Below are 105,219 nucleotides of genomic sequence, written 5' to 3'. Positions count from 1 at the left end.
ACTTGCAAGAGTTTATAGGTACAGCTAAAGAGGCTATCATGAAAGATAAAGGTTCATTATCACTGATTTGTTTGGTTAAGGTCTCAAGAGTCAAATGAGACAAATAAGAACATTCCTGAATGAAATCTGCTTCCCCCCCCCTTTTTTTAAAGAATTTTAAAAATGCACTTATAAAACCACAGTAAATATTGTTCAGCTATTGCAACAAACCAAACATAACAGAGTACCTGACTTTTCCTTTGTTATTTTTAAAATGCGCTGGCTTCTTCCTCACTAATAATAACTATTTCAGCATTTACCAATTCGATTGGAAAATGTGCATAAAAAAGAAAGATGAGATAGATTAAAGTAAAGTGAATGACTGTAGGAAGTTTCAGGTCTATTTACTGGTCATATCCTAAAATTAACTGATTAAAAAAAAAAAGACAGACTTGGCCAAATCTAATTTATAGCGAACAGAGCCTCTAGTATTCCATATTCCAGGGCAAAAAGTATTGACCCTTGCTGGAGACATGATATTAGATAGTGGATTGTTAGACAGACCTACTATGGTAATTTCTACATTGCCATAATTTAAAAACAGACCCAGTAACAACTAAGTGCACCAACATAGATCTTAAAAAAAGCTTAGCTAAATACCTCTGTGTAATAGAATGTAGGAGGAACTAGTAACAAGGATGTTCTATTATTAGTATAACCATACTTTGTAATATGCTTTCCTTCTAATTCGCCAGCAGAAGAAATGTTATCTTCCTAGCAGTTTTTAAGCTTTCCAGCAGTAATTATGTATTTTGTGTGGAGTGTCAAAACCCCCAACTTTAAAAAAAAAATTGCAAAGTTTTTGATAAATTAAAAGTAACAAGATTAGGATATTAAAACCTTAATCTCTTCTCATTATCATCAACGTTTCTAGCACGTTATAGGAATAGGTCAAAATCCTTGTGGATATAACATCACCCACTCAGAATATCATGTGCCATAATAGCCATTATTGCACAAGACACGTATGCTTTTTCATCTGTGTTCTTAATGTATAACTCTTCAAGTTTAGGTTTTCATACCATTTTAACTTTGTTTATTTTTACTCCATTTAAAATTATACATCCAAAACTATAATGAATGAACATGTATGAGCAATATAAAGTTATAGTAATACCCAGTAATAAAGTGATAATAAGCCTCTGAATGCAAAACTGGCTCTTGCATCATCTGTTAAGTTTTTGAATACATATATAATGACATCTAAACATACTATCAACTGGTTCTATAATACATAATTTATGTCAGAATTCATCTGATTATGAGTAGTCTAGCCGACTATAAAAAGAAAAAAATATGGTTCAATAATCTGGATATTGGTCAATTTGTAGAGTTACATACTTGTTTTAAGGAACATGGTAACAATAGTCTTCTGGGCTTTCTGTGTTTTGGGAGTGATCATCAAACGTATTGACAGGTCATCTTTTCCCAGATTGTAGCAAAAACAGTTTAGGAACTTCTCTATCCTACTGCTCCATGTACTACAATTCAGTTTGAGAGCAATCCTCATAATACATAGGTCAGTATAAATATTAATTTATTGAGTCGCATGGGAAAGTGTTCTGGTTTTAATTTTTATCCTCAAGAAGTGGCATTTCTCAATCACAATTAGGTAGCTTATAATAAAAATTTTGTCAAAAAATAATTTATTTTTTGTATTTAGAATAAAAATGCTCAAGTATTCTTCATTTGAAGTATCTTGTAGAGATTTCTCCTAACCTGTGATTTGTTTTTTGAAGGAAGTGAGTGCTAAGTAATTAATTCATTTTGTTTCTTATTTCAAACAGAAGTAAAAACAGAAGAAAGTGTTTTCTGGAGAATTATCCTGGTTTATATTTAGTCTGGATTGAACTATTTCCATATGCAGTCATATGTACACCCTTCTACCTGGCCTCATCTTCATTGTGAGCTGCTGAGTGTTACTGCAGTTACAGAAACGAGCATGAAAGAACCTCTGATGAAAGACACTGGACAAAGATTTTATGTCTGACTGATTCAATGTGAAACCAAAAAAATCAAGTAAGGAAAAACATATGCCATAAAAATATACCAATAAGTCACTATTCTAGCCAACAAAGAAGCTGAGAGAATATACTTGATAACTTACCTGGGCACATGACAACAGTGGATGCCAGTTTTACGGTTGACTTCAGAATTTACAATGAGTCATCTGGAAATCATGTTGGCCACAGAGTCCTCCTCAACCCACTCCTCATACTGCACAGGGGATTTACTTTCTAGCTTTACTAGTACCAGAAGCATATTTTCTGAAAATACGTTTTTGCTTTGTAGTTGCACTGAAGTCAATGAGCTTCTCAGGCATATTTAAGTCAAAACTACCCTCCCCCTTGATTTGCTTGGGGTTTTTTGGGGGGTCTTATACCTGTTCTTCATTGATAGCCAGGGCTGCCCTTCCCAAGAACCACGAACAGGAAATGCAGGATCTTTAACTATACATCTGTGGTAAACAAAAAAATGAGCAATAACCTTAAAGTGTATGGAAAAAACATTTAAGCTAGAGGTATGTACATCAGAACTATTATACAGATCAATTGATCCTGTCTCAAAGCAAACATTAAAATATTTAGTAAGAATCTAGAAAGATGGGTGTTTCTTTTTCCTGAAATAACATTTTTAGATCACCTGAAGACTACAACCTATGAAGTACAGATAATCTGTTTTCATTAGTTCATTTTAAAAGACAAAAAAACAAAGAACAATTTTGGCTTAAACTAAGCCAGATTTACAAATTCAGGATTTTCAGTATGATACAGAATTCTGCATGTATGCGCTTTATATATTTCACCATCATGACAACTAATAGAGAGTTATTGTCAAGCAAACATTTCAGGATACAAAGATACTTTGCTATGCCATTATTAATGAAACATATTTAATCTTTGTTTTTACTTTTCCTACTATTTTTCTTCGCTTTCTTCTAGCGAGCCTGTCTTGGCTATTTCTGTGCTTCCAGACAGCTGTCATCCCATTCTGGCAACCTCCCTGGTTCTGAACATTTAATGTAATTTAGATGTTTGGTATTCATACAAGCAGTAAATTGTTCATCTTTCTAGATGAGAAAGATTTCATCTTATCCCCCATAAAGGCTGTGAGAAACCATATAAAGAGGACAGTACAAATAATCTTTATCCAGTATGATTTATTCTCTACAATACTTCATTAGAGGATAGAGTTCAATTATTTACACTCAGAAGTTATTATATAGGTAGGAGGCAACCAAGTGTAATACAAAGAATTGGTCTGACATCTCTGCACTGAAGGTCAAAAGAGGTCTCCTGCTTTAAGGAAATAAATTAACCAAAAAAACCCAACAAAACAACATGTAGTTTCCAGAATACAAACAGAAAACAGCATTAATAGTCAGTGAAGATTGCTGATGTTTGTTAATGTACTATGAAAACAAATTATTCTGTGCAAAGGTTAAAATGAACTCTTAGATTTTCTTACAGATTTTTTTTTGTTCTGATAAATCGTAGATATGTGATATTTTGACTGCAAAACGTTCCCAAACTGAAATGGCCTCAGTTGAGATTGACTGTTGAACATTATGAAAAAAAAAATTAAGAACTTCACAGTGGAAACATTCCAACACTGACAGACTCCAGTGATCAAAGACATTCTCCTGTAGTTACTGTAAAACAAAGACAATTCATAATTGCAGTGAGATTATTTCTCAGTTGTGGTTGTCATGAGAATAAGCCCTTCTAGACCAAAAGGCACTTGCTTCTAAGGATGAGTTAAATCCAGATCAAACCAGGTTAACAGTTGCTTTGAGAAGTAGTTCTAACCTGCTGTCCCAGCCAAGTAACCACAGAGGAATTCTTACATCAGTTGGTCATTGATTTCGGTTGCCTCCATCGTGAGGCAACTCAAAGTACATTTTGTTTCTAGTTCACCTCTTTCATCCTTATGCATAGCTGCCATGTAATGATCTAGAAATGGGGTTATTTCCTGAGACCACCTGTCCTTGTCATACATTTTTCTGAGCTAACTTAACTATTGACACTTTTCAACTGATTTTATAGCTGGACCCTTATGGGACTAAAGCTGAGAGGGCCTGTTTCTTAGGCAGCAGACCAGTGTTTCTGATTTGCTAGCTTCTCTTCTCACTGCAACAAGACAAGAACACAGTACATATTTAGAGGCATTTTTGTTTGTTTTTCTTTTTAAACAGACGGAGTGGGGAAATGGAAGTGGGAGAGGATAAGGCTTCCCCAGTCCCAAACCATCTAGCCCACTTCAGCCTTAAACCAACCAAGTCACTCAATCCTAAAATTCTGTTCTTTAAAAATGACAGCTAACCCTCCCCACCCCACCCCTTAGTCATCCCCTATTCAAATAAAATGAAATCAGGAAAACACTATACACTGTTGAAGACACAGAACAGGGCAAACATTTGAAAAAGAAACAATATTGTTGAAAAGCCTGGCACTATATGCCTGCATGACCAGTCTCACTGAGCGTGCTCAGGGGTGAAGTTTTAGCACCATTTTTTTGCTTTTTTTAAACCTTTTAGAAATTAAATTCTAACATAGAACACTTGAACAGTAATGAGTGTAGCCCTATGTATCATACTGTTTGACAGCTGAAAGGTGAATGGTATGTCCAGAGCTGACCCCACCCTCCCCCATCACTACACGGCACCTGGGAGAGTAATTACAAACCACTCGAGTTTGTAACAAGACCGATTTATTCTCAGCAGCAGGAAATCATGAAACAATCCCTTAATCTTCAATTGCTTTTCAACAACATCACAAGGGAAAAGTGGCAATTTATAAGAATGACCCAGTACAGGAGGAAAGCTGGGTCGATATTGCACCGTTATCCAGAATAGGACCCCCTCCTTTCCCTCACGTCTCTCTCCTCCAGCAGGAGGACGTTACACCAACATGAAGCAAAACTGCACAATTCTGTTTGCTTCTCTAGGACCAGAAGGAGCAGCAGCATGCAGTTCTGAGCTTTCTACCAGCCCTATTTCCCTGCCATGCCAGGAGAGAATTTCAGGCTTGAAACACCAGCCAATTTTAAAAGCCATCATTACCACACACAAACGAACTTTCAAGATATATGCAACCAAATAGCCATGTCTCTGCTATGCACTTGTATTTTCTTCCTGATCATTGTTGACCCTCCAGAAACTTGGAAAACAAAACAGAAACAAAAAAACAAAACAAATTTTGAAGTCTAGTGACCTCAATGGGAGTCATAATTTAGAGTTTATGACATCCCTCAACGACACTGCAGAATAAACAACTGGGTAAGTTACCTTCCTCTTAGATGAGAATATTTCTTGTAATCATCAATGATGGGAGAAGAAATACAGAATGCACGAGTTTCACACAGTTTGGGTAACACAGGTTTCCCCACTCATTGCCTTGATGTGGTAATGACTAAACTGTGTAAGATAATAACTTACCAGTGAAACTACATAGCTGTATTCCATAGGCCTGCTATAAACTGGAATACTCACAGTTCTCAAGATCGATAGTCACACCAGAGAAAGTGGCTGTCCTATCAAAAGGAAGGTCCCCGAGACTGTTAGCTTAAGTTAAACAAATTTCAGTCACTAGTCTCACTTGTATGACTACAGTCAATGCCCTGCAAATCCCTCCCCATCCCTAATCCAACCAGGCTCCGTTACAAATGTTTGGACACAAAACTTGGTCGTAACAGAGAAGACTGTACAGGGACACTCAAGTACCTTGTCCTTCGCATACACAGCATGTGCCGTGTTGCTCTCTTACAGGCATAACAGCATTCTATTTCATAGCAGGCTACATTACAAAGCACTGTCTAAAAACCCAGAAAACTGTAAACCAAGAGGATTTCTAGAGAATCCAACCTACAGTAGAATCTGATAATTAAAGCCTTCTAGGGTTTATTTAAATAATGGATTCATCTGCAATACCATCCAAAGGTTTTTCACATCTTTAAGTGTTTTCTGTCCATGAGGATGGGGTGCTATCCAGATGTTCAACCCTCCCCAATATCATAATGTCCGCCTGTGATGCGTGGGGACTGCAATCAGCTCTCGGTACACAACAGATACCAGAGGTTAAAAAAAATTAAAAAGAACCTAAAAAATGTTTTGTTGGACTCCGTTGCCCAGGCTGCCAGGGGAATGCTCCTACTTGATCTGGGGGGCTTCCATAACGAACAACTCAAGTTTCCGGAGTGTCAGTAACACACAAGAACAGATCAGTCCGAAGTGGCACTTTCACTCCTAGAGGTCTTCTGCACCTCACGACAGTTCATAGGCATGGAGCCCCAATCCAACTGAACCCCCGTTCGGAGGGAAGGCTGAGATAAGGCTTGGGCCCCTGAAGTTCTGTCATGCTCTCATCCTCCCCCCAGGTCAGCTGGAAGGCAGACTTGGCAACGGAAGCTAGCATCATAAAATGGTGCAGTAATAGAAGTAACTGGACCAGGAAGAGGAGGCATCTGCCCCAATGATGTCGTAGCCGTTGGCAGCAACTGGGGAGTGGGACTGGTCATGCAGCCGTGTGTCAGGAGTAATGATTGTAGAGGGGGGGGGCATGAAGAGTGCCATTCTGGAAACAATGCTGACGGGAAGCCATGTATTCTGCATAACTGATTGTCACCTTCTCACTTCGGTACCTATGGGAACAGCATAAGAAAAAAAATAACGTAAACAGACTATGCAATATGAAGGGACTAGACATAAAATCATTCATCCCAGATCTTTTAGCTAACAGCCAATAACGACCAAGAGGAACCCACTAACTTCAAAAACTACTTTGTCTGATACTGCCTCATGCAGTACTCTGAATAACCCATCTAAGCTTGAATTAGCTTCAATGTCCCAAAAGTTGACAAGGCAATCATAATTAAGGGGACTCCTGCAGTAGCACACAGGAAACAAATGATCAATTTGTATTCTTTTTATCCACTTGCTGTGGAAAAAAAAAGGGCATGAGAAGTTTGCTGGAAGAAGACTCTGTTTCAGAGACTAAATAACCAGTATTTCAGTATTATTTACTTCTGTGGTTATCTTCACATTTGAAAGGCTAGTGAAAGAAAATGATGGAGAGTTGTGTGAAGGGAGGTTTATTATAGCATGTATGTGACTTAGTCCATGTTGTACAATCAGAATTCACAAAACGTGAAGTGCCTTCTGAGAGACCAGAGATTTCCAGGTGCTTCTAAAGCATGCTACACAACAGATAACTTCAAAGTGGTTGTGAATTGCACTAAGTCCATGTTACACCAGATTTTAATGAAAACCTTCATCCTGACCTCTCCTGTTAAAAAAAACCTCTGCATACCCACCTCATTTCTCCAGAGGTAAGGAATGACCTGATAAATTAGTGTTTCTATACAAAACCAGAATGTCCCGTTTTTTACTAACATAAAGGGAGCTGAAACCAATAGGACAGCTGGGGGTATAGAAAAGCAAGCAAATTCTGAAAACCAGCCAAATTTGAGCGTGGTTTGGTTTTAAGACAGCTGTCACCTCTGAATAGCTACACCATCCACAGATGAGCACACTGAGAAAAGGAAGTCCATTGTAAAGATACAGAAAAATCAACCTTTTTAACTTTCAAAGGTTCTGCTTCTTTTGATCTGTCATGTGGATGATAATATTAAAACCAGTGGCAATTCTCTTAGAAAATGCTAACTTTGATCCTGCATGGACTGGACACATTGCACTTCATTCCATATACATAATACGCCTAGCATGTGGCATTTGTGATTTTGTCTCTCAGACTACATCTCTCATCTGAAAGAGGCATGAAGACTCACATCAAGTACAAATACTTTAAATTACCCACAAAACACTATGAAGTAAAATTTAAAGACGACAAATATATTGACCTACCTGGTAAGTTTAATCGTTTTCCTAAAATCATTGGTAATTGGAGCCTTAAAGCCACCTTTCCTGAGTAAGGAGTCTATGGTCTGGATCTGATCCCAGTCTATTGAAAAATAGAAGCAAAGGAAATTTTTCAATATAAAAATATGTTTCAAAAAGGTAAGAGATGCATTAAAAGGCCTCTAGAAAAGCAAACAACTAAACAGGAAACTAAGCTTTAGTGTTGAACTGGACATACATGGTCTTATGCACGCACACTATCTGCACATGCCAACCCCTTTTAACTCATATTGGAACTGCAACGGTTTATAAAACAGTAATTCCATTTTCCGTATGACCTCTCTTCTTACAAAGGTCTGTGCCTTGCTTCTGTTGCAGGGACCCCAAACTGTTTTATCACGTGCCACTCAAGTTTAGCTCTCTAAGCCTTAAAATAAGATAATACTTAGCTCTTTACATAGACAAATTGGGATCAACCTGATGCTCTAGTGATAGCACAGTGCACTGCTATGTGAGAGATCAGAGTTAAAATTCCTACCTTCGTCTTTTGCCCCAGAGCCAGGAGGATGCGACCACTCCACTCTGCTAGGTGGAGGAAAGGAGGCAATATTTTGAGCAGTTACCATGGTGACCGCTACTATATTTGAGTGGGAAGTGTGCTCCAGAGGGGCCCTGTTTCCTGCCCTCATCTGGAGGATGCTACTTTAGCAAGAATGAGGAAAGGGACTCTCCTGTTGGTGCTGTGCAGCCTGCAGTTATCCTAGTTGGTGGGAGAAACATAGAAGAGGAAAGATGCAATGCTGAATGAAGCTGGAAGATCCATACTTTGAGATCCTCTATCTCTTAAGCCCTAAAACATTTTTACACTAAGATACAGCTGTGCACAGATGTGGGATGAGAGAAAGGCCAGATGAAAACCCAGCAGCAGCTGTATCAGGTGTCAGTTATCCAGATTAAGCCTGGTAGCTCCATGGCACTACTATGAGGATAGCATTGCAATCCAAACCCAAAATCCATAGATTTATGTTACCCAATTCTGTGACACAATGTGTTGACATGTTTGGCTGCCATCTCAAACCCACCTTGTTCCTTAGCAACCTCAGGTAAATACGTGGCTGTGCGTTTGACACCTTTCTCATTGATGAACTCTATTCTGATCCCATGGATCCCAACCTATAGATGGAAATGAATAGCCAAATAAGAGGTGTTTGCTAGCGTTGAGTCCATGATCGAGTTGTCATTCCCACAACACTGTATCTCTCTCTCTCTGGCCAGTTTGGCTTTTGCCTGGATAAGGACAGTCTCTTCCCCACTCTCTGTCCTTGCCAGGCAGGTCTCTTAGCAGCGTAAAGGACCTCTGCCCCCTTTCCCAGACAAGCCTAACCAGTCTCCCTGCTACTTCTCCTGAAGTAAGTCTTGTCAGCAGTCTGACAGCTTTTCATCTCTTATGTTGGGCAAGAAAGACAAGATCTCTACACAAGAGTCATGCCTAAAATAGCCCAACCACAAAGTCTATTTAATCTTTCTTGAACTAAATGCATTTCCACGTACAAGATCCTAAAAATGATTAATACCTTTGGTCTTAACTACTTTTTGTTCTCAGTTTCTATTCACAGTGTCAAAATACTTCCCAGGTTTTTACACATGTATTTACACCCATCTCCTATTGGGCCAAATCCATAAAACACTCTCAGGTCTCTTTTATTCCCATTCAGATCCCCTCCCAGGCAAAAGCATACTGCTAGCCCACCCTCTTCCTCCCTTCTGGTTTTCCAGCCCCATTTCTTCTATTCCCAGTTTCAATGCCCGTACACCCCTGTAACGAAGGAGACACATCACCATGTACTAACCCGAACCCAAATGGAACGAGAGAATGATGCAGAGTTCCAAATGCACCTGTTCTCACCTCCCAGTCCAGGTAGTCACTGGCATCCTCAAAGTTAGTGAGGAGGGAGACAGAGCAGAAGAGTTTGGGCAGCTCCTCGCGGGTCAGGGGGGGAAATCGGCTGTCCTTAAGTGCACTAAAGGAAAGAGAACATATATTGCCTAATACAAGCACCAAATTAAAGTGTCAGATGCTCAATTATTCCCTTTTTGATTATGCCTCCGTGAAACATGTTCCTCTCTTCTACTGCAGAGAAAGTGATTTGCATCTCTTCCTATCTAATGAACTGTAATATGTAAACACTAGTGCAAGCTTCCTGATGCTGTCCTCCACTTACTGCAGTTGAAGAGAAATTATGTGCTACGTAAGATGTCAAAACTGTTAGTATGCAAGACAGATTTGACATTAGCCTTAAAACATCAACCAAAATTCACCTGTTGCAAAGATGTTGCACTTAATCCTGACATATTACTTCACCCTATCATACAATTCTCAGGTTTATTTTCTTGTGAAGCATACTAAATTGAACTATGTTGACCCAACGTCTTAACCTTGAATCCTTATAGATCTTCAGCAAATTAAACTAATTTCAGATTTATTTCATTTTCAACATAATTACCTGGTTAATGTGTATTCCCTGAGTCCTGAGTGAAGATTCATGGCTGAAAAGGTCCCGATGCAGCCACGAAGCCGCTTGTCTCGCCCCGTCTTCCACGTCACAAAGAGTGGACTGAAAAGCCAAAAAAGAGAAATACTCCAGCCTCTAGAGATATTTGGTTGCTAAGGGGAGACCAACAAGGTGTAAAAGAGCATGTATGCGTGCACTTGCTTTCTCTCCCTCCAATAAACTCCAATAGGCATGTTTTCTCACCTGCTATCTAGCAATAATAAAACCCCACACCCACACACACCCGAACGCAAAAAACAGCATCTCCCCCCACCTTTTCAGCATCCTCCTTTCTCTCCACCAACACCTTCCTGGCCAGCCTCTGCACTGTCTTCTAATGAGTGATATGGTTATTTGACCCCACTGATCACCTCTGTGAGTAACGGCCTCACTTAGTAGCATCCACTAGTTTACGTGACAACCCATATCAAAATTAATATAGGTATTAATATTTTTTTATTTATATTAAAATATTTTTTTAAAAAGGGATAAAAAGCAAGCCTAGGTTTTTTTTCACTGTTCTTTCCATGAGGATCTGACTTCTGGGTCCATCCCTAGTGCTCAAACAGTTTATGTTCACATCTTTTGCTTACCTTACATTTGATTTATATTTACACAGATTCTCTCCGTTGAACACATATCTAAATCACTATATTGTTCCTACTCAAACATCACACAGATTTCCACTTTCCTGTCTACTATAATGAATTTACAGGCATAACAGTAGATTCTCAAATTCAGCAGGCTCATTTCAACCTGTTAAACTAGAAGCCATGATTAAGCCCCCAAAAGCAAGAAGTCTAGAACAACAGTATTCAGAAGAGCTCTATGAAGAGGTAAACAGGTAAAGACAATGGTGAATATTAAATGCAAAAAGTTCACTTCTACAGAAGTGAGTGAAGTTGCAAACAGCTGTAGAGAGAAACAGTAAAGAAAGGACAATGGTGGCTGCAGCCATACAAGAATGTCCAAACATCTGGAAAATTTTGCAAGGCAACTGATGATGCTGATCTAATTATAAAAACAGGATGACTGATATTACTTTTTCAGATTACATAGTACTGAATACAAGATATGGTCACTTTGAACCCAAGCATAAATGAGAAAGTTAGTCATTAGTGATTCCACACATCAGTCTATAGATTTCTATTGAACTTTAAAAGATAAGTAATATGATAGAAAACATGCAGTGTTAAGAAAATAATTTTCTGAAATTAAACAAACATTGGCAGGAGTTCTAAAACATGAAAACAGAATAACTGATTCTACATCAGAGCACAGACACTTTCCTCAAACTCTTGAAACTCTTGTAAGCAATATATTTTTGCAGCAAACATTACAAAAAATATGAAGGGATTCTGTGCGGACAACAAAACCAGCATGGCGTGTGGATGATTTCTCAAATACAGGCAACAGAGCTTCTTATGTCTAAGTAGTTAGAACATAATTTAAACTGTAGTGGTAAAGCAATGCCCAGTGATGTTCCTCAGAGCAACAATGGAATTAAAAAACTCTGTCACAGCATAAATCCATTGTTCAGGATCTAGTTACCAGCTGTGACTGACGGCAGAAGTACTACCCAAAATAGCAAATAGCCTTTAAGTGATAATTGTGAAGTACTTTGCCCACAGAGGAAGTGGAAACATTCTTCCACAACCATCAGCCACCTTCTGGTTGCTTGACCAAGACAGAGGATTTACTGTTCTAGTTTTCCAACACCACTTCAAGGCACTTGCAGAATATCATTCCTCTACACTTTCATCTAGCTACCATATGTTGAAGCAGAAAACAGAAACAGTGTAAGAAAATACATTAGAAAGCTTACCAAAAAAAGATACTAAACTTACAAAGGAGATTTCTGAGAAACATTACTGTCAAAAGCTCAGTGGAACTTTAGCTTAATCTAATTAAAGTTTTGAAACCATTAATTAGCCCATGTGACACTCACCCCAAACAGAAAAGGGAAGGGAGAAAATGAAAAAACATCACTGACAATACAAATTTAAGTAAGTTCCTTCTCTTCTTGGATTCAAATTACAGGTTCACATTTCCAATGCACCTCTTTCCCCTTCCAAAACACACTCCCCCTCAAAAAAAAAAAAAAGAAAAAAAAAGATGATGTTTCCACTGAGCTGTGACACAGCCTTCTGCGTCTATAATAGAAGAGATATTACCAGAAAGGGCAGGATAATTACATTCAGGAGGCTGTCATATTTTAAAAGATCTTAAAGCACATTTTTAACAATTTTTCACTGTGGTCATAACAACTGAGGCATAAAAAAAAGATTATGATTTTGTACAAGTATATAAAATTTCACTATTATAAAGTTTTTCACTGTAGAAAAAAATGTTGTTTCTATACCTGAAGAATAAATGTGCTTCGCAAAATGCAGGTGCAGCTGACAATAAGCCAATTGTTCCATAGCCCCTCCCTGAAAAGTGTATTTCCCGGATGTACCGAGAAAAGTCATGACAATCTTTCGCCCATGTTCACCCAAGAGCTCTTACCAGTACTTTGCAGTCATATCCTGCGCAGATTATGGCAACCATTTCTCCCCCAGCCACAACATCCTATTTAGGTGTGTTTGATGAGAGTTGGCTGGGCTGAGGGGAGGGGAATTTCAGCAACTAAAAAATAGATTCTCCAACTGCAACTGCAAAGGGAATTTTAAAGTAGCAAAATACAGTTTGTTCAAATCAGAATTTAGCTTGTACTAGGAAAAAACCTGTTACAGTACAGATTTTATGATGCAAGTATCTTATTATTTGTCTTGCATACTAGAAACTTGCATGGTGTGGTTTTAGTACCGGTGTGTAATACCTACTATTAAAAAAAATGAAAGACTTAAGTACAAAAGTGGAAGAAGTAACCACAGTTAACTATTGGCATGCTATACAGGTTGAAAATTGTCATTTTTCAGTAACCTGAACAGCAAAGGGGATATTTTCTTCATTTACCAAGTTAATTCAGACATAACTACAAGTCTTGCAATGCCACCTTCTCTACATTGATTTGTGAACTTCGCTGCTAACATATATGTAAGGTTCGCTTACTCCGTAGGTATCTACCACCTCCATAATTCCCACCAAGATTGTTGTCCATGTGCATATCCTCTCAAGCTGGTAATTGGAATTCACGGTAGTTTTCAAGTCATAACCCTGTAACTTTTCTGTTATTACCCTGTCTGTGCAGAATCCTGACCTTCACGACCACTTCTATCTTTACTTTGGGGTTCAGCACCAATTTAAAAGATCTGTTTTCTGAGAAATAGGTCTGGACAAACCTGTGCATCTTTCTGTTTCTTCCACCAACAGTCTCTTTTCTGTCTGTCCAGAGAGACTTCTGGTATATACCTTTGTTTTGTTTGATGATCTCTTACATCGACATTAATTATGTTACAAAGGACAACAATGCAAATTATTTATGTATTTTCACTTTGCTTACTCTTACATTTGATAACATTTGGCTTGAAGCTCACTACATTACTGTCTCAAGTGTGACAGATCATCCCTGTGTGCTGCTCTACAAGAGAGCAAACCCCATGCTTTTCCCTGGGGTACATACAACTATTTGCTAAAAGCAACAGCATAAATGCTGAAACACAAGAAAATTCAGGTAGGCATTTGTCTGGAGGGGAAGAAAAGAGAAGAACTGGTTTTGCTTTGGAGTGCTGATCTAAAAGACTTTTAAATTATCAGCAACAGAAATGCCCAGTGAATGATTTTTTACTTTTCAAATTTGGGCATAAAATTCAAACAGCTGAGATTCCTGAAAGAACACCCTTTTTGAAACTAGTCAACAGAAACAGCAACAAAATCCAGCTAGAAACCTCCTTTAACGCCAAAATAATGAATCTGTATAAAATTATCTCTCTTATTGACTTAAGAACAGAACAACAACAAAAAAACCCCTTTGCATTTGTCAAGTGCCAAAATAATAAGCAGACTAATGTATCATTTTCTAAAAGGTGTCTACTTAGCTTAGGTATGAAAAACAGCAACAGAAATACTTCAGTTTGGGGAGTCCCTGGAACTATTCTATGTTCTAGTCCAGAGTATTTCTCCATTCAGTTGTATTTATAGTATTAAACAGCTTAGTCTGCGGTAACATTCAGAACATGTATCCATAATCCTGCTCAGATAATAACTGCATGGATGCACAACCTACATCTACGCTGACAGCCAATAAGGCGGGGAGACATTCAATACACGGAAAAAGTCCTTGACCTGTTTAAATCATTGTTCCTTTACATCAATTTAAAATTCATTAACTTAAATTAAGGATGTCAACAACTTTTTATTTTATCTACTGTTCTGGAGGTGGCCCCTGGAGGAGTGTCAGAAGGCGTATCTGTCATTGATCTTTCCCATATAATTCTTCCACCAAACATTTTAACAACATTAACATTTCCACACCTACGCATTCAACCTTCAGATAAACATTAGCTAAACCTCACTAAAGCGAAATACCTTCATAAATCCTTCTCCTCACTTCTTCTCATACACACCTCCTTTCTTCTTAACCTTGGTCTCGTCCTTGAAAGTTAACTCTCTTTCTCCCCATACTGCCCAGTTAGCACTATCTCCATAACACTGTTTTTTAGTTCCACAACTGGCAAATTTTTGGTTCCCCTCCCTGCTAAACCCATTAACTCGGACAACTGAACACCCTTGTGAGTGTCCCTGTCCAATTCTCACCAGCTCAGCACTTGTTTCAGGATGAGCTGGGAACTTGTGTGAACGTCTTGCTTTATTCCCTTCCACTTGCTTCACAGAAGGAAGTCTCTCCCCTTCTCTCTTCACCAAGTTAGTGCCTGACATTAGAAGCAGGATCCTCTTCAAATTAATGACGTTATTTTATTGTTTTCTGAAAACTCTAATTTCCATTTCACTCATTCTTTTAGTACAATTTTATGGGAGGCACAGGGCAGTTAGTTTTTTGCAGAGGCATCTATTTACAAAGAAGGGAGCAAACGTTAACAGAACATTATCATGAAGTGGGTTTGCATTCCTCAATAAAGTATGCAACCCCTCATGCAACACATCAGACTGTGAGCTGAAGAAGCACCACACTTCCTTGTATTTTGCCTAGCTCTCTTTCTGTAGAGCTAAGCATGTTCTCCCTTGAAGGCCACTCTTCAAAGCTCCACTCATCTCCACCAACAAACATAACAATATTTTTACGCTTTGGTGCGCTTACAGCACATGATTTTTTTGTTTCTGGTAGACAAAGCAAACAGCAGAACGCCCCCCTTCCTCCCTGCATACCAGTTTTCCCATTTTCCAGAGGAAACCCTTCATCCCTCCCCAAACAAACCACAGCTCTGGATGCTGGTTTCTCAGCTTTCCTCCCACATGTGGGTTTACTCACTAGGGGTCATTGGTAAATCGAGGAAGTCGTGGCTGAGGGAAACCATAGAGATGACAGTAGAGTACATCAAAGCAGTAGCAGCACATCTCCGCTGTCACCACCAGGTTCTTGGTGCTGTTGGCAGTTCCATTGGGCCGAGTAAGTGGGCTCAGAGCTCCTGAAGTGGGATTCATTCGAGTAATTGGGGAATTTCCTGGGCCCAAAGTCAAGTCAGATACGTTCTCCCTTCCATTATTCCCGTCTGTATGCTGGTGGTTCTGAAGAGGACCTGAACTGGAGCCTGGTACAGTTGTGGCCTGATTCCCATGACTGTGCGTTCCACTCCCAGACAATTTGGGTTTCTTTACCCCACAACAGCCAGCTGCCAGCTTGGGCTCAAGTGGAGGAACACAGCGTCTTTTTCCCATCCTGCTTCAAAACTCGCTGCCTGGAACACTGCAGAACCCTGGCAAGGAGGGGGCGGGGGGGGAAAAAAAAAGCAATACACAAAACAGTTACAGGTGAAAAACCAACAGCTGCTTCCTTGCTTCTGCTAAGACATCAGAGAGGTTTGCTTTTGCAACAAAAAGAGGAAGAAAACCCGCGCAACTAAGTACAGAACTAAAACAAGTTCAGGAAGCAGAATGGGTGTTTTTACACATAAATTGAAAGAGTGTGTACACAACATGCATGAAATCACACTTTTAAAGTTATTGGTGAGGTGTACTGAACAGTGTAATAGGCAGCTCATCACAAAAAAACTGACAACCAGCCTTCCCATAAAGGGAATGAAACCGTGGAAGAACAGAAGAAAAAAGACAAGACGACTCTGGAGTACAGATACACCCCATCCACTGCTTTTCCGGATCACCCGTTCCCCCTCAGTGAATGCCTGCACCAATGGCAAACAAGCTATTGAAAAGCCACAAGTGCACTTCCCTTCCCCATTCTCAACAGAAGAGTGACAACAACTCCAAATGACACCTTCAGAGGTGGACTCCCAGGGGTGCTGGCCTTGATTTAGCACTAGCCTAAGCAAGACACAAAGAGAAGTTACAAGCATTGAACCACCATTTTCTAAACAACAGACTGTTTTCCAGACCCCAAGAACTAGAATCTGCATTTACTTTCTAGGATTAAGTAAATCAATAGTGCTCACAAGTAAACATGTAGGGTACAGTCAGGATATGCAGGAGAAGAAGAGCTGAAGACTGAGCACAGTCTGAAGAGAGGGAAGCAGTAATGGCAGGAAACAGACACGGTATAAAAAACCCCAGAACTGTGTTTTGCTTGCAAAGAAGAGAACGCTAGCTCTTGCAGCAGAAGAAGGGGTGGAACAAACACAGGGAGGAAAGCCTGTGCAGACAAAAATGAACGAAGATGATAAGGACCACACGTCAACAGTAGGAACTTAAATAAGCATAATACCATCATCACCATGAGATGTAAACACACAAAAGGAGGGAAAAACAGTTCCCATCTGTCAAATGGGGCTGAAAGCACAGACACGCAAGTCTCGGAGAACACCACGGAGAACTGGAAGTCACGCTCAGCTCTTGTGAGTACCAGCTACTTCTTTAACTACCAGAGCATCCCTCCAACTCTTCCAAGTATTTAACTGATGGCTGAGCTGACAGCACATACACAGAACAGGGGGGTGTGATATGCACAGAAATTCATGGTGTGACAACTCCCTCCCTTCTCTGCACATGCAAACAATGTAAACTTTGTCTGTGAAGCTTCATCAGCCATCGTAACTGAACCAGAACTGGTATGAGACATGTTGAGAGACGTGCCTCTCAACACAAAACATGTAGACGTGCAGTGCTTACTCTGCTTAAAAATCCTCACCTCAAGGTTTTAGAAAGATAATCTGCATAAGGAACAATTTACAAGACCTAATGAAAATTATCCTTGTTCCTTTGATCTCTACCTTCTTAACAAGTAAAAAAAAGGAAAACGGAAAGTGTAACTTTGGCAAAGTAAATGTAATTTTCTTCAGTGCCTATTGAAAGTTATGCTACTACGGCTCACTGAAGCTGCTGGGACAGATGAGCCTTTTCAAGTTATTGCTGAAGGCTAACCGCCTTCAGCGGGGAGGGAATTATTTATTTGTTTAAAACCGTAACTCTTCATTTCAAATCAAAGACGTGGCAGGGGACAGAAAAGAGGTCTTCTCCATTTATCATCCTACCAGCCTCCGCAGCGGGCGGAAGGGGCCTAAGGAAGGCGGCCACACTGATCACCGGTCGGCTCCAGCCAAGGGCCCCGTTTCCCCGCCGCGGAAGGCCTTCGCCGGCCACTCGTCTCTGAGCTCCTCCTGCCCAGGGAAGCAACTTCTGCACGGAACGACGCGGTTCAGCAGCAAATACAAACCCGAAGAGATGCTGACTCTGCAAAGGGCCTCAGCCCGCTACTTTGTGCCTCGACCCGGCGGAGACCCGGCACAACGCCGCGGAGCCGGCGCTCGCCAGGAGCGCCCCGCTGCTCTGCCCCGCGGGCGGGAGGTGCCACCCGCGCTCACAAACCGCCGGCCGGCTCCCCGCGCTCTCGCGCCGGAACGCCCGACCCGCGGCACAACCGTGAGGCCGCCCCCCGGCGCCGGGGCAGCCCCCGCCCGCGGAGCACAGGGGCCGGCCGGGCCCCGCCGCGCCCCCCTCCGGCCCCGCCGCAGCGCGGGACGAGCCCCGCGCGCTCGGACACAAACTTTCCGACGGCGTTTCCAGAGGTTCCACCAGCCCCGCCGGCAGCGCGCCGGGGGACGCGGCCCGGGAAGCCCCCGCAGCCCCCCCCGCACCGCGGCCCGCCTCCCCCGGGGGGCGCAGCCCGGCCCCCCCGGCGGGGCAGAACCGCCACCGCCAGGGGGCGCCAGGGAGCGGGAGCCTCCCCCTCCCCCCTCCGTTGACCCCTTCCCTGCCGCCGGGGCGGGCGGGACGCCGGCGCCTTCCCCCCCACCCCGGGCTCGCCCACCTCCTGCACCCGTCCCGGGCCGGACGCGGCTTCTCCTCCGCCTCAGCCCAGCCGCCGCCGCCGCTGCTGCCCCGCCGCCTCCTTCTCCCGCCTCATGGAGCCATGAGCCTGGGCGAGGCTCCCCAGAGAAGCGGGCCCGGCGGGCGGGGGGAGGGGAGCAGGGCCCGCCGCGGCCGGGCCGGGAGCCGGGCTTCCCGGGGCCGCCGGGCAGCGAGGGGAGCTGGAGGACTGGAGCGAGGCCGAGGGAAGGTCCTCCGCTATCCCGGCAGCCTCCTCCCTGCTCGTGAGGTAATGAGGGAAAAATGTACATAGTCCGCCAGCCTCCCGTCGGCCCCGCGGTGCCAGCGCGACCATAGAGAAGGGACGACGCTCTTCCCCCATCGGAACCATAGATACCGGGGACTTCCGCTCCCAGTCGGAGGACGCGCGGGGCCGGGTTCCCTCCCCGTCACGTGACGGGCCGCACGTGCGAGGACAAACAGTCTCGGGGGCGGGAAGGGCCACTCGCGCGCGGGGCTCCCCCGCCCCCGGCTGCGCGCTGAGCCGGGGGGGGGGGGGAGACACCCTCACGTGGAGGGGGTGCCGCTCTCCCATTGGCCAGCAGGCGCTGTGACGGCACTCCAGGGGAGGGGCGCGCGGTTGGAAATATCCATTCTGTGGCTCGGGGCGGGGAGACCCTCCCCACTGGCCTACCCCCCCCCTCCTCCCCCCCAGTCTTCCCCCGGTTCCTGGGGGCCTCGGTCCGTCCCGCCTACGGCGCGGGCGGCGCCTCGCAGGCGCTCCCCGCTCTGGGGCCAGTCAGCGTGGGGGCGTCCGTCCCGCCGCCGCATCACGGCTGAGGGGAGCCGCGGGCTCCCCGGCCGGCTCCGGCCCTTTCTGACAGCCTCGGCCTGTCCCAGCCCCGCCCAGCGCGGGTGGGAGCTTCCCGGTGAGGGGACGGGCGCGAGGGAGGCCCGGAGTCCCGTTCCGCCGAGGGTTTCACGGGGGCGTTCGTACCGACACGGCTCCTCCCGCGGGCTACTTCATCCGGCCTGGCAGGACGGATCGGGAACAAGGGCAAACCCAAACTAATTTTCAGTCGCTGTTGTCACTGGGGTTTTTGCTTGCAAGACGGTGATAAAATTAGCCCTGGCCGCCGAGCAGATTTTATTTACAGCGAGACGTGAAACACTGTTCCGGCGGTAGCACGAAGATGCCAAGTGTCACAACTGCACCAGGACAAAACCTACTTTTTTAATATTTCTAACTGCTTCCCCTCCCCAGTGGGGCACCTAAACCCTTCCCTCCACCCATTCTACTCAACCCTATCAAAAATACCACGGAGAAGTAGTTACTCCATCGATGGCTTTAGGACATATTGTAAAAACAGAGGCTCAATGTACACTCTCAGAGGAGAGGCTTCTCTCACAGCTGGTTGTTTCAAGTAGTTAAGTCTCCGGGATGAGGATTACTGTAAAAGCCAAGGTGTTCTGGCTGTATGAGGTGTTCTCCACGTACAGCAAGTTGTGTGATAGAGGAACCCTGCAGCAAACCCCAACGCTACTTTCTCATTTCCTTCTGAGAATACAGGCAAAACACTTAAAGCTGAAGAACAGATTTTGCAGATCCCAGTATAAGCACATGCACATTCAACCTCAAGAGACAAGTAATCTTAAAGAGCTAATGCCAGTTTGTAAAACGGAATTTCTGTACACCGTTCCTGATCTAAGCATAAAGAATAAATAAGAGGCAAAAACACATTGGTTGGAGAAATCCAGCTGAACGTCTGTGGATCTTACTTCCTCCTACAGAATCTAAATGGTTTCTGCAGCACTAGGACAACACTGAAATTATTACCGTCCTAAGGTTATGGAATAGCACGATCCTTTTAGTCTAGATGATAGCTTTGAATACCAGCTTGTGAAAACTAAGGTTACTACAGGAGTCTTTTCAAAGAATCAGATGAGAATAGCCTAGAAGAAAGCATTAAGAGCAAGTTTTCAACTTCTGCAGTCCTTAAAAGAATCCTTCCCCCCCGCCCAAATACCTCAGCCTTTGCTGGTAATGCCTTGGATTTAATCCAAAAGCCCTTTGCCAATGATGCAAAACAGTTCTCAAGCCTACAAGAGGCAACTTTAGAATCGTGATTGCAGAGTCTTTACGAACCCGGGAGCGTTGGTGGTGTCAGTGTGTTATTACCATGACAATGTCAAACAAATACTTGACCACGCATGTTCTGTTCCTGAAGCACAAGAAATACAAGGTGATAAGCAGCAGTTTATTTGATTCCCACCCTTTTCACGTCTTACCTCCCACATTTTAATTTGTGCTGTGCCAGTCTCTTGCCTTTCAACATACACATGTATACGCACACACTCCTTGTGGGCTTGTAAAACTGTAGGGATATTTTGATGGTTTCTTTCTTCTAGCCAAGGAAATTAGCAAACAATTATTGTAATTTTCCTATTACCAAAGTTACAATATCATACCAGAATTGTATCTTACAATGCAAGTGTTATTTTAAAAAGTAAAATGAAGCTAATACGAAAATGAGACTGTGTTAAAAACACAGGAACAGTGTGAATATGGACATTCTACTTACTCCACTCATTAAAAAAAAATCAGAAATAAGGAATTAAATACCATTTTTTCTAATCTAAATTCTTAAAAGAACTCAGTTCTGAATAAAGTCAAGACAACAGCTCTATAACTGAACGAGGAAAAAAAAGTGTTCTTAAAACAGAATTAGTTCATGAAACTGAAGCCTCCTGCTGAGGAGACTAAAAACGAACTGATTTGGCAACCTTTCTGAAAAATTAAGGTTAAATGCAAAGTGCATGGGGGCAATCCATATTGCACCTTTAGGAGCTGAAAGGTGAATTAAATTATCCTTCCCTCTGCAGCACAAGAGGCTGAGTGCTTTCCAACATTCTGTTTCTTCTCCCCAAAAGGCTTCTTTCAAGGTTTTAACTTGGTTTTGAGTTTACAGGTTGAACAGTTTCACTAGTATAAAGGTATACAAACTACTCACGTACAAAAACCTCCAAGTCCTTTATTAATGTTTTCAGGATGTATGTGGTACATACAATTAACATTACACCAGCTACAGGAAGTCCTCTGTTGCAAGAGGTACTTCAAAACAAGTATCCCAGAGCACCAACAGACACACACGCACACACAGAGACACTACACAATCACTTTGAAATGATTTCCCCCCACACTTTTCCTTTTTTTTAACTTGACAGCTAGGACTTCTGAGCCATTGGAGATTCTGAATGCGGCAGATCTCCTAGTGCAGTGGCACTGGTTTAAGAAGGCTACTTCAGACACTGGAAGGTCAGAAGAACAAGAACTGAATGGGGTAACTGAAAGCGGTGTCACTTTCAATGCTTTGAAGCAAGGCTGCTGTCTGGGTCGATACCTGTATGTCAGCTTCCTGGTGTCCCCTGCAGAATCTTCTCCTGCATTACAGGTGTATATGCACCTTGTGTACATTTACCCCTAAGCTGCAGAACAGAGGGAGAGCACTGTCCACCACACATTGCACCACTAGTTCCAATTAGTAGGCACTGACACATCAGGAGGGTTAAACAAATGGGACTGGAAAGACTTTAAAAAGGGATGAGCCTGAGAGAAATCTTTGTTCATTATGACAGATCAGTGACAATCCCTTCAGGTCACCAGGCTTCACATGTCCATCTGTTGCCATCTGTTCCCTAAACTCATCCTTTTTATTCAGATGCTCTGCTTAAAAATAAACCCAAACTACAAAAAGGTTCAACTCATTCTGTACACGCTCTCCATTTCCAGAGTCATTATTCTGGCTTTACACCTTCTCCTTTCGCTTTAATTTGGATACTTTCTTGACAGTTCCATTCTTGTTTAGAAGCTTCAAAACACGATCCTTGTGATCCAAGACCTTTAGCATAGAGTCTCGAGCCTCATTGATTTGATCCATCACAAGTTTACACCTCTGCATATTCCCCTGAAATGAAACACTGTCATCATTAACAGCAGACCGTCTAGTCTAAGCAACCACTGTACCTTTTCGTAATACCACTTGTAACTGATGACACTGGAAACACAGGAAGTGTACCTATGTGATTTTTTTTTAAGCCAGCTTTAGCTCTTACTAACTGCAGCAGGATATTTTGTAATTAAGGGTAAAGCAGCTTTGCTGGGTTGAGAGGCCACAGGAACCTACCTGTATCAGTTCATTGATTCGATGCAAGTCATCATCGGTCGCTGCCTTTTTCTTAGGAATGAGTCCCTCCTGCAGGGCAGTCAGTCTCTCATACACATCGTGCTCCAGGTTTGTCTAAAAGACATTAGCACTTCATGAGAAGGTTCACCACTAGGCCAGAAAAACATTTGCCCGCATTAAGAAAGCTACACAGAGAAGATGATAATCTGTTCCCCTCTCAGCTGCTCATGTTAGTAATTCAGAAGATGGAGCCTCTGACGTAGAGTGTGGCACTATCATTCTTACTAACATCCTATTTACAGGATTGCTCCACTTCTGAACAAACATGGATCCTAACCAGAACTGTTTCCCCTATTTCTCACAATACTATTCCAGGAATGCAGAGGTTTTGGGGAGTTTGGTGCTAGAATGCAGAGCACCTACCTCACCCCCAACCTGAAACAGAAGCATCCAGGAATGTGGATCAGTGCTGCCTCCTCAGATCAGCCGCACCATCCCAAACAGACGCTTCTTCAGACCTGTGCATCAGCAGGAGGGAGTTGCCAATTTTGATCATCTGTACAAAATACATCAGCTCTTATGTCTGGATCAAAATCAACACTCTACGTTTCCAAGCCACTTATGCCACATTCCTGAGAAAGGGGAAAGCACGTCCCACTCCCTTTGGGCACTACACACCAGCTCCTTTATGGTATCCCAATGTCAGATGACCGTGTACTGAGTTTGTAAAAACATCCTCCTGTCTTACGCAACTCTGTGTTCCCCCATGTTGTAGGAAGCTGGCGAGCCCCCATTCACCTACCAGCTGTAGTAGCTGTGCCGCACAGAGATGGACCTTCCACCCTTGTGCACGACAGGATACACCCTTCTGATTGGCAATCTCCTGTAGCATAGCCTTCTTCTCTTCTGTCACCAGGAAATACAAAGATATGTTATTCAAATTTCAAGAGTTTGCCAGGCCTCTCTTCTCAAACAAAAACATTAACCCAACTCTGGCCCTCCATACATCTTAATAAATGAGAGTGAGCAACGTTTTGATTCGGATAGGAAAATAGTTACCCATCTGCCATGTATCTGACTGCTGCTCTCACTTATTAACAGGTTATCTGTATTTCCAGAAAAATTATATCCTGTTTTTTTTCCCCCCATTTAAAAAAAAAAAAAAAAAAAAAAAGAAAAAAAGAAAAAAAGAAAAAAGGTAGTGCTCAGCGTTTCAACACCCTGCATGAAGAAGGGTCCATCCGTTACCACCGAAATATGTATCAGCTCCCTCCTTGATGTATTTACACAGCTGTGAAAACCCAATCTGCTTAAAAACTTTAAGATACTAGCTAAGAAGCCTAGAAAACAATATCTGATCTCTATTTTCCTCATATTAGGAAAAAAAAAAGTCTTCTTTAAAAGCTCATTTGTTAGTTGACCAGACCAGTTATGCTAGATCTAGAATGCTTTTGATTAAACTGGCAAGTTTGTAAGGTAGTAAGAAAATCAGAAAACTAAACTGTAGCATATCACCATAGCATGTCACTTCTTTAAGGATTACTTTCTTTAGTAAGTTTCTATCACTGAATGTAAATACATTTCTCAATAACCGTACAATTTTTTCTTTTACAAAATCATAGCGAATTCCATATAGTGTCCTTCCCTTCTTTCCTCCTTTATCTTGAGAGCGGAAGAAGATTTAGGCAACATCCGGCTAATGAAAGTCATTAGCTCACTTGATCAACCCTCGTTTTCCAAATTGTATTCAAAACCTTTTTGTGGGATTGCTTATTAACACCAGCTAGCTAAGAATGCTCCTAAGACACCGTTACCAGGTACGCTGAAGCGGTTCCATCCTGGATGAATGAAACTGTCAAACTACAAGAAGCAGACTGACCTTTTACCCGCACATCACTGTATCGCTGAAAGTGGTGGTAAGCGGCTTTCCAAGGATTGCGATAATGCCGGAGCAATGTGATAGGCGGCCTTGGACGCACAGGGACGTATCTTACACCTTCTTCATCTAGAAGAGGATCCAGGGAGAACTGTATTATTATCATCATCAAGCTGGTGAAAGTAGGAGATCAGCATGACACAGTAACTCCAGCAGAAGATTGGTAAGCACTACCTCATACAAAGTGATGCTCTATATATCAAGAAAAGTTATTTCCCCTGAACGTAACTATGCAGAGAGTGCTGAGAAACTGATATTTGGATTCTGTATTATTTGTATTTTCAAAGTGGGAGAATGACAGAGCACCTCCTCTGAGAAACAAAAGGAAGCAAAAATACAGATGTTCAAATAGGAAAAAAAGACATTGGAGATGACAGTACCTATATACTCCTTTGGAGGAGACTTGCGCTTCTCTGCCTTCACCAACAAGCTTTTGGCAGTGGATTTCTCATCATCAGTGCTGTTTGTTTCCATCATGTCCCCTTCCTCTGTGGAGATGACATGCTGCTGCTTACGGGGCTTCTTCCTCGGGGAGGCACCAGGTGGCAAATCACTTGGAGGCATTGAAAGGTTGTTGGCCAGCAACGCCAAAGACGGAGACACAGTACTTGTAGGCAAAGGAGGGACTGCTGAGAGGAAGGAAAGAGGAAGAAAACCCAAACCGTCAGTAGTGTAAAGGTAACACGTTAACATTGTTTGAACACTACCTCCCAACAGTAGTTGCTGTTTCAGTGCACTGTGAGGAGCGTGGACTCCGTTGTACGTGCACTTCAGCTCCACGTGTGTAGAAGGCCAGATATTAAGCCAGCAGCAATTGCTAGGACAAGCCTATACCCTAAGATCTTTAGGGTCTCACGTACAAAAGCATACAGAATGAGAGCAGAGACAATTGTCCCTCAGTTCCTTCATATTCGAAGCTTATGTTAGTTGAATGCTACAAAAAGGAATCCACGCTAACATCTGTCTTGTGTTACTGTAAAAAAAGAAAAAAAAAAGCTATCTTTGTACGTCTGCCAGCACAGATCATATTCAAGAGCAAGCAAGTCCCTCTCCTCTTTGTAATGTTAGTAGAGAGTCACATACAATCAAATCGGGGCTGCAGTACTCCTTGCAAGAGTCTGCTTGTACTGCCAAGTCAACAGCACCACGTCAGTAGGTTACTGCACCAATCGACACACTCTGAAGTTGGGCAGCACAGCAGCAGGTAGCTTGAGGGAACACTCCTTGACAGTCGGAGGGAAAAGCTCAGTTGGCCATGACTAAGGCTGCAACAAAAAGTTTCTGGGATGGGATCTCTTGACAATTGGGCATACCCACAATTGCCAGTAAGAGACAATAGAACCCTGAAGAGCCTAACGCTATCTGCCTGTGCTCCAGAGACATCTGTAGCAAGCAGCTTCTTCCATCAGAGAACAACATACAGTTTTAAGGAGAGGGATGAAACCAACAACTAAAACAGAACTCTGATACCACATAACCCATGAACATGGAATGCATTTGTATCATTTTGCCACTGTATAGCGCCTGACCTGAGATCCGTAAGGATCTGAATTTTACTGATCATACCATCTGATAGCAATTATGGCCAAGTTGCTATCATAAGTAAGGCAATATAATGAATATTTTTAAAAGTTCTAGAGAAAAAATATCCATGAATCACAGGAGGGCCCTATGAAGTCCTACTCTGGTCACTAATCCTTTACATAAAAGAAAGGCCCTTGGACCTGAACAGTAGGATTTGTGAGAAAACTGAAATTAACTGTACTGATTCATAATATATTGGTACTGCTGCTGAGCGTGTGCATTTTAAGCAAGGAATTCACACAGACTCTTCGGAGTTGGATCATTTGAACATGAACAAAGCAGTCGCAGTAACAAGTGATTTCATGGGAGATTAGGGAGAAGGCAAAGAACTTTGAGTAATAAGGCGTATGGGAACCCTTTGACTGGTATTCTGTGCTCCCATGAAAGAGATGCAATTTCATTTTCAGGATGGAGGTGTTGAAATCCTCCTAATTTCTACACTGTCTCAACAACAGAAGAACCTGATGATTAACAACCACCTACCAGATACTGGTCGCATTATGTCCATAGGCTCCACTTCCTCTTTGATTTTTATCTCTGGTACCACAGGACCCAGCACTGCTGACAGGGCACCGCTCATGGTTGATGGAGGAGCGGGTGCTGCCACAATTGTGGTAGAAGTTGGTGGAGCGGCCGGGACAGCTCCTGGAATGGTGGACAGAGCTGCTGCAGGCTGCGAAGTGGGACTGGCTGCTGCAATGATGGTTGGAATGGCAGAGGGGGGTTGCTGAGAGGTGGGGGGGACCGCAATGGTGGGCTGCTCGCCGCCTTGATTAGACACCGCCTCCATAGACACAGTGACTGGAGTGGCCATGGACACATGAATTTCAGGTTTTGGCTTAGCACTGTAACATAAAAAAAGCAAAAACAAACTGAAGTTAACTGCATCTCAGTCATGACCACCTAGCACAAACTGAATGAGCTGACCTGGATTCAGACTACCCAGTTTTTCCTGCACCCGCAAGTAACACCTGGCTCAGTAACACGTTTAACAACAGGACAAGGTGTCATCTCAATTACATTTCCTCCTCCACTCCCTTTCTAATCCTTTGTATTTATTACAGACGGTATTTTCTTCCACTCACTGTAACAAGCAAATCTCATGACTAATTCCAGGTAACTTCAAAATACTTGTAAAAGGACCAATACAGTTTCACGATGCAGACAAGAGGAACTTTTACCTAAAGCTGTACTGCCTCCCATGCTCTGTTTGCAAGAGCTCCCACTGTGGCTAATAGTTATAAAACAATAAGTTGTAAAGCCACTGAACTCAAGTGAAGCAGGGTAGAAGCTCCATTTACCTTTCTTCAGCATTAATTTTCAAGTACTATAGAAAAAAAAAGTTGAGGCCTAGCCTTTACAACAGCAGAGGGTTTTTGTTTGTTTCTATGAAAGCTCATAACCACATCTTTTAAGAGGCTACTGCCTCAGCTTCACAGCAGCAGAACTAGTCCAGACTGTTCAAAAGTCATCACACTGACAAATTCAATATAGATTACATTTCCCAAAAGAAAGGAAAACGCTCCAATAGCCAGAGAATACAAATCAAACAAATATAATGAAACTATTATGATGCAGTCAGTTGTTTCCTAAAGTCTTACCCAGCAGGCCTTGGTGATCCAGATGTGCTTCGCATAGTACTCTCGACACGCGTGCTAGCTACTTCAGGTGGCTGAGGTGGAATTAAGCTTTTCCGGACTGCCAGCCTGTAAAAGACAGACAGATCTAAGATTCCCGCCTCCCCAATGCAAAGACAAATACCTCTGAGAGGAAAGGAATCAACCCTCTCTTGCCCAAATCAGGATAGGAGTTACAGCTGTATCATTGCACTCTGTCTTCAGTATAACCGATTTGCTACAGAGGCTCATTTGACCTTTGAAATTAGATGTTATGTTTTATTTTCTTTAAAGATAAAAGATTAGTTGCTCTGGCCTAGTCTCACCCCCATTTAGGGCTTCTGCAAGAATGCCAGCTTTACTTTCATCCTGCCAGTCAGAGCATCTTACTGAGACTGCCAGGCTCCAACAGTGGACAAAGGGAGGTCTGGCCATGCCACTGTCCTCCACTGCTATTTGAAGACTGAGCAAATCATCTGGAACTAAACTGTGCTCAGACAGGCATCTGCTTCGTTTAGTTGGACTAGACTGTATCAAAGCCTGACTCCAAGACCTCAAGCCCTGAATGTGGATGTTAGGCAGCACAGGGCTAAATACAGAAAAGTATTTTAGAGACTATTCAGTCTCCTGTGGGGCTGGAAGTCAAATTGTTGTCCAAAATAATCAACCTCTCAAATGGAAACATTCTTTAGTGATCTACCTCTGCTTCTTTAATTTCTGTTTCAGTTTTACAGCCTGCAGCTTCTCTGCCTCAAAAAACGTTTCCACCCACCCAAATAAAAAAGTATGCGATTTTAGTCTCGTAGGACACATCAGTTCCAAACGTTTTCAGTCATTAGTCAGGAGGAAATGCATTGTTAATTCTAAAGCTGTCTCTTGCCTCTTTATTCAGGCATTTAAAATTAGACAGACAACATAAAATATTTTAAGAGTTTAAGTTACTCCCTCCCTTTTTCCTAATCAGATTTCACAGCAGGGTACTAATCCTATCCTTTCTACTCATCCACATATTCTTCCAAGAAAAGCACTGAAGACAAAGCACGGAATTCTAATTTTAGTAGATTATGAACTCTTTGTTTTTATTACACTAAGCAAGAAAGCCTCAAATCCACTTTCCCTCAAAAGGTCACTTTCAAGAGCTAGGAGACACACTGTCCTTCTTCTCATTTTATTACTGACAGTAAGAGAAAACCATATCCTATCCTAGGGGAAGAAAAGAAGTGTGTTTCACAGATCAGCAAGTTACTCACAACCACTGCTGACTGAGTAATCTGCTAGAACTTTTCTTATCTCCACTGAAATTATTCCATTTAGCCAGGCTAAATCGCACAGAAGTGTCATTCACATGTCATCTTCAATTCTACTCACCCATCTGTGGCTGGTTTCTTCCGGAGAATGCTTGGGCGCGGGGAAGAGCCCTGGGCTGGTGCACTGGCACTGGCACTCTGGCTATGGGTTTGCACAACCGTAGTTGCTGCAGAAGCTGTGTTGAATGTGTTGCTAATAGGATTGGCTACAATGGTGGCTCCATCTGCCAAGACTACTGCTGGGAAGGATGGACATTGACACAGCAGAGAAGAACAAATACAGAGAGGAAAAAGCAGCAGTGACTTAAGGAAATTCGATGACAAAGCAGCTGTTTGCAGAGCACATGTTGTCCATGCTCCCTTGACTCCCTCAATCTTTAACTGCAGTGCTTTCAGGCTTTTCTGTAAGCAATACCTTTGCTACAAGCAATCTGATCACTGAACCTTCTGCAGGGAAGATGGAAACTACCTCCTGCCTAACTACTGCTGCTAGGGAAATAATCTTTTCCAGAAGAAATGGAAACCGCAGAAATCGCCAGGGAGATCACCAACACAACTGGGTCAACAGAATAACACTCCTGGTGGAGTCTACGTGGCAATACATGCCACTTGTAAGTAAGCACCATCAGCTGTGTTTATGTTCTGACCTTCTGCCAAAGCCTGTTTGGCCAACTAACTGATGCAGAGCATTGAGACAGTCAGGAGGTCACCAAGCAATATGTCTGCCAGCTTTGCAACAGCACGTTCTCTTGGTTGCCATATCCCTTTTCTTCAGTAAGTTCTTGGGGTTGCATCAGACCAATCGTTTTTAATGAAAGACTGTTTCTATCACAGTCCAAGATCAGGTTACCAACTGCTGAGGGTACCTGGCCGTATTTTAATTGCTACTGTGATCTAGTGAGTAGCCGGAACAGTTCAGAGAACATCATTGACTTGTAAATGACTTTTCCCACAAGGCCTTACTGAAGAGAACTGTTTAAGCTCAGGCACTACCAGTCTTATCCACTGAAGTAACCCCCATTCAAGGCTACCCACACATTCCACCCGGTACGCTTAAAAAAATAAATTAAGAAATAGGTAAAAAATATTTGCTGAGAGAATATGCATATGAATGTATTCTAGTGTCCACTACTGCACCACAGAGACTATAACAAGACCATTAGTCAGAGTAAAAGAAAAAAAATAAGCCAAATTTGTAGGACAGAAGTTCAGTTGCTCTGACTAGATCCAAAGCATGGACTTTGCTGGTTGCTCTTACCTGAAGTCTTGGTGTCAGCTTGTGGCTGCTGAGCACTGATTGGTGCTGGCTGCAGTCCCTGCGTGCCAATTGGTGCAGCGGGGTGGAGTCCTTGTGTCCCAATTGGTGCTGGCTGAATGCCCTGGGCACTGATGGGTGCCGGCTGGATCCCCTGCGCACTGATGGGTGCCGGCTGGATCCCCTGGATGTGACGGGCGTGAGATGCATCTACAGTCATCAGCTGCATGGGGTTGAGGTGGACGGTGGAGGCCACTCCTACGCCAGTCTGAGCCGTGATGGCCGAGTTGGGTGCCTGGGCTGAAACTGTGAGCAGCAACACAGACACCTTGTCACGCCTACCCAGTGGGTCGCCTCAGTTCCGCCTAGCACCTCTCACTCAAATATTTACTTTCAAAGACTATTTTGCTTTGAAAAATTAATTTGCCAGCCTGCTTGTTGCAGTAGTAAATTTGAGAGTGGACAGACCAGATTGTCTGCCAGAAGAATGAAACGTTACTATTTATTTCCATTCCATTTTCTATTTCAAATTGCAACAAGAGAGAAAAGATCCAAGTTTAAGTCCACTTTTGGTTAGACTCAAATTATATTTCTGTACCCAGCTTCCAGCCTCAGAAAGCTGTGCGCTATTCTTGCTCAGTATCTTACTTTACAATGCTTGTAAGTACCAACACTTCGCATTTGTCCTGCTTAAAAAAAAAAAAAAAAATCAGAAGCCTAAGCCATTTCTTTTCAAAAGACAGTCTTTCCACAGAGCTTATCATTGCATCAATTAAAAACACCAAACCTTTGACTGAACAAAAGCAAGCAGAGACTCAAGTGCAAGTACCTTAAAACAGGTCTTACTTCCTTATCCCCTTTCCCCAGCCACATAGTCATAAAAACAAATTTTCCTTAGCACAAGTGGACAAACTGTTCTGAAGTTGAGTACAATCTTATCTGACTTAGAACAGGGCTTGCAATTATAGTCTGGATCCCACAGCTAAAATGAACACGCAATCTTTTTGTGGCAGAACAATGTTCCCAATGAAGCACCTGTTCTAAGAAGTTCAATTCATTTATTTGAATTACAGCTCTGTAACTACGATTCCATCTTTCCAGATCTACTGTATGGCACATTACACTTCTCCCAGGCAGCATTTAACAATGCTGTTAGACTACCTGCAGTTCCTGGATCTCCAGATTTCCACAGTCTTTACAGAACAGTACCACCATTTCTGCAGCCATACACAGAATGCAAGTGCGAACTTGCCAACAATGGACTTGCTTGCTAACAATGGAGAGCCCTCTCATCGCAGAACAAGCTGTTTTTCTCATTGTCACAGGATTTCGATCAAGTTCTTGTGCTGACAAGACACTCTAAAAACAACTGTCAAAACCCTGAAATCCAGCACCAGGTCCCTGAAAATGGTTTCTGTATAAAGTATGGCACAACATTTCTCTTAGTTGAACACCTTATGCGAAACACTCTTGTTGCAGAACTTTCCATCTAACAAAATCCTTTTTGGAGACTATATAAACACAACCAGGATTTGGAAAGCCAAAGCCAACATTCTTCCTCAAAATTCCGTATTAACACTCCTTATCTCAGTGATCTTTTAAAAAGTCTCCTCCGCACTTTTAACTAAGCCCTCAACTGGCTGTGCTCAGCACAGGTGCATGTCCCTCCTGACACCTTGTATTGTCTGCTTTGAGTTATCACCAGTTACTGCCATAATTAGTACCTTCAACTGATGCTTCAAGTCAATTTAACAAGCAAAATGTCTCTGTCAATGAGCTCCTGCTGAAGAACCTACATCTGCTTTTTTTAAAAATTAGCATTGGCCTACCATCACCCCAATATGCTACCGAAACTGAAACTCCTGATAGTCTGCAATCACGTTCTATCAGGGGCTCTGTAACCACTCCTCAACCAGAGCTGCCAACACCAAGTACCACCACTCACCTGCACGTTCCCCTTTAAAACCTTCAGCCAAAGTGCAGGAAGGTATAAAAGCAGCTCACCTGTCCCCTTCTCAAGTCGTTTAATTATCATGAAGCCCACCTCAAATCCTGACATGACATAGTCAGGACTTGCAACTTCTCACTGGAATTTCAATGACACAAAGAACAGGCCCCAGTAACTCAATTCTCTGTGTGTACTTTCCCATTCAGCAAATGGGCTTTGCCGCCTCCAAGTCCTTGCAAATTCCCTCTAGACTGCTCAAGGGTAACATGCTGCCAGCAGACACAGGCGTTCCATGAAAATCCAAATCATGCATATTCCTGGGGTTTGGATTGTGGATATTATCACATTATAGAGAACAGTTCTAAACCACTCAGTTTTACCTAAAAGCACTCCAAATTTTGTCACAGAATGACGTAAGTTTGGGTTGACTATATGGGCTCACATTACACATGATTTTTTGACTGTCTGCAAATTACTGCAACAGTTCAAACACATTAATTGCTCCATTCTTTTAAATAGAACACTAATGCAAAAGTGTGCAATGCAGCTTATTTTTTCCATTTTTGGTTCAGGGTTTTCTCTCAAACTGTACACTCATGTGGAAAGAGACTAAAATGGGCTCGTCAGAACACCAGGGAATGAAGATACATCAAAGAGCTGGTTTGGTTTGGAAGAGTTGAAGTGTTTTGATTTGTAGAATTAAAAACTTTTACTTATAGAGATGCAAACCCTTGGATATCAAATGTGAAACTCCTGAGAAAACTGTTATTAGCTGTGTTTAGTACCTCTGAAGTAGTTCAATACCCCTTGCCCATGAGTTTTTCCCCTCAGCGAACAAGTCGCCAAAGACTTTCTGTGACAAATTGTCAGAATCAAGTATAAAAGCCTCTTAGCTTCTCCCATCACTAAAGCTCATGCATAAGCTAACAACTGAACAAAGCATCAAAGTCAGCTTGCCCCAAAGCTTGTCTTACCTGGATATTGGCGAATGGTGGACACTGAGCTGGTGATGGGGGTATAGGTGTGCGCAGTCAAAGGATAGGCAGAGGGCGGGTATGTTGGTAAGAAATACTGGAACTGGACAGGCACCGACTGCCTACAGGTATCAAAGAGAGCAAGTATTACACACACCATTTCAACAGTTCATCTGCAACCCCTGCCTTTGGGCCACTCCCTGAGTTTTGTAGTCTCAACTGTCATAAGCTATTGAGTATCTCAACTATCATGATTAATTCAAAACTACCAAATTGCCCCCACCCCAGGTTTTTAAAACACATTATTTCCAACATATCAGAACCTAGAAAAGCAGCAAGGCACTCAAAGCCTGCTCACACACACTCTAATTCATAGAGCTGTTATTTCCCCACCTGTTGTCATTTCTGGTTTCCATTGCTACCGGGTTTGGAGATGCCCGGTGACTAGAGAGGGGTATGAGATTACTCCTCTCTGCTGTGTAATCAGACTGGATACGGGGAGAAGTATGCGTGATTTGCTGAGGAACAACTTTAGCTGCATAAAGACAAACATGTAATCAGTTAACAGTCAAAGTAAAAGTTGGAAGACACTGCAAAGACAAGACTAATTCTCCTGGCAAAAACCCCAATACTACTCCTCCCCCCCGCCAAATAAAAAACCACCCCATCCCCACATGAGTTCCTATCCGCAGAGATGATAGGTTTCCTCAATAGGAAGAAAGAACAAGGGAAATGAAGCATTTTTCATCAATTTGTACCGGAATAGAAGGACATTATAAATGCATATATGAGTTTTACTTGCTAACAGATTAAGTTACTCCAGTGCTCAAATGAATTTTTTTTTTCCCCTTAGGATCAGCCCAATCCTTTTTGCTGTCAAGAACTTATTTATCCAAGTTTTCAAAGCAGAACTTGACAGAGACCAAGGGAAATGAGATCAAGGCAGACAAGTATACATAGAGGCCAAGAAAAGAAAGAACACACCTACAAAAGCTTTACAGGAAACACTGATATATCGAGATACAACTTCACTCCTTGGAAATTTATGGCAGGGAAAGATATTACAAGATTTCAAAAGAACAAGAAGGAGGTCAGCAGGAAAACAGAGATGAACAAGAGGAAACTTATGCAGTTCTGTAGGGAACACCTCAGGCAGATTCCACATCTAGGCAAATAAGTTTCCCACCTTTAGACCTTAGTGTTTTACCTCCAAATGAACACACTAACCAAACTCGACTAGGCTACACCTAACACCTCAAGAAGCACAGGAAGAAACTGATAAAATCAACTATGAAAGCCATATTCTATCACCAAGCTGTTACAACTTCCAGTATATACAATGCAGGTTCTGAAATGCCAAAAGGCCCAAGTTCGTCTAAAAATTCAATTGAGTAAGTTAATGAGCCACTTTATTACTTACTCCTAGAACATCTATTTCTTCCTGGTATTAAAAAAGCTGCGCCACAGTAGACCTGTTAATTGGTTCCTCCCAGCTTGAACCTATTTTCTTCCCCTCCTTAATTTGCTAATATGCACAAACACTACTAGTATAAACAGAAAACTGAAGCATCAGCTACACACTCTTCTTAAAACTGAAGTCACTCACCAACTGGGATGTTTGAGGTCGTGACAGCTGTAGCATGGGAAGAATGGGAGGGCATTGTCATGGTGACAATGGTGCTTGTAGGCGCTTGGGTGTGAGACACAGAACCTAAAGAAAAAGAAAAAAAGCATACAAGATCTTTCTACGGAGCCCTATCACACCAGTGTATCTATATCCAAATAAGAAGGGCAAAAACCCCGACCCAGACAACCTCCCTGAAGAACCCAGCCATTTCTCTCCTGAAGTCTGCTCATGTACTTCCAAATGCAGTCTTTACCATAAATAAAGAATCCTCAAAAGTAATCAGGTCCCACCTTCACGGAGGAAAACCAACAAAAAACCCAACAAAAAACACACAACTCTCCCACAATAGCATTATGAATACTCACCAGCTGTGGTTGCTGAAGCAATCGTATTTGTTGCCAAAATAGGTGCCACTGTTGCTGCTGCCACTGGAGTACCAGTACTGAAAATGGTTTTCTATGAAAAGAAAAGAAAACCTTCGAGTTAAAAGACTAGTGCATTTAAAATATTTACTTAGTATAGAATCATGCTGCATTGACTGTAAAGAACATGAATTTCTAACCCAATACTAACTCTTTTCCCAAATTTAATCTTAGCGCTCAAGATAGAAACAAAAGAGAAGTCTAGAAGAAGCAAGAGGGTTTTTTTCCTTCTTGCAGTTTACCTGAGCCATGGTGTGGAGCTGTGGCTTCTGTGTTCCTATAGCTGGGTGAGACGGTAGCGTAATCCGAGTAGCTGTATCCCTCGGCTGTGCAGGCCGCTGAATACTAATAGCTGCAGAAGGCGGGTGCTGCTGGATAGACAGGGTGGGTCGACTGGAGAGAAAGAAAAATAGTTATGAAGATAACCACGTGGATACTAAATATGAAAGATAAGATGCAGGGACACACGTCAGGCCTTGGTCTCTTTCTCTTTGAAAGCAGCACTGCTGTCGAAGACATGGTCAAGTTTCTTATGCTGCTTTAACCACACTGTTCTGTCCTCATCTTCTACAAGTACCCAACTAGGAGGGCAGACTTATCAATATCACTTCTTAAAAAAAGACTTCCTGTCAGGGATACTTTTTGACATTCATGTGTCATTTTTTCACTGTGTCTTCATAAAACAGATGGGCTGAATTAGCCACAGGTTCCTACAACAGAAACTCTGCTGTCCAGGAAGCAGGAGATCACAACTGATCCATTAAGCTCTTTCCTTCTCAGAACACAGAGCAACAGTTCACGTTTACAGTAATTTTTATTCACGGAACTGAAAGCATTTGCACTGTCCAAGCATTACTATTTTTGTATTATATCATCCCACATCTAGAGGATTACCAGCTCTGGATGATTAGCACATATGTTTCCCCTTCCTGCAGTCTCTGTAAAGTCAGAGCACTGTAGATTTCAAAGCGTCTTTACCTGAGGGTTGATTCTGTAGCATGCGCTGCTGTTGTAGTTATAACAGGGGACTGAGCTCTTGTGGCCGAGACAGTTGCCACCACAGCCGGAGGAATAGTGCTTGAAGTTGTCACGGGAGGACGAGACTATAAAAATGAGTCAAAAAGACACATTCAGAAAAGAAATTCTGCTATTTAGATAATAACTAGGAATTACTTGGCTAAAACTGTTTTTTCTAGATCTTATCACTATGTTTTGGCATTCTAAGACATTTCCAGTCTTTCTGACTTGATCTGCAAGTTCCTAAGCAGATCTGTCCTGGTTTTCAAAGCAGGTATGTCATAGGAATCAGTAACCAACAAAGTTAACAAGACTGGATCCTTGAAGGTCTCTAGGAAAAAACCCAAAGGTCAGTTCCCTTCAGAATGAAAAGAAACTCTGATCCAAACATATACAGGAAATCAAAGGTGATTACATCGGGATCCTAGCTGAAAGCACAAAGTAAAGATGTTTAACTCTTTATCCTGACACTGAACACTAGTACTACTGTAGGGAGAGGCTATCTACAATCTTCTACTTATATGTGTATATAAGCTGAGATACACAGAAGCATATTAAAATGAGATTTTTTTTTTAATTCTACAGCAATATATATATTTAAGAATAAACCAACATAAGCATATCATACCAGACCCTTCAGACTTTAAAACTTCGAGTATATCTAAACTAAATCCTCTTCCCAGTTTCTAAGCACTTTGGAGACAGTTAAAACGAGTCTACGAAGGAAATAAAACCACAGAACTAATGCAACTATTTCACTTCTTGCTATTAGAAACTGGTACCCGAGAAACAGAATTGGAAGAGAGTTGACAGTAGCCTCAGCCCAGTAAATACACAATTACAAGTAAGTGCCAGGAAGAATTTGGAGCCAGTGGTCAGTGTTCTGCAGAGCTGCCTGGCTGCTACCTGCCTGGATTGGCTGATGAATGATGTGCTGAACTGCTGGCTGAGCTGTAGCTGCATTTGGCAACTGCGAAGCTGGTCTCAGGACTGTAGTTACTTTAGAACTGGACATCACTGCAGCAGCTGCTGCACCTGGGAAATAAACAAAGTGCGTTACAATATTGTGCACCCAAATTACTCCATTATGACCGCAGAGACAGACTCGGTTAGCTGGGATGTATTTCAGTTTGAATGAATTTCATGTGTGTCAGTTCGGGTGACATTGGTTTAAAAGTAAGGCTTGCAACAAATACATGTAAGCTTCACAAAAGTATGTGGGGAAGGATAGGTATTATTTTAAATGAATTGGCTTTATTGATACTTCTTACTACCCTGTAATAACCTTATATTGCAAATCCAATCTTTTCCTATTCCAAGCTATGGAAGTCAGTAGAAATAATGCAAACAGTTTGATCACTGGGCTAATGTATAAATAAGTCACCTGATACCAACAATAATCTCCCTGCACCTGATCAAGTTCCGAAGAAAAATACATGTGCAATAGAAGAAAAACAAAACAAAAACCCAACCAACTTTTAAAGCTACAACAGCACAGGGCTTTGGTTAATTTGTCTGCTGTTGGCTGTCTCCTAATCAAAAGAAATTGCTGTCAAAGGCAAATAGCCTTGAAATCATTTGATGGACTAGACTGCATAGCTTCTATAGATGTTCCCAATTGAAATTATTACCTCAAAAGGTAATATTCAAGTTGAGAGAATAAAAGCAGGACAGAAAAAAAAAAAACATGCACTAAGTGACAATACAAAGTTTGCGGCAGCTGTCCTGCAAGAATCAAGTGAACGAAACTACATTTTACTTCAGCTACAAATAAAGCTGCACAGTCCTTCCACCTACTCTAGTAAAAGATTAGGTCTTTGCTCGTGTCAATTTATTTTTCCTGAGTGACCAAATAACATCAAATATGAAAAGAAATAAAAATATAAATAGTACTCTGAATTCAGATCAGTCTAAAGTTGAACTAGAAACCCATCCCATAAGCTTTTTTGAAAGTAAAACTGCAGTCAGAAATCAGACAGACTGTATCGAGCACAGGGCTTCTTTTAAGGGGCTGATGTCCTGTTTTGTAAGCCGTAGCAGCCAAAACCCTGGGAGACAAGAGCCTGTAGTTAGCACCAGCATTTAACTCAAGGGTAAATGCAAATGCACACAACACGGTATGTTATCATGCACAAAAATGCACAAGTGATCCTGTGACAAGTGGGTACAAGAATATGCCTCACAACTGCTCAGGTGCCACTGTCACAGGTGAACAACGCTTGCTACCAAGAACGTACATGACATTTTGCAGGACAGGTCACTCTATACCAGTGTGTATTTTGTCTTGAAAGTGTTCGCTGTTTTAACAGCACAGAACTAGAACAACAGACGTGCTGGTAACTGCCAGCATTTTAAACACTGTCACACAGTCCTGCCCTAAATGGCTGAAGGCAACATAATGCTTAAAAGGCCAGCAGTCACCTAATTATGCTAGCAGTTTTAACAGCTGACGTATTAGCTGCATTAGCCATGAGGAGAATTTTTAGAGGTGAAGGCTAGATGTACCTCCCCCGAGAGGCTGTGAACAGAAAACAGGCATAGCACAGCTTGATCTTTACCTCGGGGTAGGTGAGAAGCTCCAATGTGTAGCGGAGGCCCAGGAGCACTACTTCTGATGATAGACATCTGCACATTGGTAGCCATGATATGATGCAAGTTACTAGGATGCCCCTGCAGAGTCAAAGAAATAACAAAACCCAAAATAAACAATAAGCTGTGTTGACAAGAATTAATGCCTGCACTAACAGTATTACCATATCCAAGTCCCAAAGACAGAAAAGAGATTTTGTAGACATACTTGGTGTACAAAGGTTGCATGCTTTACAAGTTGAGTGGGGAAAGAGGCAGATGTTTCTACAGGATAAAGTTACAGAACCTGCTGACATTGTGTGTGGAAGATGTAAACATTTTATCTATTTCACTGATCTATTTTTCTGGTTGACACATGGGTGACAGTCAGTCAGCAGTCACCCACATATCAACCAGAGAGATGGCCTGTCCCGGTTTTGGCTGGGATTGAGTTAATTTCCTTCCTAGTAGCTGCTGCAGTGCTGTGTTTTGGATTTAGTATGAGAATAATGTTGATAACACACCAATGTTTTAGTTGTTGCTACGTAGTGCTTACACTAGTCAAGGACTTTTCAGCCTCTTACGCCCTGCCAGCGAGAAGCTGGGAGGGGGCACAGCCAGGGCAGCTGACCCAAACTGGCCAAAGGGGTATTCCATACCATGTGACATCATGCTCAGTATATACACTGGGGGGAGTTAGCCGGGAGAGGGGTGACCGCTGCTCGGGAACTGTCTGGGCATTGGTCAACAGGTGGTGAGCAATTGCATCGTGCATCACTTGCTTTGTATATTCTTTTAACCATTATTATTACTATTTGCCCTTCCTTTTCTGTCCTATTAAACTGTCTTTATCTCAACCCCCAAATTTTACTTTTTTTTTTTCCTGATTCTCTCCCCCATCCCACTGGGGCGGGGGAGAGTGAGCGAACAGCAGTGTGGTGTTCAGCTGCCTGACAGGTTAAACCACAACACGGCCCTTCTGCCATTAGTGACTTTTAAGGCATAGATTCATACCACCTCTCCGGTAAAGTCAAGAGAATAGTGGGAACCTGGCAAATGCTGCAACAAGTTAATTCTACTTTCTAATAATTCTGGACTTCCCAGGGATATTAATAAAGATAAAAATCCACTGAAACTGCTGCACATCCTTAGCCAGCCTAACTCAAATCCACCTAAAGGCACTTTACATCAAAACCCTGAGACTTCAGAGCAACTGAAGTGATGGGCAACTGGCAAACTAGTTTCAAATCACAAGGACTGGCTCTGCAGTCCGAGTTAGAGGAGGGGGAAAAAAAATTTCTAAAGCATTATCTACACCTTCCCCCCCTCCAATTTTGTCACTAGTGGTTGAATAAGAATACACTGCAAAACCGTGAACTGTTCACCAGTCTCTTCTCATCTGCTCCCAGGAGAGCTAAAGAACACTGCAGTGATGAACCCCAGCAGTTTGTTTGGAGGATTACAACAAATCAGCAGCTTTCTAAAGAGCTAGTGATAACTGAATCTGAGGTTTAATGCTCCAAGCAGAACTGATCCAACAACCAGTGGCCACTGAATGGGGAAGCCTGCTGCCTCTACCTCCCAATGGGGAAGCCTGCTGCCTCCACCTCCCCTCCTGCTGCAAGAGCCCACCTCAGTTGTACCAATATTAGTATTGATCTGACCATACAGTGAGCTGGAACAGAAAAAAAGAAAAACCACAAACAAAAAACCAGACCTGTTGCCCACTGATTGTTGCCACAGGAATTGTTGGAGCCTGTGGTATGTTGCTTTCCATGGTCACAGTAACTTGCCCAGGAACCTTTGTGGGAGCTGAGAGAGTAGAGGGTGGAGCAGGAGCAATGGGCCGGCTGGGCATGGTGGGCTTCAAGGGAGGCTACAAGAAATACAAAGACAGAAACATTGGCAACTCCAAATGAGAGCTCAATGTTGAAGCAGAAACCATTTTGGGAGGTCAAAGCCTGAAGAGAAAGTCAGCTCTGCATAAGGATAAGTATGGTTAAGTATTTGGAGGGTAAGGATATTGGTCATTTAGAGCTATTCCATTTTCATTTGGGACAAAGAAAGGGCATCTTTTGTACTGGAAATATGCAGCTTCTAACATACAGCAAGAGTCACAAGTGGAATCTGTTAGAGCTATGGTATTCCCCTACAGACACTGGGTGTTAACAGTTAATTTGATATTCTCATCCACTCCTGCAGAGAAAAGGGAAGATTTCAGAAACTGACTGAAGTCACTCTTAAGAGATAAACAAAAGCCACCCCCCTCAAAAATAATGCTGTGATACTGTGAAGTCCTCTGTGTATCATATAGAACAGCTAAACCCACGAGGCAGTGTACAGTCAGTAGAAGCACGCACGGAAAGCTTAAGAAACAGAAGCAGGGAAGTTTTTGGCGTAATTTATTTTTGTTCAACACTCTAACTTGTAATATAGATTGTATTTTTTCCCATCTGAATTGTGAGCCTCCTCATTACCTTCATAAGTCCGTCTGAAAAGGAAAGTGGGACAGCTGGAGTCAAATGTGCTGGTGGTGCTGTCACTGTCACCGGGGCACCAGACTGGACAGGGTGGTGCTGTGTCAACATCTGAACCTGTGGATATGGCCGAACCACCACTGGTTCCTGCTTTTCTTCTCGAGGTTGTATAGAGCCACCAGGGCCGATGTGCTCTCTAGGAGCAACTTCTGAGTCACGACTAGATTCATCACTCACTAGCAAAAAAAAGAAAAAGGGAACTCTGAAGAAGAAGGTAAAAAAGGTTAACAAGTTTGCATTGGTCACCCACCAGGTCAGAGATGGGATGTCAGAAACAGTCTAAGTAAAAGAAATTCACCCTTACAATTAAACATATTCCAATTATGAAAACCCTAGGAACTCTGGCACTGCTTCTGCTGGTTCCCCTCAGAACTGATGGGCCTTGTAATGCTGGGCAACCTGGGGTCATCTCTGAGAAGTCCATCTGAACACCTTCTTCAAACAAAGACTGACTAATTTTTCTTTCAAATGAAAAATACATAATTATCTAAGTAACTGCCATAAAGTCCCACATCACACAGACAGTACTAAAGAAATCTTCATTTAATGTGTTATGTATCTGAATATGAAGCCGAAAAACAAGTATAAACCCTCCTGAAAATGAACCCGCTCCCCCCCAGTCACCTCTGGTAGCTTGCTGAAAACCCGTAATCTTGGCAGGGACAGCAGTAACTAGAATCAGGGCTCCCACCCCATTTTCAGCTACATGAAACGTTCCCAAATTCGCTCATCACTTCTGCTAAAAATACATAGAAGACGAGCTGGGGGGGTGCAGGCAGCCGAGCAGACACGCTTAAAAGGAGCACAGGAGACACTCTGCCCTGACGTCACTTTTCAGAGTCAGCAACTAAACTGATTTTCACGTTGCTCTTCCCATTCGTGACCGAGGCAGCTTTCGGGCTGGCTGCCACACGCCCGCGGGGCCGTCCCGCTCCTCCCACCCGGCGCGACCCCCCCCCCCCCCCCGCACACCGCCTGGGACCGCCGGAGCAGCCGGGGACGGCGCGGGGCAGGGACACCGGGATCACTCCCTGCCCCTGGAGCCGGCAGCTGCCCGCGGGCTGCGGCCGCCGGCGGAGGGCGCGTCCCCTGCGGGGCCCGGAGCCCGCTTACCTGTGGCGGCGGGGGCGATGAGCCCGGCGGAGCCGCTGGTGGGGATGGGCGGCGGCGCTGGTCCCAGGCCGGCGGGCGGCGCGCCCGAGCGGGGGAACTGCTGCGAGCTCATGTCCGCCTGCGGGCACCGCCGACCGTTACGTTACGTTGCGTCACAGCGCGTCACGCTACCGGCGACCCCCCACCGCCTCACGGGGGGCGACAACACCCCGGCAGGCACCGCCCCCCGCTCCCGCCCCACTCATTGGGCGCGGCGCTAGCGGCACTGCCAACCCTGCGCCAATGCGGCGCGCCCCCGCCACGCCAGCCAATGCAGCGCAGGCCTCACAAGCCAGTGAGGAGCGACCGTACTAATGACCTCACGAGGCCGCGAGCCAATGGCGGGGAGGACTGCGCTGGCCAATGAAGGCCGGCCGTGCCGCCCGGGTCCGCCCTGCCGTGCCGCCGTGAGGGGCCGCAGGGCCCGGATGTTCCCGGGAGCGCGGCGGCGCCCGGGGCCGCCCCTGTCCGCGCCGAGCGTGGCCCGCAGCGCCCGGCACTGCACTGCCCTGCCCTCCCCGGGCCTGCTCTCCCCAGTCCGGTCCGGTCCGGTCCTGCCCTGCCCCCTTCCCTTCCCGCCCTCCCACCCTGGTCCCGGTCCCGCCGCCGCGCAGGGCCCGGCACCGCCCCTCTTTCCTCTCCGCCGCCGCCTCAGCCGCTCGCATCGCTCCGCAGCGCTGCCGCCGGGCGCGGGGCCCTTCCCGCTGCCGCGTACTGAAGCAGCAGCCGCCACCCCCCGTTCACAGCCCTTCCCCGGAGCCGCCGCCGGAGCGAGGCGGTGCCGGGGGCGCTGCCCGCGGCGTTACCTGTGCCCGGGACGCTCCGCGGCAGCCGTCGCAGAGCCGCCACCGCCGGGAACCGAGCTCCGCTTCCGCCGCCGTAGCTGCCCACGGCGGATTGGCCCCGGTCGGCCCCACCCACCTCAGCGCTCCCCCGCCCCATTGGCTGCGGCAGCCCTCGCCGGAGGGCTGCTGGGAGATGTAGTTCGCGCGAGTGCATGGCCGGAAAAAGATCTCGCGAGACGCGGGAGGGGCGGCGCCTCGCCTGCGCGCGCTATTGGCCGTAAGCCGTGGGGTTTCCTGGGAAACGCGGCGGGGGCGGGGCCAGCTGGCGGCCGCGCCCCCCTGGCGGCGGCTGCATGCGCAGCGGCGGGCACCGCGTACCGCCCCGGGGCCGATACCCCCGAACAGCTACGGGCGCGCGCCCCGCCCCCCTGCTCCTCCTGCCAGACAAGCCCCGTCCCGCGTCCCTTCTGTTGGCCCCCGCCGCCTGCACCCCCAGCCGGTGCCGCAGGCAGGGCTGCCCGGCCGCCCCCGCCCTGCCAGCGCCCCCTTCACCCTCGTGTTTCCCATTTCTGCCACTTCTCACGTCAGGGCGGCACAGGCCTGAGCCGGCCCTTTGCACGGGGTATTGTGCGCTACCAGCACCACGGTACAACGGATGTGTACATGGAAGTAATTCTGCCAACACGTCTCAGTGAGAGGTTTGCTTCTCGCTGCTCCTTCCTAAATTTAAGTACGCGAAGAAGCACCCTGAGGTCAGGAAGAGCTTCACGGAGCGCAAGGCGCTGACAAAAAGCTGAGCAGATCCTAACGGCCGGCCTGACGTGGGGCTGGCCCTGTGGGAGATGAAGTTTTGCTGGTGCGCACCTGCCGTCTTCAGGGAAAGGGGACTTTGTCGACTCGGACTTAACAGACCGCACTGATGAATGCCTGACTCCCAACACCCCTCTTTTCTCTGGCATAAATACTTGCTACTAACTGGGACAGCGGCAAAAAAAAAAAAAATTACAAAAAACCCTAACCCCTTGGTGACAACGCACATTGCAACCCTGAGATGCCACCAGTCCAGGGCTGCCTCACGTTTGACTGCACACACCTCAGAATACCACTGTTTTCCATGACATTGTTCTCGTTTAGGTCCTTCTGTCTTGAGGCTCAGAGATGAAGTCAGATAAGCAACTGTCATTTTCAAAGTTTTAGTAATACTTTAAAATGAAACCAGAAAGAAAAATTGTAGTTATAGAACCACATTTGAGTAATCGCTAATTGCCTTGCACACCCTTCAGGTTTGTGTTGCCAACGACCCTGCAGACAGCTGTTGAGGAAGCTTTGGGGACAGACAGCGGTCAGGTTCACTCCGGAGGGACACTGCTCTTCAGGGTGAGCATCGATCAGGACTCGAGACTTGTCCTGTGGCTTGACTCTTGGGACAGTGCCCTCACCCTTGACAAGGGCACACAAGGCCTGGCTAGACTCCCAGCTTTACTCTGGCTCAACACCTCTTGCATGAGATGCACAGTTCTGTTCCCTGTGGCTCAAAAACATGACAGTAATGCTACAAAACATCCAGAGGATGTGGCAAGGATAATCGGACATGGGGCACGTGAAGAATGGGTACCTGGAATTAGTTAGCTCCTTTGGGCCGGAAAAGGGACAGTTCAGAGGGAATTCTGAGGGAGAGCTGTAAAATCATAAATGGCATAGAGGAGATGAATAAAGAACAATTGTTTTGTATCTTTCTGCTTTCATCTCCCCTCATATTTACACTGTAAATGAAAAGAGCGAGTGAAAGCAGCTCTTCTTTGCACAGTGTGACTGAGTTGTGGGACTCTTTTTGACAGGATAGGTTGCTGGCTAGACAAGTGAATGAAAGAAAACAACACTGGTTCCACCTTCCCCCTGGAGTTACCTACTTCTCCAACTGAGACCGCACAAGTGTTCTGGAAAAATCATCGTGCTCTCTTTGCCCTGAGCTTACAAGCTTACCTAAATGCCCCACGGCTCTGGTGGGGATGTAGCCGTGGGCTAAACAGGTCCGTACTGGCCCAACACGGCTGTTCTCACCTTTTAAGATGTGCCCCCCCTGCTGGGATGCGGGTGACAGCGTGCCAGTGCATGCAGGGGTGCGCCATACAGAAGAGCCCGGCCAAAAGGCTGCTGAAGGGAGTGGGGTTTCAGCGAAGCGGCGCCCAAGCCCCCACCACTCCCCACCCCCGGCACGGTGCAGCCGCCGGCCAGGCCACGGACGCTACCGCGGGGACGGGGCTCTCCGGAGGGGCCGCACCGCGGCTGGCCCCGTTGCGCGGGCAGGCCAGCACTGGTTTCCCCGGGGCCCCGCTCGCTCGCAGGTCTGACTAAACGCGGCTCCTCGGAGCCACTGGCTCCGGCGGGCGCAGGTGGAGAACCGCGGCGGCTCCGGCCGGGCCCCGCTCGCCGCCGGGCTCGGGCGGCGACAGGCAGCTTGCCCGAAGCGTGCCCGCGCCCCGCCTGCCGCCTTACCGGGGCTGCCGCTCCGCGGACGCGCAGGCCGCCGGTAATGCCACTCTGGCCCTCGCCGCGGCGCGGCGGGACGCGGCCACCCGGCCCACGCTCCGGGCTGAGGCGGGCTCCGGGCTTCGCAGCGCTAGGTGCCGGCGGCCACGGGCGGTGCCGGGAGCGGGACCCTGAAGGCGAGGCGAGGCGAGGCGAGGCGAAATGTCCCACCCGCCCGCTGAGCCCCGCGCCGAGAGAGCGGAACCACCGCCCGCCGAGAGAGCGGGAAGAGAGAGCGGAACCAACACCCACCAACACCCCCAAGATGGCGGCCAGGTGACACTCTGGCGCTCCCCCGCTATAACTCTATGGCGGCGCGACCTCTCTCGCCCGGCAGCGGAAGCGCCGTGCGCGGAAGCGGCGGGGGCAGCACGAGCCGGAAGGGAGCGTGGCGGCCGCTCGCAGGTGCGGTTACCACGGCGACCCGCGCGCGGGGCAGGGCAGGGGACGGGAGGGGAGGGGGCGCGCGCGGCGGCGGCGGCGGCGGCGGCGGTGGCGGCGGCGGCGGCGGCAGCAGCAGCAGCAGCAGCAGCAGCAGCGCCTGAGGCGGCTGGGCGCATGGCGGGGCGCGCGGCGGGGCGGCCCCGGCCCGTGATGGGCGCGAGGGAGCCGCCGGCAGGGGCCCGGGGCCGCCTCCCTCAGGGCGCCGCCTCCGCCGCGCGGGGGGGGCCGGCAGCGGCCGCGGGGCTGGGCGGGCCCCGGAGGCGGTTACGGCGGGGCGCGTTGGGTGGAAGTGGGCGGCCGGTGCCGGGCACCGCTACGCTGCCGCCCCTCCGGCCCTGCGGAGAGGAGCGTCGCTGCGGGGTCGGCACCGCTGCGTAGCGTCGCAGCCCGGCGGAGGGCGGTGCGGCGGTGGCGGGGCCCCTCGAACGGCCGGCGGCCCCTGCGCTCCGCTGGTGTCGGTCAGTCGGCGGCCGTGTGAGCGGAGAGCAGCTGGAGAGCTTCAGAGTCCGCCCTCGGGGGTTAAGCGCCCTTCGCCGGTAACGAACAGACATCCCAATTTTTTAAATCTTTTTTTTTTTTGAGTCATCAGCGTTGTCTGCATTACTGCTGTGCAGGTGGTGTGCCTTGCGTCGGACGCGTGGTGCGACGGGTAAGGTTTTTATGAAAGCACGCTGGACGTTGACTAATAGCTAGAACAAATTATCTCTAGTCGAAGCTCTTCAAGCATGTGATTTTGGACTAATCAGTTAAACGCCATGTTTTAGTTTCAGTATCTATGGCACGGCAACATGATACCCGCGCTTTAAAAGACGTGCTTACAGAAGCTCTCTGGCCGTTACCAGCGATCTTTACTGTTCACAATACTCGGTTCAGACAGGTACCTTACGTTAGCGTCGTGGCCTGGACGCTGGGAGTTGGCGTCTCCATCCAAGCAGTAGGTCTTTTTTCTTTTGCCCTCCCCTGAAGTGGAGCGTTTTACCCGCTTGCCAGCAGGCAGACTTCGCAGTACATGGCAGAGGTCGGTGCTCTCACAGTCTGTCAGGACCTGTGGCTATGGGATGATGTACTCCTTTCTCTAAGGCAGGATGTGCAAGTTTCCAGAAGTCAAATGTATTTTAAACCGAGTAATTGGAGGAAAAATAAGGAGGAAAAATATTTACAGAACAAATCAGGCTTGAAAAATCCACTTTACAATGTCGTAATTCAGATTGTTTTTTGCTTAACCTTGCTCAGAATACAGCTGGATCTCCTCAAGTCATTTATGTTCATTCCTGTGCCTCTTACCTCTTCTGTTCTCCGTGGTGTATTTTTATTTTTCTTTGAGATATTGGTCTTTCCTTTGTTTTATGGCTGTTAATATTCAGGGAGTGTAGATATTTCTAATCTGCAGATTTTCAGTTGGCTGAACTGGTGTCGGGTGACAGATGTGTCCTTCCCCCCCCCATTTCCTATAGAAGGCGGCTTTTATTACAGTCTTTCACAGAATGGCAGAACAGGCATGAGAGAGTAGCATGGGAGTTTTAATCGTAAGAAGGCAGTACAGTATATTCATTTACACGTTCCAAATGACTCTGTATGATTTGCAGTGAATAAGAAGGACCCGATTCTGGGAGGAACTGCAAACCTTGTTTTTTTGTTGCGCTTGGCGGAAGCCAAGGTTTCACTCCACAAATACTGACTGAGCTTCCTCCTCTGCACGCAGCAAGTGGTAGTTGTAACCGTTCCCTGTCACGCGATGCCATCTGTCTGCTTCCCAGGTGCAGTGTAAAACAAATGTCGTGTGTACTTAAGCTCTTTGTATATTATAGCAGGGCATTTCTGGTTTTATTCTGAAAGAAAGGACATTGAGATACAGAAAGAGCAATGGGTGAGTGATTGCTGGTGAACTTTTAGCTGGAGTAGTGTAAATTTTTAAAGGGAGTAGGATGAGGTTGTTTTGTCTATCTACATATATACACACAGGTAGCGCTATAGCTACAGATACGTAACACATATGCAAAGACTATTTTTTACATTGAGATCATCATGAAAAAGAGACACAAGTTAGATCCTAACAGGTTGTCAGGTATGATATACCTGGGATTTGAGTGGGCTATTTTTCTAATTGGGGGGCAAATGGAAAATGAGTTATCCAGAAAAATACTAAGAAGTGAGAGAGTGCCTGGGTGTATATTATACTGTAGTCAGAGGTGGGGTGGGAAAACTTGACTTTTTGGAGACTGCAATGGAAAGCGAACAGGACAATTCAAATCTTCCATAAGCTTAAGAGTTGTGGGCAAGGAAGTTCCACTCAGCTGTGTTATGGTGAATAGGTCAGAGAATATATAGGCATGAAAGTACACACGAAGGACAATAAAGAAATGGCTTTCCCCCTCCCTGCCCTGCCCCCGGCTCGTTTCTTGCAGTAAGTTGTATCATTTGAGTCTATCTTCATTATTTCATTCATTTTTCAGCTTCTAAAGTTGGCGGTACTTAGTGCATCCAGGAAATGCTTGTTTCTTCATTCCCCAGAGAAGTCGTCCGCTGTACCCAGCAGAACCTAAAGGGCTGACTAGGGAACCTTAACCTTGCCTGGCTCTTCTGACATTGGTTAGTGCACCAGCTGATGTATCTGTGCAAATACAAAATGTACCTCCCATAAAATGAACAGTGGGTTGGTTTTCCACCTAATTTGAAATACGCGGTTTGTAATACCTCTTCTTAAAGCAAGTAGTATACGATGTGGGTGTCCCAGAACAGAAGCAAGTTTATTTGAAAGCATAAACATAGAGGAAGCTGGAATTGATTTAGGTTTAATTGCAGCTCAGGAGTCGGATCTTAAAATCCTTGTCTCTTCATGTTTTCATTGTATTTTTGATTTTGTAAGTCCAGGTGAGACTATGATTATCTCACTGATGCATTGCATTAAATGGGCCACTGAATCTTAAAATATGCCTTAATATATTTAGATATGTGAGATTCTGTACTTATAAAAAGAGACAACGTAAAACTAACTTTTTTTTCCTTCATCTTTTTTAGGCTTCTTCTATAAAATGGGAATACTTATGGCAGTTCTTGGAATCTGGTTCAGCTCTTCACTTGTAAAAGGAGATTCTAAGGCTGTGACAACATCTCTAACTACAAAGTGGTCTTCAACTCCTTTATTACTTGAAACAAGGTAAGTGCATTGTGATTTTTCGTTGACAAATCAGAATATGCTTAGAAGATAAAGTAATGTGTTCTCTTTTTCATTAGTTTTGTGGTGCTTTGGATTCTTCTTGTTACTAATTCATTGCCAGTAATAACACTTAGTTGAACATGATCATTGCTGTGCTTAGGGAGGTGGGATGAATTTTTTAAAGGAGATAGTAGTTCTTTGCGTGATAAATTCTTTCATTCTGCATTAGAACAAACATTAATAACAATGAATAATTCCATAGTAAGTATTTTTTGCCTTATGAAGTTTTACTCAAAGCACTAGATAGAGAGGTTTAGTATGGTCTTGTAAGATTCCACAGTAAAAGATTTTTGATTTCACTGACGACTGTAGGTTTTGATGCCCATCTGTTGCTCGTGTATGTTTACCTCAGTTAAGCTTGAGTTTAACTTTGTTCCTGTGAGTTGTGCATTGATTATCTCAAGTCAACTGCTTTGCTAAGCAGTTGTGCAAGTCAGCCTGGGGGGATTTCTTCTATGGTATTAAAGACTTTTTTTTTTTTAAAAGACGTTATTTAGAAAGAAAAAAGAAAGCAAAATGCTGTCTTTTCACTGCCAGTCTACTTAGCACTTTAGAATTCCCCATCACTTCATTTTGCGGTATTCTAATTTGGAGATGTCTATGCGAAATAGGACTTTTAGATTTTTGGTGTAAGTGTGTGTGTGTTTAATTTTGTATCACTTAAGGGTGTTGCCACATATGGAATTCTGCCTGTGTTACCGCAGACTGGTTCACATGAAAACAGTTGAGCATTGATGAGTTTCATTCAGATGGGCATGGTTTTGGGTGGTAGGACAGGTGTGTCCTAGGTGAAATTACTTTTCTGTAACCTTCTCTATAGAAGGTGAGGTTTGAAGACTGAAAGATCCTTCAGCAGTAAAATGCAAAGCTCAGGTGTTAATGCCAGGATTTAAATACCCTGACAACGCAAGACATTTGCTGGGGAAAAGCTCACCCTCAGAGACTGTGAAAGAGTAAGCAAATAATTAAAATAATGTGCCAAAGGCTTGATATATAACCTAACCATTATATTCGAAGACTTTGGGTAAGTGGGATTGTTCATCTGGGGTGAACCGCATAATGATACAGCACTGCAGCGTAAAATCATTCCAGCTGTTCAATTTGCTTAGCCCAGCACTGCAGTTCATTACCCGGTTGTTCAAGAAGTACTTAACCACCTTAGGTCAGAACAGTTTGAAATGAGCACACAAGCTATCGTGGCAGGTAGCAGGCTCCAAATCTTGTGTTGTAGCATCCTTTAGCATATGAAGCATGTTACAAGTTTAGACATGATAAAGTATTTGCTGTTAGCAAGTTGTTGTTTAGAGAATTATTTTACTATCTAACGTTGTATACCTACCTAATCATATGCTTAATATATGGTGAATTACAACATCATGATTTGAAGCTGTGACTTCTCCTTTTGCTCATTTAAAAACAAACAAACGAAAAACCCCACCAAAACTAGTAGTTCCAGCAAACTACAGTTTGTAACAGCAAAGTAAACAAAAATGTACGTTTCTCATAAAAGATAGCTAGCAAAGAAGTACATTAGGGAGGAGAGCTGCCAACGTGTACACTGCTGTCTGTCAGTGGTCTTTGAGAGATTAATAGGTGCTTCACAAGCTTCTTTCATGTACTATGTGTTTGTCCTGGCCTGCAACTATTATTTGTTTGGGTTGGTTTGTTTTTTAGCTTTCCTGGTCTGCTTTTTCTAGTAACAGATGGTTTTCTGATACAGGTAAACATATGGTAGGAGCTAACTTTCTGTAAAGCTTTACAAAGTATTAGAATTGTAACTTAAGAGAAAATTCATAGATCTAGCTAACTCTTCTCTTCTTACTCAGTGAATTTTTATCAGAGGAAGGTCAAGAAAAATTCTGGAATTTTGTTGAAGCCAGTCAAAATGTTAAGACATCTGAACATGATGGTAAGTTTTCATAATCTTTTTCTTGATGATGACTGATAGTTGACATGGTTGAAAAATAAACTAAAATGTTTTGTCTTCCATTGTGTTAGTATTGTACAAGTCAAATGAGGACTGGTTTCAGTGATGTTTTTACTGTGAAGTGCTCAAGGCTTTTGGATATCCATTTGACAAAAGCTGTAGTGGACAAGTCTGAAACAGGTTTTACTTGCCAGTTTCTGTTTCAACGTGAAGTATAAAATGTTACAAATGCTTTTTCTCTGTGTTTCTATTTCTCAACTGAAATTAAATGGGAGCTTTTAACTGTTTCCCTCCTCCCCAAGCCTATGTTTGCATCCTCAGGAATGTATATAAGTGTACTCTCATGGATCTCTATCGAAGTTCACTCTCATCCATCTGTAGAACTGGCTGTAATGAAAATTGAGGAGGAACGATCATGTGCATATTTACAATTAAATTAATGGACTTCTGTTAGTATAAATCACAATTAAGATGAAAAGCCCCTCTTCAATGAGAATATGGTATAGAAAGATAACTGCCTGTACTTTGACTTTGTAGGTAGTGATTATTCTTCTTACCATGAAATGCTGAAAGTAGCCTGCCAGAGTCTGTCACCTTTGCAGCAGAATTTGTTGAAATTTTCCTTGTCTCTGCGCTCTTACTCTGCAACAGTTCAAGCTTTTCAACAGGTTAGTACAGCACAGGGGAACTCCTCAAATGATATGTAGAGCATTACGAAAGGCCCAGGAAGGAGTGAGCTGTGTAAGGAGACATTTGAGAATATCAAAAATCTTGAACTGATTAAGTGCTTCATACATCTGAGCTGAAGAGCATATGTATATTCTAATTTCGTTGGGTGCCAAATTTGAGTCCATGTGTCTAGAGTAGGCTAAAGAATTGGGATTTCAAAATGTCTGCATATCTTGGATGCCAGCCGCACTGATAAATCTGTAAAGATTTTTATGAGGAAAATCTCTATGGCTCCGTTGGTACTTGTGATGCTGCTGCTGTTCCCAATTATTCAGTTGTACTTACTTGAAGATAGTAATCCATGAATATATAGCTCTAATGATTAGAACCCATGGATGGAAGTTCATTGTACTCCGTTCTCTTTCAAACTTGGGGTATCATATAGTTCATTGCAAATTGTCTCGCATTATAATGTCCTTTATCTAAGTAATACTAGGAGACATCTTCCTTTTTCATCTGGAATAATTTTATCATTTGATGTTTAACAAATATAGAGGTTTCTGATGTGTAATGCAAAAAAAACCCAACCAAAAATTGCAACCCCACAATTGCAAGCCTTGCTTTTTGTACCTGGAACTAATATTACAGTTAATAGTAATATACTGGAAAACTATTTGTAGTAAGTTAAGACTTAATTCTCAATTTTGCAATTTTTACCTTGCATTTAAATTATGAAATAAACAGGGAAGAAGTACTAGTTTAGAATTTAGGAAACTGAAGAAGAGCAATTGCTACAGAGCTATGCTGTTATCATTTTCACTTGTTCTAAGGGCAAACATTCAATCTACTTTCTTACCAATATTTTAATACAGATAGCAGCAGATGAACCTCCACCAAAGGGCTGTACCCTATTTTTCGCTGTGCATGGGGAGAAGACGTGTGAATTTGACTCTCTTGGAAACCTTTTACAGGCAGCTTCAGAAAGGTATTTGCTTAATTTCCTATCATTGGATTAGCTCTTAAAATTTAACCTAGTTAGACTTACTGCTGTAAAGAGATTGTAATAAACCGGTAGTTTCCACATTCTTCAGTATTGATTTACACTGTCTATTGCTTGCATAGAGTGCCAGTCTCTTATTTCTTATTAATCCAGATTGGAATGATTGTTTTCTTATCACTTGCTCTTTGATATTCTGCTACGAGGAGGAATGCTTTGACAGCGCATGGGGAAAGTTGGAAACAATTTGTTGAAGGACAGTAGGAATTCTCAGGAATATGTAAAGCCTTTAGTGTGTAGGGAGAATAGAAAGAGCTGGGCTGCGTATTAAAATGATAGTTAGTATAACAGAGAGAGTTTCATGAATGGCTTGAAGCATGCATAGTATTTTTTCCCTGTATCGTTTTCTCAGCAATAACAAAGAAAACTATTACCACACAATATATTTCAAATTCAGATTTCTTTACAAGAACAGAACTTGATTGTAACTTTTAGTAACAAAAACAAACTATAAAATAGAATACCTCTTTAGGAAAAAAAACCCCTTAAATTTCAGTTTTTCTTCATAGTAATCTTGGTAGTTTTGGTTTTTGTAAGCATAAAGGGTTTCTTTGTCCATGTGCAGACATATGGCATCTATAGCTCACATGCTATTCTTCTGACTCACTGGGAATATTGTAAATATTTCATTGTATTTTAGACAAAATTTAAAAACAGAAGTTGAAACTAGTCTTCTCATTCACTTTCTTGTTTGTATACTAAGCCAAGGACAGGGTCCTCTTGAATTTGAGTTCCTGGAACATTTGCTCTGTTAGCTTTTTTTTTTTGTTTGTTTTTTAATACAGAATTTATGAATCACCATCGGAGGGGGGGAAAGTTAATTGCAAATTTCAGAGAAGTGGTTAATTTTTAAAATAAGGGTCATATTAGATTCAAAATAGTACATAGCTACTTGTTTCATTTTCATATGTCCATTTTTAACAAAGCTTTATCAACATGCATCAAGTGCTGCTGACCTTGATAATATGTGGGAATAGCTTGACATGTATTCAGTGAAGACAGAAATAGTGATTAAACATGAGAAAAAAATTTTGCATCTTGCATTGAGTGCAGCAATGCTATGAATCACAGTGTGATAATCTTCAATGTTTACTCTTAGGCCAAAGCCATTTCTGTTCAAAGGGGACCACAAATATCCAGTGTCAAACCCCGAAAGTCCTGTCGTCATACTTTACGCTGAGATTGGCTCAGAGGAATTCTACAGATACCATAAGAGGCTTGTTTTAAAGGCTGAGGCAGGAGAAATCACTTATGTCCTCAGACACTATATTGCTGTAAGTATATTTGTGCATTGTAACAAAGGTGTTTGACATGCGAAGAGCAACTGGCCTGGGTTTTAAAAAAGACAAATGGCCTAAGTTTGTTCTCTTTAAATTGACATTTGCATAATGTGTTGCTGCTTGATATTTATTTGGAATACTCAAAGTTTATTTTTTATTGCATGTAGCTGAGGAATTCAGAATAGTTAAGGTCTTAGGATTGTTTAAATAAGAGGATCATTTGATTTTGCAAATGCAGAGTTAAAGTCCAGATAAATTACAGAGTTTAGTCTAAAAAAAAAAAACAGTTGCTCTACCTATATTAGATTACAGGAAATAGATAGTCAGATCTGTCTGCAGTCAGGCCACTTAGTTACTTGATATGAAAAGCAGGGATTAAGCTTAAGGTACCATTTTCAAATGAAAGGCATTGTTTCTGTAGCAATTTTACTACAGAACCACTTACCGGTCCTAATGCAATTTATCCTGGTTTCTATCTCCCTCCCCTAAATTGCCCATAACCACTGGATTAGTGCTTAACTCTACATTTCAAAAGCTCTGAGAAATTTGAGTTGACTTTTTTCCTGAATATTGCTTAATGTTGCTAAAACCTGCAGTGTAGCAGGTCGTAGCCGGACTCAAATGCAAAAAAAGCATCAGCTGGTTCACTTCTAGCGATGTTTGCACTTTTGATAAAATGAAGCCATACATTGCATACACCACTTTCCTTTTAAAAAGTAATTTGTTTATCAGTGTTGGGAGGAGTATTTGCATTCAAAATTAAGTGTATTACACAATAGATCTTGATATAGTTGTGTGACTCCTGTATACGTCAAAATACTTTTAACAAGTGATCATGTTTGTTTCCCATTAAAGTCAGAACTAATTATGCATCTCTCGAGTCATTGATTTACCCTTTTTTTTTGTAATTCTCTATTGTAACTCTTCAGTGAATGTTTCATTTTTGAGCGTCACAGTTGAAGTTCCTTTCTCTCCTCTATCTGATTTGATGACATAAGTCTATCCTGCTCTACTTGGCTTACGTGCCGAATCCTGAAAACATTGTTTTGTGTTCCTTTTTGCTTTGTGGTTTTGCGGGTTTTTTTGGTTCATAAAGAGATCTTTGCTCTCTGAACTTCAAAAAGTTTTGTTGAAGTACAATAGGAAATGTAATTGTTACAGTACATTACTGCAGCATCACTCATTGTATTTGTTTCTCACTTATGCATTACTAGTTATGTCTGAAACGTGTACCAGCTTGAGATTTCTTAGCTTTGGGAAATGGCAGCTTTTAATTTGTACATCAAAACAAAGAATGGCAATATTGTATTGTTTGCTTTTCCTTACAGAATCCCAGTAAAGAAAAAGTCTACCTCTCTGGCTATGGTGTGGAACTGGCAATTAAAAGTACAGAATATAAGGCCAAGGATGATACACAGGTGAAAGGTGAATTATTATTTTAATTTTGCAAAGATAATGTTGTATTTCTTTTAATATGAATGGCTGTTTGTCTGAATTGCAGATATTCTTCTTTCTTCAGCTCTGAAATTACTTCTGTTCCTCTCTTTTCTGGGATTATGTTCTTTATGAAGCGTTATCTTTGCCATGGCACTTGTCTTCTGTCTTTGTGAAATGCTGGGCACAATGGAGTCATGACTCTGGACTAGATCTTAGTAATGGCACTACTAATGCAACTGATTTTTTTACCAGATAGCCAGATTCTCTGCACATGTAAAGCAATTAATCTGCCTTAATTTGCCTTAGCTTATCCATCCTCAGAGCAGAATGTGTTTCCTGTTCTTGTTCTTTGGGAAAACAGAACTTAGAATTCTGCGTGATTTTTTGCTTTTGCTGCTTTCTTTAGAGTACTGATCTCTGTTTTGCAAACTCTCATGCACCTGCCAAAACTATTTTGGTAGGGTAATCTGTGTGTGTGTGTGTATACTTTTTATTTAGATGTTCACACACTCATATAAAACCCCAGAATTTCCTGCTTTTATCTTGGACTTAAGAAATTTTTTTTTTTTTTTTTTTAGTTTGAGATAACAGTTGTGGAGAACAGAACTCAGATTTTGAATTGGGTTCTTCAGGATTTTGCAGTTTTATCAGCTTCTAGATACAGATCTAAACTCTGACTCAGAATATTTTGCCACCATCTAGAGTATAGACACATAAAACCTTTGGTCTTTATTTGTAGAAGTATTTAATTTTACGAGAAACTAACATACTAGAGGAGGTGATCCAACTTAAGATTTATATTACTGTGTGAGAATTTCCATTAATTTGTCATCAAAAAGTCATGCAAAAGCCCTGATATTGTTTGTAGAATAGGACATTGGAGGCTTTTGTCTCTTTAGGCGGGGGGGGGAAAAGTCATTCTGGGGAAGATTTGTTATTTGTAAACGTGTGAAGTTTTATACCAGTATTTATGCAGTAATCTAAAATGTTTTACAAAATGGACAAACTGTACTTGCATTGCTATGAGCTGCAAATAGCTCATAGATAGTAAGCTGCACATTAGAGGTATGTGGTTCTCATCCGGTTCCTGTCTGATTCTGGGAAGTCTAGGCAGTCTTTTATTCATGCCTGTGCTGTTTTGGCTTGTCCAGAAGCAAATACTCATCTAAAAGGTCAGGACCTTTAGTTAGACTTTAGCATAAAACATCTAGATTGGAGCTGGCTTGTGTCCAGCTAGTTAGTGACTTGTGTGAGTCTTTTGCACAGATTTCTTTTTGATGTTTAAGCCCAGAATTGGACTTTGCTCGGATACTATTTTTTATCATGTATTTTGGGGCTAAAATCAGGGTTGTGTTCACAACTGAAGTTTAGCACTTACTCCACAAAGCTGGCATGTCCTGAAAGCTCCTAGGTCCTAGTGAATTCCTCTGCAATGCCTAGGTCTCTGAGATTTGCACTCATCTTAAGCTTTTCCTTCTCAATAATCCAACTTGGTTTTATTTCAGCTGTTACTGTGTTCATTTATAAAGGTAACATCTCTTGGATACAGGTTTAAAAGTAAACCTGAAACTTGCCCTTTCTCTCTTCTTTTTGGTTACTGCAGTGTAGTTTTATTAAACTAATGAAAATGAGTGTGAGAACTGTTTCTGAATAGCTTGGTAATAGTGTTCTTTGTGTGTTTATAGGCACAGATGTGAATGCTACAGTAATAGATGAAAATGACCCTATTGATGAAGTGCAAGGATTTCTATTTGGAAAACTAAGGTAAAACTCAGTTTTAAGTTGTTGGTCTTTGTCGTACCAAAAAACTTGATGTAGAGATGCTGATCTTTTGCTTTGTTATTATTTTTTAAATGTCTGAGTTATCCATATGTGTTAGCAGCATACTTTTTCTTATGTTAGTTTCTTTGAATTAGCAGCAGACTTGCTTATAGGAAACCACAGAAGTTGTTTTACCCTCATACCCTTTTATAGGCAGTTGTATCCTGACTTGACAGAAGAGCTGAAAGAGCTTAGAAAACACCTCGTGGAAAGTACCAATGAAATGGCACCTTTGAAAGTATGGCAGTTACAAGGTAATCTGTAGGAAGACTTTCAGTATTGTACTGCAAAAACTTAATGTAAACATATCTTCTTGTGTTCTATGCCAATGAGGTTGCTAGTGGCTGCGTACAGTTGAGAGAGTTTGTAAATTCCTGCATTGGAAAATACTGGATTTTTCTAAAGCGCCTTTGTAGAGTCCTGTTGAAACAGCTTTTAGAAAGATCGTTTCACAGGACTTCTGAAATGAGGTTTGCTTTCTATATTGTGAAGTACAGTAAGCCACTTGCAAGTTTCTTTCCATGGTCACATTCTTGGTGTGGAAAGCTGAGATTTCTCAAGACGAAAGGAAAACTGTATTTCAAAAGCATCTGCATGCAACTCTGGCCTGTTTCCCTGGAAACCATCTGTAGAGGCCTGTGGAAAGGCTTTTCATACTCTGAAAAAAAGAGTAATTCAAAATGCTGAACATATGTTGTAGCCACAGAGAATCTACCTATGTCCAACAGATGGCTGTTTATATTTCTAGCTTGTGAAACAAGTACCCAGACCCCTTCTGAAGGGCAGATCCTCCCATCTCAGCCGAAAAAAAAAGGTGATGGTCTGGACTCATTGAAACAATCTGTAGACAGGATACTTTGGTTCATTTTGAAAAGGTTACTTGCTTCAAGGTAACAAATAGAAGTTGAACACAAGGAAGGAAATTTAAAAAAAAAGTATCTAAAGGTGCAGATAGAAAATGAATTTTCATAGGTAACAAATAAGCAAAAATGTTGAAAGCTAAAGTTAAGATGACTCTGCATTGGCTTGTTTTCAGTTTAGAGTTCTTGACTTCTATTTTTTCACGTCTAGATTTAAGTTTTCAGACTGCTGCTCGCATTTTGACTGCTCCCCCTGTGGATGCTTTGATGGTCATGAAAGATCTCAGTCAGAACTTTCCTACAAAGGCCAGGTAACTTTAATTAGGAGTTCTAGGAAGTTTTCTTACTATCTTATTTCTGAGCAGAACCTGAGACAGGCAGCATTGGTTGGGTTAATGTCCGAGTTTCCATTTAGCTGGAAGCAAACACTGGGGAATGTTTATGCAGAGAAGCCTATGTTCTTCAGCCTATGGTTACAAAGAGGATCTTACAGTGTTTTTCCTGGATGGCAGTTGATGTGGACTGGTGGAAAATTTGACAGATTATCTGTGCTATTTTGTTGTGAGATGCTTCTGAACCTTTTGCATCAAGTCCTCAAGAATTTATTGGATAGGCTTTCTGTTTGGTGGCTTTAAGGTTTATCTATTCACTGGATCCCACTCTTCTGGGATTCACTTTGCCAAACAGCCCAGTCAATCTCATGTCAGAGACTGATGCGCAATTCCACTGTTTTTTTGCACTTTGTCAATGACTGTCTTGAGCATATTCAAATTAATTTCAAGAAATTCAGTCACAATCTGGCCTGCCCAACCAGTCTAGAAATGTATTTCTTTTGATAAATTCCATGACCTCGGTTGTGAAGATGATACTATAGGAGCTCCTCCTTTTTGAGTAGGTGGAGATATACCCAAGAGTAAAAAGAAACTGAATTCTGGTCTTATTTCCCACTAACTGATGTAAAAATTGTGCTATTTATAGCTTCTTAAGGTAGGCATTGCACTCTTGTGTTTTTAGTCAGATCTGTGAGCTGTACTCGCCCATTCTGTGATGACGCAATCACTAGATCCAGTGTAAGGAAAGGAATGGGAACCCACAATGAGGAGTGAAATCTCCCTATTTTCTGCTGCCAGCCTCCACCTCTACCTTTCTGGCAGCTGCCCACTTTTATTATGGTTAATGTGAAATTAGACACTGAGAGTTGGCATGCGGTTAACATTTTTATGTTCTGTTGAATTATATAGTATAAGAAAAAATAGTGCATCCTACTGTTTAATGGTACCACGAAGTGCAAATGCTTCTGATTGCAGCTCTTTATACTAGGAGACTAAATGTATTTATAGATAAAGTACAAAAAGTAGGATAAGTAGATATCTGATCTATGCATTAGATAAACAGAAAGATGATTCACAGCATGATTTTTTTATTTCTGTAGAGCCATAACAAAAACAGTTGTTTCTTCGGAACTCAGAGCAGAAATTGAAGAGAACCAAAAGGTAATGCTTCCAGAAAGTAACATAGTGCTTTTGCACTTATGTTTTAATATAAATTCAAGCTCTGAAAATAATGATTCTATTTAAAAGTTTACATTTTGCTCAAAATAGTAACCCGGTATTTTCAGGCGTAACTTTGTCATAGTACGCATCTGGGAAGTAAAGAAGTGGTAGATTTTCAAACATGGATTAGGAACATAATTTAGCTTGTTTGCTTAAATATGAAAATATTGGTCATAAATTCTTTGAGTGAGATCACTGTGTTGGGGAATGATGATATGGGGGTTTGTTCACAGAGCTGCCCCTACAATGGTTATTCACAGTACTCAAGCGTTCTCATAGTTATTTGGCAAGCACTTGTTAATGTATATGAAAGTGACCTGTTCAGTATCTGAACTCAGAATCTGGTAACTGTATTTATTTATCTTTATAAAATTAACTTTAAATACAATTAAAGTATTATGTTGTTAACCCTGGGGGAAAAAGTTTATTTACAGAAAACATACAGCATTGGTGTTCTTAGGATTTCCATGCAGACTGTCTTAATCTGATCTACAGGACAGGACTGTGTCAGAAATGAAGCAGTAGAAATTTTGATGTCTGTGTCACATCAGTCTTTACTTAGTTTCTGAGTTACATATTTGTAGTGATGACTTGCCAGCTAAAGTTGTATAGAAATGGTTAGTATGTTTCTTGTTAGAACTGTGCCTGGGGGGTGGCCGCCTTTCAGTCTTTGACCTAGTTCTTATTTGAGTGGTATAGCAGATGTGTAAACTTTGAATGTCATAGCACTACTCGTCCTGGGTAATAGTTAAAAAGAGACTGACTTCAAGTTACTGATTTTAGGTTTTGATTGTATTCTGAACTTCTCAAAAGCAACTAGATATTAAAAGTGTGAGTGTTTTTTAGTGGAAGTAATTAGAGTCAAAATGTCGTTATATCTTTTAGATTATTTTAAAATGTCTGAGCTGGATGGAACGTAGCTTGTTAGAAAGCTATTGCTTGAAAAGCAAATATATTAAGTATCTTCTTACGGTTTTAAGGATGCAGAAGAAATTTAGTTCTCATTACCCAATTTGAGATGGTGCTTAGATATCTGAATTCATCAGTATTTACAAGGAAGTCAGAGAATAAACTCAAAACCTTTTACTATGGCTTAGAATGATTCATACTATATGGAGGAAATGGGTCCAATGTTGGTGCTTTGAGAGTGAAACTAGCGAAGGAATAAAATTTAACAGCTGTCCAAGTAAGTCTACATGTGCTTTGAAACAGAATCATAAAAAAACCCCAGGGTACGAGGGACCTCTGGAGGTCATTGAATAGGCTCTGGTGTTTGCAGAAAAATGTTTCAACAGCTCTATTGTGTACTTGGCATTAGCAAAGCACTGAAAAAAACAATAGCCACTTGGGAATTTTGTACAATTCAAATACACCTGGTAGTGCAGTCTGGATACAGTGTGAAATAGAACTGTAAGACGGTAATAAAAACAAAGCCAAACAACAGCTTTTGTTATATGACCTACACCGATCTGTTCATACATTTCAGTCTCGCTTGGTATTAATAGGAAGAATACAAAGTATGTTAAGTACACACTTATGTCTTTGTTTAAAATCTAATCAATGATATTTGGCTAGTCTAGTAGTAAATGCAAAGTTACCTGAAATCTACTTACAAGTCCCATGAGACTCCTGTTCTGAAAGAGAAATCCCTTGTTGTTCAATAGCGATAAAATCAGAAAAGAAGGGATGCGGTTTGACACTGTCGTCCGGTGTGGTTCTGGAAGGGACAAAGTATAGAATGTAAGTGCAAGCTAAAGCTACCTGGTGGCTTTTCTGTTATGTGTTAGATCAGACTGGTCCACAGGTAAACCCATGATTTTGTGGATTCATTTTTATTCAAAGTATGTCTAGGCTACTAGATCCAGATCTGGCTAGATCTAACCCTGCCCTTTAAAGCTGTTCTTTGCATGACACAGTTTGTGTGGATATTATTTGATAGTGAAGTTCACTGCTATTAGTAAGTTATAGTTTATTCCATAATTATCCACAGAAAGATACAATTTAACACTGCATGTACTCAGCTCTTCTCTGGGAGCTTTTTTATTTAATAAAAGATATAAATCCTTCCTGATTAGACGCTGCTTTCCTGTTCTTGGTACTTCACATGGTACTTTGCTATTTCTCTGTTTGCTTTGCTTACATTCTTCATGATATTAGTGTTTTTAAATATCCAAATACTATGTTTCTCCTTCCGTGTTCATCATGCCTCTTAATAGAATTTTGTAACTGGTACTGCAAGACAAAAATGATGTTGCTTTCTTCCAATACCTCTTAAGTTTTTAAACAGAATTTTTCATGCTAGAGTTGGGAAATTTGCTTCAGGAGTACTGTGTTTTATTCACCTCTCCAGATTCAAAATTGTTCTCTGTGATGGTGCCTCCTTTCAGGGGCAAATATCCATTCAAATGGGGTACTGCTTAGAGGTACTCGGAAGAAATTCCAAAATATCGATAAGACTTTTTCCCTTTGTGTGCTGCTTGATTTTGGGGAGATCAGACTACGGTGGCAGCTCATCTACTTTTCATTGATGACATATCCACTAGGTCAGGACTTAACTGGTACCTTAAACACAGTAGTTAGTTCCACTAGCGAGCGCCATGCAATATCCAGCAGTTTAAGTCTGTTCTGCCCAAAACTGCGTGTTAAGAGCTAAGACAGGTAACTGGATGCTATTTGTCTATGTACTTCGTGGGCTGTCAGCTAAAAAAAAATTAAATTACTTCTCTCAAGCATTTCTAATTATTTAATCTGAGTATATTTAAAAAGTCTACTCAGGGACTTTCCAATGCACTACCGAATCATGTAGAAACAAATGGAAGTCCCATTTATGCATCTATGCACTAAATAGCTTCAGTTGTTTTTTTCCTCTGGTATGTATGTGCGCACAAAGTCAGCAAAGACTGTAGTTGACAAGTAATGTAATGCAATAAGGGAGATGAAATTTACAACTTTGACACATTAAACTCAATAATTTTTTTTCTGTGCAGGGCATTCTTCTAATGGCCTTCTACTTTCTTTCAGTATTTCAAAGGAACATTAGGATTACAACCAGGAGATTCTGCCCTGTTCATCAACGGACTACTTATTGATTTAGACACTCAGGACATATTTAGGTAGGAATGTTTTCTTTTTCAGAATAATTGTATCCTGTTTAGGAGCTTGCATCCTGCTTGTGCATAGATAATGAAGTAATTTAGACAGTTTTGAACCTTCTGCACAAAGCCTGTATCTAGACTAGGTTTAATTGTTAAGTACTGGAAAAAGCAAATCATGGTTCCTTCTGTTACGTAAGTGCATTTCTAACAAAAAAGCTGATGTGAAAACTGGAAGACCCTTGAATATTGGAATGGGAAGTCACCTTTCTACTGTTCTTTTGATCTGTGCTGTGACTAGCAAGATTTTGGTCTCCAAGACTGTCAACATACAGATTTTACTCTGAAGATAGTAGACTAATTCTCAAAGGATAAACCACTGTAAAGTTTTCATCTGAAAACCACCCTATATCTTTGTCAAGATTTGTTTCAGTAACACAGAATTGAAATTACATATGTATATCATGCTTTAGTTATTTTGATTTAATGTAGTTTTTGCTAGAAATATAATACAATTGAATAGGTTTAAGTTATCTCAAGTTTCTTAGGACAGTTAGAAATAGGTGATAAATAAGAAGTAATGCACAGACATGGCAGACTTGTTTATACTTTCATCTGTTAACCCTTAGGATAAGGCAAGTTATTTGCTGTGTCTTTAAAATTCAACAACACTTTTTCTTTTCCTTCCAGCTTGATTGATGTGCTACGCAATGAAGCCCACGTTATGGAAGGCCTGCACAGCTTAGGAATTGAGGGTCTTTCCTTGCACAATGTTCTGAAGTTGAACATTCAGCCATCAGATTCCGACTATGCTGTGGACATTAGAAGCCCTGCTATTTCAGTGCGTATGGTTTTATGAAAGAAATACCTTATTTGCCATTGGGCAGTGCATTCTTAAGCTGTCAGGGGAACTTTTGTTCTTATCTCACAATCAGCTCTGAAACTGCAGTGAAGAAAAAAAGACAAGGTTATAAATATAATTAGCTCTTCTTAAAAAGCTTAACTTTTTATTCGTACAGTTCTCAATATAGAGTCTGATTTCAAAATATTTTGCAGTCTCAGACTCGAGCAGGAGGACTGTCAATCATTTAAGTGCCTTTATTTTTTTTTCCTTAGTGGATCAACAATCTTGAAGTTGACAGTCGGTATAATTCCTGGCCTTCCAACGTGCAAGAACTGCTGCGTCCCACGTTTCCAGGCGTGATCAGACAAATTAGAAAAAACTTTCATAATTTTGTAAGTAGTAATCTGACTAGAAATGAAATGTGCATTTTTTTTTCAACAGCAGGGACATTAGCTTTTGCAACTTACCTACATATATGCTGGATTCCCTGTCACTTAAATATCTTGCGATAGAATGCTTTTTTAAAAGGTTTTGTTCTACCTGTACTAGTAAGTTATGGCCGAGATTCAGAGATTACTGAGCATGATTCTCTGGCATCTATTAGATGCCACAAATTGCTTCATCAGTGGAAAAAACTATCACCTGACAAGTGAGAATTTGGTGCATTTCAACTTTGTGATAATAAATGAAGTTGGTTAATGAAATCCCTCAAATAATGAAATCCAAACCAACTTCAGTTGTTTCAGTTAGAAAGCATTCTTGCACCAAGACTTCAAAAGATGATCATCGGTCCTCAGCTTAGTCCTGGGTGTCCTTTTAGTCTCTAGGTAAACTACTTAAAGTTAGATCTCATGAGTTTGTAAATTCTGTACTGTAACTCTTGCATGTGGCAGAGTGGCCCCATAGGAAAAAGGACTCCTCTGATTAGTGGCAAATAAGGACTTCAACCACCTCAAGGTGTGGGAGCATTAATGTGTTATCTTTTTCTCTGGAGTTCAGTACTTTTAACATTGAAATTATTAAATGAAAAGGCAACACTTGGCATGAATAAAGGGCCCTAAATTCATTCTGGATGGCCCAGTTCTGTCTGGGTTTGGGCTTGCTCTGAGAATGTCTTAGCAGCATCGGCTTTCCAGGGGGTTGAGCAGAGCAACGCTGTGTTCCTCAGCTCTGACAAATGCCTGTCTCCCATGCACATCTTAATGGGTGGATTTGTGCATACGCAGAGGCAGAAGCCTAGATGCTAGGGGATACTGAGGTAAAGTACGTAACGAGTCTGGTCTCTTCTGGTTAAAGGAGTGGTTGAGACAGGGTATTTTAGACAATGGACTTAGACTTTAGAAGAAACTATTATTTAGTGGGCCTCATATCCCTGGCAGTGTACAAAATAGGACTAACGATAATTCTGCACTGAAAGGTGAATGAAGCTATCTCTCATCAAAAACCCGTATCTTGACTTCTTAAGGGAATAGAAACTTTTCACTTGTAATTTATATGCAGGTGCTGATAGTAGATCCTATTCACGAGACCACAGCAGAATTACTGAATGTGGCAGAGATGTTCTTCAGTAACCACATCCCACTGAGGTAATCACTACGTTTTAACGGGAATTTTTTTACATCAGTTTTATTTTTGTGACTTTTGCAATTGTAAAATTCTCATTGCTAGGGCACTGTAGAAATGTTAGGTATCTTGTATTGGTGGTTGGGAAGGGCATATACTAAATACTGTTTCTTATTTAAAATTTTTTTAATATAACTTTTGCTAGCAGCAAAACAGAGTTCAGTTTCTTTAACAGTCCAAAAGAAACTTAAAGGCAAGTACTTTGGATGAGAGAGAGATGAAAAGCAAGATTCTGATGGACTCACCATTAGAGATTATATGTGCTAAGTTTGATTCCTGGCTGCTCTGCTCAAAATCTTATCAGTCTATTCCGGAAAAAGCCTTTGTCTAAGATGATGATCATACCTGACAGTTACATGAAGAGTTGATTATTTATTAGTATAATAGATTCATGATCTGGGGATTTGTTTGGTTGCAGGATAGGACTAGTCTTTGTGGTTAACGACTCAGAGGATGTCGATGGACTTCAGGATCCTGGTGTTGCCCTCCTTAGGGCATACAATTATGTGGCACAAGAAATGGACAATAATTATGCCTTCCAGACTGTCATGTCTGTAAGTATTCATTTAAAAGGGAAATCAATGTTTTAATATTTTTCATGTATGTAAGATTATGTTAATGTGCTAATATATAGATAATGGAATAAATTTTTCTTTTACTCAGTGAGTATTCAGAGTATCTCCAAATACTAGTACCACTAATACATGTTTCTTTGTAAAGTGCTTCTGACCGAACTTTAACAAATGAGACTAGATTTAAATGTGACACTTAACACTTTTGCACGTTTTTCTGATACTGCCTCTGCTCATTCTGCCAATGACTTCTAAACTGCCGTATCCCTTCAATATTATAATTTGTTTTGAACAGTTCCTGCTGCATACTTTTGCCACATCAAAGGATAACATAGGTGCTAGTAAATGCATTTTCACTTGTGGTTTGACACTGCTGTACAAAGCTACAAGCGGGGGCATACTGTAATGTTAAACTGCTGGTGACTTTTATTCTCTTTTTTTTTTTTTTTTTGGTATGTATTTGTAAGTCGAAATAAAATCTTGTGCCTTCAGGAGGGAAACAGTTACCTACTTTACATGTGAGGTCTGTTGTATTATTTATAAACGTGTCTTGAGTTCTGAAGGGAAGTGTAGCTCTTTGGATATGCTTTACTTGAGCCTTTTTTGCCCTAAGCACTACTTTTCCCCCTCAAACACCTTTTCTAATTAAAGATGCAAGTTGTTGTTATTTAAAGAAATAGATGGTATTTATCTCCTTCCAATCTCACTGGAATGACTACAAGCTAAACCAAGATAAATATAAGAGCTACAAGAGCTGTTATTGCAGCTAATAAATATGAAAATATGTTTTGCAATCTGGCTGTTAATGCCTTATAATTACTGGAATACAGGTGACAGGTCAACTTACCTTTGGTAAGGACAGAAGTTTTACAGTTGCAGCTGTAAACTTATATTTGTATCCCCCTTTCAGATATATAACAAAGTAAAAACAGGAGATCAGCTGAAAGTGGAGCATGTGGTTAGTGTTCTTGAGAAACAGTATCCTTATGTGGAAGTCAACAGCATTCTGGGAATTGATTCTGCCTATGATCAAAACAGAAAGGTAAGAATTCATGAAACAGAGCTTTTTTTCACTTTTTTTGTTTCAACACCGTTTTGAAAATATAGTTACTCGGAATTTCTTGATCCAATTCTCTTACTAACCAGGTAGCTATTTTGTTATCACATTGGGTGACTTTTAGTAATACTTTAATAAGTATTTATGTTCAGCACAAAGCTTTATATAATATACATAATATATATAAAATATATTGTAATATGTATTTTTATAAAAATCTATATGTATAGTACTAGAACCAAGGTAACTTTCTTGTGATTCATAAGTCATGCTTTCGTTCTGGCATGCAGACTTTAGTAGAGTTTAAAATTGCTTGGGAAAAAAAAAATCAAGGTGATGGAGTGGTTCATAAGAAAACCATGGGGCTCAATGTCTGGGAGGGATTGGTGTGGGTTTTCTTTATCGGTATTTGAACAGTGTGTGAGATAAAGTAATGATGATGAATTCAGACTGCCTTTCCTATAGCAAGGCATTCAACAATCTTCCTCAAATAATTTCTTGAAGTTATTTCTAGGGTTGATACTTTTCTGTATGGAGAAAACTGGGACAGCAAATCACTATTGGATCACTTATATGTGAGATGAAGCAGATTTTCTTTGGGGTTCTATAGGGGGATGGTTATGTATTTCTGTTGAATATTCTAAAAGAAAGACTGAAAATACTGTCTGCAATAGCTCTGTAACACAGATGATACTGCCTACATCTGTAAATGTAAGGAATGCAGTCAGGGTTATATAAATAGGCTTGTATGCACACGCGCTTTCTATCTTCCGATGTAGGAAAGTGAAAGGAAAAGCATTTTGAGGAAATCAAAACCAATAAAAGCAAGGCAGACATTTTTGTATGACAGGAGAGGCCTTTTCAGTTTACATACTAGATGCCAAATCAAACCCAAATGAAACAAAAGCAACAACACCCCCCTCCAAGAAACTCCTAACACATGCAAAGTGTTCTCCCCCAGAAGACTTGAGAGGCCATTCCGGGGGCCTTGCTGCAACTGGTGTACCTGACACCATTCAGCACAACCACATCTGAAAACATTGCAAAGCCTTCGGATAAGGAAGGAAGCCTTTAGAAAGAGGTTCTCTCCATATAAAGGACACAAGTTAAAACAACACTGAGCACTCTTTCACGTGATCTGAGCTTTGTGATATTTGTGTCCTTAAAAGGTCTTGAAAGCCCTCCATAAGAACCTCTACACAGTAGAACCTGGTTAGCTTCTGTCCATAACAGAGTATCAATAATGATGGTGCATTTTGCAGTGGTTACATGAAATGGGGAAATTTGTCTTGACGTAATAACCCCCTCCCCCACAAGTAAATGTTTTTTCACAAGTTTAAGAACATGTTCTTAAAAAGAAAAAACTTCTACCCTGTCTTACGTTACACTATCAATGCTTGCATTGCATTTGCTTCCATATGCAAAGTCAGATTTCGTGTTGTCCTTTTTTTGCTATTACCAGAAAGTGCTCACTGGAATCAGTTTATTTACAGTATGAACTTAATGGAATATTTTACACTTACGTATTATGAAGTAACTTTTTTTGCTTTGAAACTCTGAAAGACAAGGACATCTTCTGCATGTAAGATACAGAAAGTGTCTTATGCACTGTGTAAAATTAATATTCTCTGTATCATATAAAAACTGGAAGGACATCTTAGTGTGATTAGAATAGACTTGTGTGGATATTGGATGGAAACATTATGAACCCTTGTGGTAATGGGCTGACGTGGTAAAGCTACTTCCTTCCTTGTATTTAGGCAGCGAGAGGTTACTATGAGCAAACGGGTGTAGGTCCTCTCCCTGTTGTGCTGTTCAATGGAATGCCGTTTCAAAAAGATCAGCTGGATCCTGATGACCTAGAAACTGTGACAATGCACAAAATCCTGGAAACCACAAGCATCTTCCAGCGAGCCGTGTACCTGGTAGGTGCTGAGTTCAGCTGTGACTTTAGAGAGAAATAAGATTTGGAAAAACTGACTCAGAAGTCCCTGAATATGTAATACACAAGACAACTTAACTTGCATAATTTCTTGGTTTGTTTTTGTTGTTGTTGTTGTGAGTTTTTTGTTTGTTTTGTTTGTTAAGTTATCTAAGGCAAATATACATGTGAAATAACAAATATTGCTTCTTTCTTCTTTCCTTCAGGGTGAATTATCTAATGACCAAGATGTGGTTGAGTATATCATGAACCAGCCTAATGTTGTTCCAAGAATTAACTCAAGAATCTTAATGTCTGACAGAGAGTACCTAGATCTGACAGGAATGAGTAAGGGATGCTTTTAATTGCGTTAAACCTGAAGTATCTGAGTCAAAGACTTTTGCTGTCCCAACAGAAAGCTGTAGTGGCAAAGTCTTAACAGCACTCCAAGTGATGTTCTAGCCCTGGTGCTGGGGGAGATGTTATGTACAATAACAACATTAATGTCTGCAGATTTTTCAGAACAGTAATTTGTTTTGATTTTATACAAATCTTTAGGGGAATATGACTCATAAAGTTGAGAAATTAGCAATGCTAGCAAAAGCCAAGAACAGTCATATAATGTATAAAGCAACAGCTTGTTTCTTTGAGCAGAGATTGACAGTCATCTCTGGAATTACTTAAGATTTGCTGTGCCATATATTTTAGAACTCTTCATGGCTAAATGTATTAACTTCCAATGCAGCGACTCTGCTGTAACAACAGTATTGCAAAAACTACCTTTTTTGAGTTGCTTGAAAAGTAGTAACACAATGGATTTTTAAATGTATACTATTTACATAAATTAACTTCAACTAAATGAGACTTGAACAGTTCTTTCAACTGACTTCTGCATATCAAATATGCAATGTAGTTAATTAATGTAACTTATGAGACAACACAAATATATTCCTCAGCTTATTATATGTTAACAGTGGAAATGAGACATAAAAAGCAGTATCATGAGGAGCAAAATGGGATGTGTTCTTAATGTTCTGGTAATAGTAGTGATTTTTCTTTCATTTTACAAGGAATAGTTTGCTTTGGCATCTAATACTTTTTCTCTTCCTCAGATAACTTTTATGTGGATGACTTTGCTAGATTTACCACGTTGGATTCCAAAGATAAGACAGCTGCTGTCGCAAACAGCATGACTTACTTAACAAAGAAAGGTAACATCTGCAGTGGATTATGAACCCAAATCTAATCTTGTGTGTGTTTCAAAGTGTATATACAGTACTCAACACACGCATTGAGCCTTGTTCAGGCCTGTGGGTAATGGCGCAATCTAAGTGTTAAAAAAAAAAAAAAAAGACTTTTTTATAAGGCATGGCATCTACATGGAACAAGAATGTTCCCCTATTTAAACCCAGCCTTCAATGAATAATGAAGTCCCACCCAACCTGCTCTTGCTATATTGCAAATGACCACCAGAAATGCAGCAGTGTAAGCTCTGCAGTGATGCTGACTAGAAAAATACAAAAGGCAATCTAGCTCTCTGTCTCATAATTCAAAATTACTAAAAGTTACATGGATTCAGAAGAAAATTGTTATTGCCCATTATGTAAGACAACACCTAACGTGGTCTGTGCTGTTTTTATTGCTCCAGTGCATGTACTACTTTTTCAATGATAGTATTGTTTTATTAGTTATACATAAAGTCTCCCATTAGTGTTAAAACTCAGCTGTACTTCTCAATGTAAGAAATGCATGCACAGACATAATACAGTGCTTAATCAGGCCTTTCCTATATCCATTTCGGTTAGGAGTCATAAATAAGCTGCTGTCATTTGAACCAATTCCTCTTGTTCCTGTCTGTCATCTTTACTAGACTCTCACAAGTGTCCCCAGTACTATCTCCAGCCACTGCCACCTGCATGCATTGCCTTAAATGTTCCCATTGCTCCTTCTGTCTTGTATTTGCCCTTGGTTCATTTTCAGTCTCTTTAGATCTGAACAAGTTTCTTGTTTTCCCTTTGTTGAGTATTAATTAAACCTACACCTCCGCATGCTCATTTGAAAGTGTGCATTAATTTTCAATCCCACAGCTTGACAGTTTTGGGTCACTGCCCCTTCTATCACTTAAGATATTTAATAACTGGTATCTGATTACAGTAATGCTGTAGCACATTTATTTTCTAAAATAATAGGGACGATATACATATTGCTGGCTCAGCAACAGTACTGAAATAGCACTGTCACGCTAGTTTTTAAAGAGAGAAGATAACAGAAACGGTTAACATCCAAGTCGTAATGGCATGGCAGTTTTTGCAAACGGTCTTCAGAATGATGCCTTCATGGTATGGTATGAAATTGGTAATATGTAGTATAATTAGTGCTCTAGCATGAAAATAAAGCATCAATCTGTTTGAGGGGAAGAAAAGGTCAAAGCTTATTCTAATAAAATTATCACAAACTTGTTGCTTGTTGGACTTGAACTTCAGTTATTCAGTTATGCCCAGTACAGTGCTGCAGCTTCTTGATACACATTGGGATTACTATCAAATTATTAATGTCTCTCTCCTTTCCCCCCTTTCCTTTCTGCTTTTTGACCAGGAATGTCTTCCAAGGAGATCTATGGTAACTCATGCTTTAGTATTTCATATGTTGTTGTTCTGGGAATTTTCTGGTTCCTTTGTAACATTGGCTTTAGAACCAGCAGGAAATGAAGTAAGCTGTTTAAATGCACGTTTGCTTCAGCACTTTTTTTCTCTATACAAAACTGATTTTGTGAACTAACAGCTTCACTTTGAAGAAGTGGTATGTCTGTACCCTAGTTGGAATCTGTAAGTTATTTATAGGTTCTTTTATAATTTCTAAATCAAAAAGGTAGCAAAAAAAAAAAAAAAAAATCCAGCTTAGAAACAGTGATGCATGCTATCCCATGTGGGTTTTATGCATGAGGTAAATGAAACCTAATATAATACCAATACTATTATTTGTGTCTTGCCAGACTTCATAGCTTAGCTTCATCTGTATCTTCCTTATGTAATTTTACTTTTTTTGAAACCTTTGCATGTGCATCATATTTCTCCTCCAAATGAGGAAAAACTGAAGCTTTCCTTCCCTTCACCCTCAAATTTCTCCCACTCTTTTTTTAATTGCAGATGATTCCTTTGTTAGACCTGTTACTTTTTGGATTGTTGGTGATTTTGATAAACCTTCAGGGAGGCAATTGTTGTATGATGCCATTAAACATCAGGTAGGTAATGTTTTCATTTGAACAGATTAGCAGTGCTGATAAAGCAGTAGGTAGAGGCTTGAAGAACACGAGTTGTGCTTCTTCCTGTTGTATGACCTGGGGAGATCGGTTCTCCCTGCAGGGTCTTTAATTTCCAGCCTCATCTTATTTGCAGGAGCTGGAACATTGCTGACCTTCTTGTACTAGGACAGAATCCCCTCTTAGCACTACGCTAATACAATAAAGAAAAGATGTTCTTTTCAGCCCATGGTTCTAAATTGAAGATGTCTGTGTTTCAGTTTGGAGATGAACGTGAGCATTGCTCTCTGCTCTGTCTCATTTGTTCCAGGAAGATAACTGAACCATAAAAATAGATAGCTTACTCCTAAATCACTGTTTTGCCAGACCTCTGAGCAGTGGCCATGGTCCTTTATCTCTTATGTAGCACAGTATTACCTAGAAGATTCCTGTCACAATGGTGGCTATACATAAACTAAATACTTGATGTTAAATGAGTTCATTCATCCTTTTAACCTTGTGCTGTTATTTACCTAATTTGGAATCTGGTTTTCTGGTTAAGAAATACAAAGCTTTTGCTATAGAGTTTATTGTAATAGATGACGACTTCTCATTTAAAACACACCTGAAATCTAAAACTTTCCTTATGCATGTTTCATTGAACACAGAAATCCAGCAATAATGTTCGAATTAGCATGATTAATAATCCTAGTGAAGATCCAAATAGCCAGAATACACTTGTCGCTAAAGCCATATGGGCGGCTCTACAGACACAAACGTCAAATAATGCCAAGAACTTCATCACCAAAATGGCAAAAGAAGAAATTGCGAAGGCATTAGAGGCAGGAGCCGACATTTTAGAATTTGCTGTTGGGGTAAGCATGTTTGTTGGTATTTACAAAGGTAGGGTACTTCACTTGTTCTTCTAATGAATTTTTTAGCGTAGTATGTTCGTATGCAAAAGATGCAGTAACAACGGAGAGTAACACTCTTGGTTTTGGTGTTGGTTTTGTTTTTTGCTCTGAAAGCTAAACTTACCTAAATATAACAGTGCATCTAAAAACAAAGTAAATCCTCATACACATCAAAGCTACATAACTTTGAAAAGTCAAAAGGAATGGAGATTCAGGGATCTATTTAAGTGAGTCAGTTCTTTCTTGGGGGGTTAAGGAAGAACTATAATCTCTTTAAAAAGCTGAGGGAAAAAAAATTACAATTACATTTCTCAAAGTAGGTTTAAAAAAAAGTTAGGCAAGAATCACTTAAGAACAGAAGAATGGAACAACTGGTCTAAGTAACAACAATTACTAGGGCTGTGGCCCTTCACATCATAAGTTGTGATAATGTTTGAAGGTGACAGGCAAGAACTAGGCTTAAGACCACAAAGAAAAGGGACCTGGGGATAAATTTTAGCAAGATATAAAGATGTTCTTGAATGGAAACAGAAAAGGTGCATTTAAAAAAAAGTGTGCAGAGGTGTACTTTTCTTCCCATTTCAACGTCAAGTATTCTTTTCTTTCAGGGTATGGATATCAATATTTTCAAAGAAGCCTTTGAATCTCCCAAGGTGGATTTTATTCTGTCCCATGCTATATACTGCAGAGACGTTTTAAAGCTGAAGAAGGGGCAGAGGGCTGTGATCAGCAATGGAAGGGTGAGATCAATGAGCTGACAGTAAAGAGAGATACGACACGTGGGAAGGAAGCAGACCTTGAGCAGCAGAGTCTAGGGATCAGACACAGAGTCTCAGCCTTCTTTAGGTCTCAGCAGTCTTTAGGACTGCTTCCAGTTTGGTTTATTCAGACCTGCCGTGACCTTTTCTTTGTACTGTGTGCAGTTAGTGGTTGGTGTTTTGTACAAATTCAGATCTCTCAGTAACAGAGTTGCTTTCATGTTGGCAGTGAATTGAGTCCAGGGGCAGAAAGGGATGATAAATTTCAATGGTTGTGCTGCTTCAGTTCATTGGGCAAAATGCTGCTGTATCTGGCCCTGGTCAAGGTGCCTTGGTCTCTTCCACCAGCTCTTTTTACAATAGCCGCTTAGATTAGGCAAATTATGTTACAATAGTATTTCACTGCAAATAATGAAACCCAGCTGCATACAGCATTGCGTTTTCTTCTGTCATCTGCTTGCTAGTTAGAAAAAAAAAAAAAAAAGGCAAGTTCCAGTGGCTACTGTATACTTTAATGGGTTAAAAATTTTAAGCGATGAGTTGTGGTATTCTATTTCTCTCATTAGCAAAATAGCAAGAATTGTCTAGGTAGCTTTTAGGCTTCTGAACGCTAGAGGAGTGAGATTCGCTGGAAATTTGTTCGACTACTGGAATTGGACTGGTATTCTATTGCCCCTTCAAGATGTAGCATTGCATGTGTAATTTAATATGTCTGATTTTTGCAAACCAAGCACTCAGTGAAAATTTTAAGCATTTATTTTATGCCTTAGTCTGGGACTCTTGGCTCTAAATAGCTAGAATTCTCTCTTAAACTCTGCTGCCATTGACATTAATATCAGCCTAAACAATTTATACCCACTGAGACTGGGCTGGAGTATTTATTTAAAACATCTTTGAATTTTGCTTCAGCGTAACCTTACCTAATAACGCTGATTCCGCTTTCTTTGTAGATTATTGGACCGTTAGAGGATGGTGAGATGTTCAACCAGGATGATTTCCATCTCCTTGAGAACATCATACTAAAGACATCAGGACAGAAAATCAAATCTCAGATTCAGCAGCTGGGATTTGAAGAAGATCTGTAAGTAAACGTGAAGAGGCTTACAAAAAAGTGGTGGTACTCTTGATAATGTGACTTTCTGCAGCCTCGAGAAAAAGCTTTATCAAGTACACTCTGAATAGGTGCTATAAACAAACATGCATGTGTTCAGATGGTCAAGGCTCAGCTGTTCAGAGGGGCAAGTGAGAAAGGAAAAAGATGTAAAATATCTTTATTGGGTTTGAAGTGCTTTAGTGACTTTTTTTGTAGTTCACAATCTCCTGGAGGTATGGAGCTTTAACTGTATCTCCCAGATTCAGGAGGCAGTTCTGAGGGTACTGGCAACCCCCCTACTATGGTACTGTGCTCAGGGTTCATTGTTCTTGATTTGTGATCTATATCTAGTAGCAACCTGCCATGGCTGGTCCATTACCTCGTAACGGAAGTTGGAGTTGTGTTGGCTGGAGCCTCACTGACAAGCAGCAAGAAACTGGGAAAGTGCCCAAGTCTGTAGGAATTTACTATAGAACTGTTCAAGTGAACATGAAACAGTAAATATATTGATACTCACTGAGATCACAGTCCCTGGATCACAGCAGCATGGGCAGCAACAGCCTGCTGTGTTATCGGAGGAGTTCAGGAAGTGGTTTCTTGGATTGGGGGGGTCAGGGAGCGATACAGGTGGACTGAAAAAATAAAGAATGAGGGTCGTGATGCATTCTACAGGGGGTGGCTAAATTCATTGCTGTGTTGAACTAGACGAAGTTTCATTCAAGGGTTTAGTTGACTGGTTGGTGACAGCTTTACCAACAGAGAAGATGTCTATATGCAGAGAAGTGGTATAAATTGCTGCACATCATTACATTTATTCTTGAAAATGCTTTCTGCACCGGATTACCTTTCTGCTCCTCTAAATGGAAGAGAAACCTAACTTTTCATTAATATTAAGGCCTTCAGATTTCTTGTGGGTTTTTCCCCCAGCTGAATCTTAACTGACAGGCTGTTTTAAACCATTTACCTCCAATATATCAGGGTTTCATAACTCACATGTAGGATTACTACGGTATTGATTTAAAAGCAGAAAGAAGGGAAGAAAATAAGACACTGGAGTATGCTTTCTGAATCTGTTTACAGTTCAGCTAAGTGATGCTTGGCCTATCAATATAAAAATTATTTTAGTAATATACTTCACTGTAAGTACTACAGAATCATGCAAACTGCTTTTAACTTTTTAAAGAGAAACAATAGGAAAAGAGGTAGAGATAAGAAAATGAAAATCATAGTTCTAGATAATTATTGCAAAAAGCACAGAGGTGAGCTAATCAAAAGAAAGTCATCTTCAGGTTCAGAAGAACTGAAGTCCATAGGCATGTGTTTGTGTGTTGGAGCTCATAGCTAAGAAGATAGTCAAGCAGCATCATGGAAAAATGTAATGCTAAATATGAGAGAGACTGTTACAGGCTGATCAAGTAAGTTAAGCATGAGGTCTTTTGTGCAGAAATCTTGAGTAATTCTGAATCCTAGGAGGACAGGTTTTAACAGCATTCCAAACACTTTTGCATCCATTGCTGTGTTTGGAATCGAAAAAGAAATAAGGGTGATAGGGTGGAGGAAGAGGGCATAGTTTGAACAGAGGCTAGTTTTGGACAAAGCAGTGTTTTTTTGGTTTCAATGCTGCCAAAGTTTTTTGAAAGCTTTTGAAATTATCCGCTGCATTGGAAAACACTGTAGAACTTGGCAGACTTCACCAGGCTTGTGTTTTTGGTATGAACAATTTAAGCAGCTGTCACTATAAATCTGTGAGACTTACTTAATTCAGGAAAAGCTGACAGACCTTTAAGTTACAGTATTGCTTCTTGGCAAAGCTATGATGTACAAATCAATTTTCACTGATCTTTCAAGAGGTTTTACTTTTTCAAGATTAAATATATTCTTAAAATACTAGACTGGAAATTTATGGGAATAATAAAATGGAAGAAGTTGTCAAAAGTAATCATCTTTCAATGATAGGACCCCTCTCACAAAAATTGCTCCACATACAGGATTGCTTCCTAGTTCTTAGAACTGCAGTGTAAAATGGGAAGACTGCTGTGAAACAAGGGTTTGATCTGAATTGCTTACAGGTCTAAAGGTTGGTGCAGTTCAGGAATGCAGTGCCTGTAGCATGGTTGACCCCTAAAATACCAGCTGTTCTGTATTTTTTTACAGGGTTAAACCCTTTGGTACCCTCAGTAATAAGGCTGCAACCTGTTTAAATTAACGGCAGATTAACCCTTAAATATGTTTAATTCTTCAGAGCTTGTGTAGAGAGGTAGTAAAAGTGTTAGTTTGTGTATCAGAATTGTCTGTCTTCTTTTTTGCTGCTAACTGGCAGAAATGTATAAGTACACGCATTTTCTGAGTATCTGTAAACCTTTTTTTTTTTTCCTTTTCTCTTTATTTTTCAGTGCAAGTGACTTGGTAATGAAAGTGGATGCTCTTCTTTCTGCTCAACCAAAAGGAGAGGCAAGGATTGAATATCATTTTTTTGAAGAACGATACAGGTATAGGATTGCTGGCATTGGCTGAGCAATATGCTTTTCCTTGTCTTTTAATGTTCCTATGGTTTTAAGTTGCATTTAACTTCAAGAAAAAAAAAATTAAAAAATAATCCAAGTAGCAATAGGGAAGTCCCCAATAGTTTTCAGGGCACAGTGAGATTCCAGAAATTAATTCTGTCTACCTATCTCTACACACATATATGTGTATATATGTAATTTTTTTTCTCAATCTAGTTTCAGAAGGCGCATAGCATCTAGGAAGTAATTTGACTTCAGAATGGGATAGTGTTTTTCCTATGTTTATCCATATGTTTGATACTTTAAAATTGTTTTTTCTTCTGTTTAGTGCAGTTAAACTGAGACCAAAAGAGGGGGAGACATACTTTGATGTTGTGGCTATTGTTGATCCTGTGACCAGGGATGCTCAAAGACTTGCTCCGTTACTTTTGGTATGTATACAGTGTTGTAATGCATTTTATGGCAATTTCAAAAAGTTGTCTCAGCTCTGTAATTTTGGAATGTTTGTCTTCCTCCTTGACCGAGTGGTGACCAATGGCCTTCTAACAGTGCATCTGAGTTGCACAATACATTTATTAGTGGAAAAACTAAATACACTATACTACACACTAACAAGATCATGCTTAGGTATCGTCTAGATAGCTTTTAGTTTCACCATTTTAACGGTTTAGTTTGCAATTACGCTGTTCTTGAGGGAGAAGGTCCCTGCATCCCAACAAGAATGCCTGCAATGTGAGGGAGCAGGTAACTGTTCTTCTTAAAACCAATTAAAAGGTGCGTGTGGTAAAGCAAATAATGAGAAGGGAGGACTGTGAATGAGCAGGTAAGCCTTCTTGAGGTCTTGTCTATAAAAACAGTGGTCAGCTTTCCTAGTTAGCATTTTAAGGGATGTCTTTTTCTCATTACTTTAGGTTTTGAACCAATTGATAAATATGAACCTAAGAGTGTTTATGAACTGCCAGTCCAAACTTTCTGACATGCCACTAAAAAGGTAAGCAATACCATGCCAGGGTTAAAAAGAGAGAGAGAAAGAAAAACCTGTTGGAATGTGCAAGCACAGAAACATGGTCAAATGTCCTATAGGAAGTCTCAATAACTGCTTTGAGCTCGTTTATATTATAGCACGATTTCCCACAGAGAATCTGGGAATTTGTGGATAACGTGAGGTAATTCTGCTGGTTTACAAGTTGGGTGTATTTTCATTTATATAAGTTAAATAACTTACTAATCTTAATGGTTGAGTCTTGCACATTCTGGCTGGTCCTTCAGGATGAAAATTCTGACCTGTTCTAAGGTCAGCACAACCTGTGTTGCTTTGGACAAAGCCTCCTGTATCCAAGAGGGAATAAAAATTTTGTATCGGGCTTCTTGGAGACATTGGAGGTCTGGGAAAGCCGATGCTGTCAGCAAGTTCAAGAAGAGTGAAATATTTGCAAAGTTTGGCAGAAACATGTTCTAACATTTTCTTTCTGAAATTCCAGCTTTTATCGCTATGTTTTGGAGCCGGAGATTTCTTTCACAGCAGATAATAACTTTGCTCCAGGACCAATTGCCAAGTTTTTGGATATGCCCCAGTCTCCACTGTTCACTTTGAACCTAAATACTCCTGAGAGCTGGATGGTGGAATCTGTCAGAACCCCATATGACCTTGATAATATTTACTTAGAGGAGGTAAGAGAAATCAACGTGTTCCTCTTACTGCATTTAAATGGTGGTGTTTTTCCAGGGCTTATTTTTGTAATGGGAAAGAACTCTCGAATTTTAAAATGCCAATAAACATAGAACTGTGAATATTAACACCTTTTATGTTTGCAGACCCCTAAACATTTTCTAGGAGGGGTGCAAGTAAACTTAAGCTCACTGACAGTAAGATCGCTGTTCTCAATTACTCATGGATGCCTGAACCACAGGTTGAAAAATACTGTAGGCTTGAAGCAGATCCTACACTCCTGCTTTGAGTGTGTACATATAAGATTTCAGAGTGTCCTGAGCTAAAAACAAAGAAACTCTTTGCTGGTCATTAAATAACTTTTTCAATTTATTTCTTCCAGATTAGAGCTCCCTACAGCTAATGTCACAACTAAAAATAAGATTGTTATTTTTTAAACTCTGTTTAGAAATTTTGAAGTAAGATCTGAGTCCTGTTCCAGTAAGTAAATTCTACTTACTTTCCCTTGCTCTGAGAAGCCACCAAGCCAGTTTTAGCTACCTGTTCCATTTTCACAGCTTTTGTTACCAGCAAACACTCCTGTGGCTAATTATTAACCTCTTGCTGCTAGCAGTTAACTTTAATAGTTTTCAGAAGATCTAGAAATAGTGGGCTAGTAAGTGGTTACAAAATGCATTACACTAACATGTTATGATGGGCACTGAAACTGCATATATTAAAAGTTAGAAAATCCATGTGTGATGCAAAGTAGAAAATACTGGACTTCAGAGTGCAATGTTAAATAATAAAAGTTAAATGAAGTGGTCAAATAGTCTTTTTCCTTGAAATAAGCCATTATGTAGTTGGCCTTGAAGAACTGCAGATATATATTAAAATTAGTAATTTTATACGTATAATCTAGCATATGCAAAAGATGCCAGACTGACAGCTCTGGAGGCTGAAGTCCTCTATTTATCTGCAGAATGGGTATGGCATGGGCAGCGGTGGGACAAGCTTTCCCACCGATCTGCCTCAACCCTGACCTGGAGGAACCACCTCTAGAGGTGAGAGGGAAGTTCAGGCTCCAAAACCAGCCAGCCCTGGGTCTTGTCTGCCAAGACAGGCCACAGCAGCCCCAGCTGTGCGGGTGACTCCTGCAGTACAGAAACCTGTCTGCTGCATGCGTAACAACATTGTCAAACCCTTTACAAATAGGCCTCTTGAAAAGCAACAGTCTGTACAACCTTGTGGTCATTACAAATGTGGGTTACTTTATCACTGAATGTTGCATTATTAGCCTCCTCTCACTTTTGCATCTCTGATATTGTTTGGGAATATGATGCAGTGTAGTGGTAGAGTCTGATATTGCTAATCCTGTACTAGTTATTCAGAAATCTAGGAAATTGGGTGTTTGCTGTTGTTGTGTGGGGTTTTTTGTTGTTTGTTTTGTTTTGTTTGGGGTTTTTTTGCTTTTCATCTCTTAACCTAAGTGCAGAGTCATAAATGAACCACCAAATGGCTGATACTACTACGCGTTTCAAGCCTCCGATTCCCATGCGCCCCCCTAGATTAATTGAAAGGCTGAGAGAGAGGGGGATTAAATGCTTCAGGCATTCGAAGTACCATCCTGAGCCTCCAAATAAATAGCAGCTTTACTTTTGCAGGTGCACAATTTCCAATTCCTAATATGCAGTCTGTTGGTGCTATAGCAGTTAAACTGTCATTTTGGATGTGCGATGAGAGAAGATGCTTTGTGAGATCAGACTAATATTTTGCTTACGTAGTGTCCTCAGGCTACATCTGAATTTAGCCTGGTAGGGACCCAAGGTTTTTTGGGTTTGTGGGTTTTTTGTTTTTTTCTTTTCTTAGCACTTTGTTCGGTGTAGAAAAAAGGAATTGGTCTTTCTGACAGTACCCTAGCACACTGTAAGAGTAATGCAGAGCAAAACAAAATGTTTACTTCGGGTGATAGATATTAGATGAGACTAGCTTTAAACAGGTTTAGAGTCAAAGTTCTGGAGCCCATCATATATCTTTTATGAGATGCCAGACAGATCACTTGACTACATTCTCCAATAAATGTTAAAAAAAATAATTGTGAAATAGAGCAACAGTCCTTCCTTTTCCTTATCCTAGCATCTTAGCAGTTGAGATTCCAATCTTTTTGGTCAGGGACACTCTTAACAATATGTGTGTGAATTTCATCACTCGAAGGAGCTGAGCTCTTTGAGGCTTTCAAGGTATTTGTTTAATAAAATTACTCTGGTAAAATAAAGCGTGTGTCATTTAATTACTATAGCTATTTTAGAGAGTAACTGAATCACTAAAAATTTGCACTTTAGAGCTAGTGCTGAATTCAGCAGTATCTTCTTCTTACAGGTGGATAATGTTGTAGCTGCAGAATATGAATTGGAGTATCTGCTTCTGGAGGGACACTGCTATGATATCACTACTGGACAGCCACCTCGGGGACTCCAGTTTACACTGGGAACTTCAGCCAGTCCTGTCATCGTTGATACCATTGTTATGGCCAACTTGGTAAGCATTCAATTGAAACTGGCGACAAATTACAGGTCCTACAGTCAGCACAACTACTTGCATAAACCACTGAGTATTTTCTAGTATGTGGGTTATGGATATGTGGTGTTACACCCCACAGTTGCTTGCAAATATATCAGGACCACATCATTCCTAAGATTGATGTCTAAAACCTTGCAGTGTACTTATTTCTCTCTTACCTTTTTCAAGATCTACTCCTTTCCCTTCAGCTTGCTGAGAAGGGTCTTCTGGAGTATCTTAAAACGATGTTGATATTCTTAAGCAACCTCTTTCCAGGGAAGGTCAGACAGTTCTGTTTTTTTTCTGGACAGAGTACTCCTTAGACCATCCACTCTAGTACTGTAAGCCTAGGTGGACAGTTGTCTTGTTTTGGGACCCATTTCTTCAGGAGATCTATGGAACAAATGGAGAGAGTCAGCAGGAATAATTGGCATTCTAGAAAACAAAGGAAGTGTGAAAGAATAGGAATTGCTTAATTTAGTTGAGAAAAGGTGACGGAAATCCAAACATGTGATTGTTCCCTGCAGCTGCCTTTATAAGGTAGCTGCATGAGGGATCAGTCTGTTTTCAGTCTTCACACTGGGCAATGAGAGAGGTAATGGACTGAAATTATGGCAAGGGAAGTTAGCCACTGGAATATTTTCTTGATATGTAATGTTAGTGAAAAACTGGAATAAATTGCCTATTGTGGTTTTTGGACTCTTTAAATGTATTAAAGAAAAAGCAAGGAAAAAATGTTCACCGATGATAAATACTTATTTTAAAATTCTTACACTCATTTTCTATTTCTCTGCACCTTTTCTTAGCTAAAGTATATGCTATAATGATGTAATATTTCTTATTGCAGAAAAGATGACCCTTATTTTATGTGTGATCACATTGTGTGTGTATATGTTGGGCAGTAAAGCTTAATGGCTTGGAGGTGTCTTTTTTTCTAATTAGTTAAACCAAAGTGTATGTACCACAGTATACAGTGCTGTATCTGGGAATCCTCTTCCTCAGCTTAGCGTCTATACTGTGAAGGGGTATGAAGAGACCAGGAACATGCCCTGTGCTGCCTTCCCCCCACGCCCTCCCCCCCCCCCCCCCCCCCCCCCAAAGCAGACTGCTTCACATGTGGAATTGCATGCATTTGGGGTCACCGTACAAAACTGGATGGGACACTGAAGCATCACTACAGATGTTTATATCTTCTATAGGTGTAATAATCTAAATCACAGAAGAAAATATTCAGATCCGGAACCTGAAACTTCAACAAGACTTGTATGCAGTATTTGAATTTCACATTGTAATTTTTTTATGTTCTGTAGAAGAGATATCTTGTAACATATAAACTATGTTACTATTTCCTGCTGTAGCTGAAGTACCAGTCTGTAGAGCTGCAAAATTGATTTGAATTTTGTTTTGTAGGCAGACCTTTCATGGACTGCTGTGTAATTACCAACTAGTGTTTTGAAATTCACTCACTCACTTTCACAAAAGACAAAACTTTCGCAGAAAAAACTTTGGGATTGCACTGTTCCCATCAGGACACCCTGAAGACTTTCTGTCATCTAACAAATAATGCTAGACGTTTTCATACTCCTGTCTCTTACGGAAAAAAAAACACCAACGATTTTGAATGGAACTTCTGGGTTTTTTTTTTTCCTGTTCTCTGGGTTTTTTAAGGCCTTATGGTTATGTTAATCAGCTGGCTTACAAATAACTATTTTCAGATATAAAACAGTGGGTCAAAATACATTACTTAAAAACTTGGTTTTCTACATTTGCACTTTCTGGAAACTGACAAATATTCTTGCTTTACAGGGTTACTTCCAGTTAAAAGCCAATCCTGGTGCATGGACTCTCAGACTCAGAAAGGGCAGATCTGAGGATATCTACAGAATCTACAGGTAGGACAGTATAAGAAATACTTTAATTTTTTTCTTGTGAAACTTTTGAAGTAGTTAGGCATTGTAATATGTGAATCTAACAGTTCCCTTGCCAAAGTGTAGTGAACACAAAATTACATTTTGTACTGAACATAAGTTATGTGAGATGAAATAAATTAACTCATTTAAAAAACCCAGTAAGTGTGTGTTCAAATACCTGTACTTGTTACTTCGTTGCACGTCTCAAACCTGTCTTACAGTGATAAGGTTTAATACCATGTAGAAAAATGTGTAGAAGAAATAAAGAACATTTCTGCTATGTAGTAAAGGTCAGTATTTTGCTGTATTTTCAGCCATGACGGCACAGACTCTCCACCTGAAGCTAGCGAAGTTATTGTTGTTCTGAATAACTTCAAGAGCAAAATTATTAAAGTGAAGGTGAGTTTAAAAACTAGAGTTGCTCTTAAAAAAGACTGTTTGACCAATAGTGGGGAAGAAACTTTGATTAAAGCCTGATGATCCCTTCCTACAAGCATACATTGTGGTTAAAGTGGTTAAACATTGGAACAGGCTGCCCAGGGAAGTGGTTGAGTCCCCATCCCTGGAGGTATTTAAAAGACGAGTAGATGAGGCACTTAGGGACATGGTTTAGTGGGCATGGTGGTGTTGGGTCGACGGTTGGACTCGATGATCTTAGAGGTCTTTTCCAACCTCAATGATTCTATGATTCTATGATTTGAGGCAGTCTGCACAAAGTTCACATCACAGTATCTATAATGGAGAGAATTGCCTGTAGACTTGGTTTTGGTTTTTTCACCCAGGCAAGAATGACATGTAACTGCTGTTCCTTTTGTATGCCCATGAGAAACAATTATGCTCACATTTTACTGACTCAGTTGTGCTTATGACTTAAGAAAAAAACAGTCAGTTTTGTATGTCCTATATATGTCTGGTAATAAACATTCAGTGTATCCATTGAGTCAGTATTCTATCTGTTACAGACAAATTTGACTCCTCTGGTAATAAATTTTCTATCAATCTGATACAGAGTAGGTGAGAATACATTAAAAAAAAAGGTAAATTAGTAATCCACTGTCTTTTAGGGTTGCCTATCAGATAATGACATAGCTGAAAAGTTTAAGGAGGACAACTGATAGATAAGTGACGGTTATAACGCATCTGGTTCACACTTCCTCACAGGATTAACTTGTGCTAGAGTTAATTCTGGGACATTTTCCTGATTTGCTGCCTTGTCTATGTATTTGCTTTGAAGTCTCAGTGGCCAATAATACCTCTTAGAAACAGAAAGTGGTGTTGAGGTGTTGTGTTGGGTTTTGTGGGGGGGGTGTTGGTTGGTTTGTTTGAGGGTTTTTCTTTACCAGTCTCCATCATCAAGGATGATCACTAAACACCTCTTAGCAAAGCATTTTAACCATCTAGACTAACATGCCTTTGGTGTCTGAAAACAGCTTTGGAATCTGTTCTGAAAATGTCTGTTCACTACTGACCTGTTTCTCCAGACAGCTTAGGTTACCTATCAGCTCACTGGACATAATTCAAATGGATACAAACAGAGCCAGTGTCAAAATAACACTCCATAGCTGTTTGCCCAATATGTGGTTCCACTCACTAAAGCAGTGTTATGCTTTACAGGTTCAGAAAAAACTAGATATGATGAATGAAGATCTACTAAGTGATGGTACCAGTGAGAATGAATCTGGATTTTGGGAATCTCTCAAATGGTAAAACTAATTCAATAATAACCTGCAAGTCTCTTGAAACTGGAAAACTATTTCATGATACAGTTAGGTCTGTGATATTCCACAGCCATCTATTAAGACTGCTTGAATTTAGGTCTTGCTAACTCCTTATCTTTCATAGGACCCCTCTGTTTCTAGAGAACTGAGCTACTGCTTTGCACCTGCTTACCTTCCCTTACCCCTAGTGCTACTTGGGAGCCTGAAAACATTCCAGGAGCTGCATCTCAGCCAGCAATCTTTCAATTGAATAGATGTTCATATATAAGCTATTGGGTCTTCCATGTCTGTGTCTGCAGCACTCTGCCTTGTGGAGGATACCCTGACTAGTCGGGGGGGATGACACCAAAGCCCACAGTTGTACTCTATTAAACCAACACTGTAGCAATTTATAATCTGTTGCACTCTTTCCTATATAGCTGGGCCTTACTATTTTGTCCTTTATATAAACACATTTGTCCTTTCAGGGGATTCACAGGAGGACAAAAGAATGAAGATGTGAAACAAGATAAAGACGATGTACTAAATATATTCTCTGTGGCTTCAGGACACCTATATGAAAGATTCCTACGGTTAGTTCAGAATTTATAATCTGGGGATCTCAAATGGTAGAGGTGCCCTGCTTTCCACAAGGAAAAAGGTTAGAATTTGCAAGAATATTAAAAAAAAAAAAAAAAAAAAAAAGGGCAACAGCTCAGAAATCCTCTAGATTTTGCATCTACTGTATTATAGGAACTTTTGTCTGCATAACATTCATACGTTCAAAATAGACTTAGTTTAATAGATGGCATGTTGCTGTCCTAGAATTTTCTCACTACAATATAACCAAATACAAACGTAGTCATAGTTGCTTTGGAAAACAATCTGAACTTCTGTTCTCAAAGGACTGTGAAAGCCAACAGGTTGTATATTCTCTGACTAGTTGAAGTACATAGATATTTGGGGGTTTAGTAATTTTGTAGATAAAATTAAACAATTTGCAATAGGCTGAAGCTACCTGCTTTTTCTTCATGCATGAAGATCAGTTACCTGACACATAATTGCAGTTAGTCTAATAATGTAAAACAGCAATTTGTAATCTGTTATGCAGCTGATCTCTAGTGGGTGGCAGTTGTTCCTCTAAATGCTTTATTTTTTTTCTTTTGATAGCATAATGATGTTGTCTGTGCTGAAACATACTAAGACTCCTTTAAAGTTTTGGTTTCTGAAGAACTACTTATCGCCTACGTTCAAGGTTTGTTACTAATTAGAAATTTATTCTATCATGGGGAAAAGTTTAGGGGGAAAAAAAAAGGTTGCAACTTGTGCATCATACTATTGTGTAAACATATGTCCAGTTACTGGTCTGTATACCTTCTATTTTGACAAAGCATCAAGTTGGTATAAGCTGGTGGTTCTGCCTAGAAAGCTTTGAGAAATAACAGACAGGTTGATAGTGGACTCATGCTGAAGGTAAATATTTAAGAGAACAGCACATACTAGGAAAATCATACTTGAAAGAATCTGAACTTTTTTTTTTGTGACTTGCATGATAAAGGTGTAGAATTTAAGATGAAATTCAGGGCTATAAACCTACATCTAATAGATAAGGGTTGAAAGATTATAGGAGAAAAACTACCAGAGAAGCAGTGCCTATGACTAGGTATGGAGAGAGCTTCATAAGAGGAGATGTTAAAACCATGTTTCAGACTGACTAGAGTTCATGAGCAGTGCATGGTAGAGTGACACAGGCCTTAGATGAGTATACCTGGAAATACTTATCAATTGTATGTGATACAACATAAAACAAACAGCAGGATTCAAAACAGAACCCAGAGGTAAATGGATGTCAAAACGCTCAGGAATTTGCAACTTTTAACATTTAATACTAGGAAGTAGCATTTCTTGGAGAATCTTGCCTGTTCAGCATGAACTCAAGGGGAAGTGATTGGCAGTGTCCCTATTGCTGCAAACATGGGCTGTGCTGTGACTCTGCTGTTGTCAGTCACCTCTTGGGGTGGTGCAACAATATGCTTCCCCCCTCCCTTCCTAATGGCTGTATTGTACCAGCATCCCTTGGCTAAACCTGTACTCTCCCAGTGTCAGAGGAAGCCTCACAGATGAAAATGTCAACTGATTTGACAGTGGGCCAAGTTGTTCTAGTAAAAAATAGCTCCCAATTCTTCTCTCGCACTTTATTATTCCCATTTACACTGCTTTGTACAGCCCTAAATAATAATTCTCCCATCTGCGAAATTTTACAATTTGAGTAATGCATTCTTTTAAACTGATCTGTGGATCGCTATAAAATGGCTCATAAGTAATTGTGTGGGGAAAAATGCCAAAATATTTATTTGTCTTATGATAGTTGGCTTTACAATTTGTACTGATTGTTCAGTTCGGGGTTATGTCTTTGAACTAACAACGAAACTGCAGTTATTCTTTGGTATTTCATTTTCTAACGTTCTGTGCTTTATTATAGGACTGAAGTCTCTCTCTTGTAATGCACTTTTCTTTTACCTGCAGAGGTACAAAGAACTGAGATAAGCTACATTTTTCCCCCTCCCTCTGCAGGAGTTCATCCCATACATGGCAGAGAAGTACAACTTCCAGTATGAACTTGTCCAGTATAAATGGCCACGCTGGCTTCATCAGCAAACAGAGAAACAGCGTATTATCTGGGGTTACAAGATCCTCTTTCTAGATGTGCTCTTCCCATTAGCTGTTGATAAGATCCTGTTTGTGGATGCTGATCAGGTAACAGAGGTTGGAATTACTTGATCTTTTCCTTTTTTCTTTTCTCTAAGAATAGTATGTTCTTGAATACAATTTCTGTATTATTGGAAAGGTTGCAAGTCTGAGCCCTTCGCAGGCATGACTGAAGGTTGATTCTGTAACTATAGCATGCTTCAGTGAGTGCTGTTTTTTCTGCCTGTTCCCACAAAGATTGGTTTTGTTGGCCTGTCTTTTACTTTTGTCTGGTTCCTCATTCACTCACTGTGATTCTAGCTAGTTTGCCAAATAGGTTCTTGTCTCACCCTTCCATTTTTCCAGTTCTGTCGGTTCTCCCAGCCTGTAGATCACTTACCACATACGGTGTTTTCCTAAGTCACCAAACACCCTTCCCCTTCCACCCCCCTGCTTTTAACTTGGCCAGATCTGAGTGGCTTTTAGAGGAGCGAGAAGGCAAATCCCTTGTGCATGAAGACATGTCCTGCTGCAAAGCAAACGGTGTCTATAAGGCTTTGTATGTGCTTACTGCCTGAATGGTTTGAAAGTACAGGATACATGTGCAGTGAGAACTGCCAAAAATACTCCTTCAAAACATATATGAAACTGAGAAGTACAGATTATCAACACTTAAGTATAAAATGCCTTAGGTGTTTTGGCATATGTACAGTATGATCCCATGTCAGTTAAAACCATTACAACTTGTGCTGAAGTACCACCTCAGATAAATTTCCAGCTATGCTGTTCTCATTTTAGACAGTTTTTGCTCTGTTTATAGAAGAGATATTAATGCATTTTTTCCCCACCAGAGTGGTATTTTTAGAGTAGTATTACTGCGACATCTGTGTCAAAAAAGACATTTTAAAAGCCTTCATCCCTCAAGGGTTTGCAAACTTTCAAGAGGAAAGGACACAAAGGATCACAGTAGAGTTCATGTATAGTGAGAATTCTTGCTGCTTATTAAGCAACAATTTGGCACTTCAGCTGTCAAACCAACCCCTGTCAGATTATTTTAAGCTCTATTTTAGTTGTTCCAGCTCTAAGGGCAGGGGAAACAAGACCTTTTGTGCTGTTTTTCTGCTACATATACATAATGCAAAAGACTGCAGAGTATAACAGGTAATTCTTCCTTTAACTGTTTGCTCAGTTTGAATTAAATCCTGACCACCATTTCAGAATAACTCGTGGCAGGCTTCTACAAATAAAAATAAAATGTCCTTTCCCTTCAGATTGTGCGCACAGATCTAAAGGAATTAAGAGATTTCAATCTAGATGGTGCTCCTTATGGATATACTCCGTTCTGTGACAGTCGAAGAGAAATGGATGGCTACAGGTTCTGGAAATCGGGATACTGGGCAAGTCATTTGGCTGGAAGAAAATACCACATCAGGTACTGAAGAATTCAGTTTTTTCAAAATAGAGGGGAGAGCTTTTGCTACTACTTAGAACTAGCAGAAAACTAGCTGAGGTATACGATGCTGCAGTGAACCACTTTTTGCTTACTGTTGCCTCTTTAAGGTTCCTATGGTCCATTTGAAGCACTAGGGACACTGAAGTTACTTTCAGTATGCTACAACTTTTACAGATGAAGAACTGAAGTGTTAAAAGAACTGAAGTGTTAACTAACCAGACATCTTCATTTGTTAATAACAAATGTTGGAAGAAGGGACTGCATGACAGCAAAGCTAAGATAGATTTGTTGAAAAATTTTTTTCATACGTGCCATGACCTTGTTAGAACTGCTTTCCTGCCTTGTATTAGATAATTTGATGTACTGCCACCAAGAGATTGTTTTAGCATATTATGTCTCGGGGTCTACTGGGGCTGCAGTAAGTTACCCATCAGTCAAATGTCATTACTAATTGCGTCATCTCCATGTAGTGCTCTGTATGTTGTGGACCTGAAGAAGTTCAGAAAGATAGCAGCTGGAGACCGACTCAGAGGACAATATCAGGGTCTTAGTCAGGATCCTAACAGTCTGTCCAACCTTGATCAGGTGTGTTTTTGTGTTTGGTTTGTTTTCTTTTACTGGGGTATGATGGCAGGTTGGGACCTCTCCTTTCCTGGCCAAACTTCAATCACAGCCAGATGCCAGTGGCAGTCCTGTTATGCCCTGCCTTCAAATGAGGCAGGTATTGATAGCATCAAATATAACTGGTGGGTGGAAACAACACGTTCCCCTTAAATGTCTTAAGACTATCAAATTTTCCAATATACTCCAAGACACATATATAACACAACTGGGTACTTTTTTCTTGAGCTATCCAGCTCTCGGTGCTTTACTGTGCACTGACTTAACATAAAAATAAGGCTTGTACTGTGGCAGATGGAAAAAATAACACAATGGTTTTAATCGGAATAGTCTTCCAAACTGGTCCAGTACAGGTTTGATACTGGATTCATATTACTGCCTTAATACTGTTTGCTAAATAACTAATTTTCAACAAAATAAGATTAACAGTTGTAGTATGCAGGTTTTTTTCCAAAGGGCTTTGTTTGGAATGGAATGAAAAGTTGATTCATCACTTTTTATTTGCACTGGGAAAAACACTCTTTACAAAAGTTAAACTTCTCTATACTCTCTGGTTGGGGGGGTTGTTCCTCCCACCCTGCACCCTGTGAAACTGCTACTAACTCTTGTTCTTCACAACAGGATTTGCCTAACAACATGATCCACCAGGTGCCAATTAAATCACTCCCACAGGAGTGGCTGTGGTGTGAAACATGGTGTGATGATTCCTCAAAGAAGAGAGCAAAAACCATTGATCTGGTAAGTGCAGTATGGCTCCCTCATTCTTATGTCACAATAAAATACAGTGACCAATTTTAGAGGCTCTTCCCTACCTCAGATCTAGGCACCTTATCCTGCATTGTTACTGTTTTCAGCACTTCAGTTTTTTTCCTTTAGCTTCTCTATTTCTCTTACCTGGAGCAGTGGCATTATTATGAATTTGGAAAGAGACTTTACACTGTACTCTAGCTAAAATACAGGCATGTGGTGCTCACCAACAACAGATTAATTCCACCAGGGGGAAGCATACCTCTATTCAGTAAATAAACTTTTTTTTATGCATTAAGTGTCTGAACAGTTCATATGTTTTGTTTGCAGTGTAATAACCCAATGACCAAAGAGCCCAAGTTGCAAGCAGCGATGCGTATAGTTCCAGAATGGCAGGACTATGATCAAGAAATCAAACTGCTCCATAGTCTTTTCTGGAAAGAAAAAGAAACGGGAACACCAGCTAAGATGCCCGGACAGCACACACATGGTAATCTTTCTGACTATTTCCCTGCTTCTGTGACTTTCTTCCCACCTGTTTGGACTGGGGTTAAGTTGCATACTCATTCACTGTAGGCTTGCACCATGCAAAGGCTTGCATGGAGGATGTGTTAAATAATCTGTATATTTTAATGGGACAGAAAGGCCTTGCTGAGTGAGGCTGGTGTAACTTAACCTGATTCTGAAACTTAGAGAACAGAGAGCTATATTGCACGCTTGTTCCAGTTCTGTTAAAGACCCTCACTGTTCCTGCAATTTTATGAGCTCAGCCTTATCTTAACCCTTAATTAAAGTGCCACTATACACAATGGCTGTGACTTGTTCTTCAGTCACTGGTAACCTTGCAAAGAACAAGTCTTTGGGGTTTATACACTAATTTTCAAACCAATCTGCCAGTTGAGGCAGCTGGAAACAGCGTGCTCATTTTTCTCTCTTCTACAGATCCAGCAGCACATGTGGAATTATGATCCATGGAGAAAAATTCAAGTTAGACTGTTTCATAGACAATTTTTATATTGAAAGCTAGTTTTTTCCGGTATGTCTGCAAAACTGCTGAATAATTGAATGGGATGATGTATGCATTTTTATTACTTGCCTTTGGGTTAGTTTCTGCATATGAAATAGGATCTGGATTGCTGGAATTAGCATTACTGGTTTTTTGCACCTGTGGTGGAGATGAAAGAGCCCATGATGGAATTTAGCATTTCAGAAACAAAACTTCAAAATCCACTGGAAAAGCCACAGCCTGTTCTTTCAGCTGTTGCTACCTCCACCACTGATGAAGATCCTGTTAGCCTCAGATCTAACTTGAGAGCCTGGAAATCACAGACCCATTCAGCCGTTGGCTAGAACATTAAGTCCTAACCTCAACTGATGGAGGTAATTTTTCCAGGTAACGTTAAAAAGCTCAGAATCATGCCTTGAATTTGGGATACTGTTTTATCTGCAGGTTTTCAAACAGTCGGAAATGCTTCTCAGATTTGTTCAGTATGCCCTTGATTTTGTAACAAATCCAGCATTACTTAGATTTTCTATTTCCTGTCTTCATTTATTGCCCAACTTTTGAAGGTTTGGCTTAATGTAAAGCTACCACAATCTATTTAAATGTCCATCTAAATACAAATGCCTAAGCTTACAAAGTGAGCAGAACATTGAGTTTGACAGCTCAGTTCATCCTAGCCCATCTGACTTGAATCAAAGTGCCCTCCTTCCTTCCTGCTCAAAGTTTAAATCAGTCTGCAAAACTGGTAGGGCCTTACTATTGCTGTGGTTCACTGATTCATGAATGTTTTTTGTTAATGAAAAATCTGTGGAAGCTTCAAAGTTTTTCATCATGTAAATTTCGTTAACTTTATTCTTCTTCAGAGATGTTGTCACATCAATAAAAACTTTGGAGTTCTTAGGTCTTAAGCTTTAGTTCACACTCAGTCCTTTGATCATCCTTTTTGCTTGCACATGTTACAGTCCTAATTTGATTTTGGGGTTTCTGAATATTTCACCTGCATTTGTTTTCATTCTGTGCACAGACAAGAAAACATTTTCCTGCAAGGATTAATTACCCTGGGCTAGTTTTATCATTCATATTCATGTCTTAATTTTTAAAGATGATACTGCCATAGTTCTGTTATGAACATACCAATTAAAAAAAAAAAATCCTCAAACCTTGTTTCCCTCATTCTGTACGATTATTGTCCGCTCCCTAGAACATGAGGAGTTGAAGAGTTGAAATGTAAGAACTAAAGTAGTATTTCTAGTAGTAAAATACAGCTCCCTATGCACTGCTTCTTTAGAAAACCAATCTGGGATCATTTCTGCCTCCCATGTTTTTATACAGGTAAATGTTCTGTGCTGTAAGAGCTTCCCACTAAAGATAATCCTGACTTAAGATATTCTTCTAGAATTATTGTATTATACATCCTATAAATGTTTTGGAGGAATCTGAAAGACAGCAGTTGTAGTGTTTAAACTGTTCAATAGGGCAACTGAACAGAAAAGCAGCTCTTCTCCAGCCAGCTCAAGAAAGGGCCCAAATCACTAACCCAAACTCTAAAAAAAAAAAAAAAAAAAAAAAAAAAAAAAAAAAAAAAGTTAAAAGAAATAGCCAGGGTCCCTTAAATGCACATTGCTGGCACTGTTGACAAGGTGAGTAAACTAACCAGTACCACCACACATACTCACCAGAAGTGTATCAAAAGTGGGTAATTCTAGAAAGGTAGTGGAAAGGACAGTTTGTAATCTCCCCCCTCTCCAGAGGGAAAGCTATGCAAACGTGGGGGGCTGGATATCAAACCATGGACTTACTGAGTATGAGTTATCAGCTTAGGTATTTTCCACGTTGTGGGGTTTTAAATTCACATAGTCTCCCTGATGCTCTGTAAATTACAAGTGGCTTATGCTTCCCATCAAAACTGTTCCAGTTAAGGATAAGCAGACTTACACTAGAAGGACTTTTTTTCTAGTGTAAAAAACAATAATGTGCCTGCCAACAAATTACAGTAATTACGTACTATGTTAATTAGCCTATTTTAAACAGCTAATACAACACATGTAAGATCACCCTTTCTGTGTTCAGCTACAAACCACTTCTGCCTCTTTGGAGCACAGGGAATGGCACAGGATCAGGTGGGCTGCAGCTGTACACCACAGTTTCATCCAGGGATGGACAGGGGCAGTAGAGGAGGATCGCTTAGGCTGGATGGTGGGTGGGTCAGAAAAGAATCTGCCCAAGTCCTCAGAACAAGAAAAGTGCAAGTTTTCTGCAAAACAAGACCCTCTCTTACCTAGAACCATATTTGGCTTCTTTTTTTCCACGTATTATTAGAAACCAGAAGATAGAAAATAAAGTAACCTCTTAAATTCAGCACAATATTTACAATGCCTTCTTTGGAGTTGAATAAGGAGAAAATATTTTTGAATTAAATGTCAGTTTTTATTTATGCTCCTCCATTCTAATAGTTAATGTATACACTTAAACACCCACACTGCATGCTTTTTTTTTTAAATTACAAGATCTAGTGAGCTATGGAGAATATTTTTGTTCCTTCTGGTTAACAGAAACTGTGCTCTTCTGTTTAGCTCTTATTAAGAAAAAAAAAAAAAATCTAGCTCACAATTGATATAGAAAGAAACCAGAAACACATGTTGTGACATTTTGTACCTTTTGCAGTACTCTTAAGAGTCCTGTACCTGTTCTCAAGTACCTTATAAAATGCACATGGTACTAATCATTCTGAATGTGAACTATTCCAGTTTTTCCTGTGAAGCCACTAGTTATTTACACACAAGAATAACAATCATAGAGGAGAATAGTCACTTATTTTGGATCTATGCATACACTTGGGCCTTAAAAGAAAAATCTTCTGACAGCTCCATCTAGAAGGAATCTCAGAGTAAGATGATTACTGAAATAGAGCTGCTTCTGATCCATACCACTGATGGCCTGTTCCTGTAAACTAGTAAGACTGATAAGAAGAAATAGAAAATGGGGATTACAGAGGTCACAACATAATTTTGGATCCCTCAGACTGGAAAGGCCACTTCTGTGGCAAAGTGATGACACTGTTCCAAATCTCTGGATACAAGCAGCTTGTCCTCTTGATGAGAAGTTCACACTAAAAAATGCCCAGTACTTTATTTTAAAAGGAAGATTTCACTGCCTTACTAGAAAACAAATAGCAGAAAAATATGTTTTTAAGATTTCTCTTTCATTTAGCTATTGGGGGATGGATTGTAAAGGAAATGAAAGGGGTGGGGCATGTACAAAGCAGTAAATATCCAGTCACAATCTTAGGAAGCAAAACTTTTTTTTTTTTAATATAAACTGTTTTGCATATCCAAATCTTCTGTAATCCGTTCAAGAATATACCATAACTCAGTGTGGCACTGATACCTACTGACCCAAGATATTGGGAGTTATTCTCTACTGAATGTTACCTGAACTGAGATTACAGTGAATTTCCCAGTACAGTGGCAACAGTAAGATCTGTCTAACATAATAAAGCCTTTTCTGTTCTTTACCCATGCCTCCCACGTCCATTACTTTGGGTCTGATGATAACTGATGTTTTAATGGAGTTGCCTAGAGTACATTTTTCACTTATTCTTGTATTCAAGTGTTGGGATACTGTTGAAAAGCTTCTAGAAAAGAGAAGTAAAGAGTTCTTCCTCCAAGCTGGTCTTGTTAATCATGATATTAAAGTAACCCCTAAACTGAGACACTTCTGTTAAATGTAAAGTATTTCAGTCATTTCTTTAAGGTAGATTTGTATCTTTTTTCCAACTCTACCTACTACTACTACAACAAGGTGCTTCTATGTCCGTTTTCTTCATTTGATTAAGTTTTACACCAATACATTCATAGTAAGCACTCAGAAAAGTTAGTGTTTCTCAAATAATGCTTGCTACAAAGCTATGTCTGGGTCTCTTTCAGAGTTGGGAATGAATTCCAAACTCCTATGGGACTCTCAGAAAAGCCTCTCAGCCAGAGCATCTTTATTATTCACAGAGCTGTGAAATAAAGAGTTTTACATATTTCTATGGCATTCAACTGAGCTTTCTGTGTATTTGGTTTCCTACAGTTGTCTGTTTGTTTGAACTTGCTCAGGTTTGGAAAATGAGACCAAATCCTAGGAGACAACTAAAAGGGGAAAAGGAAGCAGCCAGAAAGAATAAATACGTGCCATATGCCTCTTGCCTCCTCAGCCAATAAAGGGTTTTGCAGCACACACACACCCTTTTAATTTTCAAAGTACATATTTAAGCATGTGACTGTACATCAATAGAAATCAGTCTGAGACTGATTTCCCTCCACCCCAAAAGAGCTAGCTTAAATCAGAAAAACTTGGATGGCTGCAGGGGGAATGGAAAAAGTAGTTTTGAATCTTTTTCTACAAACCCCAATTTTTAAAATTATATTAGCCTGAATACAACAGGGTTTTTCTGGTGGGCAAACTGTCCCATTGCCCTCCACCCCCACCCTGCCAACCCTATCAATACATGCCTGTAACTTCAGCCGTACACCATGTATAGCTCAATGGAAACGTGTCAGGAAGCACATTCCTCCAGCTGGGATGGTCACGCCACATGGTGCAGGATGTCTCCTTCAGTGCTGTAACATGCCAAGGGCAGCTGCTGTAGAAGCCCACCATGTTCTGGCTTCTCGCTGGACTTCTTGCCACGTTTGCAAGGCACTACTCAAGGGTGTCCAACCTGCCCCTTCACTTTCTCAACAGCAATCTTAAAAGCAATTCCCAGCACCTGTGTCTAGCTCTCATCAATAAGCAGAGCCAGCTTTTCCAGCGCAAGACTTACCGCCCTGCTCTGAATTAATAGCCTGGGGGGACTCAGCCATCACAGTGCACTATAACACAGAGGCTCACGTGGGGACTGTCCACCCCACCCTGTGCTGAAGCTGCAGCTGTAGTCTGCACTACAGGCAGATACCAGCCTGTGCACAATGCAGCCCCATGCCACTGGGTATCACCATCTGCTGCGTATCACCTATGGATGTGCTCTTACAGCATCAGAACAAGTTCCTGCCACTCAGCCTTTCTTCAGACTGATCTTGGGAGGGTGACAACGATGACAGGGATGGGGGACTGATACAGGGAAGTTACAATAAGGAATGGAATTGCATTTGAGGAAAACCCAGTTTGTTTCTAGCTTGTTTCAATTAGGAGGAGGCAAACACTGCAGGATGCTCGTTTTCTCTCATGATCGTGTTTAAAGGAAAACAGGCAGTTGAAAAGCAGAGGTCCAAAGTCACCTGAGAGCACTATGAGTTGTGCAAGGGTACCTGCAGAACCAGAAATACACACTGGTGGCAGCCCCTTGCCTCCAGCATATCAGATCTAGACTGAGTGAACCTGTGACCACAGCTCCGCTGGAGCACTAGCTAATCTCCCCGTAATACAGTGTGGCAAAACTCGCCTCACCTCTACGTTCCTCCATGCGTAGCATTTTTTTTTGGTATCGAGAGTCACCCTTCAAGTAAGGAAGCGTGGTGCCTCTATGAAAGAGTTTGCCACAAAATTAAAGCAGTACTTTGGGTTACCCAAAGTTCTGTTTAGTGCCACTGCTGGTGTATTCAGTACAGCTCCTATCCACACAGGAGAGACAAAAAGGAGGAGAAGCCTCTACACACACGGCTGACACTCGATTCATTTCTTGCTTACCTTGTACCATTTACTCTCTAACTGGGGAACAGATATACAGCCGTATGACGGTAAGCAGTGCTTCATCCCCAGGTGAACAAATGCTTTTCAGATGCTGCTCTTGCTGCCTGTTTCCATCTATTGTTCAAATACTCACACCGACATAACAAGATGAAAAATCAGTCACTAAAATGCACTTCAGAGTTAGACAAATTACAAGAGTTAGAGTGCCCTTATCATCAGGGCTTAGAAGTAGTGGCAGAGATACCCCATGCCAGTCTTCCATGCACACTTTGCTAAGCCTGACAAGATCCTCTCTAGATTACTGGGCTTTGACAAGCTTGTCAGGTCAGTCCTCCTCACTACCACTTGGCGGTGAGTGGAGATGCTGGGAGTGTAACTGCAAACCTCACAACTGGGAACCAGAAAGAATACTGAGCTCCTACCAGTATTGTAACTCCATCCAACAGCTGTACAGTGCCTTCATCACACATCTCACCAGCTCGTAGCTGTCCAGAAAATGTCTTCAATTACTTTGTCCAACAAGTCCAGCCTGATTTGCAGTCACTGCAGAAATGCCTTAAGTGCACCTCAGGAAAGGAATTAAACCTGTGCCTTCTGGAACCAAGAGACTCACAAATCTACCATCTGTTTAACACAGCCACTACCAGCAGAACACAAAGCACAAGGTTCCTCAAGGAACTGACTTTCCCAACCCAAACCCTGCCGCTTCCCCAGAGCAGCCTTGCAAGTCACCACAGAAAGGTTCACTCTGACGCTGTATTTACACTTCATGCTTCCACCTTAGCTAGCAATGACAGTGTAAATATACCAACATTCAAAGTCTACCCACAAGGAAATTCCTCTCCATTTGCTTTGCCTTCCTCCTCTTTGCCATATAATTATATTTACCCAATCACGAGTATTGCTAGTGGATTATACACTCCATCTGGTTTGATTCAGCACACTGATCTTTGCTGACTTGAAGATAATTAAAGACCTCTCCCCCACTCTCCCTTTCTGTCTGCAGCATGTATGCCAGCTGCTCGTTGGAATCCAGATAATTGAACAGCATTCCCTAATCAGGAAACTCAAGGAAAATCATTTCTGACTACCAGGATTTATTGCTGACTAGACTTTATTACGATAATTGCTAAGACAGATTGCCTTGTGCTTGGAATACATTGAATTTGTTCCTTATTAGCCAGCTTGGGGCTTGATGAGGAGTAAGAACAGTGTTTCTTCTGTGTGAAGATCTGGAACAAAGAACTCAGAAATATATTATTACTATGTATAATAATAATAAATCTGTGCCCAGATTATGGCACAGCACACATTCCTCTTCTGCTCTTAGGCAGCCCAGGAAACACACAATAAGCAATCAAACATTCTGCTTCTTTAGCTAATGCTGTTACTACACCTGAGCACAGACACAGACCTGGGGATGCAGGACCTGCCTGACTACAGCACAGTGACTGGAGGATATCTATTTGCTGAGGAGCTGCTGAGCCTGCAGGTGTGTGGGAAGCACCCTAGCACCCACTGACAGTCTCACTTAGAAAGCCAAGATCCTCATGACTGACCTTTTCCAACTCCTAGAGATGGGAGGGAAAGGACTAAGACATACACCTATCTTTCTTTAAGAGAGGGCAGCTGGTAACTTAGCTGAACGGGGGTGGGGGGAGTGCTGCATGTCATGCACTGTGTTACCAGTTCCTGAGCTCACTGGTCTCGCCGCCTGTTCATCAGAGGCTGTTTTATTTCTCACCATTCCCCCACTACTAAGCAGAGTCATCTCGTGTACAGCACATCCTCTTGGCTTCCTTCTAAAAGATACCACAGAACAGAGAACCAACTGCTTTGTTTGCTTAAAATTAATTCCCAACACTAAAGCCATGCTTTTTTTTTTTTTTAAATTTCTTTTCCCCTTTTCTGAGGAAAATTTCTGCCATTCCTACTTACTACATCTCCTTTCTCTGCTGAAAAGAACATGTCTCAGATCTTAGAGACTTAGTCTCCAACCTTTTCTCTACCTGTAGGTGTTTATTTACTACAATAAAACTATAGTAAGGACTTCCAGAACTCAAAGTATTTCCTTCAGCCTTTAGACTGTTTTCTTGATATTTTCTGGTTTGCTTGGTTGGGTGTTTTTTATTTTTTTATTTTTTTTTAAATAAAGAAAAGGAAATCTTGGCACCAAAACTGGATACATTATTCCAAGTATTCCAGGATCAATTTCTTCAACACTGTGTAAAGAAAAAAGTTTGCGTGCATGTGTATTTCTGTATATCCACACTCACTCTACTGAGTATTTGCCTTTTATACCATCAAGAGCCACAGGAGGCCTTCTACCCATCCCACTGAGAATTTCTTTTGAACTGCTTGTCTACTACAATCACTAAAACCCTTTTTTTGACTCAAGAATACAGTCCCTTATTTGTTGGAAGTCCTTGTGTTTCTTATTCCTAGATGTGTAATTTCAAATTGCCTTACTGAAATGCTTTTGTTGTTCCTCTCCAGAAAGAGGCCCCAAGAAATCTGCATTGCTGTGTATGATTCACTGCTGCTCAACAGCTGTCACCACAATTGCTTCCAGACCTTTATGAGAGCACTGAATAGCACAGATCACTGCTGAGGAAAAGAATCTCAAACACCTATTTGATAGGGATTCCCACTAACTATTACTACTAAAGCTTTGCTAACTGGTTCTTAATCCTTTTAACACATGCTCTAAGGATATGCTATATAGTTACATTATTTTGGAGCAACAAGGTAGGCTTTTGTGAAGCCTTTATGTATACACTCAGTGTTGCTATTAAACCCAAACCTGTAATGCCTCAAAGTCACACTTGTTTGACAAGAATTACGTCCCATAAAACCCTCTCAAGAGTCATTTCAGCTCTCAGGGCACCACTGATATCCCAGGAGCTTCCCCTCTGTTTTGTTTCAGACAGATGTCTGGACAAGCAACTCTTTGCTGCACTTTTCTGGAACATGTGCCTTTTCTTCCACAGTTTATCAAAAACTAACGTCATTGGGTCAGTGATTTCCCCAGTCATCTCTTCAGACTCTTCCTAAATACCAGTTATTGAGTTGTCCCTTTAGAAAAATCTTAAAGTATCAGCTGCTTAACGTGTATTGTATCAGACCGATGACGATATCCCAGTACACCATTCTGATTCTTTCTACATACAGCATGCACATACCTAGTAAGTATCCTGCTTTTTATTAAACAATTTTGCCATCTCCACCTAGGAATAAAACTAAACGAGTTAAGAACATTTTTCCTAATGTTCTACTTCTTGTCCTTAAATTGAACTGTGTTTAAGATGTGTTCAAGATTGTGTTTCTCTCTCTTGGGTAAATAAGGCCTTATCTGTTGCTATACTGGCAGCCACAGAGGCCAATTAGCAGACACGCTGACCGAATTATGCTTCTACCCAGGAATGTGTCTCTAACTCTGAATGGAGGCACGCTGGCAGGCTTATATGGGAAAACTCCTCGCTGCTGTTGATCTGTCCAGATCTCTGTAAGAACACATTGTTTTGTTTTCACAAGCCATTCGACTTGGGTCTTTCAAAAAAACCCCCTCAAAAATAAGTAAGAGACTTACTTATTAGTAAGTCTTATAAGTAAGAGGCTTTTGCCCTCTTGAACGTTTTAACTGTTTGTCCCAACAACATTGTTGACTGCTGGCTTGAAAGGTGCCACTCGAGTCACCAAATCCAGTACCGTGATACCACAGCTACTATTGCATGATCCCACTCCCAAATTTATCCAGATCATTTTAAATGATCCCATCTCACTGCTGGGAAACTGTTCAAATCTCACCACGCTGACAGTGATGGAAATCATCTTCCAGTTGCCCACCTAAACTTACACATGGCAACTTCACACTCATTTTTCCCCTCATGCCAACATTTGCTTTTAACTTCTACAGCTTTTTTTTTTTAACTCCCTGCCGCCACCCCACTTCACATGCAGCAACTTTACCCTTTCTCACTGAACCAACAAGCCAAGTTTTTTTCAAAAAGAAACTATCCTTTGGAAGGTGAACTTATGTTCACAATTTTCTGTTGAAAACTGGTTACTCAGAATCACACCGGTGGACTCTGTGAGGTAGCTTTTTAGCTGCATTGTCCTTTATTAATATAATCGAAGGAAAGCACTCTGAACAGGCTGGTCAATGCTCTTAGCAGCTGTTTTGACCTGTAGATGGAGCACTTGCACTGCTGAAAGAGATCCACAAACGCCTGCCGACACCTTCCCGACAATTTCCAGCAATTTTTAAATTGGGAAATATTTGTCCCATGTGGTCTACTGTGGCATTCCGTTAAAAAAAGAAAAAAAAAAAAAGGAAAAAAAAAGAAAGAAAGCAAGCCAAAGTCCAAAGACAGAAAACTGGAGCTTGGCAAGCTCTACCCAAATCAGCTCCAAGTAGGAAGAACACATTCTCATGCCCTGCAGCTGCATGCTGGCTGTGTTGCATGCGTGTTAAGACATGCAATGAATACCATCTCTGTGAAGTACCGATACATTTGCTAGACTTGCTGCTATTAAGTTATAAGGCTTTTCAGTGAAGTTCAAATATAGTTACCTCGGAAGGTCTAACTGCTTCTAGGAAAAGGAGCAGCCAAACAGATCCACTTCTGGATCTATTGTGGGTGGTTTTTTGTTTGTTTGGCTGGTTTGTTGGGGGTTTTTTACTATTTATTAATAATAATAAAATCCTGTGGAACCGCTTTTATTTCACTTACCATCAACTTTCTAGTGCAAATCAAGAGCTGATTTAGTAATTCAAATGAAAACTATCATCCCCTTTTGGTACTACACTAGAATTAGGACACCTCTTTTACAAAAATGGATTGGAGAAATGGGCTGGAAACACAGAAATCTTTACGCTACATTGAACCATGTTTATTTTGTCCACTGTCTTGTATCTGATCATGTCTATCAGAAGCTCTTTGGTGAAAGCGGGCAAAGAAACTTAAAGAAAGTAATATAGAAACCCCTGCATAGTTCGAGAATCATCTTCCTACCTCCCACTATGGCAGAAAGGACTCAGACGTAATGGCAGAAGTCTGTACTTCTTACATGAAGATTGTATTTCTGAGGGAAGCTGTCATCTCACATCCCACTCAGAGAAACTTTTCCCTAGGTAACACCTAAAGACTCGTATAAGACTCTAAATCAAATATACATTTTCAAGACTTTCATTCTGTTCACTGATATAACTGATAAATTTACTTTCTTTTTGAAGGGTGAGCACTGGAAATACAGTGTGTTGTGAATGTGTGTGTCCCCCCCCTTTTTTTTTTTTATAAAGCAACCAAAAGCACGCAGTGATTGAGCTCCATCATAAAAGTACATGCTATCATCTGAGTGGTACAGCTAAAGCTATGCTCTGTCTACACTTTGAAGCAAATCTTTTTGTCTTTTTGTCTGAGTTTCCAAGTGCCTTTCTGCTTACTTCTTTTGGACAAACCCACTGGGGAACAAGGTGCAATCCTTTTCTTCCTCATCGTCAAAGTTCCTGCCTTGCTTTGCTTTCCCTCCATCAGACAGTGATGCATGAGAAACCTATTGCCAGCTCATATCTGTGGAATAATAAATGTACCTGATCACTTTGTGTTGCTGATCAAAGCAAGAACTGCATTCTAAAAGCAGAAATGTGATCCGAAGACAGTGTCAGCCCCATCAGGCATAAGCTGAATATTTTAACAGCTGGAAGTTGGTTTTAAAAGCTCTTCAGCAAAGCCCAGGTTTAGGGATGAAGCCCATTTTAGGGATGAAGGTGTCAAGGAATGAGAGAGATTAGAAAGCTCTCACTATAGGGATCCAACCTTGCAACCACCTAAAAGCAGTCCAACTTCTTTGCTCATTCATTCATTTACTTAAAGCTGTAAAGCTTAATGCCTATGTAGCTGAAAACAAAAGAAAAACTGCTCTTACGAGTCAGTAGCTGCTTAGCATGTTAACCAAAGCACTGACCGGTGCACATGGAACTGAGATGCTCTGAGAAATCCATCTGCTGCCAGCAAACAGCACAGATTTTGAGGAAGAAATTAAGCGATTGCTTTAGATACTTCTCAGTATCCTGAACTATCACTAACTAATTTGAAAATCCTCAAATAGGCACATTTTTTGTTTGTTATCCCTTTCTTATCCCAAGTTACACTGGGCAATGACAGGGAAGTCCCCCTCTCCATATACCAACCTTACTATAGGCAAGACTCATCAGCTTCTGGTATTTAAACAGAGTTGATATAACTGAGAAAAGGCCATTTCTAGGCAGGGAAAAATTTTCCAGCCCATTTAACATTAGAAGATGTCCCTCTGACAGACAACTCTACCAAAATAACTCATCATACCTTACATCTGTTTTGCTAAATCTGACAAACTCTAACATGGAGATCTCAAACAGTGCAGATCTACATGCAGATGTGCCCCAGTGCCCTGCAGTCAGGACTGAGATGAGAACGAGTACAGAAGATGGAGGCCACAAAAGCTAGAGAGAATCCACGCTGTCTGCTGACACCACAGATGTCCGGGTTCTGGCTCTCCTGCAACCTCTTTTAACACATCCAGAGGAGCAACATGCGCACCTTCCCTCACCTGTTCTCAGCACAGAACTAACAAGCCCAGTAGCTGCACACTTCCCGCCTTTGTCCAGCCCTACCCTGGGGAAGGAAGGGCAGAATGGTCCCAGGAAGGCAGGCATGGTGCTAGAGAAGATGTCTTCCTGGGGTTTAGCAGGGTCTCTAAACAGAGTCCTGTGAGCAGTAGAGGGGTAGAAGGAAAAGGGAGAGGTACACAGTGCCCCTCCACTTACCCCTCCAAAGTGTCCAACCCCAGAGGATGCAGAAGCCTGCAGTACCAGGAGAGCAACAGGAGACGACACACGGCTGCAGGGACTGGAGAATTGCTGCAGGTGTGTATATCCAAATACAGCACTGTGGTTGATTCAACTGAACTCTGAAATTGTCACTGTGCATCCACAGGCCCTTGGGGATGGGAAAGGGGAGGGGCACCTTCTAAAAAAATTGCACCCAGGACTGCTAATTAATATAGTAATTATGAGCACCCATTTTTCTCTTAAAAGGAGACAGGATTTTCCACAAAAAATTAAAGAGCAAGAAACAGTTACTACCCTAGAG

General features: G+C 41.3%; 3 protein-coding genes across 13 annotated transcripts; 1 reads left to right on the top strand and 2 right to left on the bottom strand.

Annotated features, from left to right (window-relative positions):
* Positions 1-4,732: 4,732 nt before the first annotated feature.
* Positions 4,733-19,196, bottom strand: AMMECR1L (AMMECR1 like). Of its 4 annotated transcripts, none has more exons than XM_076341644.1 (7): positions 19,163-19,196; positions 15,818-16,262; positions 10,399-10,509; positions 9,801-9,915; positions 8,977-9,067; positions 7,901-7,997; positions 4,733-6,678 (listed from the first exon to the last, which is right to left on the bottom strand). In XM_076341644.1, the coding sequence occupies exons 2-7, from the start codon at positions 16,222-16,224 to the stop codon at positions 6,567-6,569; spliced, it is 933 nt and encodes a 310-aa protein (XP_076197759.1). In that variant the 5' UTR covers positions 16,225-16,262; positions 19,163-19,196; the 3' UTR covers positions 4,733-6,566. The 4 variants fall into 4 exon arrangements, with proteins under 4 accessions (XP_076197759.1, XP_076197758.1, XP_076197760.1 ...); XM_076341643.1 differs by lacking the exon at positions 19,163-19,196 and adding an exon at positions 18,767-19,032; XM_076341645.1 differs by lacking the exon at positions 19,163-19,196 and adding an exon at positions 18,504-18,572.
* A 2,581-nt stretch (positions 19,197-21,777) lies between these two features.
* On the bottom strand, positions 21,778-43,754 carry SAP130 (Sin3A associated protein 130). Of its 5 annotated transcripts, none has more exons than XM_076341638.1 (21): positions 43,699-43,754; positions 42,854-42,971; positions 41,681-41,916; positions 40,921-41,079; positions 39,194-39,305; positions 37,546-37,670; positions 36,597-36,721; positions 35,861-36,011; positions 35,562-35,652; positions 35,176-35,280; positions 33,963-34,104; positions 33,570-33,691; positions 30,651-30,953; positions 29,454-29,631; positions 28,071-28,175; positions 26,953-27,314; positions 25,266-25,514; positions 24,829-24,954; positions 23,752-23,855; positions 22,950-23,063; positions 21,778-22,730 (listed from the first exon to the last, which is right to left on the bottom strand). In XM_076341638.1, the coding sequence occupies exons 2-21, from the start codon at positions 42,963-42,965 to the stop codon at positions 22,572-22,574; spliced, it is 3,180 nt and encodes a 1,059-aa protein (XP_076197753.1). In that variant the 5' UTR covers positions 42,966-42,971; positions 43,699-43,754; the 3' UTR covers positions 21,778-22,571. The 5 variants fall into 5 exon arrangements, with proteins under 5 accessions (XP_076197753.1, XP_076197755.1, XP_076197754.1 ...); XM_076341640.1 differs by having other exon boundaries at positions 25,266-25,511; XM_076341639.1 differs by having other exon boundaries at positions 29,454-29,628.
* Positions 43,755-46,514: 2,760 nt separating this feature from the next.
* Positions 46,515-95,927, top strand: UGGT1 (UDP-glucose glycoprotein glucosyltransferase 1). Of its 4 annotated transcripts, none has more exons than XM_076341634.1 (42): positions 47,114-47,186; positions 49,162-49,239; positions 49,669-49,807; positions 51,694-51,776; positions 52,332-52,462; positions 53,336-53,448; positions 54,620-54,794; positions 56,129-56,225; positions 57,923-58,001; positions 58,212-58,312; positions 59,130-59,229; positions 60,351-60,411; positions 63,493-63,584; positions 64,254-64,404; positions 64,680-64,799; positions 65,908-65,993; positions 66,449-66,584; positions 67,513-67,644; positions 69,420-69,584; positions 69,808-69,928; positions 70,693-70,791; positions 72,176-72,199; positions 72,727-72,821; positions 73,487-73,693; positions 74,341-74,472; positions 75,441-75,571; positions 77,977-78,072; positions 78,416-78,518; positions 78,999-79,078; positions 79,569-79,758; positions 82,115-82,273; positions 84,101-84,186; positions 84,519-84,603; positions 85,819-85,907; positions 86,390-86,494; positions 87,072-87,156; positions 88,476-88,658; positions 89,861-90,021; positions 90,513-90,627; positions 91,285-91,401; positions 91,741-91,900; positions 92,353-95,927. In XM_076341634.1, exons 3-42 carry the CDS (start codon positions 49,683-49,685, stop codon positions 92,376-92,378), a joined length of 4,596 nt encoding a protein of 1,531 aa, XP_076197749.1. In that variant the 5' UTR covers positions 47,114-47,186; positions 49,162-49,239; positions 49,669-49,682; the 3' UTR covers positions 92,379-95,927. The 4 variants fall into 4 exon arrangements, with proteins under 4 accessions (XP_076197751.1, XP_076197749.1, XP_076197748.1 ...); XM_076341633.1 differs by lacking the exon at positions 47,114-47,186 and adding an exon at positions 47,203-47,299 and having other exon boundaries at positions 49,104-49,239; XM_076341636.1 differs by lacking the exons at positions 47,114-47,186; positions 49,162-49,239 and adding an exon at positions 46,515-46,668.
* Positions 95,928-105,219: the final 9,292 nt, after the last annotated feature.

The sequence above is a fragment of the Aptenodytes patagonicus genome, chromosome 6 (genome assembly GCF_965638725.1).
Source record: "Aptenodytes patagonicus chromosome 6, bAptPat1.pri.cur, whole genome shotgun sequence".
NCBI classification, from domain to species: Eukaryota; Metazoa; Chordata; class Aves; order Sphenisciformes; family Spheniscidae; genus Aptenodytes; species Aptenodytes patagonicus.
This window is presented reverse-complemented; position numbering and strand designations above follow the sequence as displayed.

Coding starts and splice junctions, on each gene's coding strand:
- AMMECR1L (XM_076341644.1), bottom strand. CDS start 16,224: ATGGGAAAAAGACGCTGTGTTCCTCCACTTGAGCCCAAGCTGGCAGCT. Junction 9,916..10,398: donor AGGGAATACACATTAACCAG/GTAATTATGTTG, acceptor TCTTTCCTTTAG/TGCACTTAAGGACAGCCGAT. Junction 7,998..8,976: donor TGAGGTTGCTAAGGAACAAG/GTGGGTTTGAGA, acceptor ATTTTTCAATAG/ACTGGGATCAGATCCAGACC.
- SAP130 (XM_076341638.1), bottom strand. CDS start 42,965: ATGAGCTCGCAGCAGTTCCCCCGCTCGGGCGCGCCGCCCGCCGGCCTG. Junction 35,281..35,561: donor TGCTTCAGCAACCACAGCTG/GTGAGTATTCAT, acceptor CTTTTTCTTTAG/GTTCTGTGTCTCACACCCAA. Junction 28,176..29,453: donor AAGAAACCAGCCACAGATGG/GTGAGTAGAATT, acceptor TGTCTTTTACAG/GCTGGCAGTCCGGAAAAGCT.
- UGGT1 (XM_076341636.1), top strand. CDS start 46,515: ATGGCGGCGCGACCTCTCTCGCCCGGCAGCGGAAGCGCCGTGCGCGGA. Junction 84,187..84,518: donor GATATCTACAGAATCTACAG/GTAGGACAGTAT, acceptor CTGTATTTTCAG/CCATGACGGCACAGACTCTC. Junction 90,022..90,512: donor GGAAGAAAATACCACATCAG/GTACTGAAGAAT, acceptor ATCTCCATGTAG/TGCTCTGTATGTTGTGGACC.